The sequence below is a fragment of the Perissodus microlepis genome, chromosome 22 (genome assembly GCF_051167445.1).
Source record: "Perissodus microlepis isolate ML-2025 ecotype Zambia chromosome 22, ASM5116744v1, whole genome shotgun sequence".
NCBI classification, from domain to species: Eukaryota; Metazoa; Chordata; class Actinopteri; order Cichliformes; family Cichlidae; genus Perissodus; species Perissodus microlepis.
The window spans coordinates 9,578,402-9,720,489 of NC_140481.1; the positions used below are offsets into that span (position 1 = coordinate 9,578,402).

At 42.3% G+C, this 142,088-nt stretch overlaps 9 protein-coding genes, 1 long non-coding RNA gene and 1 pseudogene across 17 annotated transcripts in view; 3 read left to right on the top strand and 8 right to left on the bottom strand.

Moving 5' to 3' along the window:
* Positions 1–288: 288 nt before the first annotated feature.
* LOC146362554 (uncharacterized) lies at positions 289–5,924 on the bottom strand (annotated as a pseudogene). The gene is made up of 2 exons (XR_014799227.1): positions 5,639–5,924; positions 289–3,449 (listed from the first exon to the last, which is right to left on the bottom strand). The product of XR_014799227.1 is annotated as an uncharacterized LOC146362554 (transcript).
* Positions 5,925–6,119: 195 nt separating this feature from the next.
* Positions 6,120–7,141, top strand: LOC146362555 (uncharacterized). Its single transcript, XR_014799228.1, has 3 exons — positions 6,120–6,210; positions 6,485–6,570; positions 6,683–7,141. It is a non-coding gene; the product is annotated as an uncharacterized LOC146362555 (long non-coding RNA).
* A 2,526-nt stretch (positions 7,142–9,667) lies between these two features.
* On the bottom strand, positions 9,668–14,706 carry LOC146362556 (uncharacterized). Its single transcript, XM_084919167.1, has 2 exons — positions 14,357–14,706; positions 9,668–11,943 (listed from the first exon to the last, which is right to left on the bottom strand). The coding sequence occupies exons 1-2, from the start codon at positions 14,589–14,591 to the stop codon at positions 10,307–10,309; spliced, it is 1,872 nt and encodes a 623-aa protein (XP_084775293.1). The 5' UTR covers positions 14,592–14,706; the 3' UTR covers positions 9,668–10,306.
* Positions 14,707–19,033: 4,327 nt separating this feature from the next.
* LOC146362557 (C2 calcium-dependent domain-containing protein 4A-like) lies at positions 19,034–24,491 on the bottom strand. The gene is made up of 2 exons (XM_084919174.1): positions 21,581–24,491; positions 19,034–19,743 (listed from the first exon to the last, which is right to left on the bottom strand). The coding sequence occupies exon 2, from the start codon at positions 19,694–19,696 to the stop codon at positions 19,124–19,126; it is 573 nt and encodes a 190-aa protein (XP_084775300.1). The 5' UTR covers positions 19,697–19,743; positions 21,581–24,491; the 3' UTR covers positions 19,034–19,123.
* Positions 24,492–25,377: 886 nt separating this feature from the next.
* ints3 (integrator complex subunit 3) lies at positions 25,378–46,608 on the bottom strand. Its single transcript, XM_084919164.1, has 28 exons — positions 46,280–46,608; positions 45,623–45,706; positions 36,583–36,666; positions 36,393–36,506; positions 36,007–36,091; positions 35,852–35,918; positions 35,599–35,740; positions 35,285–35,512; positions 33,596–33,787; positions 33,423–33,510; positions 33,238–33,317; positions 33,051–33,142; positions 32,860–32,966; positions 32,600–32,719; positions 31,234–31,363; positions 31,091–31,145; positions 30,871–30,974; positions 30,617–30,781; positions 30,379–30,532; positions 29,285–29,353; positions 29,130–29,205; positions 28,929–29,042; positions 28,806–28,854; positions 28,537–28,704; positions 27,342–27,442; positions 27,187–27,259; positions 25,950–26,106; positions 25,378–25,874 (listed from the first exon to the last, which is right to left on the bottom strand). Exons 1-28 carry the CDS (start codon positions 46,361–46,363, stop codon positions 25,797–25,799), a joined length of 3,060 nt encoding a protein of 1,019 aa, XP_084775290.1. The 5' UTR covers positions 46,364–46,608; the 3' UTR covers positions 25,378–25,796.
* Positions 46,609–53,812: 7,204 nt separating this feature from the next.
* On the bottom strand, positions 53,813–80,583 carry npr1a (natriuretic peptide receptor 1a). Its single transcript, XM_084919162.1, has 22 exons — positions 80,372–80,583; positions 76,448–77,188; positions 73,597–73,787; positions 73,387–73,500; positions 73,111–73,276; positions 65,033–65,127; positions 63,772–63,907; positions 62,198–62,282; positions 60,965–61,085; positions 60,308–60,382; positions 60,145–60,222; positions 59,701–59,805; positions 58,784–58,855; positions 58,452–58,611; positions 58,211–58,366; positions 56,233–56,401; positions 55,730–55,876; positions 55,522–55,645; positions 55,102–55,170; positions 54,843–55,017; positions 54,630–54,728; positions 53,813–54,145 (listed from the first exon to the last, which is right to left on the bottom strand). The coding sequence occupies exons 2-22, from the start codon at positions 77,154–77,156 to the stop codon at positions 54,000–54,002; spliced, it is 3,192 nt and encodes a 1,063-aa protein (XP_084775288.1). The 5' UTR covers positions 77,157–77,188; positions 80,372–80,583; the 3' UTR covers positions 53,813–53,999.
* Positions 80,584–85,645: 5,062 nt separating this feature from the next.
* On the bottom strand, positions 85,646–91,338 carry LOC146362560 (uncharacterized). Of its 2 annotated transcripts, none has more exons than XM_084919165.1 (2): positions 90,957–91,338; positions 85,646–87,926 (listed from the first exon to the last, which is right to left on the bottom strand). In XM_084919165.1, exons 1-2 carry the CDS (start codon positions 91,249–91,251, stop codon positions 85,819–85,821), a joined length of 2,403 nt encoding a protein of 800 aa, XP_084775291.1. In that variant the 5' UTR covers positions 91,252–91,338; the 3' UTR covers positions 85,646–85,818. The 2 variants fall into 2 exon arrangements, with proteins under 2 accessions (XP_084775291.1, XP_084775292.1); XM_084919166.1 differs by having other exon boundaries at positions 85,646–87,876; positions 90,957–91,066.
* A 2,260-nt stretch (positions 91,339–93,598) lies between these two features.
* Positions 93,599–107,445, bottom strand: LOC146362561 (uncharacterized). Its single transcript, XM_084919168.1, has 3 exons — positions 107,055–107,445; positions 100,641–100,709; positions 93,599–98,315 (listed from the first exon to the last, which is right to left on the bottom strand). The coding sequence occupies exons 1-3, from the start codon at positions 107,338–107,340 to the stop codon at positions 96,847–96,849; spliced, it is 1,824 nt and encodes a 607-aa protein (XP_084775294.1). The 5' UTR covers positions 107,341–107,445; the 3' UTR covers positions 93,599–96,846.
* A 1,474-nt stretch (positions 107,446–108,919) lies between these two features.
* LOC146362562 (dynein axonemal intermediate chain 2-like) lies at positions 108,920–121,142 on the top strand. Of its 5 annotated transcripts, none has more exons than XM_084919172.1 (14): positions 109,451–109,744; positions 109,928–110,040; positions 110,119–110,250; positions 111,748–111,909; positions 115,164–115,285; positions 117,171–117,313; positions 117,392–117,505; positions 117,589–117,728; positions 117,800–117,922; positions 119,729–119,952; positions 120,238–120,373; positions 120,453–120,599; positions 120,679–120,900; positions 120,979–121,142. In XM_084919172.1, the coding sequence occupies exons 4-14, from the start codon at positions 111,793–111,795 to the stop codon at positions 121,039–121,041; spliced, it is 1,551 nt and encodes a 516-aa protein (XP_084775298.1). In that variant the 5' UTR covers positions 109,451–109,744; positions 109,928–110,040; positions 110,119–110,250; positions 111,748–111,792; the 3' UTR covers positions 121,042–121,142. The 5 variants fall into 5 exon arrangements, with proteins under 5 accessions (XP_084775297.1, XP_084775295.1, XP_084775296.1 ...); XM_084919173.1 differs by having other exon boundaries at positions 109,995–110,040; XM_084919171.1 differs by having other exon boundaries at positions 108,920–109,744; positions 109,928–110,250; positions 120,679–120,891.
* Positions 121,143–121,271: 129 nt separating this feature from the next.
* On the bottom strand, positions 121,272–129,071 carry LOC146362563 (uncharacterized). The gene is made up of 3 exons (XM_084919161.1): positions 128,764–129,071; positions 121,466–128,652; positions 121,272–121,354 (listed from the first exon to the last, which is right to left on the bottom strand). The coding sequence occupies exon 2, from the start codon at positions 127,900–127,902 to the stop codon at positions 122,047–122,049; it is 5,856 nt and encodes a 1,951-aa protein (XP_084775287.1). The 5' UTR covers positions 127,903–128,652; positions 128,764–129,071; the 3' UTR covers positions 121,272–121,354; positions 121,466–122,046.
* Positions 129,072–139,897: 10,826 nt separating this feature from the next.
* The window catches only part of gon4la (gon-4 like a), a 14,127-nt gene continuing 11,936 nt past the window's right edge, over positions 139,898–142,088 (top strand). The window contains exons 1-6 of one of the 2 annotated variants that reach the window (XM_084919527.1): positions 139,898–140,156; positions 140,521–140,713; positions 140,789–141,003; positions 141,340–141,414; positions 141,502–141,552; positions 141,642–141,695. In XM_084919527.1, coding sequence (XP_084775653.1) covers positions 140,539–140,713; positions 140,789–141,003; positions 141,340–141,414; positions 141,502–141,552; positions 141,642–141,695 — 570 coding nt within the window. In that variant the 5' untranslated portion in view covers positions 139,898–140,156; positions 140,521–140,538. Of the gene's footprint in view, positions 140,714–140,788; positions 141,004–141,339; positions 141,415–141,501; positions 141,553–141,641; positions 141,696–142,088 lie in introns of both variants that reach the window. The other variant, XM_084919526.1, reaches the window with a different exon arrangement.

The following is a 142,088-nucleotide window of genomic DNA, read 5'->3' on the forward strand; positions in this document are numbered from 1 at the left end:
ACTATAGAGTAAAATAGCGTTTTTATTTAAAATTAAATTATTCAATAATAAATTACTCTAGTAATGTTATAAATAAATCAATGAATAAATAAAATGATATTTTTTTTAAAATGCAGAATTTATTCTACAACATTATTTAAGCACAGAATTGTTTATTTCAATGTATGTGGCTCTTGTGGTCCTCCATTGACCTTTGACTGAGCTCTGACCAGAAATCTCCCACTGATTTGATTCTCAGCTTAGTCCACAGCTCAGTCAGTGATACAGTAAAGGAAAACTCAGCAGGAATTATCATTTAACTATTTTTAATTTTCTGTTAAAGGTTTTCACATAAAAGATTTTTTACATTTACTCTGGTGGTACATCATATTAAATTAATGTACATATATATATACATGAATTTAACTGTAAAAAAACAAATGAAAACTGCTGCAAATCTTTTTCTGGCAAAGTAATTTAAGAAAACCAGGTTAGTGTTTCTTAGAGACACACGGGTGTTTTATCATTTTTACAAAGTGTGCAGCTCCTCGCAGGTTCATTGAAAATAAACAGGTAGTTATTCTGTAAGAGATCACTGATGGGATAATAAAGCTGAATCCATTTGTTTCTCAGTGAAATCAGCTCTAAACATTGATTTATACAGCTGTGGATATAAAAATGAGCTGGAGACCTGATTCTTCCAGAATCCTTTTCAAACCCAAACTTATGTTTCCATAAATCTGACAGAAAGTCAGTCTGAGTCTCAGAGACAGTAAATACGATTATCGTTAGATCTTCATCTTATAATATAAAGCACCTTGAGGCGACTGCTGTTGTGTTTTGTTGTTGTGGGTCCACAGAGGTTAAAACACATATATTTAATTTTTCCGATTTTAATGGATAAAAAAAAGTTGGGTATCATCTGCATAGCAGTGAAAATATGTGCTATCGCAGGGGCAGTATCATAATTAATGAGGAACTTCTATTTACAGTCTATTAGATAGATATGATTCAAACCACTGCAGCGCCGTACCTACCTACAGCCGGCTCTGACTATAATATTCTAATAATAATAGAATATTATATTCAACAGTATCAAATGCTGCACTGAGGTCTACCAGGACAAGCACAGAGATGAGTCCACTGTCAGAGGACATGAGAAGATAATGTATAACCTTCACTAAAGCGGTTTCTGTAGCAGGACAGCAGAGTGAAGACTTTTTTAAAGTACATGATATGTCATTTATATCATTAAGTAGAACTTGAGTCATGACTCTACTGATGATTCCTACCAAACTCTTCATTAAGTGGTTTGCAGGACGTTCTTCAGTACAAACTCAACTGATAATTTTGCGACTAAACGTTAAAACCACAAATTTTCTCTTTGGACTTCAGTGCCCTTTCATTTGAGTCAGATGTTGTGCCTCTCCAACACAAACCAAACAACTAGGTTCTCATTTATAAACAGGATTTATGGCACTTCCCACTCCCATTTCTAAAATCTTGATGTGATTGTGACGTGACCTTTCTACAAAACTGACTTTTCTTCTCCACATCTGGATGCCTACAATTTAGCACATCCTTGTTCTGACCATAAAGGGCCATGTTCATGTTATATTAAAAAAGAAAAAGAAAAATTAAACCAGATTGATCAAAGCCTCGATTTCAAACAATATCGCAACATTCATTTGGACAGCAGCAGATATGTTGAGTTTAATTTTAATTAAATAATCGCAAGTTCACAACAACAGTCAACCAAAGGCGCTTTGACCCGACAATAATAAATCTGATTGTTGCACACACTACAAGTCCTGCAGTAACACTTGTGCATGCAGACCTTTTTCTTGAACATTTAAAGCTGAATGTGAGAGTTTGCCGGTGAATACCAGGGTGATCCACATAAATGCCCTTCCTGGTGGTTTATTAAAAGGAACACTGCATCTGGAAAAAAGTGCATTCGGATGTACTTTTTTTTTCACACCTGTCAGATTCATGTGAAACATATTTCCCCCTGCACTTTTTAATAAATAGGACATCAAGCTTTGTAAGAGATGCATTCACAGCTCCTGGTAAAAAGACAAACTGTTACGCTCCTATCAAAACTCGCCACTTTTTATAAGCCTGTTTTGATTTGGTTGTAGAACAAAGAAACATTCTCGCTCATTGTATCCTCTTCATTGTAAATGATTGTATGTTTTATCAGTTCCATCTCCAGCAACAGCTGATCAGTCTGAGAAGGCCATTGTGCATCACAATGTGTTTGCTGACTCATCATTTTCTACTTTTGCCTGAATGTGACTCTGCAGACCCAGGCGGATGACTCTCTGCTGTGTGCAGCTTCATGTGTCTCTTTAGATGTCCCGTAACAGTGAAACGTTTCTCACAAACAGAGCAGCTGAACGGTTTTTCTCCTGTGTGAATCCTCATGTGGATCTTCAGGCTCCCCTTTTGGGCACAGCTTTTCCCACAGATATTACAGCTGAATGGTTTCTCTCCTGTGTGGACTCTCATGTGTTTGGTTAGGTCTCCTTTTTCTGCGCAGCACTTTCCACAGAAAGGACAGCTGAAGGGTTTCTCTCCTGTGTGAACTCTCATGTGCTTCTTTAGGTCTGTTTTCTGAGCACAGCCTTTCCCACAGACAGAGCAGCTGAAAGGTTTCTCCCCTGTGTGGTACTTCATGTGTCTGTTGAGATGTTCTTTAACATGAAAACTTTTATTGCACACTGAGCAGGTGAACGGTTTCTCTCCTGTGTGGATCCTCATGTGTCTGGTCATGTTTCCCCTCCCACTGAAATTTTTCCCACAGAACAAGCAGCTGTATGGTTGCTCCCCAGTGTGACATCGCATGTGTGCCGTTAAGGAGCCACTGTCTTTAAATGACTTATCACAGTCTGTGCAGGGAAATGGTCTCTCTCCTGTGTGGTCTCTTATGTGTCTGTTCAAATTTCCCTTAAGGCTAAATCTTTTCCCACAATATGAGCAGGGAAATGGTCTCTCCTTGACTACAGTGCCAACATCAATGTCAGGATTTTTAACATCTCTACCTGACTGGGCTTCCTTTGTTTGTGTCCAGTCACAGTCACTGTCATCAGTTTCAGTCGAGTCCAGAGAGTTGTCTTCACTAACAGGCTGTAACAGTGGATCTGGATCTGAGTTCCTGTCTGCTTCTGGTCCTCCCTCAGAGCCTCTGCTCTCCTCAGTCCAGCAGTGATGAAGTTGTGAGGACTCAGGCTTCTCCTCATCATCTTCACTCTTCACGTGCACAGGGCTGAATGTGAACGTGGTGATTTCAGCTACCTGCAGGTCCTGAAGCTGTTCTCCTGTCTGACTGGCCCAGGCTTCTTCCTCTTCCTCTTTAATCTGTGGGGGCACTGGGTCTTCCCCCGGGTCCAGGCTGGAGCTCTTCTCCTGGTGTTCACGGGAAACTTCATCTTTGCTCCCCAACGGCTGCTGAACATCTGAAGGAAACACTGAAACAGACACAAAATGTGATCTCAGTTCTCTTTCAATCCTAGCAGAAATATGTTGTACCATCATATATGTTATGATGTCCACTACAGATTACAGATTGTTATGCAGAAGAAGCAGCTTGGGGTCAATCTGTGACACCATCATAGGCACATGACTAATTGGGATGCTAAGAGCCAGAAGCACACTTTCTTAACCCTGTACACTTAAACCTATCTCTGTTTTGGAGAAAGTAAGAGAGCAGAGGGAACAGAATGAGAATATTTTTGATCTGTGTGATTATTTAACTTTACAATGTGGTGCCAAATCACATAAAGTTGACTCAAAGTGCTTTATTTTACAAAAGGTAAAGATCCTACACTGTTAAAGAGGAAATCGGGGGCTCAGGGAGGGGCGGACATCTGCCATGACCAGCTGGGTGTGAGGAGGAATCAGAATCAGAAAGACTTTATTTATCCCCAGGGGGCAATTACGATACAACAGAGCAGCATGACGTTGAAGATAAAACAAGAAAGAGAAAAGATGTGAGCACAGCCAGTGAGGACTTTGACCTTTCTGGGGCAAATAACTAAATATGTAATTTGTGGCATATGTGAAATTGGATTAATAATCAGCTGCCTTTCTCAGAGTCTTTCCTTCGTGTTGTTCTGGTCAGTGCTCAGTGCAGCAGCTTATGAACCAGGTCCTTGCCTGCTGCAGACTGGTCTAATGGAACTATCACCAGATGTGGTCCATCACAGAGAAGAACATCTAACAAGCTGATAGCAGGACCACAGACACTCTGTGGAAGTGCCTAGTTTATGCTCATGAACAGAGGTGTGCACCAAAAGTCAGCACTGCTTCTGAAGAAAAAAAATTTTCATATATTTTTTTGGCTTTATTAGGTAGGTGCACAGTGAAAACTGACATAAAAGCAAAGGGAAAGACATGCGGCAAAGTGCCGCAGGTCGGACTCAAACCCGGGCCGGCCACACTCAGCCATGCGGCATATGGTCGCCTGCTCATCCAACTGAGCTAAACTGGCACCACCTTCTGAAGGAAGTTGAAGAAAAAAATTGCAAAGAGCCAGTATAAACATAGGGCTTTGCTGATGTCACAGTTGGAGTGTGACAAAATAAGTGTTGACGGTACACACGACTGGACCAGAATTATAGATAATTAAATGTTGCTGGGTTTAACATTTGGTGCATCTATTTATCCCTGTTCTGTCTACTCTCCTACTGTGATGTTAATTTTCCAACTCTGGGAATAATAAAGGCTCTCTGATCTTATCTCATTTTATCTTGCCTCCTTTTTTTTCTCCTGAAATGAAAACATTATGAACTAAAAACTTTCCATGCTCGATCAGTTTATTGCTGATAATAGTCTGTTGCAGTTTGAGTGATGTACAGTCAGGTCTGTGATTTGTGGCACTCTGACACAGTTTCACCTCTGTGTACGACCAAAGTGGATGTTAAATTAGTGAAGATGTGAATAAAAGTGTAAACCTTCTGCTTGAGTTCAGGATTTTATCTGACCTGGTGCATTATCTGTGGACTAACTGAATTACAGCCGTTGTCAGAAGCTCAAAATTAAATGGACAAGCATTTTCATGGCAAAGTTAGGTATGTTCTTGGGCCAGTAACAATAAGAAGTCTCACAATTTATCTTTATCGTTCATGTGGTTGGATGTAGAGTTGGAGTCACATTAGGTGGCTCTAGAGGATTTACAACAAGGTGCAAACCAGTGGTTACACTCGAGACCAGGAAGGTCAGATTAGACTTTACCAGAAAACATCAATCAAAGACGGCAGTTCTGGAAAACAAATATAAGACAGGAGTGAATGTTTTATATTTCATATCTTGTCAGAGTCGGATTCACAGTGACTTTCCTGTTACTGCACTACAGTGTTTACTCTCTGAAAACTGGAAAATCTCAAATTTGCTGATTTTCATTAGAGCACAACACTAAAGTGTGACAAAATACTCAAGTCACAGAGACACATTTGGATTCATTTTTCTTAAATTTACCAAAATTTTTCAGAACATGAGAAAAAAAATAAGATCGAGAGAAAAAGTGATAATTTCTTTTCCTCATCAATAATTTTACTTTGTATCTGCTGGGATGCACGCAATCTCAACTCTTGCGCGCGGACATCAGCCGACAACGCGAGCTCGGTTCGGCTGCGCTCGGCTGTTTCCGGACACTGACCTGCCGCGTGCAGCCGGACTTCGGGCTTGAGCACGGCATCGAGCAGCCTCCTCTGGCGGCAGATCTCCCGCTCTGAGCGCTCCACTCTGTCCTGGTACCTCGCCACGGTCTCCTCCAACAGAGCGACGATCTCCTCCGCGGCCGCCGTCAGCCGCTCGGTCAGCAGCGCTCTCAGCGCTGGGAGCTCGGCTGCTTCTTCTCTCTTCTCCAGCCGCAGCAGGAAGTCTTCGGCAGCGGCGCTGATCCGCTCGTGGACCGACACCCGCAGCAGCTGCACGGCGCACATTCTGCGGCTTCTCCCTGCCGGGAGCCTCCGGGACAAAGAGAGCCAGTGGAAAGGTAAACACGCTGCGAGTTCCGCGTCGAGGAGCGCGGTGCGGAGAGAGCGAACAGCGCCCCTGCTGAAGCGGAGGCTGTCGGAGTCAGAGGAGAGTTGTGAGCGTGCGCCGGCGTCTCCTTGCTACTTTCTGGTTGTGAGGGACATTTTTAGCCAGAAGTAAACCGCCTGTGAGTCAGCAGATCAACTGATCAGAAACCCACGAGAAAAAGGTTGCGCATTCAATGATGAGCAGGTGAGGCTGAGGAGCATCACATGTGGCAGAATTTATTTATTTTTAAACTACCTCATAATTTTAATCACACGTTTAGGTGTTGTAGAATAGAGCATTGAAAGCAGACTGGTGCACACTGATACTAACAGACACAAACAAATAGAAGACACCGCCCCACGGATTGTGTGTGGGTTGTGATAGGATGCTGTTCTGTATGGCACAGCAAAGCACAGAAACTATAAGATATAAATTCTGGCAGAGCGCTCCCTCTCCTCTTCTTTCTTGCTCTCTACAGGGCTGACCAGAGAACAAGAGACAGTTGCCATGGTGAAGTGGGGAGAGTTTTCTTCCTATCACAGGGAGAAGCTCGCTGCATAAAGTGTAAGATGACCTAAGGGATGGACCCACACCAGGGGGACCAAGTTTAAACTGCAGTCTTCCCCCAAACTCTCAACCAGTGATATAAATATTCTCTTTCTGTGTCTCCTAATAGAAGTGTGTTCTGCTTGGGTTCGGAGCGCTTTGTCTGTTTTGGCACATGGACCAGAGGAAGAGGCATGGCACAGTTAGTTACCTGAAATTTAAACTGCTTAATAATAAATTTTGAAAAATTATACTTGGATTATATACTTTGACTTTATACTAATTGTCCTTTTGTTTGTTGAATAATTGCAACTTTATTAATAAAGTTTAAAGAAATAGGAATCGGGTTCAGATTGAGTCCACAGTAATCCATAGTCCTCATGTGGTCCAGCAGCTGCCTTGTTGGCTCCGTCATGAGCAGCAGCCGGATGGAGCAAGATTCTGTCCTCCTGGTTTACTGTCAGAGGACTAGGTCATCACTGAGCTGCTGTTTGTCACTCAGCTTGGACTTACCTGACACAGGTGCCGCTGTTAGCTAGAGCTCATTGGATGCAGTCAGGTTGTTAATAAAGTTTGTCAGTAATATCAATTCTTGTTATTTTTAGTTTTCTTTTCTCTTTTTTCTAGTCCTGCAGCAAGTCTTTTGATGAATCACCTGTTTCCTTCTCTGGTGAGACTTGACAATCCCTATAAATAAGACAAGTACCCCATTAAAAAAAAAGCAGGATCTTAATCAAATGAAAGGATAATTATTCATAAAGACACTGGTGACACACACACAGTAGCTCCAAATTTCCTGAACATCTCTACACAACAAGCAGCAGGTGAAGTGAGGACCCAATCGTGGACTAGCAGTTTCTAATAACTTACTGTGCGTTTATGGTGACTGAGCATGGGAACGTATCTTTATCCTATATAAAACTGCTGATCTTGTCAGTTGCTTGCTGTATAAGCTTCCATTTGGCCTTAAAGTGACCAAGCTATTTAAATTACAGACAGAAATTTCATTTTATTTCATTCCTGCTGCTGGTATCCTCAACCCACGTAGTCATATCTGAGGATAAAACTCACTTCTGTCTACACCACATCCCTGCAGACCTTTCTCCAATCCACCTGTCAGTTTCCCACTCCACTCTCCCCAAGGTGGGGCTTCAGGGGGTACATCCATGGACTGATATGACTCTTTCAAGCTCATTATGATGCTAATGCATCCTTGTATGAAACTGCAAAATAGCACAAAAAAAAAAAATCACAAGACTCAGTGCCTCCCACTGGCTTCATCCTAGGGAGAAGCAGTTTGTCAGCTTGTGTTGTTGGTTCAGTTTCTTCTTTCTTTTGGGTAGTTTCCGTCATATTCATACCAATTCTTTGTAGCGACTTACAAGACATTCTAGCCTCTAAGTTAGCATGACGAAAGCATTGCCATGTCCAAACCTGTGAGATCCAAAAAAAAATGAAAATGCAGGACAATCAAAATGTGGAACACTGACTGAATGTGTGGGATGTAGAAAGGGACACCTGGTCTGGTATGAATCTAGTCACTGGGCTACAAACATTTTATAAATAGCAGCGAGTTTGCCCAATGCCTGCCTGTCTGTTCAAACCTCTGGACTTCACAACACACTCTGAAGCTGCTCAGCTCAGCTAGCTACAGTTCACACTGCAAAATAACACAATCTGCTGATTATGTTCACGAACATGCACATATTTCCCACAACCTTCGATTATATTCACTCCACCAATGGAATAATTCCTGTAAAAATCTAAAAATAAATAGTTACAGAAGTAGATTCAAATTAATGGTAGGAAATATTTGTATGAATAAAAAGGTCACAACAGTACATGAATACATACTTGTAATAATCGTTGTGTTAGGGCTGCCACAACGATTATTTTGATAGTCGACTAGTCACCGATTATTTTTGCGATTAGTCGACTAATCAGAGCATGCATCCATTGGACGTAAAACGTACCGCTGATTGCACCAGCATGCATCTGCTCTTATATAACTATCATTAGCTTACAGCTTTAAGTGTTTAAGGTATGTGCTAACTAAAAATAAAGACAAGATGATAGTTTATTAAATTTTAATGAAATTTGCAGATTGTTTCAGTGGAATTTAATAAACGCAGCCGTCTGATCCTTGCTATCTAAAATATAACAGGACACCGGAGTATATTCTCGAGCATCTCACACTTCTGATAATCAGTTGTCTGCTTGACGTTTATTCTGCTGTGTATAAACTATAACTTTAATCTCAGCCAAACCGATTTACTCAGGAACAAATAAAACACTGAAAAAAGCCAAACAATAACATTTTTAAGTTGTCTAAGTGACTTATATATCATGTTTAACCTGAGTAGCGAAAGACGGCGGTGGGTTTGAAAATGATTTGCCGGGAGTCCAGTGTTCTCACCGGCTCCAGTGAGCCTTGAACCTCGGCTAGCTACCGAGCTGGTGGGTAACAGACGTCTCCGAAAACCTCGGAGCGCTTTTGAAAATATGTGGTGTCTTGATAAACTGAGCAGATATTTGAAGTTTACACAGCTACATTCTTGCCTGAAAATATGTTAAACGTTTATTTTGTGACCCAGAAAGAATAATAAGAGTAATATTAAAACTAACTAGCTGCCGCCATTGTTGGAAACTGAGCAGGTCCGTGCTATGAATTCTGGGATAGGTTGAGCCACGAAGTATACACCCAACCCATCCTTCAAATCTGGGGAAATGAAGGGCGCATTTGTCGGCCGCATTTGTCGGAGTCTTCGAATTTGGACAGTCTTCGTCGTGTCACTGTAATGTAATCGGCCTACAAATGTGGGCACAGGAGGATGCGGTTCCTGAATTTGGACACAGCTACGATACCGGACACTGCTTCTTCTTCTTCGGGGTTTAACGGCAGCTGGCATCCTTGTACATGCAGTGCTGCCATCTTCTGTTTCAGTCCGTTATTACACTCTTAAATCCTACTACTTATTCCCGCGTCTTTTGTGATCTTACAAAGCTTCAAACGACGCGTCGACTATTAAATTAGTCGTCGACTAATCGTGACTAGTCGACTAATCGTGGCAGCCCTAATTTATGTGCTGTATTCACTTGAAACTTAAACACAACCTAAAATCCAAAATAGACTTTTTTTATTTCATTTTTAAGATTTGTAGCTGTGGACAATCAACCTGTTTACCAGCATCCTTATATGTTTATTATGTTGCTCCATAAACACCAAGAAATAATATGAGAAAAACTCAGGTTGTTAAAAACACTGAAAACTAGAAACTATTTCTATCTGTGGAGCTCCCAGAATACTTCATTTGTAAAAATTACCGATTGTTAACTAATTTCTTAATGCATGTTTCAAAGTTTTAGCTTGAAGGTTTTGAGCCTCCACCCTTGCTGTTCCTAGACTATCAGAAAGTGCCGCCCCCTGAAGGACACTTCTTTTAGGCGGGCTGTCTCTTGTGAAGCTTCCTTGTCCTGAGTTTTACACATTTCATTCAGCTGATTTAAAAGTGATAGACTGGAATCTAAAAACTTGACTGTTGTAGTTTTAATAAAAAAAAAACTCAAATATTTCTGCATAGAAGCAGCCACACTGTCTGGCAGGAAGCTCAGATCTTTATGGTAATTTCAATTCTGTCCAGCTGACACTCTGTCTATATCATCTCTGAAGATACGGGAACATAAATATACTTCAACATGTTCATGAAGCAACAGCTTCTCAAACTGAGGACTTAACAGGAGCTGTGTCTGCAGCTCACAGCTGGATGAAGTCAGGCTGAACTTCCTGTCTTTGACAGTCTTTGACAGGCTGCTCTTCCCTGTGGACCTTCATGTGTGACTCCACTGAGCGTTTCTCCTGGTACCTCTTCCCACACTCCTGGCAGCTGTAGGGTTTTTCCCCTGTGTGCGTTAGCATGTGTCTCTTTAGGTCGATCTTCTGTACGAAGCCCTTATTGCAGAGCTGGCAGCTGTAGGGTTTCTCCTTCTTGTGGAACCTCTCGTGTGTCTCCAGTGAGATTTTCTGGCGAAACCTCTTCCCACAGAGGCTACAGATAAATGGCTTCTCACCCGTGTGGATCCTCATGTGAGAGTCCAGGTTTCCGATCTGCCTGAAGTTCTTCCCGCACACCCTACAGGTGTATGGCTTCTCCCCAGTGTGGATCCTCTTGTGAACATCCAGGTGTTGGCTCATGGTGAACTTCTTGCCGCAGACCTCACAGGAGTATATTCGTGGTTTCCCTCCCATGTGGCTCTTGATGTGCCTCTTTAGGACTGTGTTTTCTATGAAAGTCTTCCCACAGAACTCGCAGATGAACGGCCGCTCACCAGCATGCAGCTTCATGTGCCTCTCCAGCGATCCCTTTCTGGGGAAGTCCTTCCCGCAGTCTTTGCACCTGAATGGTTTCTGGCCCGTGTGTGTCCTCATGTGGATCTCCATGTCTCTGAAGCTTATGCCACAAATGTCGCAGATCCGGCTTGTTTCTCTGTGACTCTGGATGTGCAGCTGCAAACTCTCAGAGGACTCTGCACGCTCTCCACAGATGCCACAGAGACAATCAGGGTGGTTTAGATGCGTCTCTGCATGCCTCACAAAGTTTCCTTTGTTGTGAAACGCGTTGCTGCAGACCTTGCAGCAGTGAGAAGGGGTCAGGCTGGGTTTTCTGTGCCGGCTACTGATGGTCGTTTGCTCATCTGATCCATGGCACCGGATATGTCGCCTCAGCTCAGCACTCTTTACAAATTCTTTTCCGCAAAAGCTGCAGCTGAGCGGTGTCTGTCCGTCGTGAGCTTTCATGTGTCGTTCAAGCGAGCTGCCTTGACTGAACTCTTTGTGGCAGATGTTGCAGGTGAATGGCTTCTCTACCGTGTGGATTCTCATGTGGGTTACCATGTTGCCCTTCTGATTGAAGCCTTTCCCGCAGACAACGCAGCTAAAAGGTTTCTCTCCAGTGTGCATCCTCATGTGCATCTCCTGAGCTCGGATTGAGGGAAACTTCTTGCCGCAGACATCGCATGTCTTGGTGCTGTCACGGTGCATCTGGAGATGCAGCATTAGGCCATCACTGGACTCAAAACGCTCACCACACAGACCACACAGACAGTCGGCCTCTTTCAAGTGCTTCTCCACGTGCTTCATCAGAAAGCCTTTCCTGTCAAAGGACTTCCCACACACTCTGCAAAGGTGAGACACCAACTGCTTGTCGTTCTCACATTGTTCTTCGTCTCCCGTTGGATCATCTGGAGAGGCCAGCTGGCGATCCAGTTCAGAGATGGTCTGTGGTCTGGAGGATGTGCCAGGCAGAGTCTCCTTCAGTTGGTTGTCTATCGAGTTGCTTGGCTTCAGACATTTCTTGTCAGAGAGACTCGTGACGCCAACTGACAAACACAACTCTGGAGAGAAAATACATGACATGTGATTATTTAAATCATGTGACTATCACTTTTAGTAATAGATTTTTATTTTTTTTTTAAAGGTTGATGTGTTACCTAAACACTAGCCCCACCCATACTTTCCCTCTGATGCCCTTTCTGCTTGGTCCACGCCAGAAGCCTGATTTGTTTTGCACACACTTTTGCTTCTTCTGTTTCCTGTCATTGCTGTAGTTTAAAATTAATCATTTTCTTGCTGTCGTGGGATTAAATTTACTGAACTACTGATACCTGAACTTTGTATATTACATTAACGTTTATATCAGAGTTTGCTTCAGTAATGTTGAGGCGCGGGGTTTGGGGAGACCAGTTACTGATAGTGTTCCAGTACATGTTTTTCCATCCAAGTATGTTTTTACTGCATTGGTGGTGTTTTTTGAGATCATTGTCATGCTGAAAATAAAACTCTGTAGTAATGCTTAAACTTCCATCTGTTAATACATTCAGTTGCTTTTTTACCAAAGGAACAATAGTGCAGGAACCACAAGTAAAGCCACACATTAATTTGATAATTTATATCCTGCAGACAAAGATTTTACCACCACTCACATTTAATTATTAGTTATTATTAATCTGTGGCTCTCTTCCAGTGGGTCTTTGTCCTGTCTTCCTCACCTCACCCCCCACCAGTCGTAGCAGATGGCTACCCCTCGATGAGCCTGATCCTGCCACAGGTTTCTTCCTGTTAAAAGGGTGTTTTTCCTTTTCACTGTGGCCAAGTGCTTACTCATAGGAGGGGTCATCTGATTGAGTCAAAGTCAGCTTTATTGTCAAACACCATATGTACAGTCATACACAGGAATTTAAAACTGAAATGCTCCCATGGCCCTCATTGTACACTAAAACAATATAGAGATAAAAATAAAATAACCATCTTATATACAACACAATACAATACAATCTTTTATAAACAACAGTGTCCAACACAATCCAAGTGTTCGTGGGCAAGAGTTTGTGTGCAAGTGGGGTGGAGGAATCAGTGAAAAGGTGGCGATGCTACGTGACAGGTTTGCCCTTGCTGTTCTTAGGCTCACCTCATCCCCGGCTCTGAAGGCCACGTTACATGTTTCCCCGTATAGGAATTTTCACGTGTTTCTCCAGTTTGGGCAGTCTTTTGGTCTGCATGATTCAAATCACTCACCAGGATGAGAAAAACATCTGGGTGGGCCTTCTGCTGCTCACTGACATGCTGATACATTTCATTCAGTGCCTCACTCCAATTGTTGTTAATGGAGCAGGGAGGGATATAAACAGCAACAAACAGTATGGCTGAAAATTCTCTCAGTAGGTAGAATGGTCTGCAATTGATGATCATAGTAGCAGAGGTAAACAGTGTTTCCAAGCCACAACAGGGTCGCAGCACCAGGCATCATTGATGTAAACACAGAGTTCCCCTCCATGAGCCTTACCCCCTACCCCATTCCAAAAGTGCTTGAATGGCGCTTTTGGGAATGTTAACATGTGGAAACATGTTAAGCCATGTTTCCACAAACACGAAGACACAACACTCCCTCATTGACTTCGAAGTGGACCAAAGTAAGCGTGCCTGATCCAGCTTGCTGTCCAGGGGAGTGCACACTGGGACAGTTCAATGGTGGGAATAGCGGGTTTGTGTGGATTAGCCGCTAACCTACTCCGGATGCCTCCGCGCTTACCCCTCTTCTGTTTCCTCTCACACCGCCTGAGACATTTCCACTGTGGGCGAGATCTAGTAGCAAGGGTCGGTGATAAATGCCTCCGAAGCAGTCCGCAGTGCTCTAGTGTAATTTGTAGCTCTTCCGTGTATCGTGAATTTGCTTCTGTTGATTTTGAGCATGCACTCACGACTGTACCTTACAACAGTCTAAAGCACCCTGAGATGACTGCTGTTGTGATTCAGTTCTTTATAAATACAACTGAATTGAATTGAACTGAATTAAACGTTTTTTAAAGCCCTTACGAATAAGAACTATTTTGCTCTAGAAGTACAGAAAGGACCACATAGCATCTCTTTGTCTCGGACCATCTCCAGCATCTTTTTCATCTTCATGCATCTGGTCTCCTTCTGTCATTGCACAGTTTCTCACGTCTGCTCCTTTATTCCAGCATCATCACATCAACACTGTTTCAGCTCGGTCTGTATTTTAATCCTAAATTTGAAACGAAGTCTCAAGCATTCTTGAGCCTCGTGTTAGTTTAGTACTTATTTGTGTGAAACTAATAAACGTGATGTGTTTACTGGCTAAACTCCCACACTGACAGGTAATGTTTCCTGATAGCACTGTGTGCAAATACTTCATTAAATCCATGTAGTATTCGGAGTATTTAAATGCAGAAAGGAGATAAAGTTATCATTGATTGAGTTATCAGTGTGGTGCTGAATGTGGACACTGACCTTTGCGCTCCCCACCGGGATCTTCCGCGCCTCTCTCGGCCGCTCTGCTCGCTTCGAACGCGTTGAGGATGAGCTCGATGGCCGCCGACAGCCGCTCCGCCAGCAGCTCCCGTAGCTCCGGCAGCTCGGCTCGGCTGCGTTCATGCAGCAGCCGGAAGATCTCCTGAGCGGCCGCCGCCATCCGCTGCTCGATGGTGGCCTTCAGCCTGCGGCTCTCGGACCGCTTTTTCGACATTTTGCAGCGAACAAAGAGCAGAATGTAAACAGGACGAGACACTTCCGGGATCGCCGGGCAAGCGTCACTGGAGGCGGACGCTCATTTCCTGCGTGAACCGGAATGTGACTCTACAGCTGCTATTATGCTACCAGCTAAAATCCGACAGAAACGTCCGGCAGAGAAATAAGGTGTAAAATTATTCAGGTTTCAGTTTAAAGTGTCCAGCTTTCACTTTTCTTCCAGTGTCGTGTAAACGCTTCAAATGTCAATGCATCACGTGATACGAACTGAAATTTCACGAAATTTGTCAAAAACACCTCAATTTAAAATGTCTTCACTAATTCACAGAGATCTACAGCTTCAATAATAAAGCTTTAGGTAAATTGTCAATTAACAACGTCTCCTGTTAATTTCTGCATGTACCAGAACCATTAACAAGCAGATACTGAGTTTAAATATAGAGGTTAGTGAAGACACCATCCAACCTGTCGCACAGTGTTAACGTCTGTCGAACTGACCGTTACTCTTTAATACAATAAAATAAAATAAATCTTTAATAAAGGTTATTAAAGAATCTTTAATAAAATAATTCTGACATTTCACAGGCACATCACGACCAGATTTCAAAAATCAGAAGAGTCTGGAGCTGGATTTATAATAATAAAAACTGCAATATCGTATTAGTAGGAAGTATATGGGAACAGAAACCTCTGGACTCGTTCTTTATGCTTGGAGAGCTGACCATTATTTGCGAAGGACATTATGGGCTGGTGGAGTGGATATTATGCTACTGTCCTTGGCACTGCTTTTTCGGGTTTACCTCTGACATGAGACAGAAAGCAAGTGATCTGAGAGGTCCGGATTTCTTATAATGTTCCCAATGATGCTGCATGATGCTCACACTATATGAATGTTAAAACTGCACCTTCATTCAAAGCAGGGTTGGGGGGGGGGGGGGGGGGGGGGTATTTCATTTTATTTAGGGCAGCTAATGACACAGATTTCAGGTCTAAAAGCTTCAGATGGGAGTATAAACGTCATAGCTGCGCAGATGTCCCATCTGAAAAAGAAGAAGGATGTGCCAGACCAGTGGCTGGTCAGAGGATCCCTGGGACTTGATTCAATGCCTTCAAAGTGCCTTTTAAACAGTCTGTGACCTGGAGAGTCAGGACCTTCATGACTAGGTACTACAAACTGATCGACATCCTGCAGTCCTACTTTTACATCAAGATCTTCATCAAATACCACCATGTTCCCTCTGATGCCTCCATCCTGAGCTTCAAATGGGAAGCGAGGCACTTCCTGAATGAGACCCAGGACAACGACAAGCTGATTTAAGTCCACTGCACCTATGGCGTGAACCACATTGGGTACCTGGTCTGTAGGTACCTAATTGACGTGGATGGGCTGGATCCACCAGCAGAGCTGGAGCTCTTTAACTCCTCCGGCAGAGGTCATTGCTTCAAGAGGCAAAACTGCCTGAATGACCTGCAGAGCTCCACCAAGAGGAGCAAATAAGGCATGGAGGACCCTAAAGAGTTCAAAAGCAGAGGGCTCCAACAGGTGTCTGCTCACCTTTCAGTTATTTATGATGATGAGTGAATGAACAGCGTTCCAAGGGTCCTCCGAGGTGATGCTGAAAATCTCCAGTCGCGAATCTTATCCAATTCTTTCTCTTTTCCCAGATATCACATCGGGGTCACCAAGATTTGTAGCACATTCTTTTTATCTAAGGTGAAAGAGAGTTTCAGTCGCAATCCGAGTTTTCACTCATTTATTGCCTTAAGCAGCAAAATAATTCATGCTCTCGAGTTAGAAAGCCACAGTCTGCAGTAGTTTGCTGTAACCAACTTTTGGAAGAGAGATGCCCCTAACTTAGAGGTACACATATTTATAAAAGAGATGTGTTTCTACCCGATTGGTCAAAAACCATTGAGAAGGGCCGTGGTTTAGATTTTAGACCCCCTTATTGGCTCTCTTCTTCTCCTCCATCAAGTGCAGCTTCACCTAGGGATGGACCCCCCCCCCCCCCACACACACACACACACACACACACACACACAGTCCTGCCTTCCCTAACCTGTTACACAGTTTCATGACCCTAAGCCAGCATCTATCTGTGAGAGCTTGTTTCTTGACCTTGCTCTAGTTCACTCCCGCATTCCTGCACACAGCTTTTTTTTTTCCTTTTTTTTTTGTCAAAAGTATAATCATGATTTTTTTTTTATTAAAGTTGATTCATCCTGATCACTTTCAGCTTTGTCTTTTAATTTTTGGACTCTCTAGAGGAGCTTTAGAAGGAGGCTCTCATCTGAAACAAGAAATTTCTTCTTTGCTGCCCCTCTCAAAGGCTTGTGTTTATTATCCATTTGACATCTTCTGATCCAAGAGTAGGAGAAACTGTGGTAAACTAAACTGTTCAGGGCAGACTGAAAATTTGGCTCACACACTGACCTCGTTATTGGGACTGTGCTCATGTTTGATATCAACATCCCTTATTTGCCCTCACCAAGAGGTGGGTAATGGCAAATAAGGAGAACCAGAACTGGTCCACTTTAATACTTCTATCATCAAGGTCATGTAATGTGACCAAAAGCTCCAGAACAGCAGCAGTTTTTTGACTACTGAAAACAAACCCTTGCTGACTTTCTGACATCTACAGGAGAAACTAATGCACATTGATCAAAAGCAGCATGAATAAAATAGAGTTCAGCTTAACAAAACCCCTTACTGGAGTTAAAGCCATCACAGCCATTTTTAATCTATCTGGTGAAAATAATGATATAGTATTCCTCCAACACTGTTTTTTCTAGTCACAGAATTTACAATTACCTTTGACAGTAAATGTTTTGTAACTGGTAGTCTGGGATTTTATTACTCTTCCTGTTAAAAGAAAAAACGTACTTTGAGAAAAGAGAAGGTGTGGAAACTATCAAAGTTCAAATCAGATCTGTCCTTTCCTTTATTACCTCCAAATGAAAGAAGTTTAAATTTAAGCCAACAATATTTATCTGTGTGCTGATTTTTTGACGTTGAAGCTGAACAGTAAAGTCTGCACTTTTAACGAAGGGCTTCTTTACATACTTCAGGGCTTGTTAGAGACTTAGAGCTCTTATTGTCATTGTGCAGTTTCTTGCACAGCGAAATTGGGTAGCTGAACCACAAAGGTGCTAAAGTAAGAAGAAGAGAAACCAATATACAACGAAGGCGGAAAATAAATAGTTAAATAAATAGAATAAAATAAAAAAACAGTGTATATGTATACATATGTGAGTGGAGTGTATGGTGTATGTGTAGGAAACATTGAAACAGACTGGGACCAAAATAATTGCACATGAGCCAAAAATATTGCACAGAACATGGAAAGACTGAGATATTGCACATAGATGATCAGCAGCAGTGTCAGGGTGGATGTGTTGGGGAAGTCTTTACACACTCTTAGTTTGCATTAAGAGTTCTTCACAGGAAGAAGCTGTTCTTTAGTCTGTTGGTTTTGCACCTGATGGATCTGAGCCTTCTTCCATAGGGCAGGATGTTGAAGAGGTGGTGGTTAGGATGGAGGTGGTCCTTTATAATTGCCCTGGATCTGGAGAGACATCTTGAGCTGGCAATTAAGTCCAGGAAGGGGAGCAGACAGCCAATCACCTTCTCTGCAGTTCTGATGACCCTCTGTAGTCTCTTCTTGTCAGCTGTTGTGCAACCAGCGTACCACACAGGGATGGCGTGCACCAGCACACTCTCGATAGTGGCACGGTAGAAGGACACTAGGAGTTCAGTCTGCAGCCTGTTCCATCTCAGAACCCTCAAGAAATGGAGGCGCTGCTGGGCTTTCTTTACTAGGGCTGATGTGTTTGTGGACCAGGATAGGTCCTCGGATATGTGGGTGCCGAGGAACTTCGAGGACAGCCTCAGGAAGGAGATGTGATAATCATGTTCAGGTGTTTGTTCTATGTTTGCAGAAATATCAAAGAGACCACCTATAACAACATTTTGGAAGGAAAGCACCATGTCGGCCTTTAAGCCTAGATCTTTGCAGACTCTGGTTCTAACCAGATTTAAAGGAATTTGTTTGAATATGATGATATGGATGTTTGGGTTTTCATACTGAACAAATCAAGAGTGTTTGTAGAAACATTTTGATTATTGTTCAATTCTGGTTGTTGAATTAGAGGAAAAGGAAGTTTAATTTTTTTCATAAGTACCAGCAGTCCATTTGGAATGAGCCCCAGTAATGTCATTCAGGTTCAATTTAGACACTTTTTGGTGGGTTTTTGTAATTTATCATTATCCTTTGCTGCTTGGATCATTTCATGTACACAGTCGCCAAATAAGGCTTGTGTACTCCAAGACAATTAAATTCCTCCACAGGAAGAGGAAATATTTCTCCCTGCTGAGAATTGTCACAATCAAAGCATAGAACAGTCTTTAGTAATCTTGTTCAGACACACAGGAAACTAAAGTGTAATTCAAACATTTTATTAAAACAGCTTAAAACCAGCAGCAGTTTCAGATCTGCTCCACCTAACGGATGGGTGTGGCTGTATGTGACATCACTTGGGGGTAGTCCTTTGGATTGCAGGACTCAGAGCTTTTAGAGTAGCTGCAGGTCTCTGGAGTGCCTTAATGACCTGCAGACCCAGAGTCCTCATTGGATGCAGGGATGCAGTCCTAGCACGCCTGCTAGGACTGGGACCAGGACCAAGGTCTGCTGGGTCAGATACAGTGTGGGGGTCTCCTTTGTTCCGATGAAACAGGGACTCCCGTCGCCGTGTGCAGGGGCTCACAGCCAACACATTGCGGAAACCGTAGGGCGTGGTCACCTTCGGCACATGACACAGCGACATAGCTGCACGCGTGGTCAGGTCCATGTCTACGTCCGCAGATACTGCAGTGGCAGTGTGAGGGTGAATGACTGGTAGGGGTGTGTGGAATCTGGGAGAGGACGCAGGGCTAGGTGGGTTCTCAGGGGGGCTCTCACTATCACCATCATGATGATAAAGTAGTCTGGTCTGCTCCGGGGACACCGGATAAGGCCGCGGAGTGCAGGGTAGGAGAAAGAAACTCGGGATCTTCTCTGGGGTTAGAACCAGAGTCTGCAAAGATCTAGGCTTAAAGGCCGACATGGTGCTTTCCTTCCAAAATGTTGTTATAGGTGGTCTCTTTGATATTTCTGCAAACATAGAACAAACACCTGAACATGATTATCACATCTCCTTCCTGAGGCTGTGGGACAGGAAACTTTAAACTGGATGCATGCATACATTAAAGTTTCAGCTCTAATGTGCAGCCATCACCTTAGAAACAAATGGCAGCCCTGAGCATGCTTAGATAAAATCATTCACAGCAATTCGGGTATTCCATTTTACCACTCTGGGGCATTTCCACTATTGGTGCCATTTTACAAAAAATAAATAAGATGACAGTCATTTCTGTAGTTTTATCATTCATCAGAATGAGTGCTTGTCAAATTACTAATATAAAAAAAAAAAAAAAAGAAAAAAAATTCTGGTCAAGCAGAGGACATTATGCTATAGTAATTCTGTCCAGATTTTCCACGAGGGATGTGTGCCAAATATCATCTAAGCTTTTTGAATGTACACATTCCAAGCTAAACTGTATTTTAAGCAAGCGTCATCGTAAAAAGGAATGCTTTATTTTGAAGTACAATGTAATCTCTATTTTGCATAACAGTGGTGACATCACATATTAAATGACTGGCTTTTAACATTTCATGGTTTGGGAAAATAACCCTTTAACAATTTTCTCCCTTCAATCTCATCCCATCATCCATTCACACCATTTGAGAAAATTCTAATCCTGTAAGAGGTTTAAAAGTTTCAACCCTATTAAATAAAATCACTTTCAATTTTAGAAAAATGCATACTCAGAGCTGCAAACATTAATTTCTTGCAGCAATTTTTAAGTGTTCATTCACATGGACGTCTTGCTGACCTTACATGTTTGGTGTACAAAATATTGATTTATGCATGCAGTGGAAAAAAGATTAACGCTTCATGCGATTCACATGAAGACCAGAAAATAATTTAACATGTCTATCAGCCATATGATCAATTTTATGATACAAAGCAGAAAAGTAGAGCCCAGCTTAACAGAGTTGATAACTGCTTTCACAATACTGTTATTTTCACCTGTGGTTTGGGTTTGTTTAAGCTGCCAGCACAAAGCAAAGCTGGCTGTGTTAAACTTTGTAGTCACAACCTTCTGATGAACATGTTACTGGGAAAAATCTTAACTAATTCTTGGTCAGAACCATTTCATCTTTCATCTACAGCAGTTGTGTCCAACTCGAGTCCTTGAGAGCTACTGTTCTGCAGCTTTTAGATGCATCCCTACTCTAACACAGCTGAATCAAATGGTTGAATTACCTCCTCAGTATGTCATCAAGTTTGGCAAAGGCCTGGTGCCATTCATTTGATTCAGGTGTGTCAGAACAAGGATGTGTCTAAAAGCTGCAGGACAGTAGTTCTCAAGGACTCGAGTTGGACACCCTGATCTACAGCAATTCTGAAGCTGCAGGGACGCTGAGAGAGAAAAAAAAAAAAAAAAAAAGCAGATGTCTTAGCAAGCATCTCCCAATCTTTGGAACCACTGAACTGGACCTGACTGGGTTCACTCACCAAGGACTAAGCACACAAAGTTCATGAAAGCAATTAAACTTTGATTACAAATCATGTACATTTCCTAGAGTGACTGAGAAGGTTTTAGAGGCACTGAAGGACTATAATTTAGTTAGCTTTGTGCGCCAAGTGTCTCAAACCGTTTATTTGTGTGATAAGTTAAACCTGTGTCACACAGGAACTATTTAGAGGCTGTACTTCACAAAACGTGAGTGTGGAAGTCCTGCACTCAAACATTTAAAAGCCTTGTAAACACTAAAGAGGTTTGAAGACTCTATATACACATAAAGTAGCTGAAGTCAAAGTTGTCACTTAGCAGAAACAGTCACATCAGAAGATCTCTGTATTACTCTGCCTGTTGCTGCTCACCTCATGGACAATATAACATTCAGGTGGGGGCAGCACGTCCTCACATCCACACCTTCAGGCTTCCAGAACAACCTGATAGTTTGTCTGCACACGCTCAACTTATCACACAGGGTTCACTCTCAGGTGTATTTGAGCAGCAGCCAATGACACCACACACCTGTTAAAGGTGTAGTCCACCTTAATTACAGTGGAATCATCTGATTTACGTGGCTCTCAATTTATTTTTTTCTACTTTGTTTTCTTTTGGATGTCTGATGCTTTTAAAAAGACATTTTATTTTGTATCTTTTCTTTCTCACATTTTAGGAACCTTTACATGTTTATAATCTCTTTTCTCCTTCACTGATCTAAGAATTTGATTTTAGGAACAATCTTTTTCACTTTTTTTGTATCAATGAATCTGTTAATATATCACAGACCGTTATAACCCTGTGACTTTTTGTTGGATTAATGAGCTTTTTCCAACATTGATCCCATGCTTATGTTTCATTATTTAAGTTTCTTTCTGATAACACAGGATTTATGTTACATGGTAAACAACTGCTTAGATATCACAAAAAGGGTGGGGCCATGCTGACTTAACCACACTACATTCATATTCTTCAGGTTTCCAGATGAAGACCACCTCCATATTCCTCCTGCTTCATTTCATGTTTTTAAAGACATCTGGACATTTTCACTGACTTTTTTTTTATACAGGTTATATCAAAAAGATTTACAATGTTCACAAGTGCTAAATGTGTCCCCTCCAGACACACAGCGTATGTCAATATGACAGTCAAACTCAGCCCATATGGTGAGCAGGTCTGCAGGTTTTTTGGCAAATAAGAAATCACTTTTTAGCGCAACACCAGGAACCATGTGAAACTCCATAATATGTTCTTTCAAGCTGTATGTGTTTTAATGGTTACCGGTGAACAGTTGCAGAATTCAAGTACTTTGAAATCTGATGATTCTTTCTGATACACCCTGTATTTTTTCTTTATTTCAGAGGTCACATAACTTAAAAACTTTGAACACTGGAGAATTCATGAAATGTAATGATCAGCTGACCACACCAGGCTTCATATTTAACCTACTCAGGGCAGTTTGTGATATGATGTTTAATCCTCATAATGTCCTCTCGATTTCCATGTACCTGTGGTCCTCAGGGGACAGAAATGTACCCATTTCATTTGAGTGTTTTTTAAAGTATAAAGTATAAATTGTCAATCAATTCAGTGTTACACTTTAGTTTTACTTAAGACCAACACATTAACACAAAATTTACCCTACATTTTACATTTTAGGGCCACCCGACCTTGTTTACATGAAGTATACTCTGTTTTTGAGTGAAGACAATAAAACATTTAAATGTTTATATTATTATGACTATCTGAATAACCACAGAGTGTTGTATGTTGATTTTTAGTGAGAATTTTTTTTTAATCATTTACAAATTTTAAATGGCAGCACATAATCACACCTGTGGTCCTTAGGGGTCAAAAATGTCCCCATCTGGTTTGATTGATACTTAATTAATATAAAGTGAATTTTTCCCCCACTTTAATTAAAACTTAATTCAAACATTTTGACACTATTTCTTTATTCCATTTCAAATTTATGTCTGATAAAACCTCATTTATACGAAATGTTTCAGGTGTTTTCAGGTAACAAAATAAATAAAATCATCAGTTATTGTGATTATCGTTTCACAACCAAAGTTGGTTGCTTTAACAGATTATCACAGACGGGTATATGTTGAAGTTAATTTAGAAAGCTGTTTTTAAACTACTTCAAGTTTTTTACTGGCAGCAAATAATCACATCTGTTGTCCTTTGGGCTCAAAAATGACCTCAACTGGTTTGACTATTTATAAAGCAGTAAGTATAAAATATCATTCATCTCTGTGTTTCAAGGTCTTATTCAACTTTATTCTGACTCATTACATGACATTTTTCTATATTTTGGCATGGTAGGAACACCAGGGCATGGGTCTTAGTGAAGGCAAACTTTCATGAGAACAAAGGCGTGCCCATATTTGACACAAGCGCAGAAGGAAGCTCAGGTTTATTCCTCTGTACTGGTCCCATCATGGACAGCTCTTTTTCTGCAGTTGCAGGCCAAGGGCCTATGAAGTAAACAAGGTGTTACTGGTGATTGTTTTCTTTTGGAAACCTTCTGCAATGTTAGAGACAACTCGCGTGTCCTGACTGCAGGCCAGACAGTTTGCCATCGTACACTAGCATGTTCCATGTACAGCTGTACCTGGCATCACATACTGCCCATGTTTTTATCTCATTCAATCTCTGTGTGCTCTAGTCTGGAGTTATTACCTAGGTGTCCTTGGGCAAGTTACTGAACCCCAACTTGGTCTCTGATGCATCCATTGGCATTTGAAAATTAAAAAGCATAATACAAGCAGAATACATTGTATATAATGCTTTCAGTACTCAAGTAGAAAAGCCACTGAAGGAGTATGGGACCTGGCATATGTGCTTGGACCGTGGTAGATTGTCTTTCTCTGTGGCACATGAGAGAGTCATGCATCGTCTGTCACTGGGAAGGATAGAAGACCAGATCAGTGTTTCCTCATATTACTGCAAATATTCCTGTCTCAGCTGAGTCCTCTTTCTTGCTTGATCTTCATCATAATTGAAATGGAAGATGTGTAGTCCTCTGACACATCTTCTATTTCAGTTTCACATTCTGAAAATTCAAGGAACTTTAAGAAGCCCAGTCACTTTCTTTCCAAACTCCTCAGACTACCATGTCCTGGATTCATGACAACCTACTTGAACATAGTTCAGATTCTTCATCACTTCCTTCACTTCATACCCTTCTTCCACTTCTGCAGGAGGGTGATGTGCTTTTTCAGAGAAAGGGTAGCATGTAATCTAAATATTGGCAATATTTTCTTTATCTTCTAACCCTGGATCTTCCTGAAAGTTGATTCTTCCTTCTCATTATACTAGAGGACAATATATGCATTGCTCTACTGGTCACTCCTTTGCTCAACATGGTAAAAAAAAAAAAAAAGTATGCTCACAAGCCTCCAGTGCAATGGAGGCTTGTGAGCATACTTTGTGTATGTATTATTGTAGGGTCTACCTTACAATATGAATCACCTTGATGCATCTGTTGTTGTGATTTGGCGCTGTAAAAATACAATTGAATTGAATGTAGAGCACCTGCCTCCTCATTGTGGTGCCTGTTGTTGTTGTTGTGGTTGTTATGACCATTAAGCAAGACCATTAACCCCACACATCAGTGATTCAAGATCAAAGATGTTTGAAAGCAGTATGGTGTGAAAATATGGCCCTATGCAACACTTTGTACTTTGGGCACATTTTCATCCCCGAGGACAACAGGTGTTGTAAACTCCAATAAAAACCCCATAAATAAAACAAATTACTTAAAACTTATTCCAATCATGCATAGCATAGTACTGAATAACTGTTATTTTCAGACCATTTGATGAATAAAAAACACATTTTTGATAGCAAAAGATTTCTGCAGAGGACAAAAATGTCCCAAGGACAACACATGGGTTAATTCTGAAACTGTCCTGCTATTGGCTGAGTCCAGCTATAACAGAAACGCAATGACATCACTGCTCCTCACTGGCTGCTCCGTGCTCTCACCGTTTTATTACCCAGCTTTAAGTCAGTTCACTTCTGAGCTGCTTCGTCTGTTCTGTTTTTTACCCTCCTGCATCCGATGAACGCCACGAAAAGGTGTTAAAAGGACCTTTGCTGCACACCCCATTCCCCTCCACCCTCTCCACCCCCATCGAACTCCCAATAACAGACAGCTGAGTCTGAAACCAACCATCAGTTTTTATACAAAGAACTCATTGACATGACGGAGCTTTTACTGCAGGGAGCCAAACAGGAAGGAGGCGCTAAAAACAGCAAGAAGTGAGGATTTTCCAAAAAAAAGTACAACCCATCCCCCCAAAAAAGGAACAAAAATCATCATCATCATGTCTGCTGTTAAAATCAGTCTGAGTTCCTCCTTCCCCCAGTGCATTGTGGGAGATCAGCCACACACAGTGACCTTCGACTGCTGGTCTCCATGGAAACAGCACATTAAAAGTCAGTTCATCACATGGAGTTAAAGTTGGCAGCATCTCAGAGCTCCACCTCCCAGCAGCAGTCAGTGCATGTCATCAGGAAGAGACATGGTCTCTCCCAGTACGTGGAGCAGCTGGCATGTGATCTTGTTTGGAGGTTCCTTCAGTCACTGTCAGAGCCAACAGCTGATGATCCTTTCCGTTTCCTCTTTGGAGCTTTGGGCTTTGAGTCCTCCTCCTCCTGCAACAACATAACAAGATCAGAAACAGACCTGAACCAAAACAAGACTTGAACCTGTATAGAGGGGGTACATACAGAGCCGCTGCTGGAAGCACTTTCTTCCTCATTGTTGGTGGGTGGAGCGACTCCCTTCCTGGAACGAGGTGACGAGGCTGGAGCTTTACGGCGCGACTTTGGCGGCTTCGACTGAGAGTCCTCGTATTCCTCTGCCAGGGCGAACAGATCGCTGAACCTGACAGGGAAGATGTGATGTAAACAGCAGTGTTGTGATTAGGGCTGCCACGATTAGTCGACTATTAAAATCGTCGACGACTAATTTAATAGTCGACGCGTTGTTTGAAGCTTTTTAAGATCACAAAAGACGCAGGAATAAGTAGTAGGATTTAAGAGTGTAATAACGGACTGAAACAGAAGATGGCAGCACTGCATGTACAAGGATGCCAGCTGCCGTTAAACCCCGAAGAAGAAGTAGCTCTGTCCCACAATTCATAGCGCGGCCCGGAGCAGTTATCAACAATGGCGGCAGCTAGTTAGTTTTAATATTACTCTTATTATTCTTTTTGGGTCACAAAATAAACGTTTAACATATTTTCAGGCGAGAATGTAGCTGTGTAAACTTCAAATATCTGCTCAGTTTATCAAGACACCACATATTTTCAAAAGCGCTCCGACGTTTTCGGAGACGTCTGTTACCCACTAGCTCGATAGCTAGCCGGGGGCGAGGCTCACTAGAGCCGTGAGAACACCGGACTCCCGGCAAATCGTTTTCAAACCCACCGCCGTCTTTCACTACTCAGGTTAAACATGATATATAAGTCACTTAGATAACTTAAAAATGTTATTGTTTGGCTTTTTTCAGTATTTTATTTGTTCCTGAGTAAATCGGTTTGGCTGAGATTAAAGTTATAGTTTTTACACAGCTGAATAAACATCAAGCAGACAGCTGATTATCAGAAGTGTGAGATGCTCGAGAATATACTCTGGTGTCCTGTTATATTTTAGATAGCAAGGAGTTTATTAAACTTCACCGAAACAATCTACAAATGTCATTAAAATTTAATAAACTATCATCTTGTCTTTATTTTTAGTTAGCACATACCTTAAACACTTACAGCTGTAAGCTGATGATAGTTATATAAGAGCAGATGCATGCTGGTGCAATAAGCTGTACTTATACGTTCAATGGATGCATGATCTGATTAGTCGACTAATCGCAAAAATAATCGGTGACTAGTCGACTATCAAAATAATCGTTTGTGGCAGCCCTAGTTGTGATGTAATCGTTTGTGTGTGTCTGTGGGAGTAAATGTACCTCATCTTGTGGGCCTCATCGCAGCTTGCTTGGACGTGCTGCAGAGCCTGAAGTATCGGAGTCTGAGTGAAGACTGACAGAGACATACAGACATTAGCACATTCAGGTCATCAGTAATTGGTTGACAATCGAGAACTGTGTGTGAGGGTACTGACAGTTGTTCTTGGTGTTGCTCAGACTCAGTCTGAGGTTGTCCATGTGCTCCAAGATCTGTTCCAGGGTCAGCTGAGCCAGTTTACTACTCGAACTGCGCAGACTGAAGACAGAATAAAGTTAACAGAACTGACACTACAGACAAAGAAATGAGTACAGATGAACAGAGGAGGGGCATGTCCCAATTCAGGAGCTGCGTCCTTTAAAGGCTGCATCTAAAGGCGTACAAGGCTGTCCCAATTCAAAGGTTTCAACAAATGTGTTCTCCTTTTACCTGAATTTGAAAACAAGTTGCGGGGAAGGGGGGGTGCGCGCGGTATGAAAAGGGAAAAAAAACAACAAGAACATTTTTCTTGTAAAACAAAGGGGGGCCTAGCAAAAACAGTTTGGGAACCACTGACTTAATGCAGCTCAGGTTCCAATTGCTTACAGATATAAAGTATGTACATTTTTTATTTTAATTTGTGTTTTAATCCTGCGACTTACCGCACATTTGATTTCCTTTGTCTGAAAACGTTTTATATATTTTGAGGTAAGTTCATCAACAGCTGGTTTGTCCAACTACAGGGCCCAAGGCCCGGTGTCCTGCAGGTTTTAGATATCACCCAGGGTCAACACACCTGAATCAAATGATTAGTTCATTACCAGGCCTCTGGAGAACTTCAAGACATGTTGAGGAGGTCATTCAGCCATTTAAATCAGCTGTGTTGGATCAAGGACACATCTGAAACCTGCAGGACACCGGCCTTCGAGGCCTGGAATTGGACACCCCTGATCTACAGCGTTACATCATATTTTATAAGGATGTTATGTTTTTGTATCATATAGCCACTTACTTGTGGCCTTTGAAGAACCCACTCTGCATGGGCCGAGTCCTGCAAGTGTGAAGCCCCTGATATGGGACACAGCTGAGGAGAGCCCCAAGAAGTACAGATGCAAAGAGGGGAGAGCCCGAGGCAGAACTCACAGTCCTCAGCTGTTTTTTGTTTTATGTCCTTATGTCATCGCCTTCAAATTGTCCTTTTTATTGTAATTTCTGTTTTTACGTTATCCTAACCTCTTCTCTGTCTTTTTTTCTCTTTCATCTATTTGTGCCCTCATCTGTTTTTCTTTTCTTACCTGTCTTTTTAGAGTTTTTCCCTCAACTCTGTCTCTTTCTACGTTAGTCACTTTTTGTGGTTAACTCTCTGTGCTTACCTCTGTCTCTTGCGGGGTTGGTTGTTGTTCTTGATCAGCTGGGCCTTTATGTTTTCTGCCAGAGTGTCGTCGTATTTGGTAGCCCAGTGTCTCAGGATGCTAGTGGTGAACTGGTCTTCTGGGTGACAGGGACGACTCAGGACCATTTTCACCATCTCTTCGCTGGGCCTGTCACAAAAACATGAAGGGATGTTAACAGGGATACAGAAACACAGCTCAAATGCGGAACAGAAACACATGTGAAATGGGGTGTCTGCTATGTGTCATACTTTTCTCTGCGAAGCTGCAGCAGCAGGCAGGACAAGGCCTCAGGGTGCTCTGAACCATAAACAGAAAGGAGGGTTACAATCTTTCCTTTGCTTTGTGTCCCTGTCTATTGAGGATTTATTCACCTTTGTATTTGAGGTGCTGCAAGATGGGGATGATGGTTTCCAGAGGAATGCTGTGGGCCAGAAACAGCTGCCAGGTGCTATATTGCTCAAAGGTCTCCCACTCGAGTGACTGAACTGTGGAGATCGAGGATAAACAAGCAAATGAAGATGGACCATGGCCCGAAAAACTGAAGAGTCAAACTTTTAATCCGAGTTTCTCACTGAGGATGTTGAGCACAGAATCTTTCCGGAACATCACCAGGTTCCCCATCATCACGTGACACATCAGCTCCTGTAACTGCACACACACAAACACACACAGATGAGACATGGTTTCCCAGCCAGAGCAGCGGGGACACACCGATCAGGTTTATTACCTGTGTGGAGTCGATAACGGCGACGATCATGTTGAGAAGCTCGCCACTCCGCAGCGTCTCATCTGGAAACTGAACAAGAGCAGGGACCTTCATCAGAGTACTACATTTTCAGTGCTCACACACACAAACTACACCCTTTTTGGCTGCTACCTTAAAGCACACTGTGCGCTGTCGATCTTATGTGCTGCACAATAATGTTTAACATTTAGTATTTACTGTTATATTCCCATAGATCATCATGATGTTGTTTATTCTATTGCTCTCAACAGGTGATCCAGGTGATTGATATATGTATTTTTTTGTCTGCTTATTTTGTTGGTTTTTGTTTTTTGCCCTTTATCCCCGTCCCTCTTCTCCGCTGTTTTTTTTCCCCCCTCTTTCTTTCTCCCTTTTCTTTTCCTCATTCAAGTCTGTCCCGTATCTAACAAGTGAAAATAAAAAATAAAAAAAACAATAAAAGGTGAATCAAATAGACCATTACGGCAAGGCTGGGATGGTCTATTTGGTAAAGTAAATCCGTTGGGCATCTTTCTTTGCCTTTCGACAATAATTCTGATGGCAAAAGAGCCAAACGGGACAGGCGCAAAAAAAAAGAAAAAAAGAAAAGAGTACTACATTTTCACGTCACATAAAAATGTCATATTGTGATACCATTTCTATAGCGATGCCATACTTTTATGTTCCCTTGTCCCGAGACAAGCCCGGGCATGTCTGAGAACGAGTGACCCAAGACATGATGTTCCAGTTTGATGATGTTTAAGAGTTCAGTTAGTTTAATTATTATTAAGCTGTTATGTTGTACTTTTACTGGCTAGGCTACTCTTGTATTTATGTTTGTCTTATGCTGGGTCACTACTATCGCACTCCTCTGTTTCAGTACAGTCAAACATTAAATCATACAGTGTGTCCCCAATGACAGCAGCTCATTGGAAAAGAAGGATGGAAGTTTCAGGAGCATTTTAAAGGACATGAAGGGAAAAAATAAGTTCCTGGAAGGATGCTCTTAAATCAGCACTTCTACTGTGTGAAGATTTTCTGGCTGGTCTCTTTTTTAGAGACTTTTTGTGGTGCAGGTAAGACTTGGGTAAGCCTACCTCAGAGTAAATTGAGGGTGTGAGGTAGCAGAGTAGCCGGACGTCGTCCTCCTGACAAGCCTTCATGTCCATCATCAGACAAGTGTGGAGGTCACCAAGTGCCGTCGCCTGAGCAAATGACTCGTACAACATCATCTTCCCATTTGCTGCTTTACTGTTGACAGACACAGACATGGAGTTTAACCACGTTTCTCCTATCAACATCTGTGACAGCAGCTTTTTTGTCACACCTGCTCACCTAGCCTTCAGGTAGTACAGCAGGTGATAACCGATCTTTGGCTGCTTCTGGTAAAGTTCAGCAAGCATGTCTAGCAGAACTGAGAAACCGCTGTTGTCCTCTTGCATGGTGACAAGGTTCCTGAAGATCAGACAAACGGGTTTACAAACCGACTCCTCCAGGGACCTACAGAGAAATATAGACGGGTCATCAGAGAGAGCCAGACATGAGTCAATAAGGAGAGAGAGAGGGGGACAGAGTCAGTCTGATCTTACTCCTCCGTGATCTCCTCCGGCAGGACTTCTCCTCTGAAATGATCTTTGAACAGTTCGGCCAAACAGGAAGCCAGAGCTGACATCTGCTCTGTGTCAAAGTCCTCCTGTAGGACAGAACACAACATTGTACCAACATCTCTTAACACTGAAGCCCTGCAGCTGGCCGCACTCTTTTCTGATAAGCCACGAATTACTCATTTAACTCAACAAGATAGCTCACCTCCAGGATGAGATCCACAATCTCCTGCATCACCTCACACTGAGTCTCTGTGTCACTGCAGAGGAAGTGTTGCTGTCAGTTAACAGGAAATGACCTTGACGTAACATCTAACCTGAGGATCTGAAAAAAGACTGGACTTTCACCTGGTCTTCTGAATCTGCTGCACCTTCTCCTTCATGGTGTCATCTAATTGGTCAAGCCAGGGTGTGATATCAGCAGGCTCCTCAATCACAGCCTCTTTGATTGGATGAAATCTGAACTCCCTCTTTTTTCCTGAACAGTGGTGGGAGGACAGGTGGTCAAATACTCTACTTCCTGTTTGGGGTGAATTGTTAGAAATTTATAGTAAAACTTCCAAATTATGAATTGGAAATTGAATTTATATTTATAAACTCACAGCTCATATTTCGTCCCCAAACTGGAATACCACACCAGTTAAATCCAGGATAAAACAGGTTATTCTGGTTTAAAGTAGTTTCTAAACCATTTTAAACTGTTTTATTCCAGGATACAATTTATTTCAATTAAACTTGTTTCATTGGTCCAACTTGTATTATTTTGTGTTTACTCCACTTTAAAATGATTTCATTCAGTTTTGTTCAGTCATTTTGACTTATTTGCATAGAAAAATATAACTGTTAAATTTAAACCCCATCATCTCTATTTCATGACTTAGTGTAGCTAGGTGGGGCTGCAATGGTAGTCCCAATCACCCCTTCACTGCAAACCGCCTCTCAATTTTACATACATCTTAGACACTGAGGGTTTTGCATGGTGCAAGCATTGATGGAAACTGCTGACAGTCTCTTGTTCGTGTTGCATTTCTCTTATTGCTTCACTTTAATAGTGAAAAACATCTTCATCAGAATTCTAGGGCACGTTTTGAAACACTCCCATCCAAACATGTATGTGCAGTTACACGTTCGCTGTAGACTGAGCAACTTCTTGTTGGCAGTTTTCAATGTCTGTATTTTGGCCAAAGTTATAATTACCAGATTCGGATCCACATTTACTTTCCTGATTCTCGTTATGAGTTTTTTGTTTTTTAAATTACTTAAATCATAGAAGGTATGCAATACTGTACAACAGATTAATGGGACAGCAGTGGAGAGCCTTCAGAACTTGCCTTAGAATCCTCTGGTTTAAAATATGTCTTCAACATTAAAGTAATCCAGTGACAGTTGTCAGTATTTCTGCTGCACAACAAACAATAACTTAATAATTAATTCAGCAAATGTTATTTTTCAAATTGTAAACAAACACAGTTTAAAACAGCATTTCTGTCATTGCCAGTGTAACTCAGTTTAACGCAATAACCTGAAGTGTCCAACAAAGTGACCAATCCCATTAGGACCCCGTCCTCATTTGAGCTCCGCCTACAAACTGTCAAAAGTAAATTTACTCGCATGAGCAGGATTTCTCCCTGAACGCAGGGAGCTACCAGCGAGAGCGTGAAACTGTAACAGCGCGTGCAATCAAGTAATCTGAAGTTGTTTCTCCAGGTGTTACCTTTGTTGTTGACTTCCTCCTCATCGTCACTGAAAGTTGCTTCTGTGTTGTCGTAACAACTCTCCTCCTTGTCCAACACATGATTGTCCATCTCCATGGAAACAGACTCCTCCATCTTTACTGCATAATTGAAAAAAAATAAAGTGAAAGAGAGGGAAGAGGTTAATGTTTGTGTCTACTCACCTGTGTGTGTGTGTGTGTGTGTGTGTGTGTGTGTGTGTGTGTGTGTGTGTGTGTGTGTGTGTGTGTGTGTGTGTTACCTTCAGTAGGAGGTGATGGTGGGCTGCAGAACTCGGGGAATCTTTCTCTGAGCATTGACCGGAGCTCTCGGTCCAGCTTTGGGTTATCAAACAGTGGAGCGAGGTGACTGAAAGAGAGATCAATAACCAATAATCAAAAATGATCCCTGTGATAGAGTGGTCAATGATCAATAAATATTGATGCCTCTTACGCCAGGACCCTCTTTTCCATAATGAAGTTTAGCGAGTTGAAGACACCCTGACGGACCTGAGACTCCAAAGGAGGGAAGAAATGAGGGATGATCTGAAGAGGGGAGGAAGTAGACCAACAATAAGAGGAGAGAAATTAAAACCTGGTAAAGTCTGTTGTGTGTGTGTGTGTGTGTCTGTGTGTGTTACCCTGCACATGAAGTCCAACAGTGTTGCAGTGATAGCAGGATGAGGTTTCATGGAGTGATGCATCACCAGAATGGCTGGCTCTGAAACACATCATCACAGGTGAGTGCTGTTTTACCTGTCTGCCTAATAACATGATGACATCATCTCTGACCAACACCACTCTGGTGTAGCCTAAATTGTGTTACCTATGTTCATGATGCTGTCCTTCTCAGGGTTGAAGAACAGCCAATCATAAAAGAGAGCCAGCTTAGCATTGGAGGCCGCCACGTTTGACTGCAGTCACACAAATCAATTGATTATTAGTTATTGACCTATAACAATTCCTGCAGATTGACAGCCTGAAACCAGATCCCCTTACCGTGCAAGTGGTAAGCAGCCAGCCAATAATAGCCCAGCGTGGCAGGATATCAGAGCTCAGGACCTCATTGGATGGATGTACTACCCCGCAGATGTAGCGAATCAGATCACAGCGTAGTGATTGGCTCTCTGCTGTGGACAGGTACTGTCTCTGAAACCAGTCCTGGTACCGTTTCTGCTGCCCAAAACGCACCTGAGCAGAGATGGAGAAAGAGTCAAAATCAACTGAGTCACAGGTGGAGAAACACCCAAATCACAGCATTTAATAACATGGTTGAGGTGAGAGTGCGAATGGCACCTTTGTCTGACCCGTTTACCTGCTGTATTTGTTTTGTTGGAGGCTTTTGCACTGGTGAGTATGACTGTCAGGCTCTACTACACATCTGAGCTTTTAAGAAATATCACAGCTCTTCTTTTGTGTAACCTGGTGAGCCACTCTCTCAGGGCCCTATATATGCCCTTTAGCTGACCTCCTGTGAACGCAGAAGAAGGAAGCGGAAAAAGGCTCGAGTCCAGGTGATATTGGTGATGATGATTTGTTGCAATTGCCAGTGCTATTTGATCAGCATGGTGTTCCCTGATTCATCAGGATACTACATGTTTTCCTCCCTGGATGCTTTTGCAGGACCTCCTGCAAACCCAAAATCGATCTCAGCCCCGCAGGCGGGGCTGAGATCGATTTTGGTCGCCCGACCGGAGATATCGCTAGCTCCGGGACGTCGGGCTAGCGATTTTGCGAGCCCTGGACCTGCTGTCTCTGTGCTGACAGCCACCATGCTGATAGCCACTGTGCTGGAGGTGAAACGATCCTCCAGCTCCTCGTAGGACAGCACTGATAAATGCATGGTCCATCTCATCTTGAATGATCCAAATCAGACCAGAAACTTGGTTTTCTTGTCTCTGACAGAAACAGATGCTACAGATAAACCTGCAGCTAAACGGACTGTAATGGACCCTTAACTTAACTCGGCATGTGTTCAGGTCCCACTCACAGCAAGGGGCTAACACTGTTGGATCTTTCAGCTGCCTTTGACACAGTAGATTATGGTATCCTGAGTGACAGCCTGCAATTGTGGGTGGACATCTCTGAGTCAGCTCGGGGCTTCTTCTCTTTCTGTCTCTCTCACAGGAGTTTATTTTCCTAATTTTCCCACTTTACCTTGTGATGTGTCCCAAGGTTTGATCTTAGGGCCCATGTTGCTTTTCCTGTATATGCTTACACAGGGACACATCTGAATGATTTTGAAGGCATCTTAAAGCATTGTTACGCAGATGACATCCACAGATGACATCCAGATGACATTCGGTTCAGAACCCAGAATTTAGCCAAGGTCTGTCTCCTTAAGCGCTCTCTTGTGTCTGTGAACTACTACATCATTACATAACTATTACACCTCTGAGGTCACCTGATCAGTGCTTGTCCAGTTTAAAGCCAAAACGAGACTGAGCTTTTCAGATTTTGAATTCCATATTGTGGTACTAGAAGATCTGGTGGTGATAGTTTCAGTCATTATGTACTACTTATAAGGTTGGGGAATCCTGCAGTTCTCCCACTGAAAACGTTATGCCCAGATGAACAGAATCAACTTCTGGAAATTAGTTATGTGGAGAACCACTCTAACATAATTAAATACAGAGTGGTACCCTCTTCTCAAAGATCATTACATTTATGAGGTAAAAGAGGCTTTACCCTGGAGGTCATGAACAGTAGTTTGGTCTCCATGTCTGGTGTGAGTCGACAGGCCAGAAACTTCCTGGAGGTCCGAGCCGTGAGTAGTTGGAGGACACCCGTGAACTGAGGGCTCAGGACTTGAGGATTGTGCAGCAGGTCTCTCCACAGCAGCTCCATCTCTGGGATCCGAGCAACATTTTGCAGCAGACGAACCAGATCTCTGCCGATGATTAGACAATCCATGAACTACAGACAGAGAGAGGTCATCAGTGTAAAGAGAAGGCGTTAAATACATAACAGACCACACCATACTTCCTTCCTCTCCTTATTACCTTCTCCCTCAGCATGCTGATGCAGAAGTCCACTTCTTTCTGGCGCAGAGGCAGCAAGTTCGGAGCTCCGTGGTCCACAATCAGGCGAAGGTAAGTGTAGACTGACATCGCTATGAGCATCCCACTCTTCAATACCCACTCTCTGGAGAGACACAAATAATCAGCTGCTGCACTATAAAAACCCACTCTAGGCTCTAACAGAGACAGAAAAAAGCAACTGATACTACAGTCTGAAAAAAACAGTGAATCATACTTCTGCTCGAGCAGGATGTCCAGGACACTCTCAGCCAGCCACAGGTTTTTGGTGGAGATGTCTCCGCCTGTGCAGAGAGAACAGTGACATTACAGTCAGAGCGAGTGGTGACAGGATTCGTGGTTTCAGCTCAGGTAAAAATCCGAGTGTCTCACCTGCAATCTGTTTCAGCAGTGTCATGATGACGCCATCAGCTCCCATCACGCCACTCTTCACCAGCTCTCTGACCAGCCACACTAGCTGCACACACACCAGCACTTCATTAGTAACCACCACAGTCAGGTTCAGGTGAGATCCCACATTTAAGACCAGGACCTGAGGAGGGACGCTGCTGTCCTGTCCTCTCAGGACCTAACCTGGTCTGCCTCTGTTCCTTCACAATGGTAAACACAGGTCCCTGCTACCCAAAACACTTGTATATAACTGTGTGCAGTTATCTTTGTGTGTGTGTGTGTGTGTGTGTGTGTGTGTGTGTGTGTGTGTGTGTGTGTGTGTGTGTGTGTGTGTGTGTGTGTGTGTGTGTCCACCTGTATTGGTTTACCTGTGTTCGGGGGACGTCTTGCAGTTTCAGGAACTTCTCCATCAAGATCTGGTTGATTTTAACCAGCACAACGTTCATCCCATCTCTGTTGACCAGTGCCAGGTCTCTGTAACACTATCACCACACATAGTGATGTTATAGTAATGTCAGAGTCGCATCAGACATTACCCACAATGCTGCAGAAACTCACCCTCTGGGCCTGAGTCGGCTCTGTGAGGACCAGTGTGAAAAGACCCAAACACACCTCCTCATGCTGTTGCTGACCTTTACATGCCTACAGAACAGGTAAACAGGAAGTTAGACACAAATTACAAAAATATAGTCTTTTCATTTTCAGGTCTCAGAAAATCAGGAAGGTGTCTGGTTCCAGCTGTTAAACACAGAGTAGACTGAATGAAGTGATTCAGAATTGGAGCACATTAGAGAGACTAGAGATTAGATGTTTCCAGCTCTGACATCCAGAAGTAGGACACATTTTTGTACAGGGAGTGCAGAATTATTAGGCAAGTTGTATTTTTGAGGAATAATTTTATTATTGAACAACAACCATGTTCTCAATGAACCCAAAAAACTCATTAATATCAAAGCTGAATGTTTTTGGAAGTAGTTTTTAAGTTTGTTTTTAGTTTTAGCTATTTTAGGGGGATATCTGTGTGTGCAGGTGACTATTACTGTGCATAATTATTAGGCAACTTAACAAAAAACAAATATATACCCATTTCAATCATTTATTTTTACCAGTGAAACCAATATAACATCTCCACATTCACAAATATACATTTCTGACATTCAAAAACAAAACAAAAACAAATCAGCGACCAATATAGCCACCTTTCTTTGCAAGGACACTCAAAAGCCTGCCATCCATGGATTCTGTCAGTGTTTTGATCTGTTCACCATCAACATTGCGTGCAGCAGCAACCACAGCCTCCCAGACACTGTTCAGAGAGGTGTACTGTTTTCCCTCCTTGTAAATCTCACATTTGATGATGGACCACAGGTTCTCAATGGGGTCCAGATCAGGTGAACAAGGAGGCCATGTCATTAGTTTTTCTTCTTTTATACCCTTTCTTGCCAGCCACGCTGTGGAGTACTTGGACGCGTGTGATGGAGCATTGTCCTGCATGAAAATCATGTTTTTCCTGAAGGATGCAGACTTCTTCCTGTACCACTGCTTGAAGAAGGTGTCTTCCAGAAACTGGCAGTAGGACTGGGAGTTGAGCTTGACTCCATCCTCAACCCGAAAAGGCCCACAAGCTCATCTTTGATGATACCAGCCCAAACCAGTACTCCACCTCCACCTTGCTGGCGTCTGAGTCGGACTGGAGCTCTCTGCCCTTTACCAATCCAGCCACGGGCCCATCCATCTGGCCCATCAAGACTCACTCTCATTTCATCAGTCCATAAAACCTTAGAAAAACCAGTCTTGAGATGTTTCTTGGCCCAGTCTTGACGTTTCAGCTTGTGTGTCTTGTTCAGTGGTGGTCGTCTTTCAGCCTTTCTTACCTTGGCCATGTCTCTGAGTATTGCACACCTTGTGCTTTTGGGCACTCCAGTGATGTTGCAGCTCTGAAATATGGCCAAACTGGTGGCAAGTGGCATCTTGGCAGCTGCACGCTTGACTTTTCTCAGTTCATGGGCAGTTATTTTGCGCCTTGGTTTTTCCACACGCTTCTTGCGACCCTGTTGACTATTTTGAATGAAACGCTTGATTGTTCGATGATCACGCTTCAGAAGCTTTGCAATTTTGAGACTGCTGCATCCCTCTGCAAGATATCTCACTATTTTTGACTTTTCTGAGCCTGTCAAGTCCTTCTTTTGACCCATTTTGCCAAAGGAAAGGACGTTGCCTAATAATTATGCACACCTGATATAGGGTGTTGATGTCATTAGACCACACCCCTTCTCATTACAGAGATGCACATCACCTAATATGCTTAATTGGTAGTAGGCTTTCGAGCCTATACAGCTTGGAGTAAGACAACATGCATGAAGAGGATGATGTGGACAAAATACTCATTTGCCTAATAATTCTGCACTCCCTGTAGTTTAGTCTCTGCACACTACCACACTGAATTTCAAATCAAACTCTCTGCTTTAGTTAAAGGAGTATAATAAAAATATTGCAATAAGGAATTCCAGAAATGTTTTATTCACAGTTCCCTATTTTCAATTTCATGGAGAGACCTGTTCTTTTGTTATTCCATTAAGTAAGTAAGTAAGTAAAATTTATTTATATAGCGCTTTTCACAGATAAAAATCACAAAGTGCTTTACAACACAGGAAATGGGAATATAAAAACAATATAACAGTAAATAAAACAATGTAAAACAATAAAACTATAAAAACAGCATAAGAAGAAATTAATCAAATGCTTTTCTAAATAAAAATGTCTTCAGCTGTTTCTTAAAAGAATCAATGGAGTCCGTGCAGCGAAGAGACAGTGGGAGAGAATTCCACAACCGCGGTGCCACAGTCTGAAAGGCCCGATCACCACGAGTTTTAAAACGAGTGCGCGGTACCACCAGCAGTCTCTGATCTAATGACCTTAAAGCCCGAGAAGATGTATGTGGTTTCAGCAGGTCAGATAAATATTGAGGAGCCTGACCATGTAGGGCCCTAAAGGTTAGAACTAAAATTTTAAAATGAAACCTAAAATTTACAGGCAACCAGTGAAGGGAGGCCAAGACTGGAGTGATATGCGATCTTCTCTTGGTGCCTGTTAAGAGACGTGCTGCAGCATTCTGCACAGTCTGAAGACGATTTAAGGCTGATTTGTTAAAACAAGTAAAAAGGCCATTACAATAGTCTAAACGAGAAGAAATAAAAGCATGAATAATCATCTCAAGTTCAAGCTTTGATACCATTAGTCTGAGTTTAGAAATATTCCGTAAATGATAAAAACAGTTTCGGACCAGCTGCTTAGAAAGCTGCTCGAGCGACATCGAGCTGTCAAATATGACACCGAGATTTCTAAGGCTTGATTTTACATAAGGGTCTAAGAAGCTGATATGCTGTCTAATTTCTGGGACCATGTGGTCTGGAGCAATAATTAGAGTTTCTGTTTTATCAGAGTTTAGTTGGAGAAAATTGTCATATAACCATTTGTTGATTTCTGTCAGGCAATTACTTAAATTAGACAATTTATAAAACTCAGACATTTTGAAGGAACAGTATAGTTGGATGTCGTCAGCATAGAGATGATAGGAGATATATTTATAGCGCTTAATAATTTGGCCTAGGGGAAAATACATAAAGTAAAAAGAGAATTGGACCCAGGACAGATCCCTGAGGTACCCCACACGGCAAAACTGTTGATTCTGATGTGACATGATTCATGCAAACAGTAAAAGATCTCTCAGACAGATATGATATAAACCATTTTAAAACAACACCAGTAATCCCAAACAAGTTCTCGAGTCTGTTTATCATGATACTGTGATCTACAGTGTCAAAAGCAGAGCTGAGATCCAACAGGACCAGCACTGTATATTCTCCAGAGTCTGCTGCCATCAAGATATCACTAGATACTCTAAGTAAGGCCGTTTCAGTGGAATGCAATTTACGAAAACCAGACTGGAAAGTGTCCATAACAGCATTTTTATCCAGGAAATAGTTAAGTTGTTCTAGTACTACTTTTTCTAAAATTTTCGATATAAAAGGCAATTTGGATATTGGCCTATAACTGTTAGGAAGAGATGGATCCAGCTGGGGTTTCTTTAATATTGGCTCAACAATAGCTTGTTTAAAGAAGCTGGGGACTGAGCCAGTATGAAGAGAAGTATTTATCATTTCCACAATACAGGGGCCAATTGAATCAAACACACTAGTGAAAAATGAAGATGGAAGGACATCAAGGGGGCTTGAAGTCTGTTTTATATGACAAAGCAGGCCTCTGATGTCTTGTAATGTAACAGGAGTAAAAGAGGACCAAGTATCAGAGGAGAGCAAGTTAAAAGTTTGATATTGAGAAGATGATGGAGAGATATTAGACCTGATGGCAATGACCTTATTTCTGAAATAGTTCATAAACTCATTGCATTCGGACGTTGAGTGAACTGGTGCACAAGGAGCATCAGGAGAAACAATACTCTTAATTGTTTTAAACAAGAATTTAGGATCTTTCTTTTCTGAAGCTATGAGGTGTGAAAAATACTCTGTTCTGGCATTTTTCCACATGTCATTTAGCAAGAGGATAGATTCTTTAAGGTGTAACTTATAAACCTCAAGCTTGGAAGCCTTCCACAAACGTTCTAGCTTGCGACAGTATCTCCTGAAATTACGAATGTTTTCATTTAACCAAGGATGAGATTTCAAACGTAGGACAGTACTTTTTTTCAGAGGTGCCACTATGTCTAAAATAGAATTACACTGGTTATTAAAGGATGAGACAAGAGAGTCCAAATCATTGTAAGTCATTTCAGCGTCGAACATGGCAGAGAACCTTTTGCCGGCGTTCTGGTTTATGATTCGCCTTTCAATCGTTATTTTGGGAGCCAGGGGATCCAAATAAAACGACAAGTTAAAATATATGCAGCTATGGTCACTCACATGGACATTTTCCACACGAATGTCATTTATATTTAAACCCAAGGAGAAAACAAGGTCCAATGTGTGACCCTTTACATGTGTAGGGCCAGAAACATGCTGCATAAAATTAAAAGACTCTGTGATAGTCATGAAGTCAGCAGCCATATTACAGGATGCATCATCAATATGAAGGTTAAAATCTCCCAACATTACCACCTTCTCTAATTTAATAATGGATGATAGGAGGTCGTTAAATTCAGTTAAAAAGACTCCGGCAGGGCCAGGAGGTCGGTAGATTAAAATACAATAAAAGGTGCGCAAAGAGCCGACCTTGATCATCTGAACTTCAAATGAAGTAAAAGAATCCGAGTTCATCAGTCTGCATGTGAATCTGTCCTGGTGCACAACAGCAAGACCTCCGCCACGTCCCGAAAGACGTGGAGTTCCGATGACGGAGCAGCCAGTCGAACAAATTTCCTTCAGATGTATATAATCCATGTTTTGTTGCCACGTCTCAGTTAAACACAAGAAGTTGAGAGATTCCTTTATAAAAAGATCGTTTAAAATAAACGATTTGTTTGTGATTGAGCGAGTGTTGAGCAGGGCAAACCTGATTGAAGACGTTTGGTTGGTGCAGTCAACAGTGGCACTCGAATTAAACACCTGTGCGCACCTCTACACCTGTTACGCCGGGCGGGGACTTCAGGGCTAGCAGAAGCTAATATCCATAGTGGTACATCACCTCTGCCATCAAAACGGCGGTCGAAGGAGGGACGCCAAGTGAACATGGGGCCATCAGACCATAGATTCCGAGCTGGGAACTGAAGTGTAGCGTCGGCACCAGTTGACAGTAGATGAATTGGTCGTAGGCACCGGGATTCTTCCCACATCCAAGAAGCTAACCTTCGGTACCTTCTCAGTCGCACCTGGACACCGGCCCTGGTTCCCCTACTTCTTCTTTTCTTCGTGTTAAATCCCACCGATATGTACGGTAACATGCAGTCAGGTGAGGAACACACAAAGGGTGGAGGGAAAAATTTCCTGTAACTGTCCCAGCTGTCACAGTAGCTCTCCATTGAATCTTTGATATACAACATCATGCCCCGATCATAAGTATTGGTGGCAGAGACAAAATCAAAACACAGGACGGTAAAAATAATATTGCAAGTGACAATAGCGGCCAGTATAAAACTATACCAGCGAGCTGTACTAGCGGCACAAGCGGCAAAGCCAAACACAGGCGCCATCTTGAGAAAGGAAAAAAGTTAATATAGAAGTTAATATAGATCTGGAGTCGATTCCAAGGATTGTATTTGTATTTTATAGTCACTGAAATTTTCTATATGAGGGTCAAAGAGATGTCAGTGTAAGTGAAGGAGGTCATTGTTAGGCTGAAATACCCAAATGAACCAGTCAGAGAGAGCTAAATCTTTAGACGTATCCAACAATCTGGTTCATTCTTAAAAAGACTGAATGCACCAAGCAGCAACAACAAACCAAGATCACAGATACATTAAAGAGCATGGTGACAGAATTATTTCCACAGTTCAGAAAAACCACCATCTAACTAAGTCAGGAATAGTGTTAAGAAGGCAGGAGCATCATCAAGCATCAAGTCTACATTCAAGAGACAATCAAGAAACACTTTAATAACAGGAAACAAGGTTTGCACCTTGTTGAAAATCAAGAAGGTGTAAACCACTGGTGGTCATCTGATTAGACTTCGCCAGATAGCATCAAACACAGCCAGCACAGTTCTGGAAAAAAACATGAAACCAAGATGAACCTGTCCCAAAACAATGGAAGAGAAAAGTTTGAAGAAGGAGAGGAACAGTTGATCTGAAGCATCCACACAATCTTTGTGGACTGCTGATAGAAGCAGCAGGATAATGTGTGGAGTGTGCAGCGCTGTACTCCCTCACATTCTCACTGATGCTGCAGAACTGATCACACTTAGCTTCACAGAGGAGCTACAACTTACAATACAACTTTATTTATATAGCAAATATTAAAAACCAGCGGACACCAAAGTGCTTTACAATAGAAATAGGGAAATTAAGACATGATTAAATAAAAGACCATTAACAAAGTACCACATATGTCAGCAGGTTGAAGGCACTAATTATACAGGAATAAAAGGGAATATAAAAACAAACTTACTAAGAACAGATATAACTAAAAGATAAAGTACATAGATAAAAATGGAGCCAAATGTGAAATAGGGACACTAACTAGATGGAAAAGCTAGGTTAAATAAGTGAGTTTTTAAATGAGATTTAAAAGATAGAATGGAGTCTGACGCATGGATAGCGATGGGAAGGTTGTTCCACAGGTTAGGTGCAACAAGGGCAAAAGCACGGTCACCCCTAGATTTAAGTCTAGATCTAGGCTGAACCAAGAGTAAGTGGGCTGAAGATCTGAGGGCTCGCCCAGGGACATATGGACTAAGGAGATCGACAAGATAGCTAGGGGCTAAATTATTTATAATTTTAAAGGTGAGAAACAATATTTTAAATTTGATACGATATGATGATGAGCCAAAGAAAACTCGAAAAACAAGCCAAGAATCGTGACATTCTTCAAAGTCCATCAAAGCAGCAGCTTTTCTGTGATTAAATACAAACTTCAATGCAGAGAGCTGAACCAGCAGCAGCAGCTGAAGGAGTTGCATGTTACAGCAGCATGGAAACAGCACATTACTTCTGAACACCACTAAGTACCGTCAGTCAGACTCTTTTCATTACAACTGATTACCACCCATGGTAATCATGCATGGGGTCATTATAGCAAGAGTCATGTCATCAATTGTATGTGACACAAATACAACACCAAAATGGAGGACATCGAGTTGATGGTGTAACTGCTGCTCTGTCTGTAGCTTTGTGTCAGACTCAAAGACCATGGTGTTGGTTTTTATATGCAGCCATTTCCCTCTTTGCCAGGTTTCAAAAATGACACTTTCGATTTTTGAGAAATCTCTCTCTTGACGAGGGATGGGTATCGTTTAGGTTTTATCCGATACCAGTACCAAACTGGTACTTTTGAAACGGTGCCGGTGCTTAAACGGTGCTCGAACCAGTGCTTAAAGAATGGAGAACACAAACTTTGCCCAAAAACCTCTCATGTTTAGCTGTTTTTTTGTAAAAAGATAACAATGTTAGCCTTTTCTGCAGCTATAGGGCATATATGGTATCACTTGGCTGGAAGCAGTGCTTAAACAATGGAAAAAACACAAACTTTGTCCAAAAACCTCTCATATTTAGCTGGTTTCCACTTTTTCTTTGGCCATTTTAGCCTTTTTGGCCAGGGTGAAGGGAGTATCTGCCATCAAACAAGAAGACAGCTACGACAATGTTTGCTAGTTTACCTTACATGCATTAATTTAATAACGTGGTTAGCCTACTCAAGGTGCAGAGAAGAACGGCTGCTGCTGCCATCATCATTTGTCATCATTTCTGCTACACTGGCAGGGCTAGGGGCCAGGACTCTCCTCTTTGGGTTCTTGGGGGATGTTGCTAACTCCGGGTCCGATAACAGGCACCACACCCGCAGTAGATGTGCTCGGTGTGAGGTCTCGCAGCAAGCTATCAAATACGGTGCATTTCTCGGCTTTTAAAAAAACGCTATGCGTCGCCAGGAGTTTCATCAAATTCGAGGTGTTACCTCCTTTGCACAGTATCACCTTAAAGCACTTGTTGCAGGCTGCTGAGTTTGCATCTTTTGATGTGAAGTACAGCCAGACTTTTGACCACTTCGCCTTGGGCATTTTTAATCTGTAGCTCTGCTCTAAAAGAACGTACGTACCTGGGCCCGCCTACTATCCTTGCAAAGGTAAAATGATTGGCTAGAATCCAAAGTGTATGACATCTCAGGAAAAAAAAGCACCGAAATGTGCGCTGCTTTTTGGTCTGGTTGCCATTATGGCACCGGATACCAGTACCCATCCCTACTCTTGACTCACTGATTGACACCACTGACTGGCCAGTTGTTGACATGCAATCTGTAGACGTCATATTTTCGGATCACAGCCCACATCAGCGGCACATCATAACAAAACTAATCCACAGATTACATATCCTGCACATAACCCTAATGAGAGTCTTCAGTCGTTCTTTAGTACAAACTCTGGGTTTTCAGATACTGCAGTATTGTTAGGTTTCGCCTACAAACACATCATGCCTAAATACAAGCACAGTCATTTAATTTGGTGATTGCAGTACTATGTGTGAGTATTAAATGTAATAGTACTGAGAGGTGTGCTACGAATTGTGAAGATAAAGGCATTAGTGAGCTGTGAGGCTAAAGTCAGAGTTTTCTGTGTCATGAAGAACTAAATCACCATGGTAACTGATGCTCAACACATCACCTGCTGGAGATCAGGTTATGTTCAGAGTCTGAGTTAAAAATGAGGTGGATGTGCCATGTTTTCACTGATTCTTTTATTTAGCTCTCTTTTATTTGGCTTTAAAGCGTGATTTAGATTCTTTCCTGGAAAGTACGTTTATAAATTACACCTGCTGAGTTGTACCTTACAAACCCGCCAAATGCAGCCTGCATGTAAAGCTCCTGCAGCTCAGACTGTGCCCCAGGAAGGCTGAATGCACAAAATGTGTTTATGTTAGCTCCAAATGCTACTCCGTTTCTTCACATGGGTGGAAGTCATTAATAGTATCAGCAGTAGTAGTACTGATGTTTCTTACGTTGGCCGTGAGTGCGTCATTGGCCTCCCTCTCTGACAGTCCATTGGTCAGTGCCTGGACGATTCCAACACAGCGCTCCAATCTCTGCACGCAAACACAGCAATCGGTGTAAACAAGACAACAAACACTAAACATACCGACAACACAAGCACAACAAGAATCAATGCAAATATGAGAAACACAAACAGAAAATAGTAAAAACCATAAACGGAAATATAGCATCAACTAATCGATCAGCTGACGGCGCCCCATAGAAAAACTGAACTTTATCAAACAGCACTCACAGTTAGCGTCTGACAAGTGAGACACTGCGCATGTCACTTTTCATATGTTCGTATGTTTACGTAGAGTTAGCATGCTAAGCTAACTGATTTGGTTTTAATGAGCCCCGCGGTTCGGTCCGCAGCCCCTCACACCGTGAACGAACACAACAGCAGAGACACAAATTCCACACCTCCGGTAGCAGTTCCGAGTCCCGCAACGTACCCTTCTGCTGAGCTAACGCTATGAGCCTGCTGCTAGCCGTGCTAACCGTCTAATAAAATGGTCCCGCGGAGTCTTTATACCAAGGCTTCGCTGCCTGCCCGTAAGCCCGCTCTGTCCTGGTTTAGTCCGGGTTTAGTCTGCCTTGAGACCAGCTAAACAGCGTCAACCTACCTCCTCCAGCTCGTCTTTGGCGTCCAGTGGGGTGGACACCAGGAGCCGGCCCTGCGGCTTCGCTTTCGCCGGTGCAGGCTCCATCTGCTCCCACTGCGCCTCGCCGGGCCCCGCGGAGTTGAGACGGACTGGGACTACCTGTGCTGGGGGGCGTGATGGGTGTCTGTGTCAGTATAACGGAGGATTTAGGGTCGGTGCCTTGCGGTGAGCCGCTTCGGACCTTTAATGTGTGTTTTCAGAACTTTTTCTGGGTCAGTTCGGACAGTAAGTCCCACTCTGTCCGACACTGTAACATAACGGACGTCCGCACTGAGCCAGCAGGGGGAAGAGGCGGGACCGCACACGCCGCCGACCAATCACTTCACTTACACCACAGACTGAAGTGAGCGTGGACCAATAACAGGAGCGAGAACCTGGAGCCAATCCTCGATCGCCTATACGGAAGGCCAACAGCATGGAAAGGGCTTCAGCGTGTTTATAGTGTTGTAGAGCAAATATTGAAGAACTGTAAAGTACGCAGTACTTGTCTGCTTACTGCACTTAGACTGCTGTTATACATGAAATATATTGACTCATTCCACCTTTTGAGATACTTTTGAAGTATGTACAAAATAATAAAATAAAATAAAAAAACTGTTTTTATTCATCCCAAATGTCAACATCTAACAAGTAAAAACCAGTAACAACATAAACTCAAAAAGAGGAATGTGAAATGGAATGTTTAAAAAATGGTAGTGAGACCTGCTGTGATGGAAGGTTTGGAGACATTGGCACTGACAAAAAGACAGCCAAACAAATGAGCTGCATGGATGACATTAATTCCTAAATGTCTCAAAACTTTTTAGAACCAAGCAGAGAAAAGATAGAAAGTGTTGTTGGTCCAAAAAGTCAGAGACAGAAAATTTGTTCATATTTATCATCCATTGTTGTCTGTTGGTACAACTGAGGAGGATAGTGGGATAGGAGGAAATGGAGATGATGATTCACTGTGGAGACCAGCAAAGAGAACAGTGGGAAGAGGAAGAATCCAGATTTTTAACCACATTTGACTACTCTGCAGTGGGCTATTTTGGAACTATATATGCACATATCTATTAGTTTTATTATGGACAAAACAGGGCAATATAAAGTAAAGTAAAAACAAAAAACAAAAAAATCAATCTGCACACTCTAGGAGAAAGAACTGGACCACCTGCACATTCCACTTCCAGGGTCTACTTGGCCATGAAGCTCCTGGTGCAGTTTTTGAGCAGATGTTAATAACAGAGGAGATTTGGAGCACTGCAGTTACTGAGTCGGCAAAGTGTTGGTGACTTAAACTTGGTCACTTAAACCTCACCACCCAGTGACCCACTATGTAACTTTACATGGTCTGACACTTCATGGCTGAGTTGCTGTGGTTCCTAAATGCTTCCATTTTGTAATAACAGCACTTACAGCTGATCCCAGAACATCTAGGAAGGAAGCAAGTGTATAAACTGATTTGTTACAACAGTGGTCGATTTCAAAATACAGGGAGTGCAGAATTATTAGGCAAATGAGTATTTTGTCCACATCATCCTCTTCATGCATGTTGTCTTACTCCAAGCTGTATAGGCTCGAAAGCCTACTACCAATTAAGCATATTAGGTGATGTGCATCTCTGTAATGAGAAGGGGTGTGGTCTAATGACATCAACACCCTATATTAGGTGTGCATAATTATTAGGCAACTTCCTTTCCTTTGGCAAAATGGGTCAAAAGAAGGACTTGACGGGCTCAGAAAAGTCAAAAATAGTGAGATATCTTGCAGAGGGATGCAGCAGTCTCAAAATTGCAAAGCTTCTGAAGCGTGATCATCGAACAATCAAGCGTTTTATTCAAAATAGTCAACAGGGTCGCAAGAAGCGTGTGGAAAAACCAAGGCGCAAAATAACTGCCCATGAACTGAGAAAAGTCAAGCGTGCAGCTGCCAAGATGCCACTTGCCACCAGTTTGGCCATATTTCAGAGCTGCAACATCACTGGAGTGCTCAAAAGCACAAGGTGTGCAATACTCAGAGACATGGCCAAGGTAAGAAAGGCTGAAAGACGACCACCACTGAACAAGACACACAAGCTGAAACGTCAAGACTGGGCCAAGAAACATCTCAAGACTGGTTTTTCTAAGGTTTTATGGACTGATGAAATGAGAGTGAGTCTTGATGGGCCAGATGGATGGGCCCGTGGCTGGATTGGTAAAGGGCAGAGAGCTCCAGTCCGACTCAGACGCCAGCAAGGTGGAGGTGGAGTACTGGTTTGGGCTGGTATCATCAAAGATGAGCTTGTGGGGCCTTTTCGGGTTGAGGATGGAGTCAAGCTCAACTCCCAGTCCTACTGCCAGTTTCTGGAAGACACCTTCTTCAAGCAGTGGTACAGGAAGAAGTCTGCATCCTTCAAGAAAAACATGATTTTCATGCAGGACAATGCTCCATCACACGCATCCAAGTACTCCACAGCGTGGCTGGCAAGAAAGGGTATAAAAGAAGAAAAACTAATGACATGGCCTCCTTGTTCACCTGATCTGGACCCCATTGAGAACCTGTGGTCTATCATCAAATGTGAGATTTACAAGGAGGGAAAACAGTACACCTCTCTGAACAGTGTCTGGGAGGCTGTGGTTGCTGCTGCACGCAATGTTGATGGTGAACAGATCAAAACACTGACAGAATCCATGGATGGCAGGCTTTTGAGTGTCCTTGCAAAGAAAGGTGGCTATATTGGTTGCTGATTTGTTTTTGTTTTGTTTTTGAATGTCAGAAATGTATATTTGTGAATGTGGAGATGTTATATTGGTTTCACTGGTAAAAATAAATAATTGAAATGGGTATATATTTGTTTTTTGTTAAGTTGCCTAATAATTATGCACAGTAATAGTCACCTGCACACACAGATATCCCCCTAAAATAGCTAAAACTAAAAACAAACTAAAAACTACTTCCAGAAACATTCAGCTTTGATATTAATGAGTTTTTTGGGTTCATTGAGAACATGGTTGTTGTTCAATAATAAAATTATTCCTCAAAAATACAACTTGCCTAATAATTCTGCACTCCCTGTACTCTAGGTTTAGAAAAACTGCTGGATTGTCTAAAGTGGACTGTATTGTTTTCATAGACAAATTCATGTTAATTGATGTGGACTTGAATACATGTTACTGACATGAAAAATGATAGAACTATCTGAGTAGCTGCTTTCCTTTAAAAGTCATGTTGAGGAACTAATGAAGACATTGAAACCTGAGGCTCTCTTTTAGAAATCTCTGTTTAATTGGTAGGTTTCTCATTTTACCTCTAGTGATGCACAATGGTGGGTGGATCCTTATGTGTTTTCCAACTCCTGCATTTATTTATTGTCTTGCATATTTATCACACTTATATGTTTAGATCATTAAACACATTATTATATTAGACAAAGATAACCTAAGTAAATACAAAATAAAGTTACTAACTGATGATTTCATTTAGAAAGGGAAAAAATATTTCACTGTCTGACAAAGTGAAAGGCTAAAAGATCTCAAAAAACAAGTCATCATGCCACAATCAGGCACATGCCACAAACAGCTGAGAAACAAAGTCACTGACATCTATCAATCTGGAAAGGTTTACAGAGCCATATCTAAGGCTTTATAACTCGAGTGAAAAACGGGGAGAGCCATTATCCAGCTTGGAACAGTGGAAACCTTCACAGGAGTGCCTGGCTTACCAAATTTACTCCAAGAGTGGATTGGCAACTCATCCAAGAGGTCACAGAAGAACCCCTAGCAACACCTAAAGAACTGCAGTCTTCAGTTGTCTTGTTAAGGTCAGAGTTCATGATTCAACAATCTGTCACATCTGACATCAAACTAGCATCATAGTAACTTTAACATATGGTGGTGTGATGGTCTGGGACTGCGTTGCTGCTTCAGGATGTGGACTACATGCTGCAATTGATAAAACCATGAATTCTGTAAATACAGAAAGAAAAAAGTGCTTGCATGTATTCAATTCAATTCAATTCAATTCAATTTTATTTATATAGCGCCAAATCACAACAAAAGTCGCCTCAAGGCGCTTCATAGATACAGAGAAAAACCCAACAATCATATGACCCCCTATGAGCAAGCACTTTGGCGACAGTGGGAAGGAAAAACTCCCTTTTAACAGGAAGAAACCTCCGGCAGAACCAGGCTCAGGGAGGGGCGGCCATCTGCTGCGACCGGTTGGGGTGAGAGAAGGAAGACAGGATAAAAGACATGCTGCGGAAGAGAGACAGAGGTTAATAACAGATATGATTCAATGCAGAGAGGTCTATTAATACATAGTGAGTGAGAAAGGTGACTGGAAAGGAAAAACTCAATGCATCATGGGAATCCCCCGGCAGCCTACGTCTATTGCAGCATAACTAAGGGAGGATTCAGGGTCACCTGGTCCAGCCCTAACTATATGCTTTAGCAAAAAGGAAAGTTTTAAGCCTAATCTTAAAAGTAGAGATAGTTTCTGTCTCCCGAATCCAAACTGGAAGCTGGTTCCACAGAAGAGGGGCCTGAAAACTGAAGGCTCTGCCTCCCATTCTACTTTTAAATACTCCAGGAACAACAAGTAGGCCTGCAGAGCGAGAGCGAAGTGCTCTAATAGGGTGATATGGTACTACAAGGTCATTAAGATAAGATGGGGCCTGATTATTTAAGACCTTGTATGTGAGGAGCAGGATTTTGAATTCAATTCTGGACTTAACAGGAAGCCAATGAAGAGAAGCCAAAGCAGGAGAAATATGCTCTCTCCTTCTAGTCCCTGTCAGTACTCTTGCTGCAGCATTTTGGATTAGCTGAAGGCTTTTCAGTGAGTTTTTTGGACATCCTGATAATAATGAATTACAGTAGTCCAGCCTGGAAGTAATAAATGCATGAACTAGTTTTTCAGCGTCACTCTGAGACAGGATATTTCTAATTTTAGAGATGTTGCGCAAATGGAAGAAAGCAGTCTTACATATTTGTTTAATATGTGCGTTGAAGGACATGTCCTGGTCAAAAATGACTCCAAGGTTCCTCACAGCGTTACTGGAGGCCAAGGTAATGCCATCCAGAGTATGAATCTGGTTAGATACCATATTTCTAAGATTTTCAGGGCCGAGTACAATAACCTGTTTTATCTGAATTAAGAAGCAGAAAGTTAGCGGCCATCCAGGTCTTTATGTCTTTAAGACATTCCTGCAGTTTAACTAATTGGTGTGTGTTATCTGGCTTCATGGACAGATAGAGCTGGGTGTCATCTGCATAGCAGTGAAAATGTATGCTATGTCTTCTAATGATGCTGCCTAAGGGAAGCATGTATAATGTAAACAGAATTGGTCCTAGCACTGAACCCTGTGGAACTCCATAATTGACCTCAGTGTGTGAAGAGGACTCTCCATTTACATGCACAAATTGGAGTCTATTAGATAGATATGATACAAACCACTGCAGTGCAGTACCTGTAATACCTACAGCATGTTCTAATCGCTCTAATAGGATATTATGGTCAACAGTATCGAACGCTGCACTGAGGTCTAGCAGGACAAGCACAGAGATGAGTCCACTGTCAGAGGCCATAAGAAGATCATTTGTAACCTTCACTAAAGCTGTTTCTGTGCTGTGATGAGCTCTGAAACCTGACTGAAACTCTTCAAATAAACCATTCCTCTGCAGATGATCTGTTAGCTGTTTGACAACTACTCTTTCAAGGATTTTTGATATGAAAGGAAGGTTGGAGATTGGCCTATAATTAGCTAAGACTGCTGGGTCTAGAGATGCTTTTTGAGTAAAGGTTTAACTACAGCCAGCTTGAAGGCCTGTGGTACATAGCCGATTATTAGAGATAGGTTGATCATATTTAAGATCGAAGAATTAATTAATGGCAGGACTTCTTTGAGCAGTTTTGTAGGAATGGGGTCTAAAAGACACGTTGATGGTTTGGAGGAAGTAATTATTGAAGTTAACTCAGAAAGATCAATTGGAGAAAAAGAGTCTAACTTAACATCAATGGTACTAAGAGTAGCTGTAGATAATATTACATCTGTGGGATGATTACTGGTAATTTTTTCTCTAATGATAAAAATTTTATTTGTGAAGAAGTTCATGAAGTCATTACTAGTTAACGTTAAAGGGATGGTTGGCTCAACAGAGCTCTGACTGTTTGTCAGCCTGGCTACAGTGCTGAAGAGAAACCTGGGGTTGTTCTTATTTTCTTCAATCAGTGATGAATAGTAAGCTGTTCTGGCTTTGCGGAGGGCTTTCTTATAAAGCAGCAAACTATTTCTCCAGGCTAAATGATGATCCTCTAAATTTGTGACACGCCATTTCCTCTCCAGATTACAAGTCATCTGCTTTAGGGTACGTGTTTGAGAATTATACCACGGAGTCAGGTACTTCTGATTAGAGACCTTAGTTTTCACTGGAGCTACAGTATCCAGAGTCGTACGTAGTGAGGAGGTGAAATTATTAACAAGATAATCGACCTTTGTTGGGGTAGCGTTCAGATAGCTGCTCTGCTCTGTGTTGGTACAGGGCATTGAAGATGATAACAGTGGGTGGATTATATTCTTAAACTTAGTTACAGCGCTTTCAGAAAGACATCTACTTTGATAAAATCTACTCTCCACCGCTGTGTAATCAATTATTGTAAATGTAAATGTTATCAGGAAATGATCAGACAGGAGAGGGTTTTCAGGAAACACTGTTAAATGTTCAGTTTCTATGCCATATGTTAAAACAAGATCTAGAGTGTGATTAAAGTGGTGGGTGGGTTCTTTTACATTTTGAGAGAAGCCAATTGAGTCTAATAACAGACTAAATGCCATGTTGAGGCTGTCATTTTTAGCATCTACATGGATGTTATGGATGTGTGTGAGATGTAGTATAAAGCACTTTGAGTGCTCAATTTGAGTAGAAAAGGGCTATATTAAAAACCAGTCTTTCTACCAAGTATCGAGCAAAACACCATCTTTCACAACAGCAGCTTAAAGTTACAATTCACCCTTATGGCTTATTATATTTCACACGAGTGACCATTCATAACCACTGGTAATGGCAGCAAACCTAGAAGCTGTAGTACTGAGAATCATTTTTGTGCTGAAATCACAGTGAACATAAAGTTTTGACATGGTATAATTAAATCCTGAAAAACTGAAATAAATCGCACATTTTTAGGGCCTTTTGCAACCTAAGTAACCCTCATCATTCAGGTCACTCACACATGGACTCTATTCTCAGACCAAGTCCTTTGCACTCTGTCCAAGCACTCGATCCTCTAATGTGTGCCTTTGTCTTGTTTTGTATACATCCCTCTTGATAATATATATTTCTCCTGTTTGTTATTTATTCCCGTCTACTATTTATATTTAATCTGGCACAGTTGGTGTGGAGAACACATAATTTCATTGTACATGTGCAATGGCAATAAAAGACTATTCTATAAACTTAAAACATGCAAAAAAAAAAAAAATCACCTGATGTGGCAAATATGACAATGGATTTATTCACAATAAAGACACACAGGTAGCAAACACAGTTTATTGTTGTATTTACACATTTTCTTCCTCGTGATTAATTTATCTTACAGTAAAACATTTGCCTATCTTTGTTTTTCTCTACAGTCTTTGGTGAAAGTTCACTCAGTCTTTTATCTGTCATCTTAAACAATGTTCTGTCCAATTAGATAGGATTCTTGATGTCCTCCTGATCTTTTAGTTAGTGGCGTTCTCTCCCAGCAACCAGTATGTCCTCATGCGTCCTTTCCCTTTCACTTCAATCTCTCCTCTGAGCTGCAGCTGGAAACAGCTGAACTCCTGCAGAACCTGACGAGTCGCCTCCGACACGTGAATCTTCAGAGCTGCAAAGACACAACAACGCATGACGTCACACCTGGCCGAGCAGGGGATAAAGTGCTCAAGTACAACCACAGCATGACAAATATGTAAGGTCCCAAAACCTGCAGTTCCTCTAATGTCCACCAAAGGCTCCAACAGCAAATCAGTCAGCATAGACACCCATGTTAAAACTTTAGCAGAAATAAACATGTTTACAGCCTGACACACAAACTGGTTTGGCCTGTGTAAATAATTTCTCCCTTCGTAACAACTGTAAGAGGGGAGGCTGAAAGTCACCTCTGGCTTTATAAAAATCAAACAGGCAGCAGGTGCAACAAACCAGTATGTGGCTACATCCATCTTTTAGATTCACTTTATTCCTAGAACATACACTAAATAATGTTTTTGTCTTTTGCCATCAGAGTTGATTAGACTAAAGAACCAATCAAGTTAGACCTGTCCTGGTGGACACAGACATGTGATTACTTAGCAGGAAGCAGGTCCTACCCTCCCCAGTTGACTCCATGCGTGACGCTGTATTGACCGTGTCTCCAAACAGACAGTACCTCGGCATCTTCAACCCAACCACGCCAGCACATACCGGACCTGGTGACACACACACCAACACTAAGTCTGCACTGTTCTCTTACTGTAGTGTAATGATAGTAGTGATAGTAATGCTGTGTATTGTAGTATTTCTGGCTGCAGTGTATGTAGTACCGCTATGGATGCCAATGCGTAGCCGTAGCTGCTGATTGGGTCGGTGTCGGATCTGGAAGCTCTTGACAGCTTCCAGCAGGGCGAGGGACATGCGGGCGACCTCTCGACCGTGAAGTTTACCGTTCCTGGCAGGTAGTCCTGAGACCACCATGTAGGCATCACCGATTGTTTCTACCTGAAAGGTGAAGATGTACACGGTAAACTGATCTGACTCACAGGTGGGATGTAGCTTAGATTAGCTCAGTTTAGCAAATTTTACCTTGTATACATCAAAGTTGTCTATAATGGCATCAAAACAGGTGTACAAGTCGTTTAATAACGTCACAACCTGCAGGAGGAAAACGCAGACACAGAAGGTGAGTGAGATTTCACACCAAAACAATCAGAAATGTACTGCAATAATAGCTCAAACCAGCAGATGGCAGCCTTGTGATTGCACGTTGTGATCTGAATGTATAGATCAGGCGTCTCCAACTCCAGTCCTCGCGAGCTACTGTCCTGCAGCTTCTTCAGCATGCCATCAATTTTGGCAGAGGCCTGGTCACAAGCCACTCATTTGATTTTGGTGTGTTGGAACAAGGATGCATCTAAAAGCTGCAGGACAGTAGCTCTCTCCAGGACCTGAGTTGGAGAACCCTCATGTGGATGGTTTCCCTGTAGCTTCCTCCGGGTTAACAACCTGCAGTGGCGTGCTCTCTGCAGACAGAGTGGTGAAGCCAACGATGTCGCTGAAGTAGATGGTGACAGAGTCAAACGCTTCAGCCTGAACTGTCTCTCCTCGTTTTAACTGCTCTGCTACAGAACTGACACATAAATAGGATGTTATAGTACTGCAGTATCCAGTATTTAGTGCAGTATTCAGGGCAGTAGTACTGAAGTATAGTTACTGTGGGAGTATCTGGTACAGCAGGGCCTCCGCCTTCCTCTTTTCCTCATGATAGGCCTGCGTTCGTTCCTCCACCAGCTCCTCCAGGTTATTAGCATACTGCTCCATCCGGGAGAGCAGATTGTCCAGGATGTTAGAGCCATATCCTCTGAAGAGACACATGATTGGACAGAGACACGCAGACAGGGTGACAGGTGTTTGGCTTTCTGTTTTGTGAGTGACAATTTTTCTACATATTTCTCTCATTTCTCAGCTTCTATTTTAGTGAAAGAACAACATGAATATTTATATTTCAATATTTCTTTCTTTACTGGCTGATTTTACAGAGTTACCGGGGACACTCTCTGCCAGCTCTGTTTAGTGTCCAAACAGAGAGCTGAATAAAAGTTTTGTACAGCTGAGAGCATACTCGGAGATTTTTTGCATGTCTCCTGCTTCAGCATTAATCAGAGCATCATAAAAACCTGTCTCAGAATAAATGTGGGTCCGTTGCCTCTCCCTCACCTGTGCTGCTTTCTGAGCAGGATCTTGATGGTGTTGAAGTCGGGACGCTCGCTTGGCTCTTCACTCCAGCAGCGCTGCATCAGGACACCAAGCTCCTCACTGTGACTGTGGAAGCAGAGGGAGGGGCGGAGGGGTGGGGTGCCACCATGAATCACCGCCTGCACAATCTCTGTTGGGGGGAGGGGGGCATAGGTTGCAAAAGCACACACATTCAGCAGTAAGAGGTAAGTAGAAACACAAACACTTAAAAACGTTGATGCTCTAATTCTAGAAGACTCAATCCTGTGAATCCTTTGTCTGATCATTTCTTAACATATACATTTATAATAATGGATTACACAGCATTAATACATTATTGGATGTATTATTGGGAATACATTTAATTACAGCAGATGTCTTTCTAAAAGGGTTGTAACTAAGTTTAAGGATATAATTCCTCCACTGTTATCTTCTTCAATACCATGTGCCAACAGAGTGCAGAGTAGCTACGTGAACTCTACCCCCACAATGGTCGATTATCTTTGAACTTGAAGATGTAAAATTATCACATTTGACAGCCACAGCTGTCAAATGTGAGGGGGACATCCATCCATCACCATACACAAACCTCATGTCATTGAAGTAAGTCTGAAAGAAATCAGCTGATAAACAAATCTACAGAAGCTCCAAACACAGGCTCAGATCTCTTTCATCCTCACGAGGCTGGTTCAGGGTGCTCAGAAAGTCCTGGATTGATTTCCATGAAACAGGATGAACATTTGGAGTCAATCCTAATGTGGATCCAGGAAATTTTGGAGTGATAATTTACCATTGTGAGATAGGTAGACCTGAGTGCACAAGCAGTGTTCACCTGGAAGTGCTGAAGTATCAAAACAAAGAAATGGTCTTTCTGCTAATTAGACTGGTTCTTATACTTGAGTATGCAAAGCACTTTATACAATATACCCTATTCCCACCTGCTTTCAAACATTCACACTCCGATAAAAACATCACAGAGCAACTTGGGGGGTTGTATCTTGCTCAAGGGCAAGTTGTCATGCAGATCAAGCAGTTAGGGATCAAATCACCAATGTTCCAATTAGCAGATGACCTGCTCTACAGCCACTCCAAAAGTGAGCACAAGTAAGAAACTTCAGCTGTCAGAACAGAGCTCAGGTGAAGCTGAAAAATGGGGGGGGGGGAATCAGAAGTGTATTTTATTAGCAGAAACAGGAGGGAATATAGCAGTTAAAATGATTATGACCACCTGACTCCAGACAAAAACTTTAATTTTTGTTTCCACATGTTGAAGTGAAATAAAACAACTCTTTCAGTTGTTCTTACAGTGAAAAAACACTAGCATTGTTAATGCATGCTAATTGGTTTGGGACTTGAGAGAGGTCATTGCCGATGGCACCAATTTAGAGATGATAACTCCATTAGGATTGTAGTTGAACTCGAGCAGAAATATCCATGTGAGTAAAGAAACTGGTTGTGGTGCCTGAAGCTGATGCTATTATGAGGTTGCTGCTCGATTCATGCCTCAAATTAAAGTGGAAGATGCTGTAAAACGGTTTTTGGTGCTGTGACATCGCTACAAAAGAAAGCTGCCAAGCATCTAAAAATGGAGCTTTGTCTATCAACTTCTCCCTTATATATTAGAAGCTCAGCATGCGGACAACTGACTCAGCATGCCAGCCCACTGACAGACTCGGGTCTGTTCCAGGCTTCATGTAAACGTGACACGTGATGACCGAGGCAGGACAGGTCCTGTGTGAACCATTTACCTGTTAATGTGTGTGGGCCCTGAGCAGCATCTCAGGAATGTAAATAAAACTGTCTTCACACACACACACACGCACACACACACACACACACACATTAATCTATTGACCTATTATTGTAGGGTCTTTATCTTACAATATAAAGCACCTTGAGGTGACTGCTGTATAAATAAGGTTGAACTGAATTAATTTAACCCTGAGAAACACACATTCACCTTTAGGGGAGAGAGAGTGTGAGTCGAGGTAGAAAACTCCTCTGAGCAGAGCCACTTCCTGCAGGATCACCCCAAAACTGTACACATCCCCCTTTTGTGTCCCACAGTTCGGAGGACAATCTATCCTCACCAGCTCTGGAGCTGTCCACAGCTTCCCTGCCAAGTGATCAATAACTGATATCAGTGATAACAACATCCTCATAGACAGTCTTTAGTGTAGAGCGTCAGCTTCAATACATACGTGCATAGTAAGCATGTGTGTCCTCGGGGCAGTTTCTGGTCCTAAGACTCTGCAGGCCATAGTCAGTGATTTTCAGGACAAAGCGGCTGTCCACCACACAGTTGGATGATTTAAGGTTACCATGGGAGATGATGACGCTGTTGTGGAGAAATGCCATTCCCTGGAGGCAAACAGACAGACAGACAGACAGACAGCTGATTCAGGTGAAAAGTCTGAAGCTCTCTAGAATCGAAACACGAGTCCAACATTGATGTCAGAGACCTCGTTCATACTTTTTCATTTACATGTGTTTTCTGTAACCCCACCACCAAGCCACAGAGACAAGTTTTTACCTTGACAATGTCATTAATGAGAGAGTATCTGAACATCCAGTCCAGTGTGATGCTGTCACTCTCCATCAGGTCCTGAGGGACAGACACACACACACATGCATGTTGGCCATTCAGTCCAAGTGAGGTCCTCAGTGACAGACACTGAGGACACTTCTGCTCTGCGAGGACATTTCTGTGCATGGTTAAAATTGTGTACTGAATACTGAATCACTCAGCAGAGTAATGGTGTCTTTGCTTGTGACTATCTGCATGCAGCAGCTTCAGCTGATATTTGATATTCATTCTTCCTCCCCACACTAAAAGCATCATCCTCATCTCAGAGCACAAACTCAAAATAACTCAAACCGCCTGAGTTGCTCTGTGTTAGGATGACAGCCCTGACATCCAGCGGTCATCTGACAACAACCCAAACCCCCACACGGCCCACATCAACCTTTGCATGTTGCTAGGTTACTGTGCTGGGAGGTTGCTATGCTACAGTGCTGACAGATAACTGTAGCTGAGAGGAGAGAGAACATCTGAAACACAAAAAACATCTCATATGAAAAAATGTAAGGAATGAACGAGCAGAGGATGGCTGCAGTGCTACCTCCTGACTGTAGAAACCACTGCATCATTTAGGTATCTTAATGCCTAGCTTTCAGCTGCTCCCATATTAACACAAGCTCCACACAGCGGCCATCTCCATGTTTGATGTCAGAGTTTGCATCCAAAGAGCTGTCACGATCTAACTAAAGTAAACTGAGGATGTGGACAAGGTGTGCAGTTATATTATTTGGAAATATTGTTCTGACTTTTTGCAATATTTCTAATCTGTACAAAGTAAAACTGGACCAGGGTTTTGACATGCAAGCTGAAAGTGTCGATGAAAAATAATGCACAGATTTCTAGCAAAACATTAGCTGGGTGTGACGTACCTGAAGGCTGCCTCTTGGACAGTACTCTGTGATGATGCACATGTTCAGCGGGTCGATACAGGCGCCAATGAAGCGGGTCAGGTGTTCATTTTGGACATCTCGCATCTACAAAAACACAGACGCTGCTACTTTAAATCCTATCATGCTCTACAAAAAAAATGGGAAGATTGGTAGGTTGAGATCATTTAGGAGGTTAGATCGGATAGGTGTATATATATATATATATATATATATATATATATATATATATATATATATATATATATATATATATATATATATATGCAGGTAGGTAAGGTTTTCAGTCTATAGCAAGTCGCTAGGCTATTATTTCATTTGCTACAAATACAAAAGCTCAACATCCTGCAAGAAGACCTATAAGCTAGGTCAGTCAGTTACAGTGTTAGCTGGTAGGTTAGTGGGCAGATAGCCTGAAGTTCTTACATGCTTCAGTTCAAACAGAACCTTCCGGGTCAGTTCGATGCGTTTCTTGTTGATGTATTTGATAGCTGCCAAGTTTCCCTGCAGGAGACACAGTGAACCAGATTACCACTTGACACCATCTTGTTAGAGGAACATGTGATGGGACTGTCAGCGTCTGTCAGACCTTGTAGTATCCGGTTTTAGTGTAGATCTGAAAGTTTCCCTCCATGGTCATCAGAGAACCATAGTTGGATCCTTTCTGCAGACAAGCACAAACAATCGAGACACTCGGCTTTTTTTCAATGAAGAGTGTAGGTCCTGGATAACATGCAGCACTACCATACGGAGGAAACTTTTTTCCTCATGTTTTGCATTTGAGTGGTCCAGCCCAGTAGTTACTAATTAATAGAGGAATCAGCATCACAGTTGGTGCACTTATGAATAATTATATAATATATAACATAATATATATTATATAAAGAAAAGAAAACCAGGTTTATGGTTTGAAGGAGACTTCAATTATCTTTTTTTTTGCACAACTCTACTATACGATGAAGAATTTAGGAAAATGATTTAATTCAATGTGAACAAATCAGTCAGTCAGCTGATCCAGGCCCAGAGAGCTTCCGGTGTAGCCGGGAATTCCAGAAAGGGAAAAATAGAAATCCAGTTGAAGGCTTCCTGTTCCATCTGTTAGTCATTGTTTACAAATGCAAACACATTTCAGACTATAAACAGAAACTGGAAAATTTCAGGGAGTAAAGGCAGGCACTGTATTAGGTATAATATGTTTCCAGTGAGTACGGATGATTTATTTATAGTATAATAACAGCTGTGTTACCAGAGACATGGTGAGCCTGCTGCACGCTCTCCTCAGGACTTTATCCAGGTTGCTCATCTGGACGTCATCCCAGGAAACTCTCCACAGCTGAGCTGCAAGCTCGCTCTCCAGCTTCAGCTTCCTGTTCAGCAGACAGGAAGAGAGTGTGTATATGTGCATATGTGCAAGTGTGTGTGTTGAAATTTGAGGGGAAGGAAAATGGAGAGAAAGCTGATGGAAAGGATAAACAGGCTGAATGAGTTACACAAAGATCTGGTGGGGCGGCTGTGGCTCTGGTGTTAGAACCACTGGAGCACTGGTGTGTGAGCGTGTGTGAAAGTATTAGGTATGGATAAAAGCATTGGATGAATGTCTGCGATTGGGCGGATGAAATTTGTAGTAGAAAGTGCTTTGAGTGTGCTTTGAGGATCTCAGTCAGAGATGCTTGGCTTTACACTAGCGTTTGTTCCAGTTAGGATTATGCTCTATAAGTGGGAAAGCAGCCAGACCAGAGCAAGGGAATGACTTCAGCTTATGAACTGATGATAACAAACCTCCGTAACAGTAGAGTCTCACCTGCCTGTATGGAGTCAGTTTTTGAATTTGAGTGCATGAGTGAGCTTCTTGTCAGTTTTATGCTTTGTTCATTTTCACTTTCAATGACTCAAAATGTAAAGAAATCAGGGTTTTCTTTGTTGAAGTCAGATGAGGATTTCTCCTTCCAGCCTTTCTTTCTGGGCCTGATGTGCAGCATGAGTGTAATGATTTAAACTGAGATCTGCCAGCGTCGCAATGGAAAGAGGGGCCATATGTACTTGCTGTAACCTTGGTCCGTCTTTGTATTTGGACTCGTGTTTTGGTAACAGCTCTGTTCTGTCTGGTGTCCTGTTTGGTTTGTTTTTTCGTGTATTTAAAAAAAAAGTTAATTTTTTTGAGAACTCAATAAAAACATTTGATGAAAAGCAAAAAAGAATTTAAGAATCAGCATTTAGAAACAGAAGCGAGACTGAAGGATACTCAGAGATAATGCAAAGACCATATTAGAAGGAAAAAACAACAACATTTAGAGCTGTATTTATGGTTTTTACTCTAAATTCATTCTTCATCATTCACTCTAGGCCTGGCTGTGATCTCTCTATGAATGGAAAGAGGAGGGAAGAGGAATAAAACAGAAAGAGAGCTCAGACTGCCAAGAGTCTCCTCATACGTCCAGTTTTCATACTCAGTACAGAGATACAAACATGTTTGGCTCACCTGTAGATGAAGATGGTGACAGTAACGATGATGACAAAGACAAAGCAGATCACCATTGCAACCATCTGATGCATAGCAACTGTACCTAAAAGATGAGACAGGAAGAAAATCCATTACTGTTTGCAGGAGTGAGGACCAGTTTGAGCTCTTTTGCTCTAGGTGAGGCAGTTTTCAGTCCATGGGGCTTAACATGTGTTATAAGCAAAGATGGGCAGTAAGGCATACTTTTTTAAAGTAACAAGTAAAGTAAGGGATTACTATTGCAAAAAAGTAATTAGATTACTCTTACTTCTTTCCCATAAGCATGCTGCATTACTGCATTACTAAACAGTGATTTTGTTTGTGAGAGTGTCTCATGACAATGACGTACAAGTGTGTGACGTCTGTGTGTAGATCAACAATGGATAATATGGCGTGTGGGAGAGAGTATGTGCAGCGTTTAAAGCTTGGAAGTACTGACATTACTTTGAGTTTGATTCCATAAAAAGTGACCAAAACATTAGCGTCTGCTGTACACTCTGCGTGGGAATAAAACTTCTTTCTACAGTGAAAAATTAAACTTCAAAATTTCAGCAAGCACCTAGCACGCTGCCACGGGAACGTAAAATTCACAGAGAAACCCCCGGATCCCCCCACTGACATGACCGCTGTGGCACCAGGCAAACCTCCACCGGCCCTGCTCCTGCTAATCAGCTGAAAATACATTTAGTGCTGCTGAATCTTAGATTTCATTTATTTTTTGCTGTGTTTTACTTGCATCTATTTGAAAGAGCAAGTGTAATATGCTGGAATACGCAGAAAACAGGTTTAAATGTTAAACAAATTTCTTCAAGTCAAAGACTGTTGCATATAATTTCATTTTTAACTTTATGCACATTGCATCAAGCAAAAGATAAATACTAATAAAACAAGTTTTAAAAAGAGACTTTTTCATTTGATTCAATTGTATATGATGGATTATGCAGAAAAAAATAGAACTGGGCTGAAAGTTCTATTGATTTATTACGTATTCAGGTTTTGTATGTATAACTAAGCGACCATTGCAGCTGATAACTCCAACCTCGCTTCAAAATATGGTCACTAATGGTTCCAAAACCCCAATACGGCCATAATGCTGATGTTTAGGCTTCAAAATGTGACGTTTTTGTGACGTAGCCTGTGATCTGCAGTTTAGCAATGTTTTTACCAGAAATGTCAGTACGAATCATTAAAATTATATGATTATCAATAGGAAAAAAATTATCATCCCATGTACTTAAAGATAAACTACTTTAATAAATCAATGGCATCCTGGCAGCAAGCTGTTTCTTTAAAGTGTTAACTATATTTTTTGACAGCACAGAGGCTGAAATGACTGAGTATACTGTTAGTGTTACTTTAAAGTTTGTTAGTTCCATTAAGTTACCTTAAGGATGTATAACGTTAGCCATTGCAAAGACTTTACCCTTTCGAACATATCAAACTTCACTATAAGCACTATATACAAATGCACTATATAAGAACCAGTCCATGCATTGGTTCTCGTGACATCCTTTGTGCAGTTTGCTCTGTAGTCTGTAGTTGTGCGTTCGTACTTGTGAGACATGCTGGGTTGTTGTTCTTGAAGCCACACTTGGGGATGTCTGGTGGCGGAGAACCTTTGGGCCAGTGGAAGTTTAGACCATTTTGCAGGATGAGCTGCTTTATGCTGCTGTTATACACGCACACCACCTGAGAACATACACACACCACAACTCTTTGGTTTCTTCACTTTGTTCAAAGCCTGCAATCTCACTTACTCCCTAACAGTATCGAATAGGGCAGGAGTGTCCAACTCCAGGCCTCGAGGGCCGGTGTCCTGCAGGTTTCAGATGTGTCCTTGATCCATCACAGCTGATTTAAATGGCTAAATTACCTCCTCAACATTTCTTGAAGTTCTCCAGAGGCCTGGTAATGAACTAATCATTTGATTCAGTTGTGATGACCCAGAGTGATATCTAAAACCTGCAGGACACTGGCTCTCGAGGCCTGGAGTTGGCCACCCCTGGAATAGGGTTTATTGGTGTGTCAGGGCCCTGGGTTGGGGACGCAGGGTTTAGAATTTGAACTCTGGTTTGGGGTTAAAGGATGTTCTAAGTTTAATTCTCTGGTGCTGCTACACCAGGCCTGGAGAGTTTTCCTGCCTTGGAGCCAGTGACATCTGGAGTAATTACACTCACCTGCTGCTGATCAGCCTCGTCAAGTGAGTACTACTAACTGGGCGACAGTCAGCACAGGATCGTTGTACGATCAGTTCTCCTGCTAGTGAGGTGAAAGTGTTTCTGTTGGCCAGTTGTTTGGAATGGAGGGTGCTGGGCACAAGTGTACATAGACACCGAAGAGGGAGCTGGGAACTGACACACGAAGAGAACACGCACTGAGGATTATTGGCACTTTTATTTTTATTTTATTTTTTGTAGGGCTGTCCTGGTTGACACGCCTCTACAATGTTGCGTGGAGATCAGGGGCAGTACCCCTGGACTGGCAGACCAGGGTGGTGTTCCCCATCTTTAAGAAGGGGGACCAGAGGGTTTGTTCCAACTACAGGGGGATCACACTCCTCAGCCTCCCTGGGAAAAAGAAGGCATTCGACCGTGTCCCTCGGGGTGTCCTATGGGAGCTGTTGGGGGAGTATGGGGTGTCTGGCCCGTTACTACGGGCTATTCGATCCCTATACAACCGTTGCAAGAGCTTGGTTCGCTCGTCGGGGTCTCCCCTGACACACTGAACTTTACTCCAGTCGGTTTTACGGTAGCTCTGCAGCCTTTATCGTACCTCTAAGGTGTTACATGACAATGATGACATCAATAGTCTTACCTGAAATTCTCCAGACTCAACATCGGTCATGTCCCACACAGCGAAGTCCACCTCTCTGTCCCCGAACTCGTCCATCTCCACAGGGCCCATCACGCCTGCAGAGACGCCACAGAGCAGATGTTATCTGTTTGTGATCTTGGAGAACACTAACTCTTTTCTCTGTTATTTCTGAGTGTTTGCTTTGCAGCGATGGGGAAATATTTTCAATCAGCTCGGGCACAGTTTGAACTGACGTGAGGTCACGTTAATCTTTTTTTACCATGTTCTGAGAAATGTTTTCTTTCACAATCAAATTTATTTATTTGACATATTTTATTGGCACCCTGAATGATGGAAGTCTTTATCTCGCATACCCAAAAGGTCAAAGGTCAAGCTTAGACAAACACAAATGTGAACTGAAGCCTGACGGGTTGGTGATGTAATTCTCACATTTCTGCTCCAACATGGAAAAATACTGCGACCACTCTGCAGTCTTCTCAGATCCCTTGACAAACACCAACAACAATTTAAAAAAAAAAAGGTGGCTCGTGGCTAGTGAAGCAGCTTGGGGCTAGTGGTCTCTGAGCCAATTAAACTGCATACAGCTCAACAGCCTGCAGGATTTAAACTCGGGTTCACCTTCAATTTAAGGAATCAGTGAAACAGGAGCTTGTTTTCTTCCTGACCATTATCAGGAATGGAGACGCTGTGTCACAGCAAACAACAGCAATATACAAGCTCGAGGGGGGAGGGACCTCAAAGAATCAGCCGACCGACCAACCTTTATCAAATAAAACCTGTCAGATTTTCTAGTTTTACAGTGGTATCGTCATGGTTACTGCAGCCTGCCCCACCCCACTGTTCTGTATGGACATGGAGGGACAAATGAGGGTTTTTAAGCTGAAATGGTTCCTCATTTAAAGCCATGTGGTTCTCCACCCTGTTTGTAATACCACCAAGCAGAGAGTATTGTAAATAAAATGTCATTGTCAACTTTTTTTTCTTTTAGTCAACAGTTTTGTAATAACTGAATATTTTCTGATTAGCTAGAAACAACAATGCTTCTAGTGAAGCACAACAAAGTTAAACACAGTGAAGCTAGACTGGAGTCTAGCTTCACTGCACAGCCTCATTTAATGAGTAACTGAGACACAACAAATGTCCATCAGAATTCCCTCATACTCGCTGCATTTTGGCAAAGCTCAGTTACCTGAGACTGTCCTTTAGTGGGCGCGTTATGGTGAAATGCCCTGAAATTTAAAGAAATGTGAATAAACTCACTGAGATGTAATCGTGAGCACCTTTGAGTGCTTTTATGTCTTTCTGTCTGCAAACATGATGAAGGTTAATTTAATGTTTTCTTGGTTCACAATTGACAAAAAGCCTTAGAACATAAGACATAAGGCACAATGGAAACTCCAAACAGAAAATACAACTAAATACAACACATGAGACAAGAGACTAACAAAATAAAACAGGAAGTAACTAAAAGGGGCTATCTCATGCAGCAAAGAGGACTTAACAAGATGCAAGGAACACAGGAGGCAGGATAGAATAGCCCTTTGTTGTCATACAAATGTACAATGAAATTGTGGGTGCTCCACATCAACCATGCTGGAGTAAAATATGAATAGTAGACAGCAGGAATAAATAGCAAACAGCTTAAATACATACAATCATGAGGGGTATACACAAAAGGCACACATTACAGAAGAAATTGCAAAAGGCAGTGCAATGATGCAAATTACTCGGTCTGAAAAGAGTCCATGTGCGAGTGGTCTGAGTGGTGATGGTTACTCAGATGAAGGCTCCGACTGGTGAGGTGGGTGGGCAGGGGTGTGATGTGGGGGATAGTGTTTGTTGACAGTCCGAACAGCCCAGGGGAATACGCTGTTTTTAAGTCTGGAGGTGTGGGACCTGATTGACCTGAAGCACCAACCAGAGGGCAGCAGGTCAAACATGTGGTGGGTGGGATGCAAGGCAAGTCATCGTGGCCCTGGTCTGAGACAGGAGGATCTGGCAATGACCTCCAGGGGTGGCAGAAGGCAGCCAATGATTTTTTTGAGCGGTGTTCATTACCTTCTGCGCAGCATTACTGTTCTCTAGTCGGTACCAGACATACTAGTCATTTAATCTAATTGTTTACATTTTCTTTGATGCTTAATGCCAGTAAATTGTTGTATCTTAATGTTATGCAGCCATCTGCCACCAGATGGAAATTTGTTGGTGAGAAACACCAAAACTCCGTTAATCTCGGCCTGATGTTTTTCTTAACATTATCATTAGAATGAGATCACGGATCAAAACGGCGGAAATTAGCTTTCTGTGGGGTGGAAGGGTTCTCTCTCGGTATAGAGTGAAGAATTCAGTCATTAAGGAGGGACTACAGGTGCTGATCCTCCACATTGAAAGGAGCCAGCTGAGGCAGGCATCTCCAGGACAAGGTGTTATAGGCAGAAATGTCCTGCCATAAGGATAGCATACCAGCATAGAACTGGGACACACTGGAGAGATTACACCTAGGCTGGCCTGAGAAAGGCTCAATGTTTCCCAGGAGGAACGGGTGGTGACGAAGAGGTCTGGGCTTCCCTGCTGCCCTAACGTAAAGGCTAAACTCAAGGTACAATGTACAAAAGTATCAGTTTCTGGAAAACAAATTTGAGATCAAAAACCTCTTTTCAACTTGATATTTTTTACTAAACGTTTGGATGAATTTGGATGCCTACTGGTGTTGGCCAGAAGGGCCGATGGTGCAATATGGCAGCCTCGCTTCTGTCAGTCTGCCCCAGGGCAGCTGTGGCTATAACTGTAGCTTGCCTCCACCAGTGTGTGAATGCGTGGATGACTGGGTGTGTAAAGCGCTTTGGGGTGCCTAGGTGGGACTAGTAAAAGCGCTATACAAATACAGGCCATTTACCATTTATATGCGCATAAATAAAAAATAATAATATTATATCTGTAGTCAAAATGACGTCAGTTAAATTAAAATGAATTTCAGCCAGGCAAGTATCAAAAGACTGCACTTAGCACTTTGTTTTTACTGCACTACAAACCTCTTAAAGTGTGTTTCAAGAGAAATAAAATTAATAGAATATATAGAGAATACAATATTATTCTTTTAATGGCAAATACTACATAGGCTTGGTGAAGGTTTGCTTTTTGTTAAAGGTTTATATTCATTTCTACTGTTGTCCTCCTTTCATCTATTAGGATTGTTTACTACCACCCGCTCATTTCCCTCCCCTTCTCCTGTACCCCAATCCACCATCTCACACACCTCTGACGCAAATGCCCACTGATTGATGGCCGCTGACGGTGTTTCAGTGTATGTTGTGGATAAAAGCTGTTCAATCTAATAAAGAGCACACAGAGCAGCCTGTTTATCAGCACCATCAACACACTCGCACACACACTGAAGAAACACACACCGAAATCACAGTGGGACCTGGGCGTCCCGGTCCTGAGTCTGACTCTGGTTTTGATTATATTAGTGCTGGTTGACATATACGTGATAAATATAAGGACATATCTGTTTCTAATGTACAGCCCTGTTTCCAAAAAATGCTCATTCCAAACATTAATAAAGCAGATGGTGATCCTTACACATTATTTATAGTCCACACAAAGCACGAGATTAACAGGCCCACAAAAATAAAACACTACACAGATTTGGCTGGTTAGTTCCTTAAAAATGTTTTATCTTGTGGTTACAGATGCATGTGTTGGATTCCATTGGGGTTTTTTTTGTTTGTTTGTTTGTTTGTTTTTGGAGGGGGGAATAAGTGTTTTTATTTTGATTTATTTATTTACTTACTCTGAACAATCTTTTTAATGTTTTTATTATTCTATGTATATATGTATCATTTTTGTGATTGTGTGGAGGAGTGCAAGGGGTCTGTCTGGTGTAACTGAAAAAAATATCTCCCAAGGGAGACAAATAGTACGGAGCCCCCTCTGATGACGTGGTCCAAAACATAAATAAATTGTGGCCACAAAATACTAATTCGTGCCCTCGAAATACTTATTTGTGGCCACGAATTGGGTATAACGTGGCAATAAATTACGCATTTGTGGCAACAAAATAGATAATGTGCGCACATCATATTGATACAATTCCTGGACAGCTGCGTAGAGACATAAGCATAAGAGTAGGCTAAACCTATACACCATGGACAGAGACAGTATGATTGAGTTTTATTTTAGGCTGGGAATGAGCTACAAATGCATTTTGAAAAGCCTGGCAATGCAAGGAACCATTATTACGGAGAGACATTTAAACAGGATATTGAGAGCCCAGTTGCGACCTGGACGCCGGGATAGATTTTATTGTCAACCAACTGCAAGGGCCTGGGAAGGATCACGGTTATCGGTCAAGTGTTTCGTGCCCACAAGTTAGCATTTTGTGCGCACGTTATACCTATTTCGTGCCCTCGAAATAGTATTTCGTGGGCACAAATAAGTATTTTGTGGGCACGTTAAACCCATTTCGTGCCCACGAAGTAGTATTTTGTGGCCACAATTTATTTATTTTTTGGACCATGTCATCAGAGGGGCTCCGTAAAATAGAGAGACTTTGACTTGTAACAGAAAACAGCACATGGCCGAAGTTTAGCTCGTTTTCCTCTGAGCTGTATCAGCTCATCTTTACCTCTCTGAAGAGACAGACTGTTGCAGAGTAAAGCAAGGGGTTTTTATTGTCTTTTCTTTTTGATAAAGCATATTGTTATGGTTGGATCACGGGACCCATTAGTTATGCTGCTGGTGCCTTCCCCTGTGTTTCTACATCAGTCACCTTTTTCCACTCACTGTGTTTTTATACACCTCTCTGCATTTAATCATTAGTTATTAATCAGTCTCTGGCTGTCTTCCACAGCATGTCTTGTCCTGTCTTCTGGTTTCTGCCTGTTAAAAGGAAGTTTTAAAACTTTCCGTCTTTCATTAAAATTCAACATGATAAGTCTTTGGACTTGTTTCAATTAAATTTGAGACCTGACAGAGTGTAAATGATTACATTGTTTTTAGCAGTTGGCCAAGTCTTTTGGAAACAGGGTTACAAAAATACTGCAACAGAAATAGCACTGCGAGGAAACCAGGCTCGAGCTGTTCCAGTTTGAGAATGCAGTTGTAATTTATCCCAGTTTAGACTAGTTTTCAGGACTGACCTAACTGGTTCTTCATGGCAATTAGGAAATGCATAGAAAAACATTTAATTCCACTCCCTCCAACAGACGCTCTGACACCCGAGTCATTATGGGACATGAAAGCTTGATCCTAAACTGGCTGGACCATCGATGGATGTCCTTCCCTGATCCACACCAATCGGCACCACAGGATGGTAACCCAGTCCCCTCTGGAGAGTTTACGCTGCACATGGACCAACGTGTGTGTGTGTGGTTGTGGGTCAGAGTGCACCAGTGACATGGAAAGAGAACACTGGAGATCAGTGTGTTCACACTGTATATTAAAATAGGATCTAACCATGTTAGCTGATGAAGTGCTAATCTGCTGTGTTCTGTTCCTTTAAGCAGTTTTATTGTTTTTATGTAATTTTTTAAAAATCAATGTCATGTTCGGTGTGTGCTGTAAATGAATGATAAACCAGGTGGAGATTTTTCCTGCCACCATGTTTGCTTGCTTAAAAAAGTCACCCTGAGAGATTCACGTGTAGCGTTGTCTGCACCAGTCAGCAGGCTCACACTGTGCTTCACATCTGACTCACAGCTGCAGACAGTGTTGGGGAGTAATGGAATACATGTACCGCCGTTACCTATTTAAAATACAAAATATGAGTAACTGTATTCCATTACAGTTACCATTCACGTTATGTTTCTGTGAGCGCGAGGGAGGGAGAAAAAGGAGAGTGGAAAAGTACCAGCTGTCACCGAGCAGAAACGGGAGCTGGAAGCATGTAAATATAATAATAACCACTGCAGCCAAAAAGAGTGCCTGATGAGCCCAGTTGTAAGTAAGCTATTAAGAATCGACTGTACACTATGTTCGTGTTTTCCTCTGAAACAATAAGTTCCGTTGGTGCAGCCTTTCAACGCCTCTCTCTGTCTCTCGCTAGCAGTCGACCCAGACAACAAAGTAAAGCTAGTTTTCAGCTACGAGCCCGACACGGAGCCCGACGTATTAGCCAGAGGCCCCTTTACTACGGTTCGGAGCCGCGGACCTGTTTTATATACGTACGGAATCGTTTTCTATACGAGATCACTGCAAAAAGTGCAGCCTTACCTAATGTCCACCCTACTATTACTCATTTTATATTAAGACTTAAAAATCTAGTTGGTATTGGTATGGGGAGTAACCTTCAGTAATAGTAATAAATCACACAGCAATAGTACATTCATGTAGTTGTAAAAAAGCATGATAATATAATAAGTAATCCAAAGTATTCAGAATACGTTACTCTCATTGAGTAACGTAACGGAATACGTTACAGAATACATTTTGGAGCATGTATTCTGTAATCTGTAGTGGAATACATTTTAAAAATAACCTTCCCAACACTGACTGCAGATGAACAGGTTGGCCAGGTCTGTGAAGCCTTTCGTCCTCATTTCTTATGCATTATGAAACTTTATTATACATGACCAACTACACTCTCTCTTATACACACAAATATACACACACAGATCGGATTAGCGCTCATCTCCAGCTGAGTCCTGCTGTTATATCCTGTGGTGGACATTCGTTTTCTACACCTGGACACCCTTTGGTGTCCACGCCGCCTGTCCTGCATGATGTCAATAATACCCCCATCAAAATGCTGCATTTCTTAAAATGAGCTCTCAACTAAGATCTTACAGATGTTAGAGAATAACATGAAAATCTTTTTTTTTTAAATTGTTTTTGTTAACAAGCTTAGAAGAAGAAGCGCACAAAAGAACAGCAGGACATTAACGTGCTTTACCCCCTGCAAATTCTTAGACAAGTGTTCTGTGCTCTCAAAGGCCCCGCTTTCTCTATACCTAAATCTGCGAGCACCAAGTTTAACTAAAAACTTTTACAAACTTTAGATCTATGTATACCATACAGCTTGCCCCCCCCAATAAGTCTGAAGCTTCTGCCATGCAGGACATTCACGGCATTTTTACCATGGGTTCCACACTCAGCATCATGCCGTGTAATTAGTGGGTGTTCTCTAACATCATTTATACACAAGCAAATAACAGTGCTGTGCAGGGTGGGACAGACTATGTTCAAACCCAGCTGACCACCGTGTTCCTCTGCATGGAGTTTGTCTCCTGTGTGCGGGGTTCTCTCTGGGTACTCCAGGTGTTGCCCCCACGGTCCAATCGCATGCATGTTAGAAGAAGAGGTGATTCTAGATCAACTGCAGGTGTGAATGTTTTAACCGGTCCCTGTGACGGACCGGTTATCTGTCCAGGTGCAACCTGTCTCTCGCATTGTGACAGCAGTGTTTTAACTTGAACTACCACTGGAGCCTCAGGCTGGACTTCAGTGACCTGAATCAACTTCTGTTGTCATTGTCGACATTAGCAACATGCATCCACCAACCACAGCTCATAAGGCATTGACAGGGTGATGAGGTGTGTGAAAGTTGTGCAGTTGCGTTTAGCCAGTGGGTGAGCAGGTGACCATATAGCAAGGAGAGCAGCCGACCAGGTTCGAGTCCAATCCTCTCTGTGTCTCCCCACTTTCCTGCCTATCTCCACTGCCACTATCCAATAAAGGCAAATCTAAAACCCAAAGCTTTAGTGTCGGTGTTTCTTTTCACTTGCATTTGATCTGATGTGTTCCTATGTTTCTGTCTTCGGCTTTTTCCTACAGGATTGATTGGATTCCTATTCATGTCCAATCTTCAGTCTAAATGAATCCTAATTAAAACTCCAAAATGAGATTTTACTGGGACCCAGTACTGGATGTCCATGACCTCTACTCTGAGTCCAACAATGACTCCGCCATAAAAACAGCATCACACACAGGCAGCCAATCAGAGAGCCACGCGTGGTTTTCCAGTTAGTTAGAGAAGTCTACACCTGTGCTACTTTACTCAGTTACTTGTAGTGCACATGCGATTTTCAGCCCAGTGCTGTGCTCTGATTAGTCACCCGCTGACAAATATCTGTGCTCACCTTTGATTGTCCTGTTCCACATCCTCCGGGTCACCTCATCTCCTCTGGGCCTCTGGACTGGTCCCAGTATTGGTCCCAGTCCCGGTCCTTGCAAATTCAGGGTCTCATTCAGAGCATGAGCGTACAGTATCACCCCGTCGTAGAACCCTCCAGCAATCAGGTTGTACTGAGGGGACAAAGCATGTGATTGTTATAGATGAATATCAATCTCTCACATATTTGAATAAAAATTTGAAATATCAGATTCAGTTAATCAATAAGGATTGTTATTTGTACCATAGAGTCTCTGATGGTGAAGTTGAACATCGCCTTTGCGTCTTTTTTCAGAGTTTTAACAAACTGAAGATATTCGGGATTCTGGGGCTGCAGATACGTCAGCACTTTCACACTCTGACGAAATCAATAACAAGCTAATCAATTGACCGGATCACTTTACATCAGTGAGCATCCTTTAAAATTTAACAATGAAAGAGCATCTTGTCTCACCCTGAAAGCGTTGCGAGCCGCATAGTCCTCCTTGTCTCCTCTGAACCAGGGCCTGATGGGAGCGCTCCCGTCCAGACCCTCAGCAAAAAGATCAATGAAGAAGAAGACATAGTCCTCCAGCTCCACCCCTTCCTTCCAGAATTGGACCATCAACGTCCTGAAGATGTCCCAGGAGCAGCACATGTACACAACTGAAGACAAAGAAGCAGCAATGTTATTCCATAAAGGAAAGGAACAGAGACAGCTGCCAACGCTTGATGGTAAATCTTTATTACACACACCATGTGTGCTTCATGGTGTGACCTGCGTGGAAGCCTGGATAACAAAAGCCCCATTCCAGCCCATCAACAAGACTTCTCAATTTCCATGACCAATACTTTTCATCAATGACCATTTTTCTGATGAAAAAAAATAAATGTAATGGCAACCACCAGTGCTACCCCTCAGTCTCATAGTACACACACCTTTGCTGTAAGTTTGATACTCCAGAACTGGTTCTTGTAGGAAACTGGTTCCCAGTAGTCCAATTCTTTAGAACTGTTAGTTTGCTTGCCTATCGATCCTGCGTATCTGTTCTTGCACTCACACTACAATCAGCTGATTTCAGTTAAGGTGTCAGAGATTTGTAAATCCCAAATCAACATATAAAAAACTGCGTTAACTAATTATTGTGGATAGCTAAAATCATGGTGTTCATTAAAACGTGTTCAGAATTTGGCAAATGTACAAAGATTCAGTTCATAAATGATTATCAGCTAGCACCGGCTGATAACTTAGCACGCCACTCTCTCCTGGTCATTTCCTGAAATAATAAACCAACATGGATGGTGCTTAGTGAAATCTTGGTTGGCTATCCGTCATTTATATACTTCTTTCTCACCACTCCCACACTATTGTGGGGCATTGTTGGGGTTCCTGATAAAAAACTGATGAGAACCTCATGGTCTGAATTTATTTTTTTCTCCAGAGAAATCAAGAATAAATGTGGGATGAGAAAAACAAAAACACCCCCCATCCCCCACCTTGCTATAACAGAGCCTGAAAATAATCAACTGTCAGAGAAAAAAGACAAATACCACCACCACCCAACCCCCTTCTGTCCATACAGTCCCCAAGGTGGACAAAAAAATGTGAATGCTGAGAATTTCACATGCGAAAGGCAGAAAGTCACATGTTGGTTTGTCTGCAGCCAAAAGTGCTTTTAATGGAAGCAGAAAAGAAAACAGGACTGACTGATTAATGCTGACACACACACACACACACACACACACACTGAGGACTTACTTTATCCAGTGTTCATCTTAAAGTGTGATTTATCCTGTGAGCATTATGTCCATGTGACCATGGAAATAGATTCAAGCCCCAACTAAATGATACCTGATGATACCCTAGTAACAATGTTACTAACAGTTCTAATAACACAAGATATTTTTAGAGGCAGCAGCAGCACAAGATGGTGTGTTTCTGTGTGTACACACCTGTGTGTATGAGCACGCTTGTGTTCATAAGGTTTCTCCATGTAGTGTCCAACGGTGGGTGTGGGTTCAGAGGTAATTACTAGGACGTACATGTTGCTGGGTGCAGCAGCTGGCGTTGGTTAAAGGACGATAGTGTGTCTGTGATGATGTCATCATGTCACACAGCTCTGATCTCATGATCTAATTCACACTGTGACATCAGCGGGCGATGCAGGTCACTGCAAACATTTTCACACCATCAGAGCAGCGTTTCAGTGACGCTTACAATAAAAACGTGCTGACGGCGAGGAGCAGAAACACAGCAAACAGGCTCACTTCTGCTTCTTCTTCTGTACTACATTACAGACTGATTGTTTACATGTGTGTTCAGCAAACACACACACAGACACACATTTGTTTTCTGTACTTGTATACCCTCACTCACATCATTACCCACAAACTGAACCTGATATCATGCAAAGCATTTCCAGCTCCAGCTGTGTTTCAGTCACCTTCAGCAGTCAGTGCTGCCCAAACACCATGAACACGCTTGTCATTGATTGAAGACTAAGCTAAATGACTGACACTTCCAGTCTGACCACCGCTGACTGCAAATCAAAGTCCAAAGCAGCGATCTGCATGTATCGCTCATGAACTAATTTCCATTAATAAGTTAGAGACTGAAAATATAATTTTCCTCTAAAATGACGTTTGAACTGTCACGCGGAGGTCCAACTAAGTGTCCCCATAATACAGGACTGTCCCCACTCCTAGGTCTTAAAATGAAAACACACAGAGGTGAAGTCAGTCATTAACCAGTGAGGATAAAAATCTCAGAATAATTAACCATCATTTAACAAGGAGAACAACAATAAGGCAGGGAGGAAAGGAAAGGAGGAAGGAGGAGAGTCATGAAGGAAAAACAATCAGTGACACGAGAGCAAATGAAGCATCTGACCACAGCTTTTCATCTGATGAAAGAATGAAAGAACAAAGAATGAAAAGAAAAAACCTCAGTTAAGGAAGGAAGCAAAAAGGAAAACCGGAAAATAAAAGAACAAAATGAATGAGGAAAATAATGCTAAATCAGTTGAAGTGTCTGAAGAAGAAATGAAAAAGAAGCAAGGCTGGAGGAGTTGAAACTAGGCAACAAAAGCAGCTGAAAAGACATCTTCCCCAAGATCATGGATCACCTCGGCTAAAAGGAATGGCATGAAGAAGAGAACGTAAAAGAATAAGTAACCTTGAGATGTCTGCTTCTAAAGAGTGAGCAGAAACAGCGTAGCTTTTAAGCAGTTAATTTTAGAGAAAAAGGACGAACAGAAAGCAGTGGGATGAGGACAACAACAACTGTTAAAACACGAGGAATGAAAGCAGCAGAAGAAGAATATGACCTCGGCCATTGTCACGGATATCCTGGACCATCGACTTGTAGTTGACGTCGCCCTGGATGACGTGGTCGTGGACAGTGATGTTACGTTTGCCCAGCAGGTCATACAGCCCCTCCACAGCGAAGTAGCACAGCGGATCATCATTGGTGTCCTTGTTGTCACTGAAGATGACCGTGGCGTGCCGCTGCCAGCCAAACATCTCCTGGATCCTGACACCAAACTCACCCAGCTTTTTGTGAGTGGGGCCCGTATTGGTGACCGCAGCGTACAGATTGAAGCCGATTGCTCGGGCACCAGCTGTCACCATGGGAACATCCCAGTGGGTGGTAAAGCGGGCAACAGGTGAGGATGAGTAGTCGCAGCCGGGTCCAATGAAGGCCCAGGGGTCGTGGGACAGCTTGAGGTCGACGGCTACAAGCGGCGCTATGGAGTCTGAGCAAAAGCCGTCGCGGCTCTCTGAGCTGCCATAAACTAGCCGCAGCTTCAGACCTGGTAGCAACCAGGGGTCAGAGTTCACCTGCTGTAATGCCTGGTAGATGGCGGGCGCAACCCGAGGCCATGCCCATGCATAGTCAGTGTTAGTCAGAGGCAAGATGGCTGCCAGGGTGACCTCCTGAAGATCCTCCGTTCTGTTGTCAGCAGTTAGAGAGGTTGCAGCTGATTGGGCAGGAAGAAGGACCAGGAAGAGCAAGGGACAGGCCCAGGGCAGCATGATGAAGAGGCGTTAATAACCTGTCAGACGAGCTGTGGGGAAAATATAACACAGTGTTAATCAGCGTGTCCTGTAGAGAAAATTCAAAACAAACCTTTATTCATCAGAACAGCTACTGAAACTTGAAGCTGCTGGGAATTCTGAAAAGTCTGTGCGAGTTTCCGTGTGGGATCATTGAGTGGGATCTATCCATCGTTCACGTGGCCATGTGTTTGCAGACATGAAGCTGAAGTCCTCCACTGGGCCGGTCCAAGATAATTGCTTGTTAAACAGCGGCCTGACCATGTTTACCGTTTGATTAATGAGTAATGTGAGTGACAATTAGATCTAATCTGCTGCTGTGAGAGTCAGTGAAGCAGTCACACTCTTACAGTCCATCTGTTCCTGGTAACACAGAGCCGTAAAACCGAACAGAGGTGAATGATAAGAGTAAGGTGTGAGGGAAAGGCCAACTAAAGAGTGAAGAGAGAACACATCAGAGTTCAGGGTCCTGTGAATAAAATGAGTTGTTGTCTTTAAAAGCTAAACGAACGCATGGGAGAAGTCTGACTGCATGTCAGGGTTTCATCAAACTCCAAATCCTCCCCGGCTTCCTAGTCCCTTTTGATCAGAGCTACAGAGCTATGTGACTCCTTTCAACAGACCACAGAGTTAATCTGAACATCTTCATCAGCTTCTTCCTCACATTTTTCTGCTCTACTTGGGTTTCCTTTGTCATCTTTCTCTGTACCTCATTTGCGTGAGGAAGCACATGTGCACGGTTTATCCACTTATGTCCCGAAGTTCTTCAAATAAAAGCAGTCTGAGTTTCCATAATAAAAGCCTCACTGACATATGGACATACAGTTTCTGTACTGCAAAGCTAACAGGGCTTTTAATTTGAAATAAATGCAGAAAATGTTGAGTTGAGTCACTTTAACAAGGTAGGAGAGAATTAAAAATACTAAAACAGGTCTAATTCATCCCATAAAATACAAGGAATGAGGTAAGCAGAGGTCAAAGACAACACAATGTTAATTGTGTCAGCGTTAGTTCGTCAGCTGTTCCAAACAGCGAGAGGATCCTTTTCTCGTCTTCTCATCTTTAACAGTTAGTGAACAAAGAAGAGAGAAACAAAACCGAGGTCACGGTGAAGTTTGAAGCCAGGTGGTGCGGCTCCATGACTTGAATCAGTCCACTCGCATTATAGCAACTTGACAGCTCGGATCATTTCATTTGACTTAATTGGCTCTCTTTCATCAAATGCACTCCAGGGATGACTGAATTTCAAGGAGAATGAATAAATAAGCTCCAAAATATGTACCTGATGTTTTATTCAGTAAGAATTGAAACCAGGTCTGCCAGTCCAGGGTGAAAGAAAATGGATGGATGGATTTAAAACTAGGGACTGAGATCATGAACTCATCAGGAAAGTGTGTACTGAGCTTGGAGATCAGGTGAGGAGTGGGTTCATTTTCCCCTAGACTTCTGTATAATCAGACCAAAGCAGTTGCACCCTGCTGGACATTAGAGTGCTTCTGCATTGGCGTCATGCTTCAGATGCAGTACCAGTATCTGCACCAGGGATGTCAAACCCTTCATTCCTGAGCCACTTGCCATTCAAATTCATCAGTTGTGCTGGTTGAGTAAAACCACTCCCTAATAACTCTTGATGCATGCTCAATCATCTGGACATAGTTTTTTTAGTGGGAGAAACGTTTCATCACTCATCCAAGTGACTTCTTCAGTCTCAGCTGTAGGTTTCCCCAATCTTTTAAACACTATATCTGCATAATGACTCAAACTAACTCCACTGGTGAACAATGGGCTGTAAGGTCAGTTTCTTGACGAGCTGAACAAGAGTGACAAAATGTTTCTCCCACTGAAAATGCTACGCCCAGATCAACAGAATTTGGCTCTCCCTAATAACTTTGAAATCTCCTTTATTTCATTTTCTTTAAGTAAAGGGTTATGGTTGTTATGGTCATGTTCATTTGTCTATGATTCCACACATTTAGAGTACAGATGATCTGGTCTCTTCGGCTTTCAGCCTACATGACTCACACCTGTTGTTGAGCTGTTGACCAAAATGTAGGTCCCACTTTAAACTCAAGAATCCATCAAAACGCCCTCACATCCCAGATTTCAAATGCTGCGTGTGTTTCTGGGTCTGTCCAAATGGTGGGAGGTAACGCAAAGAAATATGATGTGTGGTCTTGAAATGCGTGCATAGCTTCTCTGTATGTGGAAACACAAAATCAGACTTTAATCACCACATTTCTCCATACATATGAGCACATGAATAAATCTCTGACAGCAGGCTGCTGTGAAAAAAGGCAGCAGGAAATCTGACAGGAAGAAGAAGTATAGGCCAGCTTCAGTCAGGCTGAAGTGTCTTTAACACATCAGGATTTTTGATGCTGATTAAAACTTTACTGTCCAGAGATGGAGGTAAAACACACTCAGCCACCTGGTCTGTGTGTGTGTGCCATTGTTGTGAACCGTCTTCAGTCTTATATAAGTGTTGTTGCGACATCAATGAGACTCAAACACATCACTCACGGAACAAAGAGCTGTCAGCATTCAGGTCTGTTTCTAAACTTTCAGCTTCTTTAGGATCAGGATCTGTGCACACATCAAACCTCATACAAAAAAATACACTTTCTCACTTTCATTCTGAGGTGACTGTCCATCTGACCATTGAGTGTCTGTGTGTCCGTCTGTGTGCTTCACATATCATTTTTATTATTAATAATAATACCTATTGTTATGTAAAACAGTCAATGATATCGTGGATGTCAAACGCATCATTCTCGCGATCGATTATGAATATTTTGTCCCCTCATGCCCATCCAGTCTCTCAGATGATCGCCCTTCCCTCAGCCTGGTTCTACCGGAGGTTTCTTTCTGTTCAAAGGGAGTTTTTCCTTTCCAGTGTCGCCAAGTGCTTAATGACTGCTGGCTTTCACTGTTTTATTGCTGTTGTGATTTGGCGATGTATAAATCAAGTTGAACTGAACGTATTCTTAATGGTGGGCTGTTTTGTCTGAAGGCAGATAGACTTCGGTTAAGATGAAGAAGGAAAATCAGAGTCTTCGTTCATTTGAAAGCGTAACCAGGAAAGAAGAGAAGAACTAAAAATAACTTTCTGCTCGATTAACTGCTTGGTCGCTAAACGCGCGGCGCCTTTCTCCTGTGTAAGTTCATCACTAGAGGAGCGGCTGACGTTGGTTTACCTGTTCGGCGCTCAGCGCAGCTCCGTGTGTCCGCAGAACGACATCCAGCTGTTTTCAGCGGCAGCTCGTGCGGAGGAGGAAGCCTCGTGAACACTCGGTGGGAACTCTGTCTCACCGGAGGCTCACCGGAGGCTCGCGCCCCGCTACTGCCGGCGCGTTTCGGCTTCTCCGCGCTCACAAACCATCCCGGTGATAATCCAGCCTCCCGCCGTGCGCGCACACTGAGGGGGTGTGGAGGGTAAGAGGGCAGTCCTGAAAACGCGAACTGAAGCGCGTGCTTGAACCTACGTGTATTCAGTTACCAAAGTGACACAGGCTATATATGTGTGCTCGCAGTGCCCCGCTCCCTCCTCGCCGTGCTCTGCGCATAGGTAGGCCTGATAGGCTGAAATATTACTTTTAATCAAAAACTTTATTTAAATAAGCTGCTCTGCGACGTGAGCATGTGGATATGGAGCCCCCTGGTGGCTGCCTGCAGCTATGACAAAAAGTCCGTCAGTTGGTTTTATTGATTGGATACCGGCACTTAGTCAGTTGATTAGTTAGATTGAACCCCGAGTAAAATGACTGAGGTTGAGGGTGATTATGGATTATAGACAGATGATTGTGATTCTGCCTTCCGCTCAGTAAAAGTTCAACTTTCATAGAATTATCTAACATCAGTTAAGTTAAATGATTGATCAGTTTCTCATCAAACTTCCAGCATCTCTGAACTCACTGTTGACCTTTGACCTCTTTGCAAGGAGAGATTTTAGATTAAAGTTCATTAACAGCCACACATGACGTCACACTGCAAGTCTGTTATTGTCCATAAAGTTCACGCACAACACATATATAGAGAACCAAAGAATGTGTGTGTGTGTGTGTGTGTGTGCGTGTGTGTGTGTGTGTGTGTGTGTGTGTTTTAACAGGATACACCCGGTATACCAGGAAGTCGCTTGGAAACACACAAACTCTCCCTCTCTGTACCTCTTCCTGGAAATGATCACCACCCACCCTCATATTCAGACTCTCTTGCTCTCTTTCTCACATGTGTCCTGCCTTCCTCCCACTCTCTCCTGTTAATGAAAACACACATTAATGTTTCTCTTATTTGACTGTAAAGGTCACACTTGAATACAGCAAGTCGACTCCAAAGGAAGTCAGTAAATACAGTTAAGGTGAGCTGTTTCCTCCTTTTATTCTTCTGATTCTGTTAGAGAAGCTTTGCATGATTCCGTATTCAGAATAATCCTTCTGTGTCTGATTCTGGGTTATAGTGCGGCCTCTTCCTCTCTTTTGATTGGTTGTTCTCTGCCAACAGAACCTTGTAAGTATTATCTTGTGCTGTGTCTACTGGAGAAAAAAGACAACGTGAAGCTACTGAAAACATGATTTGTGGTTGTTGGTTTGGACTGAACTGGTACAGCTGAAGGCTCAGCTTCATACTGGGATCTTGTGATTCCTGTATGAAGTGAACGCTGACCTGAAAATAGAAACTTTATCTTTTTTTTCTTCCTTCATACAGGTAAACAAACTATGATGAGATGACTGTGAGGATATCCTCTCTGTGTGATATCATACAGCCAGGATCGCCACAAGGAGGGGCCGGGGGGCACTGGTCCACCCTAGCAAGGCTGTTGTATGTTGGTATTATTTTAATAAACATGAGGTTAGAGAGAGAGGAAGACACCCTACAGTGATTTGAAACATTAACCGTTATTTATTCCTGCATATACTATTTTGCCATTCGTATTGTGTCACTTTGTATGACCCTCACGATTTCCTGCTACACCCCTGTGCTGTTTTGAATTGGTGTGCTACCCCAATATTTTTAGTGGTCGCCATATGGCCATCCATTGAAAAAATTCAGGAGGCGCCCCTGCACAGAGCTTGCTGAATGTAAGATGCTGGCAGTGGTTGGAGGAGCATGAGGTAGAAACATGTTTAATATGAACATCCAACCTTGGAACAGGAGACAGCAGACAGCAAGTCGAGAGGCGCACTCAATCACCGTTAACGGTTCTTTAGTGTCATAAACGAGTCAGAGTGGCTGGTAAAACTTGAGGGTAAATTTGATATGAGCAGCCATGTCTTGTGAATCCATCTGCGGGAGGATCCAGTCGGCACACAAACTTGTGCCAAGGCTCAGGTCTGACTCTGCTGTGAGGATGAACGAGGAGATCTGAAAACCAAACTGAGCATAAACAGATGAATGAATTCAAACTTTATGACGGGCTTTTTTTAAAAAAAAATAGAACAACTAACTCTTTTTCCAGGCTAAATGAAGATCTTCTAAATTAGTGACACACCATTTCCTCTCCAGCTTATGGGCTATCTGATTTGTTCAGCAGGTGATGGTTTTGTACCTCTGCAGACTATTTTATCATTTATTTATTTTTAAGGGATTAGTGTTTTTTTAAACCCTGTAAATAGTGCCTGAAATAAAAGCCATTATTATTTATAGAAATTGTGGAAATTCTTTGTATGCTGAGATATAATCACACAGAATTAATCTCACAGGGAACAGTTGTCACAGGAAACTGATTACACCTCCACAACAACAAAGCCCACAAAGCGGGAACAGTGTGACGTCTGGACGTTCGCATACTGTGTGCAGTCTTTTCACTGCTTCTGTGCAAAACCAATCCTAAGCACATCAAGCACTCGATAGCAGAAAATGCAAACGGCACTAAAGCAAAAACTGCTTTAAAAGGTGAGACACTACAAAGAAAAATATGAGTGGCATCTGAAGAGCTTCTGTGACAGCCAGAGGAGTCCACATCTTTTTCACACAGAGCTGCTACCAGCCCAGTGTTGTTTGTTAATAAAGTTTTTCAGCTGAAAGGTTTTGTGGAATCTTTTGTTCGTGGAGTCCAGAAAAAATGAAGTCAGATGCTGACCGTGGCTTGGAGCCGAAGCAGGACACAGTTGAGTTATATAACGGCACAAAGCTTCTGGAATTATTGAAGAAGTTAAGAGTCAGTTTGTGACTGAACGGTGTGGACAAGAGGATTTTTACAGCCTTATGTCATATGGATTTGTAAGTTTTACTTTCCAGAGGAAAATATTTGTAATTCACAATTGCGTGATCTAAAGTCTGTGGTACACAATTTACTGCAAACTGCATGAAATCTAACGCAGAAAAAAATCATCTTCTGCCTGTTGTGGTTGTGATAGCTGCTACTAGGAAGGTTTATGAGGGGGACATGTCTTGAGAACAAGTGCGTAATTGGCTCAAAGCTGTGAGCTCGTTACCAAAACTCTGTCACAAACGTCTTCACTCAGTTCTCATGCTGTGTTAGAGGCAAATACACTTATTTCTGCTCCCCAGTAATACTGTATTTTACTGAAACAGTGCAGAAATGAACTGAACTCTGAGGGGCACCTTTCTCTTCTGAATCTGTAACAGATAAATGCAGAAAATCCATCTTTTAATGAATTGTGTCAATGTGTTAGATTATTGTCTGAATGTTGCAGTGTGCTATAAAAAAAACTAAAAACGCGGTGTGGCAAAGTAACATTAACTGTGACAGCTCGTGATCTGACAGTAAATAATGTTTTTTTTATACATTGTGGAGGCCAGCTGTTCACACAGATTTCAGGTTTATGGTGAAACAGTTTACAACATTTAATTTTTTTTAACAACTAATATAGAGACTAGTGTTCTGCTCTTGGTAGATTGCAGTTATTACTGAAGTGAAGTGGCTCTGTCTTTGTAAATAAATTACAGCACATTATTAGTACATCATGCTGTGACTGAACACATCACAGTAATTTGCCTCACTTAGTTATTCTGTCTGATAGCCTATAAAATTTAATCCATCTTATTTTCTTATATTCACCTGCTGTGTTCTGCTCTGCTTAGAATTTCTATGACTGCAGTAAAATTGCATCACCTATCCCAGCTCCTCCCTCTTCACAAAGGATGCTGCAGTGTGGCCTTTGCTAAAGGAAACAATAAAGGAACTCTTTTCCTTAGTGTTTGGAAACTGGAACAGCTCTGATTATGGCTCCCACACAGATACACAGACAGGGTCATGTCTCTCAGTGAGGAAACTTCATCAGAAACATGGACTACTCAAACGCACTTTCACATAATGAACAGTAGCAGCCAGACTGGAGTCCGCAGCTATATGCATAAGAGCAGAAAGCTCTAAAGGTGAGCAGAAGCAAAGAAATGTAAGTAAGCACTGAGACAAGAGCAGACACCTTCACTGGCTGCTGGCAGGGACGAGACAACTCATCAGCTCAGGTTAGAGCTGCAAAGCTGCAGATCTCCTCTCAGACTGAAATGAAGATCCTCATTCTGAAGGTCACCACCAGGTTTCTCATTGCTGATGTTCTACAGATACTATGATCAGACCGAAGGCAGCGTATCTGATATGGGTCCGTGTTTCTACAGTCATTGGTCCGTACCTGTGTTTCTCTGAGCTAAACTCAAATCACCAGCAGATTCTGGTCCAAGTCCATGAGGAGCTCTGGAGACCCAGGATGAATCTGATATTTGGTGATGGTGGCAGTCATCCCCAAAAAACAGTAACTCCAGTGCAGTAAAAGTCGAGGTCAGGGGTACTTTTACAGCAATAACTGAGTGAGTATTAACAGAAAAGCACTGATTGACGAGTTTTAATGATGTTATTTTACTTCCTTTTGTTCGTCTTCAAATTTCCAATTTAAAAAAAAAACAGACATGAGAAAGTGTTTATGATTTACTCGTGTTTGCAGTTTTTAACCGACAGTAAAACCATTTGTCATGTACACACTCATTCTGCTGCTCTTCTCTGAGGTCACTACATTACATCAATCAAAGTAGTCAGACTGAGCCATGAAAACAACAAAACATGGCAGCAGTTTGATATAAAAGTTTTAAATTCACCCCACTGCTACAATAATGAACAGCACTGGGTACTGTTAATGTAATAACTGCAGAACTTTGTACTCAGTAGCTTCATTAGCGTGAGAGGAAAACTGGAAAATGAAATTAAAAAATATAATTTTCTTTTATGAACTAAATTTTTATTTTTCATTTAAACGAAGTTTCTGTAGTTTTTCATTTTCTTATGAGAACATTTTATCAAACCAAACCAAATTATTTATTTCTGAATGTTTAAATGTTTTGGGAAGAGTAAAATGCTGGAAAAAAACAGAAATGTGTCCTGTGGTCTCAAACATGTTTTGAGCTCATTAGCTAAAAACTCTTAATGAAAGTAGTTGACTCATTCACCCCAGGATTATTTTAGCACATTACCAGGAACTCAGGACTCAGTGGAACTCAGAATAAACAATCCTGGGTTAAAGAACTGGATCCTTTCAGGGCCCTCTGTTTTCGAAGCCCTGCAGGAGCTTTTTTTTATTGCAAACACCAAAAAACATACATATTCAGGAAGATTTTATTTGGTCTTGTGAAAATATTTTCTGTCTCTGATCAGTTAGTAAAACCAGTACAAACTGGTCTGGACTGGTCTCTACAGCTGCAGCAGCTGTGGCTGCAAAGTGTCCTGCTCCCCGATTGGGTCGTCACTGGCGTCTGCGTGGACCTTCATGTGCACGTCCCGGGAGCGCTTTTCCTGGTAGCTCTTGCCGCAGAGCCGGCAGCTGTATGGCTTCTCCCCACTGTGCGTCAGCAGGTGCTTTTTCAGGTCATTCTTGGTGACGAAGGCCTTCCAGCACAGGTGGCAGCTAAACGCGCGTTCCTTCCTGTGGAAGCGGAGGTGTGTCTCCAGGTAACCTTTGGTGCTGAAGCTCTTAGTGCATAGGCTGCAGCTGAATGGCTTCTCGCCTGTGTGTGTCAGCTTGTGGGCATTCAGCCCTCCCACCTGCCTGAAGGCTTTCCCGCAGATGCAGCACTGGAAGGGTTTCTCGCCTGTGTGGATCCTCCTGTGAACCTCGAGGACGTGAATGGAGGCGAGGCTCTTCCCGCATGTCTCGCAGGAGATGCGGTTGGATGGTTTGTCTCTGGTGTGGTTCCTGATGTGCAAGGTGAGAGCGCCGTTATCAATGAACGTCTTGCCACAGAATTCGCAGATATATGGTCGCTCCCCACTGTGGATTCTCTTGTGGCGCCGCAGAGCACCAGACCGTGGAAAGGACTTCCCACAGACACTGCAGTGGTACGGTTTGATGCCGGTGTGACTCCTCATGTGAGTCTCAATGTTCTGGTAGGTTTTCCCGCATACGTGACAGATTTTGCCAGCGTCTCTGTGACTCTGCAGGTGCTCTGTGAGCGTTTTTGATGGCGGCATACTTTCACCGCAGACCCCACAGACAGACTCTGCCGAGTGATTTTTGGCATGTTTTCTCAAACTTACTTTACTCTGAAAAGACTCACCGCAAACTTTACAGCGTGGCGGCATTCTGGCATTCTCTATGTCAGATGTCCTGGTCTGAGAGTGCGCCGGTGACTCGCCATCTTGACCCTCTAATAAGTGACTCTTTCTGTGAGTTTTCAAAGCGCTGCTCTCTATGAAGGTCTTGCCACAGCGGTTGCAAACATGCGGGCGCTCACCACTGTGGATCTTATTGTGGCGCCTAAGCGCACCTGGCCGGGGGAAGTGTTTGCCACAGACCAAGCAGCGGTACGGTTTGAGGCCCGTGTGGCTCCTCATGTGCGTCTCCATGTTCTGGAAAGTCTTTCCGCAGACACCACAGGTCCCACCAGTCTCTCTGTGTGACTGCAAATGTGTTAGAAGAACATCTGGCGAGTCGAGCTGCTGTCCGCAGATGCCACACATGCTCTTTGACTCCCTGCAGTGCATTTGGGCATGTTTCCTAAGGAAGCCTTGACTGTGGAACGAATCACCACAGACTCTGCAGTAGAGCACTGCCGACTTCAGATCTGGCATTGGTCCCTCCCGCTTTGGCTTCAGTGAGTCCGGCTGACTGTCCTCACTCCCGCTGTCTTTCTCATTTTGGTCTCCACCGTGCTCGTGGATCTTCAGGTGCTCTTGGAGAAGTTCACTCTGAGCAAAGCTGAGTCCACAGACGGGGCAAGGGTCAGTGCTCCTTCTGCTGTGAATCTTTTTGTGGCGCCTCAATGCTCCGGATCGGGGAAAGCTCTTCTGGCAGAGGACGCAGCTGAAAGGTTTAACTCCAGTGTGGCTCCTCATGTGTGTCTCCATGTTCTGAAACATTTTCCCGCAGACCCCGCAGGTCCCGCCTCCACCACTCACGGTTTCCATGTGAGATCTCAGATGGTCTGACAAACTGTCTGATGACTCAAAGCGCTGCTTGCAGACCCCGCAGAGATGCTCGGGGGAGTCTGAGTGCAATTTCACATGTTTCAACAGATTCCCTCGATGGCGGAAAATCTTTCCACAGAGGACACAAGGCTGATTTGTCGGGTGTGCCAACAATGCTGTCCGCTGTCTCTGCCCACTGGACTTCCTGTCTGTGGTTCTCCTATCTGTCCCTTTAATGCAGAGTGACTTTTGGCTGCCTCTCCAGTGGTCATCACTTTTAGCTGCACAGGTGATGTCTGAGGAAGCAGGGCTGGGCAGAGGTGAAGGCATGTGGATGGAGTTTGCCTGTGGGCAGAGACTTTCATTAGCGGCGACCTTACAAAGAGCAGATGTGTCTGAAAGAAAAAAAAGAAAAAACCGTCAACAGTTCATAAAAGCAATTGCGGCATGAAAGACACAGAAAGTAACAGTGAAACAACATGAAATACAGATGTTCAGTGTTTCCACTAGCACCTGAATGCAGCACACATCTGTAGCTCCATTCATAATTTATTTATATAGCACTTTAAAAACAACACATGGCCAATCAAAGTGCTGCACAGCAGAAATATTTTTAGATTTTTATTTTTAGATGTATTTTTTGGAGCCATCCATGACTTCAAATCGCTAAGACAAACAAGCAGGAGTCCAATTGAGGAGATATCAGAGTGATTGAAAGGTAGATAAAGCTGGCAAATGTCAGCATATAGATTAAATTAAATATCGTGTTTTCTGAAAAATCGTACCCAGTGGCAGGAGAAACAATGAAAACAGTAGTGGCCCAAGATTAGAGCCCTGCGGTACCCCCCATTGTAAAGGTGCCACAGAGGATGAAGCCGAACCCAACTTAAAACAAAAGTTCCTGTTAGAAAGATATGATTTTATCCACAAAAGTGCCAAGCCGGAAATTCCCACACAGTGTTGTAGTCCAGAGATTAAGGTTGGGCGATATGTAAAAATTTTCCAACCGACAATCGTCAGTCCAATAACTGACGATAGACGATATATTCATGGATGCACAGACTTTTCGATGGGCAGAGTGATGTAATAATGCACGGACTGATTTGCCCGTTTAGAACACAGAAGAAGTCCAAACATGGACGAACTAATTGCCAACTTGCACACTGCAGGAGAAGGCGCAGATAGAAATGGACTGTTACCTCACCGAGGAGGTTGTAGACAGAGAAGACGATCCACTGGTTTGGTGGAAAATTCATGAAAAACATTTCCTATTGATGTCACACATGGCACGGAAATATCTGTGTATACCAGCCACAAGCACACCTTCAGAACGCGTCTTCAACACTGCTGGTAATATTGTTAACCACCTGCGCACACTACTAAAACCGGATAAAGTAAAAATGCTTGTTTTCCTGTCAAAGAATTTATAAGTTTTGTTTGGAGGGAATATTTTACCTTCTTTTCTTGTTTGTTTCAGCATTAATGTTTGGATTATTCATTTATTTATTTATTTATTTGAGATGCGCCGAATCGCACAAAAGACTAAACTTTACATTGGGGATTTTTTTTTTTAATGTTCGCTGGAAGAGACATTTAGATTTTTAACTTATCTGTTGTTTGGTCGAGTGTGTAAGACAGATAAACACTGGAACGGCCTGTAAACACAGTTATAATGGAAAAAAAGAGGCCAGTTTCTCTTTGTTTCCTTCCCGACCATTGTGTTTTTTAATTAAATAAAATGCTTTTCTTTCCTGAACATAGGCTACTGCGGTTATTTCTTTCTGTTATGAGTTTGAGTAAATGAATCGCTGCTGCATTTGGGTGCACTCTGAGGAGGGTGCATTTGTTCGCAGTTAAAGGAGGGTGCTGTTAAAACAATGCTATTATTTATTTCTGTTGACTGCCTCTGTTAGCTTTAACCGACACTATTAGCAAACTTACTCATGGACAAATAAATAAATAAATGGCCCTTGTAAAAACTTTCAACAATAGGCTGCCCTGTTGTCAGTAGTCGATATATTTGTCCAATCGCCCAACCTTACCAGAGATCAGCACAATCATGATCCATCGTGTCAAATGCAGCAGTCAGATTCAACTAAACAAGCAATGCATATTTACCACAGTCGATCGCCAACAAAATGTCATCACAGAAAGCAGATATTAGTTTTTTGTTTCACATTTGTTGAGACTGATTCTAAAAAACACATACATTAAACACATCTGTTTAAACTGCAGCACGTGTTAACAGGCCAATCACAGCTCTCACTGGCTCTCTCTAATTTTCATGTTGCTGTTGCTGAACAAAGCGAAATTCATACTAGTACTACAGTGTGCCAGGACCACAGAAGTTAAAGACAGTAACGAAAAAGGTGGATGAGGTGAAGTGAAAGCCTTAAATTTATGAGAAAAGAAAAATTATTATTATTATTATTTAGCAGATAGGCTTATGGTATCAGTTTGAAAGTTCTAGGTGACCTTGTTCTCAGGTTATCACATTTACAAACTTGGGTGTTCATGCTGCCCGCCACCTGAATGATTTTCACATCATGTTATGCACATGTGCTAAAGACTTGTTTATACGTGTTTATACGCAAATCCATCACTTCCATTCAAACTATGAAGCAGCAATGTTTTAGCAAACAAAGAAATCACAGGGAAGTAACCAGCAACCTTTCACATCCTGTGGTTGCTAGACGGTCTCAGACCAGTCTGTAGATCTGTGAGATTGAGACGTTTTTATCCTGATCCTAACCACTTGTCAGGTTAACCTGACGTGGTTATTGACTACGTGTCTATAAGACCTCAGAAGAAGCCTTTGTAAAACAACATGGTTTTTGTACATTTGTGCCATGGCATTTCTAAGACTTGGCAATCACAAGTTATTAACCAATGAGAAAATAGTTTCAGTCAGACTTGCCTCTCCATCTCACATATGGTTTCTTGAGTACAGAGACTGAAGGCTTGAGAGCAGGATGTGCCAAACCTGCAGCCGCCATCATGGTACCTACTGTCTCTGCTCTGCAGTGTGCCTGTTTAAAGCTATGATGTTCCAGTATGTGCAGTAGGAGAATAGCCAGCAAGGGGAAAAAGCTTTCAAACTTTCTGTTTTGTTTTGTTTTAATAAAATTGGTGTTTTAAAGTAGCTGCCCAGTGGCATTACAAGGATTGGTTCCTGAGCAGTCAGACTTTGAGGTTTTCTACGAGATAATGACTCTTTTAAACAGTTCATGAAGAAACTGCCTTTGTTTGTCTCTCTGCCATGTGTGAGGCTGATAAGCCGCCCTTTTCCTTTTACTCTCCGGTGCTGTTCCTGAACTACAGTAATGCTCTTGTGATGTCACCTCTTCCCGATCAATATCAATTTCTGATTGAACAGCTCCGGTCCTGTTTGCCCGCAGAGCCACGGCAGCAGACACGGAGCTCACCTGTGCGGTTCAGCAGGACCACCGGGCTTAGCAGCGCCTCCAGCCGCCGCAGCTGCCGTCGGGACTCCTCCACCTCCCGCTCCAGCAGCCCGACGATCTGCTGCGCTGCCGCTTCGAGCCGCTCGGCGAGCAGCGGCCGCAGCAGACCGCCGGGTCCTCCGGAGGACCCAGAACCGCCGCTCTGCGTCTCCAACGCGCCCAGAACCTCCTCCGCAACCCGTGCCAGCAGCTCTGACACAGATTCCGCCAAAGCCCGGAGTCCGCAGCAGCTTGGCGGGGATTCTGTCAGAGACATCCCGGCTCAGAGCTCTGCGGCCACAGGAAGGTAAACAGCCCGAAAACCCGCTATGCTCAGTATCGACGAGCCAGAGCACGACCCTGCTGGAGTGGAGGACGCATCGCTTCCCGAGAGAGACCGTAGCGCAGGAACTATTCTTTGTGGGAAAAGTGTGCTAGTGTTTTTATATTAAGGCGGATAAATGTACCAGCTGAGCTGCTTTAAGTGTAAACCCTGTGTTTAACTGTCTAGACCTCTGCTGTCAATCAAAATTTGGGTAAAAGTACCAAAGCAAGAAACAAACGCACAGGAAATGAGAAGTTAGATCAGAAATATCAGCCTGTATTTGGTTTCTTATACTTGTTTTTCTACTATATCTGTTGTATTTATTTTTCTGTTTTCTTTCTGATTTGTTTAAAAATACAATTTTACACACACACACACACACACACACACACACCAGTTTAGAGGCATAGATAAATGAATTTTCAGCTGTGAGGACTTCAGTTTCCTCTTCTGGTTATAAAATCTCCAGCTCATCATCAAAGCCACTTCTTTACGTGAAGGTCCGTTTTGTGTGTTAAACGTGAACAGAAAGCATAATCAAGTCTTCCTTTCCTGTCACAATGATGGATTTAAAGCCAAACCAAAGAGGACAACTTTATCCCTGCGGGGGGATAACTTGGGTTATGAGGTCAGAGTAATAGTAACAGTAATGTGATTACTCTGAGACACTCACAGTTATGTTCTCGCATTAATATGTTCCTCAAAACAGAAGATGAAGGTCGTACTCTGAGCTAGTATTTTGGAAACTCCAATATTTAAACCACACTAAAGAACAGAGATCAGGATGTCACGTGTTATCATCATTGTGTGGTGGACCACTGGAGGGCTCCACTCACACCCAGTTCTCAGGAAGTGTTGTTGCTGTGTTTTGGAGGGAAAAGTATTCAGTTGTGTGGTGATGAGTAATAAACAAGGAGTGTTAATCGAGAGCTCTCGTGTCGTCTGTGTTTACCTTCACAATTGGAATAATTTCATCTTTAAATAATCTGAGGCCATCACCTTGGTTGAAACATTAACACAACACACATCAGCTCACTCTCAGTCTCAGACACACACACACACACACACACACACACACACACACACACACACACACACACACACACACACACACACACACAGAGCATGATGTGAAACAGCATCTGTGTTTAAACAGATGCACACAGACTCAGTGTGACACTTAGTTTCAGCTTTGAGCTGCATGGTTTTCAGTCTCTCTCCTTTTTATCAGACTGAAGAGTCAAGCGTCACCTGCTCACAGAGAGAAGCTGCACATGCTCTCTCTCAGTGGCCTGTAAACAGTTTGCTGACCGAGGCCAGGCCTCCTCTTTGCGAACCTCAACCAGAACCAATCCACAGAAGAACTCTTCTGACTCTTCACACACATTTATTTGACAATAAAAGTCTTGAAACTTATTAAATCCTTCTGATTACTCATCACTCCAACATAATTTTTTTTTTTTTAAATCAGCTATAAAAAAAAACTTGAAGCCACAAAGACTGTGGATCAGTTTGAACAAACTCAGGTCACCTGTGGTGTTCTTCAAACATCATGTTTTTCCTTCTTCAAATGAAAAAGAAAAAAAAAGAAATTTGCTCCGTGTCTTCTTCAGCGATGGCACCGTAACTTATTACAGCCAGCAGAGGCCACAGAGAATCTGAAGAAGAGGAAGGTTCTGGGAGCTTCACAGGAGAAGAGACCCAAACCACAGAATCCAGAGAAATTCAGTTTCTCTGCCGATTTGACTTTCCCCGGGTAAGGCTTGACACTTTAGTTTAACAACACTAAATATAATTTAGTGTAACCATTTCAGTTTAATTTTACACTGGAAGTTACAAATGTCTGCCTTAGAGAACTTGGAGAATAAGCCACTGTTCTGGGAGCTTGTTTTCCTGTTTATTTTGACTACTAACAATTTTGTAATACTTTGATTATTCGTAACCTTACCGAGGAAAGGCCCCTCGTAATGCAAGAGCTGTCCTCTCCAAAAGGTTTTTGGGAAATTCTGATTTTGAGTAGAAACCACCATTCTCTCATTTGTTCTGTTTCAGTTAAAGTTCCAAGTTTTGTCAGATGTGTGTTGTGTTTTTTGTCACCCAAGGGTTACAATGTAAATGCTGTTTCTTATACAAGGCATGTCCTTTCAGCAGTATAGTTTACTAACACTTAATGTCAATGAGTTACAAAACCCAGTTAAAAGATGTAAACTTATTGCTGGAATGAAAGAGGAAAACTATCATATAATTCTTTGGCAGGAGACCCGCTTTACCAAAAAAGGGCACAAAAACCTAAACACCCCAGATTTAAATACATATTTTATTTATCAAACACAAAGGGACCCAATAGGGGAGTTGCAATTCTAATTTTAAAACAAATTCCTTCCAGCTGAGGAAGGACTATATATTTTGGTAAAAGGAATTCTAGACTCTAAAGTAGTGATGCTACTTAACATCTACAGACCTCCTGGACAACACAAATCATTATTAAGGACCATGTTTGATTTAGTTGCTACAGAGACATCAGGTGTTCTGATATGTGGTGGAGACTGAAATGTACAATTACACCCTACCTTGGACTCCTCAAAGTTATCAAAAAATCAAAATCCTGAATCTCTTAGTACTAAAACAATTTGAATTCAAAGAACAGATCATAGGTTGTTTGAAATTGCTGTACAGTCGTCCAACTGCCCAGATAAAAAATAACAGAAATCTGTCTAGGACTATTACGCTTGAGAGAGGATGTCTTCAGGGGTGTCCCCTAAGCTTTACTTTGTCTGTACTCTTTATAGAGCCCTGGTTCAATGGATTAGAGAAGACAAGGAAATCTAGGAGTGGAGTATAAAATATGCTTATATGCAGATGATGTACTTTTGATCTTGTCCAATCCGGACTCTAGCCTCCCTAAATTGATGACTCGTCTTAAACAATTTAGCCAATACTCAGGTTGCAAATTAAATATACAAAAAACCCAAACTCTAACTTACATCTATGTACCAAAAGAAAACATACGTAAAATGCATAATTTCAAATGGAATACTAACAAACTGACGTATCTTGGAGTCACCATGACAAAGGCTTTGACAGAAATTTATAACTTAAATTATAACGCTATCACACAAAATATAAAAGTGGACTCAGGAAGATGGGCACCTTTGACAGTTTGTCTGTATGGCAGAATAGAAATTGTGACCATTTTTTTCTTCACAATTTTACCCCGTGTGTTGTTTCTTTTTCAGTCCCTGCCAATTGAAATTCCCCCGAAACAACTTAATGAGTGGAAAAGAATGATCTCACAACTTATTTGGCAAGATAAAAACCCAGGGTACAACTTGAGACTCTACAGTTACCAAAAGACCAAGGTAGATTGTCTTTACCTAACCTGGAGGACAATTACGATTACAGCTTCAGTACTTGGTTAGACTTTGTGACACTAGATACAAAGCAAAATGAAAAGATTTTGAACTTACCCAATTAGACAGGTTTTACAGTCTTTATTGGGTGATATAAGCCTACAGGAAAAACACGTGTACACTAAAGTAGCTTTAAATATAGGGATTAAAGAAGGTAAAAACTAATAATTTAGAAAGGAAAGTGTGAATACTAAGATGGGCAGGATATGATACAGACTTTACACTAGCACAAAGGACTTGGAAGGGTATTACAGCATACTGTAAAATCTCAGCCAAAACAGATATGGGCAGATTCTTACCACTCAGTGAAACTTACAGGTTAAATAAAACTGCTTTTTATAGACAATTGAGACACCACTTTAATAAAAATAATAAAGTTGTAAGGGAGTGGGTGCCTCATTGACATATTTGTGAACACCTAGAAAGGTAAAGTACATAAAAGGCTGCTCTCTAAACTGTATTCATATTTACAATCATTCAGGAAGCACTACACCCAATATGTTAAGACCAAATGGGAGAAAGAAGACAAACAATAGCACGTCAAGGTCCCCTCTTTGGAGGGAATATTCCTGGAAGAATAACATTAGATTTTTCATTAACCCTAAAAATAAACCACTTCAGAATAGCAAACCTGAATCTAGTAACTGCTGGAGACAATGTGGCAACACCATGGCTGATCACTATCACATATTCTGGACATGTCCTGCTATTAAATCTTATTGGAGAGAGAAAACGACAATTAAAAAGGTAAAAGATATTTTTGAAATGGAAAACATTTACCTTTTCTCTAAGACTCTGTAAAGAAAAATTTCAAAGATATGGTCATACAAAATGATTTTCCCATCTCAATCTCTTTTCATTTAACTTTATTTCCTGGACCTTGTTTAGTGCTCAACTGGACTTTTCTCCATTTTGTGCTGAATGGGCACTTGTGTAGACACATACAACAATATGCAAAGTTTGTATATATGTAGGTATTTGAAGGTGTGTGTATATGTATGTAGGTGTGGGTGTATGTGTACAGTATGTGTGTATATATGCGCATGTATAAAGGAGCAAGATGCACTGTGTATTTCTAAAGAAAAAAAATAAAGTTTGAAAAAAAAAGCAGTGGAATTGAGCAAAGGTAGAGGCAAAGATTAAATGGTGGAAGTTGTAGAAAAATAAATGTTGTACAGAGTTCAAGGAGGAGGTGAAACAAGCTTTCGGTGGCAGGTAGAGTTAACAGAGGACTGAGTAGTGAGAGGAAAGAGGACAAGGAGACTTAGTGGAAGAATGAGGAACTACAGGAGAGGTTAGCAAAGAAAAAGTGGGATGATTGAAAAAAGTAGACAGAAGTACACAGGCTCAGTGGACAGCAATGGTAGAAAAAGCTTATTGTGACCTGTATGTGAGACTGGACACCAAGGAAGGAGACTGGCTAGACATAGCGACCAAGCTGTTTCAAGGATTGAAATGTAATAACAAGTGAAGAGGGTGTGATGTGATGTAAGCAGTACATGGAGGAGATGATGAATGAAGAAAGTGAGAAAGGATGACAGTTAGTGAATGTGATGTTTGCCTTGAGAGTGTTGATGAGGAAGTTTAAAGAAGGTCAAAAGGAGCTTCACTGTGTCTTTGTGGGTCAGAGGGATCAGATGATTAGCTGTTCAGAGAGGAACTGCGGTAAGTAAGGAGTGGCAGAGAAGTATGTGATGGTGGTGCAGGACATGTATGAGGACAGAGGCAGTGGTGAATTGAGTGGTAGGAGTGACAGGGCGGTTCAAGGTGGAGGTGGGATTACATCAGGTATGCTCTGAGCCCTTCTTGTTTACTGTGGTGAAGGACCGACTGAGAGATAAGGTCTGTGGACTGCGATGTTTACAGATGACGCCGTGATCTGTAGTGAGCAGGTGGAGGAGAGCATGGAGAGGTGGAGGTATGCTCTGGAGAAAAGAGGAGCCAGTAAGAGGAAAACAGAATGCATGTGTGTGAATGAGAGGGAGACAGATGGACACGAAAGGAGTACAGTCAGTGAAGGTGGTACAACTACCATTATGAAAACATGACCAACTTTATAGAGATTCCATTTTGTCAGACACTTCCTGTCACCTGTAGTGTTCTGTGCTATTAGGAATAATGGGGAGGTGCTGTGGTACTACAATTGCGTGAATCCTGAGTAGAAGCTGTCCTCTGCTGTCATCTGCGGCTCTGGCCTCGAGTCCTCCTGGCCAGCTAAATGCACTTTAAGGTGCCCATTAAGCGAGCGTTTGGCCTGGAAACTTTTCCCACAGACCCTACAGGTGTATGGTTTCTCCCCGGTATGGATCAGCATATGTCTCTTAAGGTCCACATCCTGCATGAAGCCCTTCCCGCATACCTGGCACAGGAAGCGGCGCTCCTTATTGTGAAAGCGGACATGTGTGTCCAGGGTCTGTTTTTGGGTGAAGCCTTTCCCACACAGGCTGCAGGAGAACGCCCGCTCACCCGTGTGGATTTTCAGGTGTGTCTTCAGGTTGCCACTCTGGTTGAAAGCCTTCCCACAGAAGCTGCAGCTGTAGGGTTTCTCCCCAGTGTGGATCCTCAGGTGCATCTGCAGCGCCGATTGGCCCGGGAAGCACTTCCCGCAGATGCTGCAGGTGCCGCCAGCCTCGCGGTGGGAGCGCAGGTGGGCAGCAAGGCTGTCAGAGGACTCATAATGGTGTCCGCAGAGTCCACAGCGGCAGTCCGTGTCTTGCAGGTGAGTCGCCACGTGTTTCACTAACAGGGTCTTCCTATCAAAGGTGTCACTGCAAACTTTGCAGCGGAAGGACGGTATTGAAGTGCGGTTCGTCTTAATTCTGAGGCCGTCGTTCTTCTGATGAGTTGCCATGTGTTGCCGCAGACTGTTCCGTTTACTGAACTCCTCACCGCAGACACTGCAGGTGTGCACTGCTGAGCTCCTGTGCTCCTCCATGTGGCGCTCCAAAGAGCTCATGTGACAGAAGGCACGGCTGCACTCTTTACATTTGAAGGCTTTCTCGTCTGCGTGGACACGCAGGTGTGACGTCAGGTTGCCCTTCTGACTGAACTTCTTGCCGCAGAAGTTGCAGCTGTACGGTTTCTCTCCTGTGTGCAACCGCACATGCATTTCCTGCGCCAGGATGGAATGGAAGGTTTTCCCGCAGAAGGAGCATGTTTTGCTTTTGTCCTGGTGCATCTGCAGGTGAGCCTTCAGGCCATCGGCAGAGTCCAGGCACTCCCCACAGTAACCGCAGCGAAAGTCTGGGTTGCTGGCACAGGTGTGCAGGACGTGTTTGAGTAGGAAGCCTTTCCCTTGCAGTGCCCGGTCACACACGTGGCAGCTGAAGCTCTGAGCCAGACTCGAGCGCCTCCGGTTGCTTGTGACACTGAGCGCCGGACGGCTACGCTTCTTCCTCCTCAGAGGTCTGAGAGTCCGCCTATGTTCAATCCAGTCACTGTCCGGGTCTCCATCGCTGCTCTCAGAGAGGGGTGGGTGGTAGGATGGCGAGGGCGAAGGAGGTGATGATGGACAGGAAACGTTGCTGCCATCGTGCTCCTCTGGATCGGAGGGATCCTGGTCTGTGGGGTCGTTTGGGTCGTACAGCGTCACTGACTGCAGAGGATCTGAGGAGGAAACCAACAGTTGTCAGCATCAATCAGATCAGAACACCTGAGATGCACCTAGTGATGGCTGAGTTATTGCAGCTAGGGCTGGGCAATATGAGGAAAATCTGATATCACGTTTTTTGGGGGGGCTACATCACGATACACAATATATATCATGATATGTTAAATAACCTCCAAAAACAAATGCTATTTTCATATAGTGCCCAAAATTGCACTGGTATACTCATTCAAATCGGCAATTAAATTTTTCTTTTTTCTTTTTTTTACTTTAACACAAAAAATCTGAATAAATTGAAATATTTTATTTTAACCAGTCAAAGGTTTTTCACAAGTGACTATACATTACAGTATAGGTATGTCCCAATTCATAGGCCACATAGGACCTGGCCTTCGCGGTCTATGTGGGCCAGGTCCTTTGAAAGCCAAGTAAGCCAGAAGTGCGAGGCTGTTAAATGGGATGGTCTAGCTTTCAGGTTTGCGTCGCCAGCTGTCGCGGTGGAGTTTAATAAACTCAGCCGTCTGCTCCTTGCTCGCTAATATATAACATGACATTGGAGTAAATTCTCGACCATCTCACATTTCTGTTTAACCATTTCCTGTTTGACGTTTATTCAGCTGTGTGAAAACTATAACTTTAATCTAAACCGATTTACTCAGAAACAAATAAAACACTGAAAAAAGGACCCGACCCATCCTTAAAATCTGGGGAAATGAAGGACACAGTTGTTGGCCGCATTTGGAGCAGCCTTCAAATTATGACAGCCTTCGTCGCCTGGCCATGAGGTAATTGGCCTTCAAATGCGGCCTCTAAAGGATGCGGCCTATGAAATGGGACATACCTTATGTCTCTTTCTGTGGTCAACAATAGACCTTTAACAAGCAAAAGATCATAGAAACAAAAAAGTACATCAAGCAATAAATTCACGAGACAATAAAACAATTGAGATGAAAAAGGTGCTCTTTTGAGCTTATAACATATAAAAACTGTAAAATAAAAAATGTGATGACCTCAAATTACAGAAATAAAAGTCTAGAGAGCGACCAAGAACCTTTATAGGTAATTGCAGCTGGTTAATTTAACATTTTCTTTAATGTGTGGGGAGACGCTGACATGTGGAGTTTAAAACATTCTTAATTTTGCAGTGGATGACTTTTCAGCTGGTAGAATAAATTTGTGGTACTGCTACCTTTTGCGGCAATATTTTTACGGCATGTTTTGCAAATTGCCGCATTTTATTCAGCATCGTCCTTGTGAAATCCAAATGACAGCGACTCATTCCCTCACTCATCTGAAACTCCTGCTGTCGCCATATTTTTTCCTATCTGTATTTTTTCCAACTGGTTTTCCAGTTAGGAGTGGGGATTAATGTTGCATTTGCAGCATGTAAAAACTTACAGTGAGTTACATGCAGACACTCTAATATTTCCATGGCAATTTATACCCGATGATTACGATTAAGTCATTTTTAACCATCATACGTGGAAAAACTTGCGATACATTGAGTATATTCGATATATCACCCACCTCTCATTACAGCATTGAGCATTTTGAGATATGTTTTGATCCATTTCCTCAGAGGCCGCTTTCGAAAATCAAAACATGTACTGAATGAGTGAGCTTGTTAGATGAAAGTTAGACTGACTCAATGCTCCACCCTGTGGTGGAAACCGGTATTACAGTAACTACAGTAACTCTGACCCCAATGGTTCTTTCTTCATATTCTGTTTTAGTTACATTTACAAGGTTTTCAACTCCTTTTAAAAACTGGAATTTTAATTCCTTTACTCTGATTTTATTTAGGATAGGTCCTGACATCAGCTGGATGAATGCTTTCAGATGTAATGCAGATCGAAGCATCTTTATTTCCAGGTGTTACTCCGTCCAATCCAACAGGTATGATAATGCCGAAATGCCAAGTATTTGGTCTACAGAGGGTCTTTGATTTTGAAAAAAAATAAACGGGATTTTCTGTGCTCTTCCCGCCCTCCTCATCTACTTGGTGCAGATCAATGCAATTTACATTAACATATGGACCATTTTCACCCCAGAGCCCCGAGAATCACCAGCTTTGGTCTGAGCATATGCAATCCGATTCCTTTATTTGGAAAAAATGAACACAGAATCAGGCTGCATGGTTTGTTTTAACCTGATGCGGAAGCATCTTTAATTTCTGACTTAACCTGCTGAGATTTCCAGGCTGCTTGGAGCATCAAACATACATCATACCCGCAGAGCAGTGAACAGTTTAATGTATATTTAATGTATATTTTTAAGATTAATATTGTCATGGTGATGATTCTGAAATGCTTTAATGCACATACCTGCACACTGCACAGTCACTTTAATCTCAGCTGTCCTCTGACTGGCTGTTTGCACAATGGAGGTATTTCCTGTGTGTAGAAGAACCTTGGAGTTAAACCAGAGGAGAAACAACACACAAAAATACACCGGATAATAATATAACAATATGTACATGCAAATCCTAAAATCTGTCCCACCAGCAAAACAAACACATTTTAAATCCCATCTATAAGATGACTGACTCATGAGTGACCATAAAATTCCACATAGGAAAGCTTAAAATAATCTATAGAATGTTTTTCCATGAAAAGCAAAGACATGAAAACATGTTTTAACCTGATGGAGACCTCCTGTTCTTTAAGGTGGGCCCCTTTTAAAGAATTTCAAACTCCCCACGCAGCTCAAAGCTGCTCTGCTCACAACAAAGCTGTTGGACCTTTTTAAAAGTGACGCAGCAGCATCGAAGCAGCATTGAAAAAATCCAAGTATGTAAATATCGCTGAATCGTCATTGTCACGCTCACGATTTCCACATAGATTTGTGCGTGTGCACTGTTGGTAAATGAGGACCACAGCCTGTGAACACACCTCACCGTGCTATCAGCTCTGTTACACAAAGCGGAAGAAGCATGAACATGCTCCAGAAACAGTGCCGTCTCTTCAGAACCAAAAAAGCGTTTAAAGTGGACTGAAAAGTGGAGGGAACAGCTGATGACCCTCAAAGCCTTTTTTTTTCAAACACATATGCAGGTGGTTACATATGGTTAAAATAATTCAAATGCAGTAAGTATACACGTTTTTCATGTAAATATAGTCTACAACTTAATTATTGTCTGTAGCCCACATAATTACACACTTTAGTTACATAAAACATGTGAGTTTTGATCTTATGTACTGTATAGCCTGTATAATAAATAAATATGTAGCCCAATAAGTATAAAACCCAGAAAGCTACACAACATGGGGCGGTTCATTTACAAACACAAGTCTAACTTACATTTCACACTGTTTTTTGTTAGAAAACAATCACATTGTTACAGCTTAAATTACACAAAATGACAGAAATCTGCACTGTCATGAACAAAAATTTAAACCTAATTTTTCACGATTTGTTGGATTAACCCACTGAGGTCTGAAATACAACCGGCCATTTTTGACTCCTTTTGAGTTTACGTTTGTATTTCACCCTCAAATTGTTTCATTTTATTTTTCCCCCTTGCCTTGTTTGGTATCATTCTTTTCAGCTCAACTGAATTTAGCTGTTTTTTTCACTGACATACTGCATTAGTATTACTGATCTGAAATCACACAAAGAACTTAAAATCCTAGTAGTATTTCTTTACTGTAAAAAAAAAAAAAAAACACAGACATGTTGAGTACATTTTTATAACTTGAAATGCAAATATAAAATGTACATTTTGTAAACATAAACAACAATTTATCTAAAAATGCGGCCAATACACCTGTCGTTTTTTTTTTTGTACAACCATTTAAAAATATTACTAAAACTAAAATGAGAGAACAATCAGGTGTTGCAATAAGATGCCCCACAAATTATGTGTGCCAGTAAAAAAAAAAAAGACAGAGGAGAATAGCACAGGGATAAACCTGCAGGCCTGACAACAGGAGGCGTATCACTCCGCTGGTTTTCTACTTAGTGACAGTGTTTACGTTGCAAATGTGCCTTAGTGACATTCATTAGTGCCCTCACTGACACACAAAACAAAACAACGACTACACAACAGAACAACTACACAAGACAACACAACACACTAAACGTCACAAATCTCCCACATCTAAAAACTCTCTCACTCGTTCTGTCTCGCTGCCGTTACCGTCACTCCAAAAACTCTCCCCTCTTCCTAAACAACCAAATCCCACGTGTTGACTTTTTTTTTTAAATTGGTCGACATGGTACATTTTTCTACCGATTTATTTCTTTCTTTACTGTTTTCTCGCTGTCCTTAGAAAACGCTTAAAACAAACACACACAAAAACGTGAGGACAGTATTTAGAAAAAAAGCATGGCTTATATATATATTATCATAACTCTGGATTTACTGGCCTGTAATTAAAATGTAAAAACTTTGAAGTCCAAACTCTCAATGTGGGCTGAGACTCAGCGTGGCTGCAGCTTGTTGCTATGTCAGCTTACATGAGGAGGCAAGATGGCGCCTGTGTTTGGCTGTGCCGCTGCCTCCGTCCGTGTGTTTGTTTACTTTATATGTTATGCAAGTGTTCTTGCTACAGTTTTGTCCGGTGTCATCTCCCTTCGGATTTATGATCGCCATGCGTTACTGCCGATCAAATCTGCTATGGATAACTTTCAGAGTCAACGATACGACGTTGTTTTCCCACCGCCGCTTGAGCGCGACGCAGCACCCGGTTCACCTCCACTCTTGCCGGTCAGCTCAATTTTGCTTCAGAGGCCTCGTCGGAGGAAGCGGGGGAAGAGAGCCGGCTTTCTTGTCCTGCTCCGTCGTCTTCGGAAAGAGGCAGATCTTCGGGGGCTTTATTCCTGGGCTGCTAGCGGTAAGATCCGCCTGAGACTTGTCGGAGCTGGATTAATCCCCACAACCCACTGTGTTTACCACCCAAGCTTCCACCTAAAAGTATGGAAAGCAATGCCTCATCGCGGCAGGAACCCTGTTTTGCTGCGCAGCTTACCGCATAGTACGAACTCTGTTCCTGGAAACTCTACCCCTGTCCCGGTGGGTCGCAGCGCTAAATGGATGTTAATTAATGCGCGCTCAATTGCCAACAAGTCTTATATCTTAAATGACTTGTTCTGTACGGAGAAGCTTGATTTTATGTTTATCTCTGAGACGTGGCAGCGTGAGAATGAAGTCTCACATCTTTTAGAGCTGTGTCCCGCTGACTGTTCATTTCTCTGTGCGCCTCGGATGACTGGACGAGGGGGTGGAACAGCGGTAATTTTCAAAAAGACATTCTTATGCCAGATGATCTCCTCAAGCTGTTACAACTCTTTTGAGATGATTATGATAAAAATTGGACGAGAACAGCCCATGTACGGCATTTTAATTTACCGTCCACCTGGGTCTGCTGCAGCTTTTCTGTCAGACCTACAAGAATTTTTAACTTCCACGATTAAACTGGGCATGGTCATCATTGTTGGTGACTTCAACATTCATGCAGAGGACTCATCAAATAGTACCACTAAGGAGTTCCTGAGCATTATGGACTCTTTCAATTTTGTTCAACATGTATCAGGTCCTACTCACACAGCTGGGCATACTCTGGACTTGGTCTTCACCTGTGGTGTTTCCCTTGACCACATGAACTTAAATGATGTTTCTTTTAGCGATCATAAGTCAGTCTTTTTTAATGTATTGTTCAATTCAGAGTCTCTTTCTCAAAGTTTTATTAGGCGCAGGCGCTTTATTGATGACTCTGTCATTTTAAAGTTTTCTTCTCTTTTTAATTTTAAACCTTCTTCTGACGAGGTTGACATCCTTATTAATTCTTTTAATGAACACTGTCTTGCCATTCTTAATCAGGTTGCTCCTTTCAAAACTAGTCATTGCACTGTTAGTTCCTGCACACCATGGTTAAATAATCAAACCCGTGGTCTTCGACGCTCCTGTCGAAAAGCAGAGCGTCTCTGGAAGTCCACTGGGCTGGTTGTCCATCGGGAACACTTCAAAGAACTTCTTCACTTATATAATGAGTCAGTTAAAGAGGCCAGATCCTCTTACTTCAATAATCTCATAAATCGTCATAAAAATAACCCAAGAATTCTATTTGATACTATCAATAGTATTGTTTCTCCTCCAACTCAGCATGCTGTGTTACTTTCTGACGAAGACTGTAGCACTTTCCTCAATTACTTTGTAAATAAGGTGATGGACTTGAGATCCAAAATCTTTTCAAGTGCCTCCCCTTATGAAGATGCCCCTTGTTGTCCCGGGTCGTTTACTTCTTTTTCTCCAATCACACTCAGTGACTTAATTGCAGTAATAGGTAAAATGAAATCCTCATCATGCTCCTTAGATATATTACCTCCCTCTGTCCTGTCTGGGACTCTCACCAGCATTGGTCCCACATTACTATCCATCATCAACAATTCACTGAGGCAAGGCTGTGTTCCGTCCTATTTTAAACATGCTGAGGTAACCCCTCTGTTAAAAAAACAGAATTTAGATCCTACCTCCCCTAGTAGTTATCGTCCTATTTCAAGATTGCCATTTATAAGTAAATTATTAGAAAAGATTGTAGAAAATCAGTTCAGGTCCTTACTATGCCGATTGCAGATTTTTGACCCTTTTCAGTCTGGCTTTCAAAAGCAGCACTCTACGGAGACCGCTCTCTTAAGGGTCTATAATGATCTACTAATGGCATCTGATGCAGGAAATTGTTCCGTGATCATTTTGCTTGATCTTAGCGCTGCCTTTGACACCATCGACCACAAAATCCTACTCAACAGGCTGAAGGTTCTGGCTGGTGTATCTGGAACTGCCTTAGACTGGTTTTCTTCCTACTTATCAGTCAGGACTTTTTCTGTTAGGACTGATAGGTTCTCCTCTAACACTGCTGCCCTAACCTGCGGGGTTCCACAGGGTTCAGTATTGGGTCCATTATTATTTTCTTTTTATATGCTTCCTCTAGCTGGCATTATTCAGTCTTTTAGTGACCTGTCTTATCATTTCTATGCCGATGACATTCAGCTGTATATGTCCTTTAAGCCTCATCAGCTGGATAGGCTGTCCACCCTAGTCCAGTGCTTAACTCAGGTTTCTGACTGGCTTTCTAACAATTACCTTGTTTTAAACATGAACAAGACAGAGACCATGATCATAGCTCCTCCTGATCTATATTCTAAAATCAGTCAGGTTCTTGTCCCTTTCTGTTCTTCTGCTAAGCCAAATATTCGAAATCTTGGAGTAATACTTGACTCTTCTCTGGGCCTTGACTCACACGTAAAATCTCGTTCCTGTTTCTTTCATTTAAGGAATATTTCTAAATTGCGACATATGGTCTCCTTAGCTGAACTGGAAAAAATTGTCCATGCATTTGTGTCATCGCATTTAGATTATTGTAATTCCCTGTTTACCAGCTTGGATAAATCATCTCTTTCTCGCCTCCAAGCTATACAAAACGCAGCAGCCAGACTACTAACTCGCTCTAGCAAGCGAGCTCACATCACTCCTATTTTATGTTCTTTACATTGGCTCCCAATAGATTTTAGAATTCGTTTTAAAATTATTGTTTTAACGTACAGAGCACTAAATGGCCAAGCCCCAGATTATTTATCCAAGCTTCTCACAAAATACACTACTGCTCGCTGTCTCCGCTCACAGACTCAGAGTTTGTTGGTTGCTCCCAGAACACGTCTGAAGACGAAAGGGGACAGAGCCTTTCAGTCTGTGGCACCAAGGCTGTGGAACAGTCTACCTCTACAACTACGTTTGGTTGACTCTGTGGAATCCTTTAAAAAACAGTTAAAAACTTTACTGTTTAAACAAGCTTTCTGTTGACCAATGCTTTTTACATTTTTATATTTTTAATTTACATTTAAACTCTATATTGTGTATATTGTGCATTTTGCTATTTATCGTACTGTTTATTTTAATCTCTGTGTGCAGCGCTTTGTGACTACCTGTCTATGAAAAGCGCTTAATAAATAAACTTACTTACTTACTACTAAACTTACTTACATCAGTCATGTGATTTGGAGGTGCAGCGTGTCTGTGGACCACGGAGGGTTAATAACACTCACCTTCCTTCCATTTCCACAGTGTAACATCCAACCACCTGTGTAAAAAGCGAAATTCCCATGGTGTTGTTCAAAATGTGCTCTGACACAATAATAACCATCACTTGCTACTGAAAACAAGAAAAAAGCCGGTCCTGCTATGGGCTGAACCATTTGTTAATGGTGGAGGGGGGAACACTATGCAATATATTCAGTTTTAGCATTTATATTCACTGTTGACTGTAACTACGCTCAACCTGTTAATGCTATCTTATTTTAATAAACAACACTGTCATATGCAAAACTGGGGTGGCAAGGGATCATTTTAGGGTGGCACTTGCCACCCCATGCCACCCTTCTAGATCCGCCCCTGGTGTTACACGTGCTGGAAAGCAGTGTGAGTAAAAGCATCGGCCCCAACAGACTGAAATAGTGCCAACCGCCAGTAAACCCTATGCAGAAGAAGAAGAAGAAGAAGACTGAAACAGTATTTCTGCGGTGGCGCTTACACTGAACCTTTATGACCGATGAGACTGCAAAAGCTTATTAATTCGAAGATCAAATATTTCAGATTTCTGCTGACTGGAAAAAGAGAACGATCAGCTATGTCTCCGTGGAGCCAGTAACTCATTAATCGGTGACAATAACCAGCTGGTTAGCCCATACCGAGGGTCCTGTTTGTGTTCTGCTTGGGTCCTGCTTGCGTTTAGCGCGACACTGACCTGCCGCTTGCAGCCGGACTTCGGGCTTGAGCACGGCATCGAGCAGCCTCCTCTGACGGCAGATCTCCCGCTCCGAGCGCTCTACTCTGTCCTGGTACTCCGCCACGGTCTCCTCCAACAGAGCGACGATCTCCTCTGCGGCCGCCGTCAGCCGCTCGGTCAGCAGCGCTCTCATCGTCGGGAGCTCGGCTGCTTCTTCTCCCTTCTCCAGCCGCAGCAACAAGTCTTCGGCGGCGGCGCTGATCCGCTCGTGGACCGACACTCGCAGCAGCTGCACGGTGTACATTCTGCGGCTTCTCCCTGCCGGGAGCCTCCGGGACAAAGAGAGCCAGCGGGAATGTAAACACGCTGCGAGTTCCGCGTCGAGGAGCGCGGTGCGGAGAGAGCGAACAGCGCCCCTGCTGAAGCGGAGGCTGTCGGAGTCAGAGGAGAGTTCCGGAGTCTCCTTGCTACTTTCTGGTTGTGCGGGACATTTTTAGCCAGAAGTTATCGGCATGTGAGTCAGCAGCTGAAGCTGGAACAGATCAGAAAGCCCTGAGAAAAAGGTTTCACATTCAGTGATAGCAAACCATGGTTTACTCCAAATCTCAGCAGGGTCATTCTGGTGATCCACTGACAGGTGCCCCTTCACCTGTCAGTGGATCACCAGCTTCCTGACTGACAGGCAGCAGCTGCTGAGGCTGAGGAGCATCACAATGCCACACACAGACCATCAGCACCGGCCTGCCCCAGGGGTGTGTTCTCTCCCCACTGCACTTCTTCCTCTACTCTGATGACTGCACCTCAGGAGAACCATCTGTGAAACTCCTGATCCAGAACAATGACAAGTACAGATGCAGACAGGAGGTGATGCAGTCAGAACCTGGAGCTGAACCCACTGAAGCCTGTGAAGATGACAGTAGACCTTTTGGAGAGAGTCTATAAACTACAAACTATTTTTAGTTTTCTTTGCTCTTTTTTTTCCATTTTCTGTGTCCTCCTGCAAGTCTTTTGGCCTTTTTTCAATCAGCCATTTCCTCCTCTCGTCAGACTCCAGCTCTGTCTCTGTGGGGCTGCCTTCTTCCTACAGCCTTGTGAAGAACAGGTTCAAAGTATTTGAATTTCGGACTGATGTACTGCAGTTGAGTAGAACTACTTACTTACATTTCTCCGCTGTTAGAGACTCTCAGTAAATCCACCAGAACAATGGATTAAAATGTTCTTATACACAATAGAAAATTCAATTAAAACATTAATGGAATAATGCAACATGATACCAGCTTTAGAGTTAAAAAAACAAACAAAAAAACACACACACACTGGGCTGAACATAAGACCCTCCACAGAATGTCACGTCACCCTCAACTCTTTGTTTCTAGTATATATTTGATTGTTTTTCAAAGAGAAACTTCATTTATAAACTTTAGCTAATGGATCATGGTTTTTAAGTTAATGAATAATAATGACTGAAGGCAGCTCAGGTCTGAAACCAGTACATCAGCTGCCCTTCTGTGGGTCCACCAGCTATAGGAGTTTGGTGCTCTGTGGATAGATAGGATGGCGACTCAGCGAGGCTCAGGGAGGGGCAGCTATCTGCTGCAACCAGATGGGGTGAGGGGTTGTTACTGAATGGCATGTTTATTTCTGTTGTAACTTACAATTGCTTTTCAGCAATAAAGCTATGTTGTATCCTGGAACTCTGGTAGTTTTTACCTTCAGGTTTAGATTTGGCCAGGACACACATGCAAAGTAAGATATGTGTAGCTCCTTTGGGCCTGAAGAAGAACAGCCCAACTCCACTCTCAGAAAGATAAATAAAATGTCAGTATCCTCAGCATTCAATGAAATTTGTGTTATTTTCTGCTGAGCCACAAACAGGCAATTGTCATGTTTCTTACCATCACTGACTAGCTTTACTCTGTCTGCCTGTACTTTACAAAGCCATCTAACCACGACTAACCCTGACTTTGGCAGAAGTCGCCTCTCTTTATGCAGCACCCCCTGGTGATGAATAAACAAAGAGGATTGGCTTTCATGTGTTACTTTTTAGGCTCAAATCTGTTTGATGCTTGGAGGCTCACAGTGACATGAATTAATAACTCCTCCGAAATGCATTAGACCAGGGGTGTGCAACTCGGATGATCTGATATCGTCACAACAATGTGGTTGATCCTGGAACAACCACATTGTTGTGACGTTATTCTTTGGCACGCCAAGCCATTCGTGCATTTATGAAATTCCAATGTTGCAAGGACAATATCAATTCTGCTTAGCGTTTATGTCAGGGTCAGGGTCCGTTGATCGGCAGACAGAGGCGGTTTCTCGCAGCTTAAGTACAGTTTTTTGTTTTACGGCGGTTTTTCCCGAAGTCGCAAAAGTATGACGTCACAACATTCTGATTAGTCACATGCAATGTTGATCCTGGAACAACATTTACTATGTTGATCTGGAAACAACACCAACACGACGATATCAGATCGTGCGTCCAACTCCAGGCCTCGAGGGCCGGTTTCGTGCAGGTTTTAGACGTGTCCTGGATCCAACACAGCTGAATTACTGGCTAAATCGCCTCCTCACCATGTTTTGAAGTTCTCCAGAGGCCTGTAATGAACTAATCATTTGATTCAGGTGTGTTGACCTGCAGGACACTGGCCCTTGAGGCCTGGAGTTGGACACCCCTGCGTTAGACCAAAAGAGGCTTTATTGAAAATGTAAGGAGCAGAAAGTACAGATATTTGCTTAAAAATATATGGAATAAAAGTAAAAAGTATTCAGAAAAAAACCTTCAATACTCAATTAAATTACAGATATTTTTAAAATTCTACTTAAGTACAGTAACGAAATATTTGCACTTATGTATACTGTATAATTCCCACCCCTGTCCTTGTTGCTAGGATGCTGTCTTTTTCACAGCGTTGCTAGGAAACAACAAACTGAACCGAGTTTGTTTCCGGTTTACAGACCCAAGTTGAGATTACTGTAACGGACGATTTGAGCTGGCTCTTCGGTGAGTTCTCGGTGTTTTAGCGGCAGTATGGAGATCGTTCATGTTTACTCGAAGCTCCGCAGCGAGTTCGGCCGTCAGTGTCTGTTTTCAGATCGGCCTGCTGAGCTGCTGCTGGATCTCCCCCCGGACCCGAGCCTGACCCTCAGCTTCATCCAGAAGAGCCCCCGGGACCAGGCGGTGCAGGCATGTTGGGAGACGTCAGAGCACCAGGTGAGCCTCACCCTCATCCCAGCGACACATGACCTGCAGCCACACGCGTGGAAACCAGCTTTAGCTCATTTTTACCTACTGTCTCAAGTGTGCGTTTGATTTCCAAGCGAAGCCGTAACACTTAAAGTTTAATAAATATACTTTAATAATAAAAAAGTTGATTTCAGAGGGAGCTGTGCTTTTGACTACTGGTGCTGTACAGCAGGTCAGAGCTTTGAACTCCTCCAGTACTTTATTATCCATGTCAAGTGGACTGGCATTCCTTCTACTCAGTTTGAACATTCAGAGCGCTTCCTGCTACAAGTGTCTGCCTCGCAGTCACGCATTCATGCAGCATGTTCATCTAAACCTAAGCACTACTTTATAGCTATTCATGCACATTAAATAAAGGGCATGATCAATTAACTTACACACTCACTCTCCATCGATGCATCGACTCAGGGTTCAGAATCTTGCCCAAGGGCACTTTGACAGGAGTAGGACTGGAGGAGTGACATAGAAAAACCACTATAATATTAGTGAAGATATGTTTTTCTTCACTTTTATCAAGTGCATTTGAGGGGGGGTTGGAGCTATTTGTTAAAATGTTGCTTAATTTTTTGTTTTGTTTTTGTTGTTTGTCTTTGTATGACAGCCAGGACGAACTGTAGGGTTGTTTTCTATAAGCAACAAGCATGCACTGAGGTGGGCCTTTGGTTGTTTCTTTTTTTACCAGCGCACGAGCAGCAGCAGGAAACAAAACTTTAAAAAAGTCACTTATTACTTCATTCCAAAAAGTTTGAATAGAGGTACAAGACCACAATATGTTACCGTGATCTGTCAGAACTTCCCAGTCCCAGTTTGTTATGTGGCCCCTTGGGAGAATTAATTTCCTGCCCCATCATAGACTGTGAGCACAATGCTGATGGTTTTCTCTCATTTTCTACTGCAGTGTTTCTTTGTAGGTTGTAAAAATGGAGATGTTCTATTTTTCTGAAAACATCTCAGGCTATTGATGAGTTTTAGAAATGATTTATTAATTGTGGACACTGTCTTCTTTACACAGAGAAATGTGAATAGTCTAGAGTTATCTTGTTAGTATTGGGCTATCATGGAACAGTTAGAGTGCTCCAACCACTCTTGAGAATAACTAAAATGAGTGTTACGAGTGTGAGTCTGCAGTAACTGATCACCTACACACATCTTGGAACTAGATTGCCAGATGGGTTGAAATTATATACACAGTAAATGGACTGGTTCTTATATACGCAATATGTCTCATTCACCGATTCATAAAAGCACCTTTTTTTTTTATCTAACATCTAAAGATGTTCACATGCAATGAATACATCAGAAAGCAATTCAGGGTTAAGTATCTTGTCCAAGAGATGCAGCCTGGAGTAGCCTGGGATTGAACAACCAATCTTCTGATTAGTGACCTCCTTTACCTACTGGGCAACAGTACACCATGTGAATTACCTGTCTGTGTGAAGCTCAGGTGTTACTTGTTGTTTTCAGGTGAACACAGAGCGCTTTGAGACCGCAAGCTGTGGAATAAACCACATGGAGGGGGGATGGCCCAAAGACATCAATCCTGCTGAGATGGAACAAACGATCCGTGTAAGAAAGAAGGTGGAAAAGGACGAGGGCTTCGTCAACAGTGTTCTGCAGCTGGGCAGCGTAAGTTTCAAATGAATCACAGCAGTCTACCGCAGTCTTACTATTATGCACGTTGGTTGGATGGATGTTTGGGTTGATGCATGTTGGTTGGGTAAATGAAAGTTGGCGGGCCAGTTGCTGGCTTTATGGATGTTTAGGTTAATGCATGTTGGTTGGCTGGATCGATATTGAATGGATGCATGTTGTTTATGGATGTTGTGTAGCCCACAGTAACAAACAGATAAAAGTAGAAACCTTTTGTTGGAATTATTACTCAAGTGGTAAATGCATTTCGATGAAAAACCTTTAAACTCTAAAGCAAAACTCAAATTAAATAATTGTATAAAATTAAGTTATTGTTGTGTTTAAAACACTTTATTGTTTGTTGTTTATTCATTTTTGTTTAACAATTTTTATATTCTAATAATGTAATAATGCCTAATAATGTAATTAAATTTTTAATCAATGAGACTTGTTGTCCCGCCTTTAACTTTTTCCTGTTCAGTTACACAGGTTGGGCGATATGTAAAAATAATCCAACTATCATCAGTCCAGTAACTGCTGATAGGCGATATATTCGCATAGGCACAGACTTTTTGTTAGGCAGAGCAAAGAAATCATGCACGGACTGATCTGCGCTTACCAACAAACTCCTCAACATACACTCAAATCAGTTGTCGGTTGAAAAACTTTTCCCACCGGATTGTTCAAATTTTCTTCTCCTTCTAAACATTGCTGGAAATTCCTATTTGGCTTATGAGCGCCACTGGTGTTTGGACTTGGATTTATATCTACCTGTAATGTGATTGTCGTTTTTGTCCAAAGGACAGATTAGTGACAGGAAAGGGGCACTTCAGGGGGCCAATCAAATTTCAGCTTGGGCCAGTGCCTCTGTGGCCCTACCCCTAGAACCGTCCCTGGGTCTAGAACATATTGAATTTAATTTTTTCCTGGGCATGGACCTTCTTCCCAGTTTTCCTTAATTAGGTCCAACACTTCCTGGGACTTCCTGTCAAACAGCAACTCAAAGGGAGAAAATCCTGTGGAGCCCTGGGGCAGTCTGTACAATCTGAACAACAGATGGTCTAACCTGGGATCCCAATTGCTTTCATCCTTGTGATTAAACTTTCAAATAAGTCTTTTTCGTAAACTAATTCGTACAGGGTTTTTTTTTTTTTTATTGTGTGAGACATGGACAAAGTGCCCTTGTATGTCTTTCGGGATGCTGTCTCAGGAGATGAGTCTGAAACAGCGCTTGCGCCACACTCTTGCAGAAATAGTCAGTGCTTTGGGATATTGCATTGCATAATCCACCAGAACTAATACAAAGCAATACCCACATGAACTCTACTGAAATGGTTTGACGGGGTCCATGCCAATGTGCTCAAATGAAACCTTCATTAATGGTAAGGTGCAAAGATGCTCTCAGAATGGCTGGCTGGTTTACCAGCAGATATTCCGGGCAGGAAGTTTTTTTTCATATCCCATGTAACCAGTCATTGGTTTGTAATGAGTAGAGTTGGATGTCTAGAGACCACTTTTACGTGGTCTTGGTCTTGTCTTGGTCTCGGATCCCTCGGTCTTGTCTTGGTCTCGCTCTCTCGGTCTTGCTGTCTCAGATCGACATAGTGGTCGGGAGATTTGGAGTCAACAGTATCCATGACACACAACGTAACGTTCGATAATGTGTCATGCGCAAAAGCATCAGCTCTAAGAGCTGTGCTTAGAGAGTGCTTTGCAGAGAGGGTGAGAGACGCGACAGTCAAGTGGAGCGTGCGTCTGTCCTCTCAGTAAGTGAGTGAGACAGTAGACAGTGGTGAGGAGGACTGTGCGAGTGCATCGCAAAAACACATAAATATGCCTGACACCCGTAAACGAAGCAGCATCTGGCTGCAGTTTAAAGACTTTTTTTTTTGTCTCAGTCTCGTCTCGACTTTGTCTTCGTCTTGACTCGGTCTGTCTTGGTCTTGTCTTGGTCTCGATACCCTGTGGTCTTGGTCTTGGTTTAGGCGGTCTTGACTACAAGTCTAGTAATGAGCCACCTGGAAAATAGAATAGAATTCAACTTTATTGTCATTGCACATGTCACAGGTACAGGGCAACGAAATGCAGTTTGCATCCATCCAGAAGTGCTTTAGCCATAATATAGATATATTACAATATATATTAGCAATAATATAGATATGTAAGTATATTACAGAAATGGGTCTATTATGGTATGTTATAATGTACACGGTATGAAGTATGTTATGAATATTCTATAACTATAAGTATGTACAGGCTGTAGTGAGTACAAACTATGTACAGGCTATGAACAGGATATAAATATGAAAAAAAACTATACAGAAATCTGAGATATACAGTTATACAGAAATGTGAACTATGCAGGTTATAAACAGTTGTAGGATTAAAAATTATCGTATGTACAGAATGATTATTTACACAGAACTATACAGTAGTGGGAAAATAATTTCCCACCAGCTTTTTGGCACCATCAACTGGGAGTGTGCTTGCTCTGCGCAAGCCTTACAATTCAGTTGGTATAATCTATCCCTGATAATCACAAAATAAAATGTTAGTGCTTTGTCAGGACGCACCATTAATTTTTATCACTTGGTCAAAATCTGAGCGTAGAGTATCGTCATGGGACTTCTCTGGTGAAAATTCTTCTATGGAGCAAATTACAGGAACCGGCAAAATCAGTAAAGGCCCAGTTGTTTCCTCCTTCCAATGGTCAGTGTTGGATGACCTCGTGTCACCACTGAGCGCAGCACAGACATCATGCACCAATGTGTTCCCAAAATCAAGGTGTGCCTTACGCAGAAGCCATTCGCAGCCTTTAGTGTATATATTTTGCCCCTTTGTTTAATTTCCACTGGTCTTTGGCCAGTGTTATAGAAAGTTTGAGGCCCACGCACCGATATCAGTGGACCCACTCCGCTGTTCCTGCCGGGAGCCCCTTCACAAATTGTTGCAGTACAAGGAGGTTCGCAGCTATCGTCCCCTGGTCCCAGCTTGCTACTGAAGTAGGTGGGGCATGATTAGAAAATGACTGTCAGCCATGCTGGCCAGTCTTCCCCAGAACTGTCCCTTGAACCCACAGCCTCACCCCTGGATTTTGCCTTGCACAGCAGAAGAGTACATAACAGACTGTGACATTTGGGATTTGATTAGTTGAATGTCTGTGTATGATGATAGTGACAAACCAATAAACCGATCAGTGAGTGTTTCTGGCTCATTCTATGATCTCATTCTAATGGTATCATGTTGTCCAGGTCATGGAGCACTGCATCAGACAGAACAATGCTGTGGACATCTATCAGGAGTGTTTCGAGGATGAGGAGGTGGTGGAGGAAATTCAGGAGCCACCATCAGCCAAGACCGTCAATATCTTCAGGTATGGCTGACACAAGGGTTACATTTTCACTCTAGTGACTGATTCCAATAAGAGAAGTAATAAAAATTAATGACAGTCATATTTTTTTATGAAAATCATAAAATTATAATATTTCATAACTCGGTAACAATCAATAATCACATGCCCAAAACTCGTGAAAATACGGTGATGGAATAGGCTGGTGAATAGGATGTTTGAAATAGAAATTAAAATGATGGAATAATAATTCATAATGGTGGGCCACCTGTTCAGGTGTGTGTGTGTGTGTGTGTGTGTGTGTGTGTGTGTGTGTGTGTGTCCTTATTTTCAACGTCATGCTGCTCTGTTGTATGTTAATTGCCCCTTGGGGATAAATAAAGTCTCTCTGATTCTGATTTATTTGTGTTTGTTTAATTCAAAAAAGGAAAATCATAATCAAAGTCATTGGTAAAGGGTTGGGCCACCTCTATTTTAAATGGCTTTATTGGTGGAGCAGGGAAGAGCCCCAGCTCGGGGTTGGCACCGTGAGTCAGAGAGAATTTAATCTTTGCCCACACTGGCTGATGTGTGAAGACACACCTGACTCTCTTGGGGGGTCCTTGATCCAATACAATCACCTCGTGTTGTGGTGGAGCGTGTGTAAGTCTGACTTTGATTCTGATTTTCCAAACACAAATAAAACAATGCTTTCAGCGGAGCATGCAGCCTCCAGCTCCCCCCTTCCTCAGAGCTCTCTATTGTTCCAAAAATGCCCTTTTTATTGTGATATAACACACACACACAGCCCCCCAATAAACTGTTGTCTAAATAGGTGGCCCTGTTTTGTCAAAAGCTAAACCTTTTTGTTTAAAATGACAACAGCCCACCATTATGAAATATTATTCCGGAACTTTAATTTCTATCTCAAACATCCTATTCATCAGCCTTTTCCATCGCCATATTTTCATGATCAGATTTTTGGGCATATCATAATTGATTATTACTGAGTGATCAGATGTCATAATTTTATGATTTTCATAAAAATTATGACTGTCATTAACTTTGCTATTTCTCTTATTATGTCCTCAGTTATAAATCACTGGGTTGACATAAGGTACATAATATCCCTCCTGATGTGCCATCTTGCAGTGTCCGGGGTATCTGGGGAAGTAGCTGAAAACAAAATGAATCTTAACTAAAAAAGAAATAAGACAAAACCTAGAAGATAATTGCTAAACAAATGTCAAAAATGTTAAATGAAAGCAAATACACTCCTCTCCACAGAGCATGAGTAAATCATCAAAACATATACAGCCACCACACTGCAAAGGGACGCTAACACAGGAGCTTTCGTAAACACAAAGTTTCATTTCATCTATATGCTGATGATTGCCAGCTTTATTTTCCTTTCAGTCATTCTGATAGCTCCCCAATTAGACTCCTGCTTGATTGCCTTCGTGATGTTAAGTTATGGATGGCTCAAAACTTTTTAAATTTTAATGAACGTAAAACGGAAGCAATTCTGTTTGGCCCGAATCGTTCCTCTGATATCCCTGATGTTGACCTTGCTGCTCTGACCCCTCACCTGAAAAGCTCAATTACCAATCTTGGGTTAAAAATCGACTCTTCACTTACCTTTGATGGTCACGTGAATCTGGTATCTATTATGTTTCTATTGTTCAGCCTTGTGTGTTTTTTAAAGTGCTATATAAATAAACGATGATGATGATGATGATGATGAGCTCTGCTGTCCCAGCCTAAATACAGAGGACAAACAGCTGCACACAAAGGCAGGAGAGAGATCAAAAACATGCACTGGGTCAAAATCACAGCATGTCATGCTAGGCCTATAACCCACACACACCTTGTCTGATCCTTGGCCAATCAGCAGTCCGGTTGGTAATTGTTGTACTTTCTGTGTCCTCAGAGATCCTAATGAGATCAAACGTACTGTCACCAGCCTGTCCTGGCAACCTGATGGGGGCAGGAAGCTTGCGGTCGCCTACTCATGCCTTGAGTTCCAGAAATCATCCAAAGACATAAGCCTAGACTCCTACATCTGGGACATTGGTGGGTCAGAGAGGCCACAAATTGACTTAACACCACATCAGGATCAATATGTTCACTGCACAATGTTTTCTGTTTCAGAAAACCCGAACAGGCCAGAGATGATGCTGAAGCCAGCGTCTCCACTTGTCTGTCTGGACTACAACCCCAAAGACTCCCACACTCTGGTGGGGGGAAGCTATAACGGACAGATTGGTGGGTTCAGGTCTACACATAGTCAGAGAGGTGAGCTTCTCTCTGTTACCAGGTTTATTTACCTACACGTGTGTTTTGTTTAGCGTTCTGGGATACCCGGAAAGGGAATCAGCCAGTGGAGTTTTCTTCTTTGGAGCACAGCCACAGAGACCCAGTGTACAAGATCATATGGCTGCAGTCCAAGACTGGAACCGATGCCTTCTCTGCCTCCACCGATGGACAGGTAGACTGATAGATGGTTTGGCAAACCCTTTGAAACCCTTTAAAATAACCCTTTATCTGTCTGTCTGTCAGGTTTTATGGTGGGATGTCCGCAAGCTAGCTGAGCCCACAGAGTGTCTAGTCCTGGACCCAAGCCGGGAGGGGAACCTGGACCAAGCTTTAGGGGCTACATCTCTGGAGTTTGAGCCCACCATGGTGAGAGCTGTTTCCGTTTTAAGTATTTAACAGTTCTCTATGAATGTGGCTAAACTTCATCATTCTTACTGAATGCATTTGGTTCTGTTTGGTAAGCTCCAACAGTGGACTTGTGAGTATCCCCACTGCTGCCTGCTGCCTTTCACACTGGATATCTTCATTCTGGTAGTTTGGTTTCAGTGATGGAGCTATGTGTAGGGTGATCCTAGTTACATCCAGTTCGGATCACTCCACTTCCTGCACCATGATAACATTTAAAATGATGTGAGGAATCCTATTATCATTTAAACAAAGAGGAAGATCTGTTCGCTGATTATAGAAAATGTTCTGATACATAGATAGTTGCATCCATTCAGGGTTGGACAGTGGGATGTGTTCACTCTGTAGATAGTTACTGATTCAAAGTTGAACTTCGAAGCAGACTAAAGTCATGAGTAAAAACAGCTGAAGCCAGAATGGCTGTACAGCAGACAGTTTACAGCAGTGAGGTGGATCAAGTTTACCTGAACACTCACTCCTTTTGTATAGTCAGTTTCACTTTCTTATTCTGGACAAAATCCCAGAGTACAGAAGAACAGGCAGTAGAAACAGCTTGGGTTCAGCAGCATCACTCTGTAGAACAAACCACAGCTTTGATATCCTACATGATGCTGTGTGGAGCTTCAGTGTGGTGTGTTATGTTCATCTGCTGTCTGTTTGTTTGGAAACTATGCATGTGAGGATTGGTACCTAACCAAATCTACAGGTCTGCAGTAGATGGGTTTCTTACAGGATTTTCTTTGTTCAGTCATGAACTGCCAATATAGATAAACTTGCAATTCAGTTTCAATTATATAGAGCCAAATCACAACAACTGTTGCCTTAAGGCACTTTCCTTGAAGATTGTGGGCCAACATGGTTTAATTTTTCTTCAACTCAGACTCAGAGATATTCCAAATCATTATTTTTAATTGCTCAGTTAAGAAATCTTTAGTAGAATCTGCTACTGTAGGAAAATGTTTTGTAGCACTGTGCTGTCATACTTTTATTAGCTCAGTTCAATTCAGCTTTATTTCTATGGAGCTAATTCACAACATTTGATTTTAACCAACCTGCTGTATAGTGTTGGATACATTATGGCACAGAGACACTCCAGGAAATCTACGTGGCATTTCTGCTGCAGGAAACATGGTGGTGGAAGTATAACTCCCAATACTAAAATCTCTTTAAATAATTACTTTGAGAAAGTAGATGATAAGCTCCTGAAAGAGGAACTGTGATGGACAGCTCAGCGTCAGATAGGCTGGTTTGAACATGTGCAGAGGAGGGAGAGTGAAAAATCTGGACAAAGGATGAAGAAGATGGAGCTGCCAGGCAGGAGGAAAATAGAAAGACCTCAGAGGAGGTTCATGGATGTAGTGATTGAGAACATGCTCAGGGTTGGTGTGACAGACAAGGATGCTGGGATAGGAGGAGATGGAGGCAGGTGACCTGCCGTGGAGACCCCTAAGGGTGCAGCTCGAAGAAGAATAGTAGGCAAACTTTTCAGAATTTTTAAAACCATATTTGCCTGGTGACTTCAAACATGCAGGTTTTATGTCCTGGTGACCATTTAAATAAAAGTTCATTTCAATAATGCCCAAATAGTTGCCCAGAGCAATAAAGAGTTGTCTGTGGAGTTGCGAGAGCTGCTTCTTTAAGACAGTGTATAGCATGTTCCTAGAGGCTCATTGTTGTCTCACAATGTTTTGTCCTAAAGTGAGCCTCCCAGGATCATGGCTTCACCAGTTTTAGGTGTTTCAGTCTCTGTCATTGATGTCTCTGCAGCCAACTAAGTTCATGGTGGGGACGGAGCAGGGCCTGGTCATCTCCTGTAACAGGAAGGCGAAGACCCCAGCTGAGAAGATTGTCTGTACATACGACAGCCACCACGGACCCATCTACGCCCTGCAGAGAAACCCTTTCTTCCCCAAAAACTTCCTCACTGTCGGGGACTGGACTGCTCGCATTTGGTCTGAGGACATCAAAGAGTCATCCATCATGTGTACCAAGTAGGAATCAGTGATTGCAAACCTCTGATAATAACTCAAAACAAACTTCCCCAAAAGTTGATTCTGTTCATCTGGACGTAGAGTTTTCAGTGGGAGAAATGTTTCGTCACTTGGATGTCACAATGATGCCATAAAGTTTCACAAAATAATATGCAACAAAGCATTAATGCAACATTGATGCATTATTGCTCTTTGATCTTTTCTTATGACCTCCAGGTCTTCCTTCCAGATGGTCATCCTGCTCAGACTCAGCTATATCTTTCTCTTTGTCTCTTTGATACACAGGTATCAGATGTCGTACCTGACAGATGCCTGCTGGAGTCCAGTCAGACCCTCTGTCTTCTTCACAGTGAAGATGGATGGCGTGCTGGATGTGTGGGACATCCTGTTCAAACAGAGCGACCCCACGCTGAGTCTGAAGGTGCTCCGACGTGTCCTACAGCTGGCTGATGTTGCCGTTTCTTGCTGTTTCTGATGTTAATGTGTGTTTTGGGCTCCAGGTGTGTGACAAATCTCTGTACAGCCTCAGTGTTCAGGACAACGGGCGCTTGGTGGCCTGTGGCTCTCAGCTGGGTGAGGCCACGCTGCTGGAGATCTGCTCTGGGCTGTCGAACCTGCAGAAGAATGAAAAGAGTCTGCTGGCTGCTGTAAGGAGACACAATGACAAACTGAGCTGAGGTCTTCTGACTGCGTGATGAGCAGCTGTGTTTCTCAACACTTCTACAGATGTTTGAGCGGGAGTCTAAACGCGAGAAGATCCTGGAGGCACGGCAGAGGGAGGTCCGTCTAAAGGAGAGGAGTCGCTCGGAGCAGAGCAGAGAAGAGGAGGCGGGCCGTGAGGAGGGAGAGGAGGACCCCAAGCAACTGATTGCCAGAGCTGAAAGTGATTTCTACAGCCTGGTGGAGGCAGAGGTGAAGAGGAGGGAGAAGAAGGACGAGGTGATGAAGGTTAGGAGGAAGAAGAAGAGTTTTTCATTTGGTTCCTTTAACTCTGTTCTGACTGCTTTTTGGTCATTTATTTTCCAGGAAAAAGATATCTGTGAAGAGAAAGATGTGAAAGATGAAGAACAAAGAGGAACATCAGAATGAAGGAAAACACGTTTCTTTTTTAAAGTTAGCAGCTGTTTTCAAGCAGATTCTGTCACCGTTTTACATTTTAGTTCAGTAAATGGTGATCTGTTTAATGAGCACTTTGTGTGTGTTGGACTGTTTTATACCAGTATTGATAATATTTTGTCTGTCTTCTGTGTTAATGGGGTGTCTAAATTTCCATGAAATGAAGTCTCAGATTTTAAATAATTAACTTAGTGGTGCTGTAACTACTCTGGTCGAAAGAATCCACGCTTCGTACTGATGTCCACAATTCTTTTATTCCTCTCACAATCATGGAGCACCGTGAAAACTAGAAACAAGTAAAATAATATCAATAGCACATATGATATTCATCTCAGCCACTTATTTCGTTTCACAAAGTGCACAAGTGTTAAACAAATAACAGCATAATGATTTTTACCGTGTACGCCTTGTAAAACCAGCAGTAGAAAAGTTGTACATTCCGAAAAGTCCGCCGTGTTACCGTTCTGTCTTGTCTCTCCCGCGCACAACTTCCGGTTCCCGCGACTCACAGGAAGTGACTACTTCACAATAATATTTTAACAGAAACATTTCTTATAAGAAGGATATATCACTGGATTCATAGATTATCTTTTCCTACTGCAAATGTACACAAGCATGAGTAGCAAATAAAGAAAACAAATAGAAAACAATAACGATCTCAGATGCATTTTGGTGTTGTCATGGCAACCCACACAAACATTTCAGCGTCAGCTACACTCCCACCAATTACCTTTGATTATTACAATTGTGAACGTAAATACACTTGCATTGCTCATTAAATCAATGGTAATTCCCAAACACCATGTTGTTGTTTTAAACATTCTTGCATTGACATAAACAATATTCTTTTCTCAACAAATGAATTCAACAATATGAACAGTAGATTTTACATCTCCATAACATGTGCATGAAGTACAGCATAATGACAACTTCTATTTTAGAAGGGAAATCTGATCAATGAATGACATTTTCCCAATTTTAGCTGTTTTTCACCAGGACCACTAATTTCTGAATGGGTCTCTGAATGATGGAGGGTTGGACGAGGCGTTCGCCTCCCTTTCCTAACTTCCGATCACCAATCTGGATTGTCACCTTCCGTACAAGTCCATCATCATCCTCATGTGCTTCCACAACCCTAGCGAGTTTCCATTTATTGCGAGGAACATCTTCCTCTTTGAGAATCACAAGGTCACCCACCTCCACATTACGTCTTGGTGTATGCCATCGCTGTCTCAGAGCAATATTGGCCAGGTATTCCTTTCTCCATCTGTGCCAAAATTGCTCAGTCAGATACTGAACCCTTCTCCACCGTTTCTTAGCATACAGGTCCTCCTTGACAAATTTACCTGGAGGTGGAAGTGGGACTGAGGATTTCATGGTGATCAAGTGGTTCGGTGTGAGTGGCTCCAAGCTCTTGGGGTCGTTGATGTTATCAACAGTGAGTGGGCGGTTATTCACGATGCTCATAGCTTCATAAAGGAATGTCCTTAATGAAGCATCATCCAACCTTCCCACACTGCAGGCAAGGACCATGCTCAGTACACTTCTCACTGTCCGGATTTGACGCTCCCATGCGCCTCCAGCATGACTAGAGTGGGGCGTACTCATCTGGAAGTCGCACTGATTTTCTGCTAGGTATGCAGTCACTCTTTCCTTATCAAGTTCTTTCAGAGCCTTTGCCATCTCGTTTCTTGCCCCCATAAAGTTAGTTCCCTGATCGGACCTAATGTGCCTAACAGCTCCACGAAGGGCAATGAAGCAGCGCAAAGCATTGATGAACGCGTCAGTCGTCAAATCCTCCAACATCTCTATATGCACTGCCCTTGAGCAAAAACATGTGAAGAGGAGGCCGTACCGTTTTTGATCTTTGCGACCTTGTTTGGTGTGAAAAGGACCAAAGCAGTCCATACCACAATAAGTGAATGGTGGTGTGGGATCAACACGGTCACTAGGTAGATCTGCCATCCGTTGCTCCTCTGGTGGCGTGCGGGCTCTCCTGCACTGTACGCACTGCCTGATGTATTGGGCTACAGCCTTACTTCCACCAGCAATCCAGTAACCATTGGCTCTCAGTGCATTGAGGGTTTGTCCTCTGCCTTGGTGTTGTATCTTGGTATGATGGTGTGCAATGATGAGATTTGTAACAGCACCATCTTTAGGAAGGATCACTGGGTGTCTTATCTCGAGAGGCACAGATGCCTTCCTCAGTCTTCCTCCCACTCTCATTATGCCATCTTGGAGGAATGGGTCAAGCTGAAAGAGTTGGTGGTTGCAAGGCAGCCTTCCTAGTTTCTGGCTGAGTGTGTTTAACTCCTCTTGAAAAGCATCTTGTTGTGCAAGCTTGACGAGAGTCTGTGCAGCTTGCTTTCTCTCTTCCACGTTTAAAGGCTCAGCGGTCCTGATCCTCTTTGCCAGCCGCTGGATACGAGCAATGACGTTGACAGCTGTAGTCCATCTTGAGAACCGCAGCAGATGCTTCTGGATGTCAAACTGCCTTGCTACATCAACCTTCAACGCCTGAGTAGTCCTCACCTCTGGGTCTCCCACCAGCAAATCTGAAGTAGCCTGTTTTGTGGCTATCTCTCTTTCCCATAGAAAGCTGGGACCAGAGAACCAATTTGACTTGATGAGGTCAGCTACTTTGAGGCCTCTCGAGGCATGATCAGCAGGGTTTTCTCCTGTGTCAACATAATACCATTTCCGTGCATCGGTGGTTTCTCGAATTCTCTGCACGCGGTTTGCCACGAACACATGGAACCTTCTTGCTTCATTATTGATGTAACCAAGCACGACCTTTGAGTCTGTCCAAAAATATTCGTCATCAATCTTGAGTTCTAGCTCCTCCCTTAACATGCTGCTCACAGATGCCGAGGTTACTGCTGCAGTTAACTCAAGTCTCGGTATGGTAACTATTTTGGTTGGTGCAACCCTCGCCTTGCCCATGACCAAGGAGCAGCATACCCTTTCTCTGCTTACCACTCTGATGTAAGAGCACTGGCCATACCCTTGACTGCTTGCATCAGAGAAATGATGAAGCTCGGCTCTCTGGATCTCACCAAGGCTGTCAGGTATGAAGCATCTTTGAATTTCAATTCTTTCCAGGTTCTCCAAATCCTTCATCCAAGTCTCCCACCTTAACTTCAAGCCTTTGGGTAGTGGTTCATCCCACCCTGTGCCTCTCTGACACATCTCTTGCAGCACTCTTTTCCCTTCAAGAATGACTGGGGCTAGAAACCCCAAAGGGTCATACAAGGAGGCCACAATTGAGAGAATCCCTCGACGCGTTGCTGGTTTCTCCTCAAGTGACACCTTGAAAGAGAAGCTATCATTTTCAATGTTCCACCTTATACCTAGCACTCTTTGAACTGGTAAATCATCGTGATTAAGATCAACATTCTTTACCTCCGTAGCACGCTCTGCAACATCAACAGAGTCAAGGACCTCTCGGCTGTTGGAGAGAAATTTGTGAAGGTGCAGCTTTCCTTTGGCACACACGGCTTGGGCTTCTTTGACCAGTTCAATTGCCTTACCCACCGACTCTACACTTATGAGACCATCGTCAACATAGAAATGTTTCTGGATGAAGTTAGCTGCGGAGGGGTACTCTTTCTCACATTGGCTGGCAAGGTGTTTCATGCCATAATTGGCGCAGCCAGGGGAGGATGATGCTCCAAACAGGTGAACCTTCATGCGGTACTCTCTGGGTTCAGAGTTTGTGTCTCCATTTTCCCACCAAAGAAACCGCAGGTAGTCTCTATCATCCTCGTTCACATGAAACCTGTGGAACATTTTCTCCACATCACACATGACTGCGATGGGAAGTTTACGGAAGCGGCACAGCACGGCTGTTAGGCTATTTGTGAGGTCAGGTCCTGTTAGCAGATGGTCGTTTAAGGAGGTGCCTTCATACCTTGCAGAGCAGTCGAAAACCACTCTGATTTTGCCTGGTTTTCTGGGGTGGTAAACTCCTTGATGTGGGATATACCAGACTTTCCCCAGCTCTGCTTGGTTTTCCACTTTCTCTGCATCTCCATCCTTGAAGACACCTTCCATAAATCTCACGTAGTCCATTTTGAATTTGGGATCTCTGTCCAGCTTCCTCTTTAGATGCTTCAGCCGTACTAACGCCAGTCTTTTGTTGTCTGGGAGATGCGGATGTGCTTTGAAAGGGAGAGGCATCTCCAGGTGACCATCCTTATTTTGTTGGATTCTGTCTTTCAAGATCTGCAGGAAGCAAATATCTTCTTGAGATATGCTTCTGTCACCAGGTTTTGTGTCTGCAAAATCAGACTCCAGGGCCTTGATGACAGCAAATGGTGTTATGGGTGGCACCTGTCTGACAGACACTCGATGGCAAAAACCAGTCACATCTTTAGCCTGCACACGCTGTGGTGCGCTTCCCACAATGCTCCAACCAAGATCCGTCTCAATAGCATAAGGCTCATAGTCACCCCCAGTGACGACCCTTCTTGGAATTAGCGCTCTGGAGCAGTCGTATCCAATCAACAATCCAACACCACAGTCCATCAACGGGGGTATCTCCTGGGCCATGCCTACAAGGTGTTTCCATTTGTTGGCTGTCTGGCAAGTGGGAATATGTGTGCGGTCAAGAGGAATGAAGTCCCTTGTGTAGGCTGGAGGCAAACTGATGGAAACATTAGAGGAAAATCCTCTAACTTTGAGCTTGCATACTCTTTGACTCTTCACGACTGAGTTTCTCCCCATCATGGTGGAAAGTTTAAGTTTCACTGGTTCCATTGTTGTTTGTAGCTTTTCGCACACCTCCTGATCAACAAATGTGTGACTGCTTTGAGTGTCCAATAGTGCATACACTAGGGTTTCAGTGTCCGGAGCACTAAGTGTTGAGATCCACACTGGGACTATCATCGACGTACTCCCACCTTCACCTCCACTCACACAACATGATAATGACGACGTACTTTCTTCGACTGCGCCTTGTGTTGATGCTGCTGTAGAACGATCTTCATGCAATGGCGTTGGGTGACTCTTTCTGCATATGCCACACATGGACCTGTTTCTACAGTCTTTAGAATTGTGACCCTTTCTTAGACATGCAAAACACAACTTATTTTCAAGTATGCATTTTTTCTTATCCTCTACAGACATGTCCATAAGCCTCTTGCATTTATGTATGGAATGGTTCTCACTACAGCAAATACACTGGCCATTATTGGAATTTTGTGTTGGTGTGGTCCATTTCTTTGGTTTCCCTGCATCTCCCAACTTGATTTCACCAGGGTCAGATTTGGCGGTGGAGCTTGATGGAATTGGGGGTTTCACATTTGTGGCAAACGTGTTTGCTTTTGAACGCTTCATCTCTCTTGGTGGTGCCTCTGCAGAGTGCCTTAAGGCATGTAAGGATGACACTGGATTGCATGCTATGCGTGACTCCTTAGAGATAAAGGAAGCAAACTCATGAAAGCTTGGATAGTCGTTGCCCCGATCTAGCTGCTCTGTGACATAACGGTTCCATCTAGATGTCACCCAATCAGGAAGCTTAACTAGTATTTTCTGATTCTCCTCACAGTCGTTAAGAACCTGTAAGCCCTTTACGTGAGGCATGGCATTACTACATGTTTGGAGGAAATCACTGAACTCTCTTAACTTGAGATATTCCTTTCCACCAATCTTCGGCCACCCATTTAGCTTCTCTCTGAAAGCCCGCTGCACTACAAAGGAATGGCCATATCTAGCATTTAACCTATCCCATGCTTGTTGATAGGCTTCTTCATCTTTTCTGTAGAAGCTGCCTTCAAGAGAAGATTTTGCCTCACCTGCTATGTACTTTTGCAGGTAGAATAGCCTGTCTGCAGGGTCAGAGCATCGTCTCTCTATGAGGGCTTTGAAGCTTATGCTCCATTCTGTAAACTTCAGAGGATCGCCCGAGAATACAGAAGGTTCTGGAGTTGGCAAGCGAGTGAGAGCTAATGACTCTTGTAGCGATTGGACCAATGATGTCTCGTTTTGCACAACCTGCCGTTCTTGATCTGGGATGCGGAGAGCAAAGGGGTGTGCATCACTCACTTTGCTGAATGGAGGACTACGTGTCCCATCCCTTCCCTCTTCTTCAGTGTAGACATTTAGCTTTGCCTGAATTACATCAATGTCCCTCTGATTTTCAAGTTTTCTCAACTGCTGACGTTGAGCTTCGATGGCAGCTTCCATATCAATTTCGGCTCTCTTTGCAGCCAGCTGAGCAGCCGCTTCCGCCCTCCTAGCTGAAATGCTAGGTGACTCTGAGAGATGGTTAGAATTGTGACAACTGGGTGCAGTAACTCTGGAGGCTGTGGATCCATATATGGACCTAGCATATTCATTATCAAGTAGCATGCGTAACCTTGATCTTTCTGCCACCGTGTCAAACTCACCTTCATCTTCAGTCAGACGTACTCTCATCAGCTGCAGCAAGTCGGCCGTCACGGCTGAGCATGCATCGATCTTTCTTCGAATTACTTGACTTGGTGAGGTTTGGAGTCGAATTCTGTCATACTGTTCCTTTAATTCAGACTCTAGCTTCTCAGCCTCATCCATCATATCATACATGTCACTCTCAGAGCATACTTGCTTTAACCTTGTGCGAATGTCTCTTACGTTGCTTTTCCATTTCTCATATGTTGCTTTGAACCTATTCTCCTTTTGAGTTAACTCTTGGTCTTTCAGTTCCTGCATTTTTGGCGTTAATCGCCTTTCACGAGAGGATTTTCTTGTTTTTGTCTCAGATTTCTCAGACACTACACTTTTTTCCTCTTCCAAATCAACTGCATCATGTACTTCTGACATAACATCAGGGTGACTATGACCATCTTTAGACATTTTCAGACTTTAAAGGGGGTATCTTATGAAGAGGACAAGATATCTAAGGTAATTACAAGAATGGAATGGATGTAATAGGCGGAGAATTATTAAATTAACACAAAGGCACCTTAGCTTAGATTCTTGCGTATGACAGCAAATAAATCTTCAGTTTCAACCTTCATAAAGCTTGCAAACAATAGGTAAGAAAACAACAATAATTTCCAGAACTTCAACAGATTGTCTCTTTTTTTTTTTTTTTTTTTTTTTTTTTTTTTTTTACACAGTCCGAAATTTGAACACTATTAATTCCTTGTCCATTACAGCAAATTTGTAGCTCATGTTCTATCCATCAACTCATGAGGCATAATAACTGCGCAATATAGCCTGAGGACTCACGCTTTAGCCTGAAACCGCTTCTTGGAGTGTCCGCTGAATCTGCAGCTCCCGATTGGTTGTCACAAAATGCAAAGCAACGTGTCCACTGAAGCCTGTAGCTCACTGCAGGATGAGAAGCAACCGAGACCTGTAGCTTGCTGCAGGATGAGAAGAGCTTTGCACACCGAAGCCTGTAGCTTGCTGCAGGAGGAGAAGCGCGTTGCAAACCGAGACCTGTAGCTTGCTGCAGAATGAGAAGAGCTTTGTACACCGAAGCCTCCAGATAGATTGGGACACGTTTTCACTGTAACTACTCTGGTCGAAAGAATCCACGCTTCGTACTGATGTCCACAATTCTTTTATTCCTCTCACAATCATGGAGCACCGTGAAAACTAGAAACAAGTAAAATAATATCAATAGCACATATGATATTCATCTCAGCCACTTATTTCGTTTCACAAAGTGCACAAGTGTTAAACAAATAACAGCATAATGATTTTTACCGTGTACGCCTTGTAAAACCAGCAGTAGAAAAGTTGTACATTCCGAAAAGTCCGCCGTGTTACCGTTCTGTCTTGTCTCTCCCGCGCACAACTTCCGGTTCCCGCGACTCACAGGAAGTGACTACTTCACAATAATATTTTAACAGAAACATTTCTTATAAGAAGGATATATCACTGGATTCATAGATTATCTTTTCCTACTGCAAATGTACACAAGCATGAGTAGCAAATAAAGAAAACAAATAGAAAACAATAACGATCTCAGATGCATTTTGGTGTTGTCATGGCAACCCACACAAACATTTCAGCGTCAGCTACAGGTGCTGTTGAAGCTTATCAGAGTGAGAACAGTCCACATGTAGTCATGAAAACCATCTCACACCCAGTGCTGTGGACACCCTGAGACTTGGATATGTCTCAGCTTTGGCAGGTGGAGAATCATCTTGTTATGTTTACAAGTTCTGATCCTATACGCAACTTGCAGATCATTATCACATTCAGTCTTTTTATATCTGACTGCACTTTGTTTCTTTTTTTTTTTTCTTTTTTTCTTTTTTTTTTTAACTTTTATTTAACTTTTTCCCCCCAACAAATACAAGACTGGTTCACATCCAAAATAATAACACTACACAGCACTAGAATATTAGAACATTATGTCCATAATTGTTGTCCACTAGGATCCAGTTTACAGGTTACTCCCAGTGCTTCCAGTGGTTTCTTCCATTTGTCCACAAAAATTCGGGAGCTCCCATCAATATAGTGTCCCAGCCTGATCAGATTCATAACTTCAATGATGAGCGACTTCCATAGAGAAATGGAGGGAGGCTCAGCCCCCACCCATCTCAACATAATGCTTTTCCTGGCCAACATTAACAGTGACTGAATTACATGCTCATGTTGTACCAGTGAGACAGGAATATATCCCAATATACACAATAATGGGTTTTCTGTCACCTGATGACCAATGGCTATACTAATATTGGCGCAGACCTCTTTCCAAAATGACTGGATAATAGCACATTCCCACAAGCAGTGGAATCTAGTGCCCACTCTGACCTTACACTTGAGACAGTTTGGAGATGTTCCCATATTATACTTACTATAAATATACGGAGAAATATACACATTGTGCAAAATTTTGTACTGCAGTTCTTTAAATCGGTTACAAACAGATTTTAGATGGAAGGAGCAAGATTTTGTCCCGTGCCTGTATATCTATTTCACATTTAAGCAGCGTCCCCCAAGATTTTCTCAACCATGCCAGTTTATCCACAATTAGGGCATAAATCTCGGAATAAAACTTTGATACAAAATGTTTATGCTCCCTATTATCCAGAAAAAATTTCTCCAACCGAAAAGAGGCAGTTGAGATTTGTAATGATTTAGCATTTTTTAACACATAATTTCTCAATTGCAAATACTTATAAAACTCAGTCTTTGACATAGAATACTGGGACTTCAAGGATTCAAATGATTTAAACTCACCATGTTTAAAGAGGTCATAAAACCTCTTTACACCTACTTTATGCCATCCCACAAAGCTTGACCCTATGTTTTGCGGAAGAAGGTCTGGATTATTTATAAACGTTGACAAGATATTAAACGGAAGACTACTGTTAAAAATTTTTCTCAGTTTTCCCCACGTCCACATAGCATTATATATCAGTGGGTTATGCTTTATTACGTGAGGTAAGTCATTTAGACGTTTCCCTAAAAAGTTAACAAGTGAGGATGGTTTACATAATACTTCCTCAATATTTAGCCATGGCAGATCAGAATGTTCATGTATCCAGGAAGAAAGAATCCTCGCTTGTATTGAGAGGACATAAGCACTTCGTTTCTTATTCCAGAATTTACTTTGGGTTCCTATATAAACCAGCTGCTGGATGGGCAGTTTCTTTGTAAAAGTCACATTAATTTAAACACAAGCTGCAGTTTCATAAAGGATCTTAGCTGCTGAGAACACTAAAGGGTTATCAACAATGAATGAATATCAAGGATCAGATTAAGCTGAATACTTTAACCAGATCAAATCTTCACGAGAATTTCTGTAACCTGTAAATGAGAGTTTAAAAGCTGCAGAACTTGTTGAATGATGTTTATGATATTTTGACGTCCACTTTTTGTTACCCCCGGGCTGTAAAAGGCTGATGGGGTATTTTCATCATCCTGCAGGGCAGCCGGCTGGCCGGCAAGGTCACCATGTTTGTGAATATGATAACCTGAGACTGAAGTGGTTTCCATCCCTCCACCCATCCATCCATCAGTTCTCTTCTGCTTTTCCTGGACCAGCTATCACAGGGCAAGGCAGGGTTAACCCTGGGCAAATCGCCAATCTGACACAGAACCAAGTGGCGTAGGAGCTTCAAATTGATACCGTAGGTGTATGGTATCAAATGGCATGGTATGGTGTCCTCTTGGACAAGTTCAAATCTCAATGACCACGACCTCAAGGTCAAGTTTTCTGACAGTCTTGTGACTGTGATAACTTGGGAACGAGGTGACATGTGCTCTGATAAATAATAGGGCAGTAAGCCAGAAATGGATTTATAGAGTGATACCAATGAACCATCATTCTTAAGGCCAGTGAGGACCAGCCAGAGAATATAAAGTACAGTGGTGATTAGAGCCAGTTATAAATCTTAATGCCCCTTGATAGACAGACTCCAACAGATGAAGAGACTGAGCAGAGGCATTCATTTAATTATGTCACTGTAATCCAGGAGAGGCAAAAAAAAAAAAAAAAAAAGTGGCAGCAACGGTAAAAGAGAAACATGATCTGTTTCTGAAAAAGAGCACGAACTTCGGCCTCAGTTTCTTTAATATATGGTCAATGTGTGACTTAAAGAAAAGATTGGAATCAAAAGTCAAAAGCTTTTTATAGATCAATAAAAAGAGCTGGCTTCATAGACGTCATTGAAAAGTTTTAGGGAAGCAGTTACAGTACTGTGCAGTTTCCCAAAATCAGATTGGAAAGGAGATAAAATACTATTTTCATCCAGATAACTTTTAAGTTAATCATTTACCAGCCTGTCAAGAACCTTAGCTAAGATAGGGAGTTTGAAATTTTACCTGTAATTATTAACTATTGAAGAATTACCACCTTTCAGTAGGGTAAGTTTGGTAAGATCCAACAGTGGACTTGTGGGTATCCCCACTGCTGCCTGCTGCCTTTCACACTGGATATCTTCATTCTGGTAGTTTGGTTTCAGTGATGGAGCTATGTGTAGGGTGATCCTAGATACATCCAGTCCGGATCACTCCACTTCCTGCACCATGATAACATTTAAAATGTGAGGAATCCTATTATCATTTAAACAAAGAGGAAGATCTGTTCGCTGATTATAGAAAATGTTCTGATACAAAACAGCTGAAGCCAGAATGGCTGTACAGCAGTGAGGTGGATCAAGTTTGCCTGAACACTCACTCCTTTTGTATAGTCAGTTTCTTATTCTGGACAAAATCCCAGAGTACCGGGAGGAGCTCCCCGAGTAGACCTGGGACACGCTGGAGAAATGAAACCTATTGGCTGTCGTAGGAACAACTCAACATTTCCGTAGATAAGTTGGAGGAGGCAGTGACAAAGAGGTCAAGTCCTTCCTGCTGCTGCCCCTGTGACCCGAATTCAGATAAGCAGAAGAAAATAGCCTGATGTTTTATTGTTTTGTTATTTTAAATTTGAACTTTTATTGACCTTGTTGTCATGAATTTTTCAAACAGCATGCATCATTCACAATGCATGGCACAATAATGGATTGCATTTATATAGCGCTTTTCTAGGCACCCAAAGCGCTTTACAATTCCACTATTCATTCACTCTCACATTCACACACTGGTACAGGCAGACCACAGTTGTAGCCACAGCTGCCCTGGTGCAGGCTGACAGAAGCGAGGCTGCCATATCGCGCCATCGGCCCCTCTGGCCATCACCAGGAGGCGGTAGGTGAAGCGTCTTGCTCATCTGTATACAGATGAGCAAGACACTTCACCTATAAGGAGCATCCCAACTCCCTGAACCACGGTCGCCCTAGCACCACACCTTTCAGCCACAGTTTATTAGTTTTTCGGTTATTAATTTGGCTTATTTTAATAATATGCCAACATCTTGTGTAGTAACATGTTTTCGTATTATATTGGTTTATTTTCAGTATATTTCTTTGTTGTTGACTATTTGGAATATAACCTGTAATGCTGATAATGGATCATGTGAGGTACTGCACAGCATCATGATTCATTATTGAAGAATGTGATAAATAAATGCTTTGGTTTAGCGTTTTTGAGATTAAACAGTTCTCAGATTTAATTTATCTGAGTGTTTCTTAATTTTAGACTAGTCAGCTAGCATGTTTCCTGTCTATTTTTTATTTCTTTATTTTTAAACTAAAATTCTAATAAGCACGGTTATATAAGATAATATCGACACACCTATGCATTTCCATGAAGTGGAGTTAACAACCTTCTTTTCCTGTGAGGTCTTTAATCTGTCAGACCTATGATGAACTCACAGAAATGGACAACTCTCCAAATGGAGGATCTGGAACATGAAGAGTGGAATACGGAAACAAATCTAAACAGTTTACCTAGAACAACAGAATTTGAGATACCAGAGAAGGTGAAACTAGCATCACATCCAGCTGTTGCTTCTACTATAACAAAGTGTGGAGGGAGGACTTGGCAAATGAGCTTCAGTGATTAAAACTGAAGGACAGAAGATTCATTTCAGTGCGTAAAAACTGCTCAGAAACACAAATAACTCATTTTTAAAAGTCTGTTAGTATTCTTGCTGTAGTGACGCAGCTTTGTCTCATATAAGAGACAAAGTCAAAAATATATTTACATCTTTTTAAAGATGTAAAATACCACCAGTGTTTGGGACATTTTAATACCAAAAAAACAAATTTGATGTTAAAAAGCTGGGAGCAGCTCTACCTGCAGGTATGTTGAAGCCTGAATGAAGGCACATCAGCATGCAGTCATGAGAGCACACAAAACCTATTTTTATTCCCTGGCTTTTAACTCTGTGGGTAACTGACTTTTTTTTTTTTTTTTTGCTGGTCTGGTTTTATTACTATGTGCATATTAGTATTGTACAGCACTTTGGTCTACCAGGTGTGTTTTTAAAGTGCTATATAAATAAATGATGATGAGGAGGAGGAATAAAATGGAATTGGAGGAGGATTTGCCATAGTCCTAAAACAAAACTTTAATTATTGACAACTCAATTCAACACAAGAGTTAGAAGCCATTGCTGTACAAGTATGGGTGAATGAGGGAAATAAATAAATAATAAATAAAATAATGCATTTCTATATCCCATTTAGGCAATTAGAAAAAAAAAACTAGAATTGTACTGTATTATGTCTTTATTTTGAACATGTTAAAATAGTATAACAACAACAGAAAAAGAGACAAAACAAAAGGGAAAACAAAATAATAATTATGAACTACTTACATGTTCAAAAATCAGTAGCATAAGCATAAGCCTAATCAATCCTGTTGATTAGGAGGAAAGATAGTTTGGTGTGGGGAATTCACAGGGGAATCAGGATGACAGTAATGGGGGACTATTAGAAGAAATAACTGATGATATATACAGTGGCTTGCAAAAGTATTCAGCCCCCTTGAACTTTTCCACATTTTGCCACATTACAGCCGCAAACATGAATCAATTTTATTGGAATTCTACGTGAAAGACCAACACAAAGTGGTGTACACGTGAGAAGTGGAACGAAAATCATACATGATTCCAAACATTTTCTACAAATAAATAACTGCAAAGTGGGGTGTGCGTAATTATTCAGCCCCCTGAGTCAATACTTTGTAGAACCACCTTTTGCTGCAATTACAGCTGCCAGTCTTTTAGGGTATATCTCTACCAGCTTTGCATATCTAGAGACTGAAATTCTTGTTCATTCTTCTTTTCAAAACAGCTCCAGCTCAGTCAGATTAGATGGACAGCGTTTGTGAACAGCAGTTTTCAGATCTTGCCACAGATTCTCGATTGGCTTTAGATCTGGACTTTGACTGGGCCATTCTAACACATGGATATGTTTTGTTTTAAACCATTCCACTGTTGCCCTGGCTTTATGTTTAGGGTCGTTGTCCTGCTGGAAGGTGAACCTCCGCCCCAGTCTCATGTCTTTTGCAGACTCCAAGAGGTTTTCTTCCAAGATTGCCCTGTATTTGGCTCCATCCATCTTCCCATCAACGCTGACCAGCTTCCCTGTCCCTGCTGAAGAGAAGCACCCCCAGAGCATGATGCTGCCACCACCATATTTGACAGTGGGGATGGTGTGTTCAGAGTGATGTGCAGTGTTAGTTTTCCACCACACATAGCGTTTTGCATTTTGGCCCAAAAGTTCCATTTTGGTCTCATCTGACCAGAGCACCTTCTTCCACATGTTTGCTGTGTCCCCCACATGGCTTGTGGCAAACTGCAAACGGGACTTCTTATGGTTTTCTGTTAACAATGGCTTTCTTCTTGCCGCTCTTCCATAAAGGCCAACTTTGTGCAGTGCACGACTAATAGTTGTCCTATGGACAGATTCCCCCACCTGAGCTGTAGATCTCTGCAGCTCGTCCAGAGTCACCATGGGCCTCTTGGCTGCATTTCTGATCAGCAAAAATGTTTGGAATCATGTATGATTTTCGTTCCACTTCTCAAGTGTACACCACTTTGTGTTGGTCTTTCACGTGGAATTCCAATAAAATTGATTCATGTTTGTGTTTGTGGCTGTAATGTGACAAAATGTGGGAAAGTTCAAGTGGGCCGAATACTTTTGCAAGCCACTGTATAAGGAGTTGGTAGTTTTAAATACTGGATCAGAAGATCAATAACAGTTCAGAGGACAAAGGTATAGAATAAAAGGGTCAAGGAAATAAACTGATAATTTATTTATGACATTAATTAAACATACCTTTTCCCACTTATTTCCAGACAGGACTTACAACACATCCTGCTGATATTCCAGCTGCACATGAGCCCTACCAAACAAACGGTGCGAAAAATAACACGACACTGCTACCCAGGGGCGGATCTAGAAAGGTGGCATGGGGTGACAAGTGCCACCCTAAAATGCTCCCTTGCCACCCCAGTTTTCCATATGACAGTGTTGTTTATTAAAATACGATAGCATTAACAGTTTGAGCGTAGTTACAGTCAACAGTGAATATAAATGCTAAAACTGAATATATTGCATAGTGTTCCCCCCTCCACCATTAACAAATGGGCTTTTTTCTTGTTTTCAGTAGCAAGTGATGGTTATTATTGTGCCAGAGCACATTTTGAACAACACCATGGGAATTTCGCTTTTTACACAGGTGGTTGGATGTTACACTGTGGAAATGGAAGGAAGGTGAGTGTTATTAACCCTCCGTGGTCCACAGACACGCTACACCTCCAAATCACATGACTGATGTAAGCTGACATAGCAACAAGCTGCAGCCACGCTGAGTCTCAGCAGTTTAGGAAGAGGGGAGCGTTTTGGGAGTGACGGTAACAGCAGCGAGACAGAGCGAGAGAGCGACCGAGAGAGTTTTTAGATGTGGGAGATTCGTGACGTTTAGTGTGGAGTGTATACTTAGTGTGTTGTGTTGTCTAGTGTAGTTGTTCTGTTGTGTAGTCGTTGTTTTGTTTTGTGTGTCAGTGAGGACACTAATGAATGTCACAAAGCAGTAACGGTTTTTGATACGGGCGACACGGGCGGTTGCCCGGGGCGGTGGTGGGGGGCGGCATCACGGGCATCGGCAAAAAAAATAAAAATAAAAAATTGCTCGTACTCATGCTGCCCCGACATCAGCCAGCGCATATTGGGAATGGCATAGGCACCGATCGGTTTCCTATTGCCCATTTGCTGGGAGTAAGGGCGCCCTCCGTTTGCGAGGTGCGCCTGCTGCTTGCGGCACAGGTAGGAGAGGGCGGGGCTGCGGGGGGGATTCTCTGGCTGGCTGGAGCAGCGTCTAATAACCAACTCGCAAAATAAAACAAAATAAAAACAAAACAAACACGAAAACACCAGACATTATAATAAGACTTATAATTTGCACCGATGTTTTTTCGAAATTCTATACGCGAAAAGTGAGCGCGAGAGCCCTCGGTGCACCTGCTCGCTGCTGAAGTCAAAGTAAACTTTATTGTCATCTCCGCTACATACAGTACAGTATATAGAGAAACGAGACCACGAGGCTTCAGTTACAGCAGTGCAAGTAAACAAACAATAAATATAAGAATAGTAAGAAAATAAAAATACACTTTAGGACCAGGGATAAAGGGATCAATAACAATTTAAAATTTATAATTTACAGTTTGATGATTTAAAGTCTCACACACAAGCCGTCGAAAGGGGGGGGGGCTGCTTCCAAATAACGCACATTTCATTCATAATGATGTAAATCCAAGCCCATTATGTATTCATGATTTGAATCCTGGGTTGTGTGAAATCCCAGAAATAAACCCTAGACAAAGTGAACCTGTGAACTAAGGTCTGTTAGGTTATGTTGTGGCGATCCTCGAGTCCTCAAGGATTTGTGTTCATACTGGAGTGCAAAATTAAAACCAATGTAAGATGGACAAGAAACGTTAAAAGCCACCAGGTGCTCAGTTTAGAAAACATAGAAAAGAAGAGGAAGAGAAATGCGCAAAAGATACAGGTAAGCAGATGTGTCATTGGATAATGGCAGGTCATCCTGAAACAATCAGAGTCAGAATACTTTATTAATCCCTAAGGAAATGATGTGGGTTACAGTTGCTCCAAAAAGAAATGGTAAAAATAGTAACAATAACAGACTAAACTCCAAACAAAACATTATGTTACAGATTTTAATATTAATTAGTCTTTGTCAATTGTTGATCTGTCCTGTTCTCGTTGTATGACGAATTATGATGGCTGTTTGGTAGCCGTTTGCATACTATGCATACTCTCTCTCTCTCTTCAAATGTGTGTGCGTGTGCGTTTCTCTGGCGAAATTCAGTATGGTTCCGACCCGACAACAGTTTTATGTTAATGTATAATCCTTAATATGTTTTATGTGTGTGTGTGGGGGGGGGGGCAGAGGGAGTGTTCGCCCGGGCGCCAAACAGGCTAGGACTGCCACTGTCACAAAGGCACATTTGCAATGTAAACACTGTCACTAAGTAGAAAACCAGCAGAATGATACACCTCCTGTAGTCAGGCCTGCAGGTTTATCCCTGTGCTGTTCTCCTCTGTCTTTTGGTGGACAAACTTTTTTTTTTTTTTTTTTTTTTTTACTGGCACACATCATTTGTGGGGCATCTTATCGCAACACCTGATTGTTCTCTCATTTTAGTTTTAGTAATATTTTTAAATGGTTGTACAAAATGAAGAAAAAAAAAAACAAAAAACAAAAAAAACAAACGGCAGATGTATTGGCCGCATTTTTAGATAAATTGTTGTTTATGTTTCCAAAATATACATTTTATATTTGCATTTCAAGTTATAAAAATTTACTCAACATGTCTGTGTTTTTTTTTTACAGTAAAGAAATACTACTAGGATTTTAAGTTCTTTGTGTGATTTCAGATCAGTAATACTAATGCAGTATGTCAGTGAAAAAAACAGCTAAATTCAGTTGAGCTGAAAAGAATGATACCAAACAAGGCAAGGGGGAAAAATAAAATGAAACAATTTGAGGGTGAAATACAAACGTAAACTCAAAAGGAGTCAAAAATGGCCGGTTGTATTTCAGACCTCAGTGGGTTAATCTAACAAATCATGAAAAATTAGGTTTAAATTTTTGTTCATGACAGTGCAGATTTCTGTCATTTTGTGTATTTTAAGCATGTAACAATGTGATTGTTTTCTAACAAAAAACAGTGTGAAATTTAAGTTAGACTTGTGTTTGTAAATGAACCGCCCCATGTTGTGTAGCTTTCTGGGTTTTATACTAATTGGGCTACATATTTATTTATTTATTATACAGGCTATACAGTACATAAGATCAAAACTCACATGTTTTATGTAACTAAAGTGTGTAATTATGTGGGCTACAGACAATAATCAAGTTATAGACTATATTTATATGAAAAACGTGTATACTTACTGCATTTGAATTATTTTAACCATATGTAACCACCTGCATATGTGTTTGAAAAAAAAAAAATAAGGCTTTGATTTTGCCACCCCATTTGATTTCCTTGCCACCCTCATGCCACCCTAAGAAAATTTCTCTAGATCCGCCCCTGCTGCTACCGTCACACCCCGTTTACAGACACTGCAATCAATCTACCCGTGGGCACGCACTGCACATAATTGGGGTCTCAGCACAGCTGGGAATCAGCGCTATGCATGACCTGCAATCTGGGACATAAAGGGAAGTGGCACAAACAAAAAAACTAAAACAAAAGAAAGGTTAGTCCGCCCTTACACAACTCACTCTCAGTCATTAACCGCCTTTACGGCTGGACGTACTAACCAAAACAAAATTACAAATCAATCAAGAGAATGAAAAAAGGACAGCAGAGACAGCACAACAACAGCTGAAAAACACAAACAACATTATCGATTAAAATGTTACCCAATAAAATATGAGTTTTATTAAACCATTCAAAAATCACAAAACTTAGAACAAACACTCAACATACCTACAATATTGATCGGCTTCCCTGCGCGCAGTCGATCTAGACCTTGATCAATTCCTCCATTAAAACTCGAAACTAAAAAAGTCCAACAACACGCATTAAAAATGGGCACCTACAATAATAATTGATCCAAACAAAATGGTAAAAGTTTCTTACCGAACTATATACCCACTCGCACCCGAGTGAGTTAATCACCTCTGGAATTTCCCACAGAAGAGCGCTAACCTCACCCCTCACACCCACTACCTTTTCAAAGCTCCTCTGCTAATCACCTGGCAGAGAGCAGCAAACTGCCAGGTGACACTTGTTACATTCATAAGAACAAGAATAATTTAAGGAGAAGGGAATTATTTCAAAGAGACTCGGGGAGCATAGTTTTTTGCTGATATTTTTACATTTTTGAAAGAGACAGGAATTTTAATAAGAAAATAACGGTGGTACTGTAGGTTCTGATAAAAACTACAATCTAGTACGTGGCGCTAATGCACCTAGAATTTGTTTGCCAACCGCCATGAAACTGAAGAAGAAGAAGGAGAATTACACCGCTCCATACGTCACAGTGAGGGCGCCGGAAATGTAGTTTTTGGAGGCAGACTCGTCTGACGCTGTGGCGGTAAGTTAGTCTGTCCTGCACCAGACCATGCCCGTTATCGTGTGGGTACCGAGAACGGACAAGAAGGCCTGCTGCCCCGTGCACTCTTGAGCTGGATCACCCTCGCGGCCCACGGACCTCTGGGGCTAACGTTAGCAGCTAGCCGGCGGGAGGCGGGACGAAGAGCCGAAGCGGCTAAAACAGGTAAACACAGGTGAATTCAGGTAGTTTAGCACGGTGGCTACTGGTTCCTTGTCTGCCCATTCCTCTGCTGGTTCAGGTCTCATGTCTCTCGGTCTTTAACAGCATGTTCACACCGACAGGAGCTGCGAAAAGAAGCAGCTAACCTTTTAGATTTGCTAAAGGAGGTCCACCCTGCTTGCCTGCACTAGGGTCTCCTTCTGGGGCTCAGTTCAAAAAGAACTGTTATTGATCTTCTGATCTTGTTTGCTGTGATTGGTCAACTCTTGGAAGCCTGCTGAGGGGCGGGAGTTACAGCTTGGGTGTCCCTTCAATACTTTTTATTCTAATCTGTATAAGTTGTTTGAGTCTGATGTCACTGTTTCAGAGGTCATGTTTCTGCGCGATGAACTCGGGCCGAAAGTGTCTTAAGTGCCTGTCCGGCCCAGCTCCTGCCGTCACTGCTACTACACTGCTGCAGTTCGCCTCCCATGATGCTTTGCTACAGGAGAAGGAGGAGGAGCAGCGTTACCAGCTGGCGGAGGAAGACACCACTGACTCCAGACTCGTCATCACCATGGGTAATGCACACACATGCACATACGCTGGTGGCTTTGTGAGGACCCGTGTCTCTGATGGACTGATCTCTCCATCAGAGGACAGCCAGGAGGAGATGAAGGCTGCCAAGAAGAAGGCCGCCAGAAGGAGGAAGAGGAAACTGGCTGAGGAAGAGGAGCCAAGGGATGGGGCCTCAGAGAGCGAGGAGGAGGCAGGAGTGGAGGTGGAGATTGACAGACAGCTGGATCAGTCACTGGAGACAAAGTCCAAACAGCACAACCTGACCACAGTGAACGTGAAAAACATCATCCACGTGAGTGCCTCCACCCACACGCCTGGAGAGGGAGAGGGTGTGATCACGATTTTTGATTGCATTCAGGTTTTTAAGCCTACTGTCTTTGAAGCAGTTTAATTTGAAGTATTTGTCCATGAAGTGTCATGTGACTTACCCATCAATGACTTGGAGTAGGATGCCTGTTAGATGGTAACGGCTTATTAAAGAATACTGTCAGTCTTTGACAGTCTTTAGTACATTCAGTTCTCTGAGGTTACTCTGAGCTCTTTTAAAGATATGAAGTGTAACAAACTCAAAGGCTTTCAACAAGAATATGGGAAACTTACAGTTTAAACGTTGGCCTTTGACCCACAGGAAGTGATTACCAATGAGCATGTGGTGGCCATGATGAAAGCTGCCATTAATGAGACTGAGGCTGTCCCTCCATTTGTGAGTCTATCATCCAATCAAAATCAATCATTCACTGCCATCACGTGAGTCCTGACCCTGCTTACAGACTTTCTTTCTTTTCTGCAGGAGCCCAAAATGACTCGATCTAAGCTGAAGGAGGTGGTGGAGAAAGGCGTAGTGAGTCCACTGACAGCAGCCAACACGCACGCGCACACACACACACACACACACACACAGAGCACACTGAACTTTTTGTTTTCTCTCAGGTGATTCCAACCTGGACCATCTCGCCCATCAAGAAAACCAGTGACATCGTCAAGGTAAAGGTCAAAGGTCAAACCTGAAATCCTGACTGCACTCTTTATAAAGTCTTCAGTTAAGTGTAACTTTTTAAAATCATCTGAAAAACATTTGAATCCCTGCATTTTTTCGGAATGTTTTAAAATGACGTAAAAGCTTTTAATGGCATTTTGTCAGCATTTGACTTGAATTCAATTTTTAACACCGTAAAGTGTTTTTTGATCATTTTAAAATTTTCATTGGCATTTTTCATTTATTTAATTTGGGAGAAATAGCCATCAAATTAATTCAATTACACATTAATTCAGTTCTTAAATGTTAAACAATTCAGATTTAAAATTCTTATTTTATTTTAGTTACATCTCTAGATAATAAAAACATTTGAAACTAACATAAAATTTAAAAAATGAGTT

Coding starts and splice junctions, on each gene's coding strand:
- LOC146362557 (XM_084919174.1), bottom strand. CDS start 19,696: ATGTCGGCCTTTAAGCCTAGATCTTTGCAGACTCTGGTTCTAACCCCA.
- LOC146362562 (XM_084919169.1), top strand. CDS start 110,068: ATGGAGATCGTTCATGTTTACTCGAAGCTCCGCAGCGAGTTCGGCCGT. Junction 115,286..117,170: donor AAGACCGTCAATATCTTCAG/GTATGGCTGACA, acceptor CTGTGTCCTCAG/AGATCCTAATGAGATCAAAC. Junction 117,506..117,588: donor AAGCTATAACGGACAGATTG/GTGGGTTCAGGT, acceptor TGTTTTGTTTAG/CGTTCTGGGATACCCGGAAA.
- LOC146362556 (XM_084919167.1), bottom strand. CDS start 14,591: ATGTCGAAAAAGCGGTCCGAGAGCCGCAGGCTGAAGGCCACCATCGAG. Junction 11,944..14,356: donor TCCCGGTGGGGAGCGCAAAG/GTCAGTGTCCAC, acceptor TTTTCTCTCCAG/AGTTGTGTTTGTCAGTTGGC.
- LOC146362563 (XM_084919161.1), bottom strand. CDS start 127,902: ATGTCTAAAGATGGTCATAGTCACCCTGATGTTATGTCAGAAGTACAT.
- ints3 (XM_084919164.1), bottom strand. CDS start 46,363: ATGGAGCCTGCACCGGCGAAAGCGAAGCCGCAGGGCCGGCTCCTGGTG. Junction 35,741..35,851: donor GACATCCTGCTCGAGCAGAA/GTATGATTCACT, acceptor GTGTCTCTCCAG/AGAGTGGGTATTGAAGAGTG. Junction 32,967..33,050: donor ATGGAAAAGAGGGTCCTGGC/GTAAGAGGCATC, acceptor TCTCTCTTTCAG/TCACCTCGCTCCACTGTTTG.
- npr1a (XM_084919162.1), bottom strand. CDS start 77,156: ATGCTGCCCTGGGCCTGTCCCTTGCTCTTCCTGGTCCTTCTTCCTGCC. Junction 62,283..63,771: donor CAACCCAGCATGTCTCACAA/GTACGAACGCAC, acceptor CTCATCTTTTAG/GTACAGTTGCTATGCATCAG. Junction 60,223..60,307: donor CTAAAACCGGATACTACAAG/GTCTGACAGACG, acceptor TGTCTCCTGCAG/GGAAACTTGGCAGCTATCAA.
- LOC146362560 (XM_084919165.1), bottom strand. CDS start 91,251: ATGTCTCTGACAGAATCCCCGCCAAGCTGCTGCGGACTCCGGGCTTTG. Junction 87,927..90,956: donor GGTCCTGCTGAACCGCACAG/GTGAGCTCCGTG, acceptor TTTTTCTTTCAG/ACACATCTGCTCTTTGTAAG.
- LOC146362561 (XM_084919168.1), bottom strand. CDS start 107,340: ATGTACACCGTGCAGCTGCTGCGAGTGTCGGTCCACGAGCGGATCAGC. Junction 100,710..107,054: donor AGTCCGGCTGCAAGCGGCAG/GTCAGTGTCGCG, acceptor TTCTACACACAG/GAAATACCTCCATTGTGCAA. Junction 98,316..100,640: donor AGTGACTGTGCAGTGTGCAG/GTATGTGCATTA, acceptor TTTCCTCCTCAG/ATCCTCTGCAGTCAGTGACG.